At 40.4% G+C, this 144,179-nt stretch overlaps 1 protein-coding gene across 2 annotated transcripts; it reads right to left on the bottom strand.

Moving 5' to 3' along the window:
• Positions 1–26,994: 26,994 nt before the first annotated feature.
• Positions 26,995–113,028, bottom strand: CDH11 (cadherin 11). Of its 2 annotated transcripts, XM_040982086.1 has the most exons (12): positions 112,904–113,028; positions 73,277–73,675; positions 69,855–70,149; positions 66,786–66,905; positions 64,885–65,052; positions 60,213–60,400; positions 54,341–54,594; positions 47,614–47,750; positions 46,697–46,830; positions 46,348–46,465; positions 30,382–30,633; positions 26,995–28,316 (listed from the first exon to the last, which is right to left on the bottom strand). In XM_040982086.1, the coding sequence occupies exons 2-12, from the start codon at positions 73,502–73,504 to the stop codon at positions 27,820–27,822; spliced, it is 2,391 nt and encodes a 796-aa protein (XP_040838020.1). In that variant the 5' UTR covers positions 73,505–73,675; positions 112,904–113,028; the 3' UTR covers positions 26,995–27,819. The 2 variants fall into 2 exon arrangements, with proteins under 2 accessions (XP_040838020.1, XP_040838021.1); XM_040982087.1 differs by lacking the exon at positions 112,904–113,028 and having other exon boundaries at positions 46,697–46,812; positions 47,596–47,750; positions 73,277–73,510.
• Positions 113,029–144,179: the final 31,151 nt, after the last annotated feature.

The following is a 144,179-nucleotide window of genomic DNA, read 5'->3' as shown; positions in this document are numbered from 1 at the left end:
AATGTTTAGAATAATGTCAGTGCATTCTAAAATAAAATACAAAACACATCCATTACAATGACAACAAAGATGCATCTGCACTTATGAATATGAAATATCAATAAAGTATTATTCTTGCAGAAACGCAGACTGCAAAATGTGTATAATACCTCCAGTCAAGGCAAACAGACATAATATCATTGAATCTATGTCTAAGAAAATTCTAGAAATGCACACAACAAAAATATATATATCATACTCCATTCCAAATGATGCCAAATCAGGTATTTTTTTAAATGCTTTTCAATGTTTTGAATGTTAAGTAAGTACCTATCATTTATGTAATATAGGCATTTCTACTAAAAAGAAAGTAAGAACATTTTATTGACAAGAGAAAGCAAATTTAAAACCACCATTTATTTACCTGATGCTAAATGCCAGAGATTAAATAAGAAATTTATGTGCATTTTCTGAAATGAGCTTCCTCATGACCTTGAATGAAGCAGTGATAAAATGCAATGATGTTCTAAATGAATGTGTATAACCAGGCAACTTCCTTATTCTTTATCACATAATTAAAAGATTTTTAAGGTCACCCATTAAAACATGTAAATACTTTTGTTGGCATAAAGATTTCAAACCTGGCTACATATTAGCATAGCACTTGAAATTCTGTAAAATAGAATTAAAAGGCAAGTTTGAGCATTCCAATTCTGGTTGTCTGATTTTCAGTCCAGCTTCATGCTCATGTGCCTGAGAAGACAGCAGATGATGGACCTAGGGCTTGGAAACTTTTCTCCCATGGAGAGAACCAGTTGAAATTCCTGTCCTCTGGCTTCTGCCTGGCTCAACCTTAATGTTACTAGCCATTTGGGGAGTGAGCCAGCAGATCAAATCTCAATTCTCCCTCTGTTTCTCTCTCTCTCTCTTTCTCTCTCTCTCTCTCTCCTCTCTGTCTCTGTTTCTCCATCTTTCAAATAAATAAAATAAAAACATTTTTAATAAGACATGCCTAATAAGTATAACAGGAAACTCATGCATGCTTTTTCACAATCCACATTACTCATGTTACTGACAAAGCTGCAGTATTTGGGGTTCCCTTGTAGAATCATCTGAGAGATATCAGAGTTACAGAAGCCTGTGCTCACCCTCAAGAGACTGATTTACCTGATGAAGTTGCAACACAGACATCAGCATTCTTAAAGAGCTTTATTTAGTTATTTGAAAGGCAGTGTTCGAGATCTCCCATCGGCTGGTTCATTTCCCAGTTGACAGTGTTCACAGTTGGGCCAGGCCAAAGCTGGTAGCTTGTAATCTCATCCAAGTCTCCAGCAGGGGTATAATATGGACCATCTTTTGCTGCTTTCCCAGGTACATTAGCAGCAACAGGATTAGAAGAGGAGATGGCGTGACTTGAGCCAGCACTTATATGGGATGCTGTATTATGGATAACAACAACCTACACATACTTGCTTCCATATATCAGTCTTCCTGGTGGTAAGGATATGTAGCCAGGGATGTGTGTTATTCAGGCATCATTTGACTTGCAGAGGCATCTATTGACATAGATGCTACAAAAGCTTCCTCTCAAAATCTCCATACACAGTGACTTAAGCTGACATTACTTCCACATTCAATATTGTTGTACAGTTGCTTCCATTTCCGCTTGTTTCCCTTTTTGAGACTCAGATAATACTCCAAAGGACATCTGGAAATGCTGGAATTTTGATCTTTTGAATAACTTCCTTAATATTAAGTATTTGCTCGGCATTTCAAAAAGTCTAGATATTCTTACATCACTTGATGTTTCACATGTGACTTTTGGAAGGGTTTCAGTTGATTTCCATTGTTTTCAATAATCACAATTTCCTAGTTTACCACCATTCAGTTCATCAGCAGACTCCAGCTTCTGCCTTTGTGGACTGCAGGAGATTGCATCCAGCTCATTTCTCTTTGTTGTTTAAGTTCTCTTGTTTGAGAATTTTCTTGCCAAAGGTACTTTTTTATCAAGTATTTTTTAAATGAAATTTTTTTTATTATTGTATTTTTGCTTTTATTTTGCTTGAAAGAAGTTTTACATTTCGTGGAAGGTAAAACCGTTGAGTATCTTTGAAGTTCCTTTCATCACTTCGAAACATACAAATATTTCCTCCTCCAAGGACTTCGTGAAGTGTTAATTCAATTTTAACTTTCTGTGCTTAGATTATCTTTATGTAAGCACTTTATCCATCAGAGATTTATATTGATATGTTGAAGCACAGATTCACTGAAATTTCCATTCCCTCCAAGATTCACTTATTTTACCAATGTCTTTTTCCTAAAATGATCTCTTCCCACCCGTTCCACAATAGTACTTTGAAGTCCCATGAATAGTTGCACATACAAGCTTTACCTCTGTCTCAATGATCCACCACTCTGATTTTTTCAGCACTTAGTTTTTCTGAATGTATGGTATCTTCTTCCCAGCTAGAAGAGCTAGAAGCCCTTAGTTCCTTAAAAAATATCTTGTCCAAATATATGTCATAGAAATCTCTACTTGTCATAGAGTTTAGTTGCCATGAATGATATACAAGAGGAACTTTGAAACATTCAGGGAAATGTGTATTAATGGAAACACTATACATGGATTTAAAACTTCTAAACAAAAATAAGATTTAATTGTATGTTTTACAGAAACATTTTGAAGTATCCTTGGTGTTTTCCTTTGTAGACAAGTGTATGTTAAGTATATGGCTTTGTTGGGGACTGTTGTTCAAATGGCAGCAATCCCTGAGGGAGCAAATCAAAGGGTGATGATCTTATCTTTCTCTTCTTAGGGTTTCATTTTGATGTGCCTCCTTGTCCACCAGAAAGAGCTGTGAAGAAAATCCAGAGGCTTCATTTTTTTTTTCCTACTTCTGGCAGTGACGTTAAACAAACAGAGCTATAGCAAATCAATGACTGGCCTCGGATTTAGACTTCACCTGCAAACAGAGCAGGCATTGTCCCGCTGAGCTTGGGTGCATCATCTCGCCTTGTGAGCAAGGCCAGGGCTGAGGAGATTACACAGGGCAGTCACGTTGGGGTGTCAGCCGTTCTCCCTGCTCAGTTCAAACATTATTGCTTTTAAATGTCAGCATATTTCCAATTGTAGGCATACATCCTTATTAAAACTCCTCTTCCTGAGTCATTTCTGGGGAACACCTTGGAGCATAATATCTATTTAAATTTTAATCAGAACTCTAGGCACAGCAATTAATTATAGAAGAGAAACAAACTTAAATGGAGACCATACTAGTACTTGGTACTGTGTTAGGCATAGCACTTATGGAGCCACGTTCGATCCTCATGAGTGCTGCAGGGAAAGGTATTTCTAAATCCCTGCTCCCTCTTTTTTCCCTTATGATGAAATTAAGTTTCTGGCTCAGAATTGTTTATTTTCTCCATTTTATGTTTATTTCTTTCAAAGGTAGAGCAAACAGAGGCAGAGAGAGAAGTAGAGAGAAACCCTCCATCTGACGGTTCACTCCCCAAATACATGCAACAGTCAGAGCTGGGCCAGTCCAAAGCCAGGGGCCAGGAGCCAGGAGCCAGGAGCCAGGAATTCTGTCCAAGTCACCCATGGGAAGTAGGGACCCATGTGCCTGATTCATTTCCAGGAGTTTGGTCCCAAGTGCTTTATGCATGCTGCTAGGGTGAACATTGGAAAGAAATGGAATCAGAAGAGGAGGCAGGACTTGAACCCAAGTGCTTTGAAATGGAATGTGAGTGTCCCAAATGACAGTACAGTCTTAATACCACAGTATGAGCAACAAAAGATGCTCAATTCACTGTCTGGACCACTGGTGTCTTCACTACTTCAACAATATTTTCAACAAGAGCTTCTTAGTATCATAGCATCCTTGAGGATGAGGAGCTCCTGTGTCTTCCTCCAAAGATGTCCCAGCTCATTATCTGCCTGTGTGCTAACCGCATAAGACCAACAAGAACCAGGCATACGGTTAAGATGCTGACTAGGGGGCCCAGTGCAGTGACTCAACTGAATCTAAATGTGGTTCCAGTCCCAATTCCAGTAGCTCCCAAGAGTGAGCAGGTGAATGCTTGAGTGGCTGGGTCCCTGTCCCTCACGTGGAAGTTCTGGATTGAGTTCTTAAGTCCCAGCCTCAGCTTGACCCAGTCTCAGCCATCGTGGGCAGCTGGGGAGAGAGCCAGCAGAATCTCAGTTCTTTCATCTACTAGTTTACTCCTCCAAGGCTCCATTCACCAGAATTGACCTGATCCAAACCCAGGAGCTATGGGATTTTCATGGCCTTCCATGTGGGTGCAGAGTCCCAAGGCATTAGGATATCCTCCGCTGCTTTCCCAGGTCATAAGCAGTGAGCTGGACTGAATACGGAGTGTTAGGATATGCCCACATGAGACGACAGTGTCAGAAGGTAGAGGATTAGCACACTACACCACAGCACTGACTCTGAGGATTTTTTATACAGCACTAGATTCCATTTCCTTACAATTTCTGACCTCAGACTGCTCCTGAGTCTTCTGCAACCATAAAGAAATGTGCACCTCTCTTTACCCAGATGCAGCTTGGAGGGACTGGCATTTCCCACTAAGAGACAAGCAGCATTTTTCTTTTAGTTGGAGAAATTGGCATCAGTTCTGCCATCCTCAAGGTCAGGAACTGAAAGTGAGGAGCCTCTTACTCAAGAAGCCACACCTTTCATGACTTGAGGTATGGACACAATCTGTTCTCCTGTGGGACTTTCATGCTTTTCACTAAAAACTCTAGAATTCACCAGGGGAGGCTGTGCCTTCACTATCCATTGCTTCCATCAGAGTGGCTCAGGAACCTGTCACCTTTCAGCTTCCTGGAAAGTGGAGGGAAGCCAGAATTTTAATCATGGTTCATTTTCAAGCTCTGAGACACAGCTTTTCAATGTCTTGTTTGATCTGCCTATGAGTCCTATGGAGTCCCTTGAAGACTGAAAGGGTGACTTGGCCCTTAGTTGGTTTTCCTGAAATCTCATTGTTCTTGGCTGAGTTTCACAGGGGAGCTCAAGCCCAGGCCGTTCAAGGGTATGCCCTCTAATGAGAGTCTGGAGAAACAGGATCAGGTGGGGGATTTGGTGTCAGGAGCTATCAACATCCAATCAGTACAGAAATTATTTTCTGACTCCAGCTGACCACACACTTTTCTGTGCAGCTGCAACTTCATTAAATAGAGGACTGAGTTTCCAACAAGAAAAGGTCAACATTTCCATTTGGGCATTCAAACATCTCCAAGATGGGTTTGAGGCCTGAGTGTTCTATTGATTCAGCCATCCCCATGCTGAGCACAGAACTTTGCCCAGAATAGATGGGCTGTGTCAGTCAAAGCTCACCAGTGGGGCTATTTATTTGCAGTCTGATTCACAGAGTTATCAAATATTGAAGTTGAAGGGAACTTAGGTAATTCTGCTTGAACATAAATTTGCAAACAAAGCTTTCATATCTGATGTAATACTGAAACTGAAATTCATGGAGAATAAACTGAAATAATGAAGGATTTTTTCTGCCTACATGTGACCTATACTTACCAAACAAGCAGTACACATTGAAAAAAACACTAAAGTGAGTATCTGCAGGGAAAACACTGATTCTGTCTAAACAAAACTGTTACAAGTAAGTACTAAATATATAAAAATACATCATTGACCAAAGAAGATACGGCCTCTGGTTAGGAACAGAGCACAAATTGATAGTGTTTGTGTATGGGGTGATATGTAATCCTCTTCTGAGAGAGGAATAAACTGTTTGGTAGTCATCTTACTTAAATTATACTGTGAATGATAGTAATACCTCAAATTAATTCTATATGCTTTGCCTACATACTTAATAGCATTTAATTATATTCTTTAATAGTACTCTTATCTTAAAGATCAATTTGATATTACACATTTAAAAGACTTTTCTCAGTAATATAAGTTTTAGCATAATATTGTTTACTAAGTTATAATTATGATTCCTGCATTACTGGCATCTTATTTTCCAGGCAAATTTTCTTCTCAGATCCACAAGGTATATTTTGCCCCTGAAGAACTCACAGCCTCTCCTCACACATATACTTAAAAGACATGAGAACTTCTGATGTTTCAAAATGTATTTACTCGCCATGTCTGCCTAGAACTTTCCATCCAGACTAAATTGGTAGAATTTTAAACATTGGATGAGCAATAAACATATAGGGTTGTCACTGCATCAAGTGATTCAAGTGCTTATACTAATGTCACTCACACGTTAGGGGTACTTATAAATATTTTAATAAAAACTTTCAGTTTCCTCTGTAAATGTGTCTTAACACTTGTACAACTTGAACATCTTGGTGAATGAATCAGTTTCACAGATTGTATTTTTTTCTATTACTTTTATGTGAAATGAGATGTTAATTGATCTTTAACTTTCCTAAGTTTCCTGATCCAGGACTGAATACCAATGTTTGAGACAAATTATCTATAAATCATCTTGCAGATGACAGATGTGTGACAACACAGAGACCCTACAATCGTGAAAGTGTTGGGTACTTGTGTGAAAGTCCTGGATCAACCGAAGACACATCCAAACACGGGAACTCCTCCTCATCCCAGTTGCTTGGATGAGTTATGTGAGTTACAATGGCATTTGCTGCCTCATGGCATAGTGGATCATAAGCTGACCAGATCTAATAAAGAGTTATTCCTGGGAAGCCAGAAAGATAATCCTTCAGGAGGGGTTGGTACAATGACTCAATTGGCTAATATTCCACCTCTGAGCATCAGCATCCAATATGGCTTGTATCCCAATGGCTCCACTTCCATCCAACTCCCTGGGTGACTCCCAGTGGCCTGGGAAAGAAGTGGAGGACAGCTTACATTCATGGGCTCTTATACCCATGTGAGAGACCCAAAGAAGCTCCTAGTTCCTAGCTTTGGATCTGCTCAGCTACACCCATTGCAGTCACTTGTGGAGTAAACCAGCAGATAGAAAATCTCTTTGTCCCTCCTTCTCTGTAAATTTGCCTTTCCAATGAAAATAAATTCTTGGGGGGAAAAAAAACCCTAGTGTTTCAGCAGTCAATCCCTGGAATTCTGCAGGATTTCATATGGTTAACCTCAGCATAAGCTCCTACAGGGAATCACTTTTCAGAAGTTACTATTTGCCTAGACAAAGCTTATCAAGATGCTCTCCTGCACGTTTCTTTCTTCTAGGTTGCAGTTGAGCCCTTTCTCTACAGAAAGGCCATAGAGAAATAGATAGCAATGTCTGTGAAAATTGTGATGAAGATCTTATTACAAGGAAAGGAACTATGGCTTGATTTTCTCCTCCCTGGGACACAAGTTATCTTGAGTTATGAGGCAGGTTCTTTATTCCGGTTCGTTCCCACCTAACACTGACTCATTAGGAAAATGAAGAGCTAAAGTACCTGGCCCCTTTAAGGAAAATCTCCATCCCCAGCATCACCTACTGGAGTGTTATCTGGCCTCCTCCATTTAAGTGTACCGCAGTACCCAGACACCAGCACTGTGCCCAAAGTGTGAGTTACTCAACCTCTACACCTGCTACACAGGATGGCCTCGGTCATTCCATCGAGGCTGCATAAGTTCTCTTGAGTTTCTGCTTGCTAACAGCTTCAGGGAGGAGAGATACTAGGGGAGGGAAACATGGCTGTCTTCTTAGAACTGTACTTGTGAAACACATGAAATCTGTTCCAGTTACATTAAAACAATTAAAAAAAAAAGAAGAAAATGGTAAAAAAAATTAAGCCGATCATTTCTTCAGCATGACCAACAGTTAAGCAAAGCTTTCATAGTACACTGATTCTAAAAACGTCTTCTTCTGCTGCCATAGTCATTCCCAGCTTAACTTTCTTCTTGCTTTTCTTTTCATATTCTCATGGCCTTTCGATGTGCAGATCAACTTCCAAAAACATTATCCGAGTGCCAATGTTGAACTTGGACACGAGGAGATGCGATGGACTGAACAACTCTGTTTTATAATATTTGTTTTTATGAGAAGTCTTAAGAAGGATTTTGAAGGAACATCTGTGAGGGTTTTTTTTTTTATATATTTCCCCCATTTTTGACTGGAATTATACGAGGAGTTGTCAAAGAGGTGTTACCATGGAAGCTCAGCCTTGAATAAAGGTGACAATTTGAGACCGCGCACCCATCTGCTGCTCAGGTAAATGCAGGAATATTCTCTAACTGAACATCACGGATCAGGTTTTATTTCCTTTCATCTCATGGGTAATACCCTACAACTCACTCCATTAAAGCTTACCTTGAGACTTTGGCATACTCTCTTTCTCTGCGTCTTAGTATTTATCTTTGTAAGAAGCAGGCGGATGTAAATTGATGCAGAAATTTTGCGAAGCAATTTAGCATTAATGGATCAAGAGTCTTAAAAATGTTCACACAGGATTATTACGAGCCAGAAATTCCACTTTCAGAAATCTATCCAAATGAAATAACCTAACACACAAGAAGAAATAAATATGTATAAATATACTTGCAGAAATATGGTTATCATATGATACTTTTCCATTTTGTTGATACGGTACAAATAGATAATAAATTATTAAAGTGTAACACCTCCATATGATGGACTGTTATATAGCCATTAAAATGATGCTTATGGAAAATTGGTAACATAAAAATATACATGAAATACCATTAGGGGAAAGACGCAACGTGAAGAATTACACGTGGAGCACGGCTGCAGCCGTGTATAACCTGCTTGTAAATTGAGCTAAAAAGAGAAAGAAGTCAAGTGGGAGGAAACAGAAAGAAACGCTGGCAACTGGTCTCCTTGTTGGCTACTTTCCCATTGCTTAGTGTTCCAGGTACCACTGAATGAACCGTTTCTGTTTTAATTTACAACAGTTGCAATCAATTTCTTTCAGTTCATTTTTATTGGAAAGTCAGAAACACAGACAGGAGGAGAGAGAAAAAGAGAAAGATCTTCTCTTCAATGATTCACTCTCCAAGAGGCTGCAATGGCCAGAGCTGTGCTGATTCAGATCTAGGAACCAGGAGCTTCCTCCACGTTTCCCACACAAGTGCAGAGTCCCAAGGCTTTGGGCCGTCCTCGACAGTTTTCCCAGGTTACAAGCAGGGAACTGGATGGGAAATGAACCTGCCAGGATTAGAACTGGTGCCAATATGGGATTCTGGTGCATGCAAGGTGATGACTTTAGCCACTAGGCTACTGCACCAGGCCCTGCAATCAATTTCTAAAAGTGAGTTTTCATCAAAAAGTTTCTTGTGTTGCATTCTTAGCAACAAAAGTACATACCACAAATATGTCTCCAAATATATTTTTTTCATTATTGGACTTGGATCCTCATAAATTGTAAGTTTGAAGTTTCTCAGCCCACATGACCATCATCAAACATAGATGCCAACTCTCCCTTCTTCCCACCTTCACCTCTGCTCCTCAGGGTATTTCCACACAGCCCACACAGAGCACAGTGCCTGGCTATTTTAACATGCAGTAAACACACATATTTCTGTAGCTTGTCTGGTGCTTCTGCCCATATGGCACTGAAAACAAAATCTCAGTTTGTTCAATTCAACTTTGTCCTAATCCAGCTGTCACTCTTACCCTATCTGGATGACCTGTGTTGTCTCATGTCCCACAAGTATTATTATTAGCTCATTTTGGACCTTATATTTCATGATCATGGCAAAATTCTGCCTCATGGCTTCAACAACGTCCTGCAATGTGTACTTAGCAATGGCAATGGTTTCTTCCCATTTTGAAATGGCCTCAGTTTAACATTTTATGCTGATTGAAACTGTGAGACCTTCAGCTATCCTTCTCATGTACTGCTGGCCATGTGGCGTGAGAACCAGCGTAGATAACTGAGGTTTCCAGCCACTTTGTGCTGCTACTAAAACATCCATGATTGCATGTCAGTATTCACTAAGATCTATTTTATGCTAAATATATGAAAATCTGTCACAGAGAAATAAAACGAAAGATTGAAAGAACTCAATAGATGTTCAACTGTATTTTCATACAAAGTTCAGACAAATGAATAAAAAAATGTGTGGGGAGAAGGGTGAATTTAGAGCAGAGTGTCTAAAATCATAGCTTAGGAGACAAGAGTGTATCTAGACAACACGGAAGTGATTAGGACAGCCCAGCAAATGGAGATCATCTATGCAAGAAAGCCCTGCTCATTCCCTGATTTTGTGTTTTGTGACACTGTGAGAATAAAGTAACTAAAAGGTTTTTGAACTGGTGGAATAGGTGTCCATTTACACTTTTCGCAGCAAAAGAACAAAAGAACATTTTATTTACACAATATAAGTATTCTGTTTTCTGAAACATTTTTCCCCGTTTTCTATTCCAAGAGCCTCATTTTTTTCAACCTTTGATGATTCCAATAACCCCCTTTTTAAAATTTTCACTTCAAAAGCTGCAAATTACATGACTGACCATGTGCACATCAGCAACGCTTGTACGTCCTTTGGCTCTAATCACCTAAACTTTTCACTCCCCGTTGAACAAAGCATTTTGTTTTTAATTTAAGAAAAGTAGCAACTAAGATATTGAAGTACAGGTACCTACAGGGAAATATTCTTTTCTGCCCACTTCAGAACTATCCTTAGTAAGAACCTCCTGAAGAAAGTCTACCGGTTTGAAGAGGAGCTACACACACACACGCATACAATGAAAAGGAACGTTGATCAGCCTCGTTAGCATCCTCTCTGTAACCGGTGGACCCGGGGATGTACATGTACATCCCTCTCACACACAGTCTGGCACTGCAGGCTAAAGCTTTATCAGCTATATTACAGCACTGGCTCCAAAATGAGTTTCTTAAAGAAAGGCTTGTAAGAATAAGGAAGACATGACAGGCATGTCAAGCAAAAGAAATTCTGACCCCATTTTACTGCAGACATTGTTTTAGGCAACTTCCCAGAGGTTTTAGTAAAATATTAAAAAATCTTCTCCTGGTACAACTTAAAATCTTTTCTCAAGACCAGTTCTTTATGCTTTCAGAAGAATAAAAGGTCACATAATAGATTTGTCTTTCTTGGTCACACCATAAGTAGAGAATTGTTTGTAGATATGAATACCTCAGTTACTAGAAAGCATTGACAATTTGACGCTTAAGTGGGAAAAGGCTTCAACTCTTCTTAAGGGTAAATGCTGAGGGTCACAATCTTGTTAAGTTTGAAAACAGATGTGTCAGGATACTCTTAGTGCTACCAGCTCCAGAGATTATCCTGTGCAATGGGGTATGACTTCACTATTCCTCCTTAAATGACATAAGCATTTCTTCTGTCTCCACATTTGGCAAATTTTTTTTGAAGCAGCACTAAACAGTTAGATCTTAACCCACACTGAGAACATGCCACAATGTATTAAGTCCTATTTTATTGTTGAATGTTTTCTGGTGAATACACACTCCCAGGTATTCTCCCTATTTGGACCCTCCTGTTGGGTAGATATAGTATCGGAAGTGAAATGACGGATCTTGTGATAATTGGGCTAATGTGACACACTGTTGATTTGATTTTCCAAATAAATACAGCAATTTACACTTCTGCCATCAAAGCACTAAACTGTTTGCTTCCATGAATTCTTGCCAACTCTAGTATTATAATTTTAACTATTCTTGTTTGTTTTTATCTCAGTTTTGTTGAAATGTAGCAGTTGAAATGCTATCTCAGTTTAGTAGATACTTGGTTAGCTTGCTATACACATGATTCTTCTGAATTGTTGCTAGACAGTTGATTAAATCCAGTGAGGAGATAATAACAGTGGGGAGGAAGACACCGGATGCTCCATTTTCTCCCTTCACTATGAGAAAGAGGAATGACATCTGTACGACATAGCTGACCCACGGCACACCGATTGGAACTGGAAAAGGCCAGTGGATTGGTGTATACTCAATGCTTTGTCTACACACATTTGACCTCTGAGGTGGACTTCTTCACCTAAAAATAATAGTCTCGACTGGGAATCTAAAGGAAACGTAATAGGATAATAATCATTATAGCCTCACAGCTAACACATAAATTGATTTAAAAAAAAAAAAAAGGTTGACCACAACAACAAAAGCTCTTGTCTTAGCTGCTTGGTGAAACCAACTGAGAAAATAGACAGAATACAAATTCTACATGAGTACTCCCAGGAAAGAGAATTTAAACAGAACACTTCTCTAGCAATTTTAGAGTGTATACTCACTGGGATACCACAATAACACAAAACTCACACCACAGCACTGATAATCCTCTTCACTGATATAGGTGTAAAATCTTGAATTAAATTTTTCCTGATCAAGAATGCAATTCATAAAAATGTTGATCCATGTCCTGACCAAGTAATATTTATCTCAGTAAGAGAAGCTTGATTTAATTTTCAAAGTCAAGCAATGACATATTTATTCCTGACTCCAAAATTTCACATAGAGCAATATAAATGAATGAATATTTAATTACTAAAGCACAGGCAAATAAACGAATGGGACAGAAATAGGAAATTCAGAAACAGAGTTGCAAATACATAAAACTTAAAAGTCCATTCATTCATTTTATTTTTTTTAAGATTTATTTATTATTATTGGAAAGTTGGCTATACAGAGAGAAGGAAAGACAGAAAGGAAGATCTTCTATAAGTTGATTCATTCCTCAAGTGACCGCAATGGTCAGAGCTAAGCTGATCTGAAGTCAGGAGTCAGGAGCAGTAACTGCTTTTCCAAGCCACAATCAGGGAGCTGGGTGGGAATCAGGGCCACTGGGACTAGAATAGGCGCCATATGGGATCCCAGTGTATGCAAGGTGAGGACTTTAGCCACTAGGCTACCATGCCAGGTTTCAATCATTTCATTTGAAATGCAGAGATACACAGAGAGAAAAGAAAGCAGAGAGAGAATCTTTCACTCTGTTTCAATTCCAAATGCCGACAACAGCCAAGGACCAGAGGTGCTGAAGATGGGAGCTTGAAACTCATTCTAAGTGTGTTGTGTATGAACCAGGAATCCAACCACTGAGCCACACTGCTGTCCCCCTGTGTGTGTATCAGCAAGAATTGGACTGGAGGTAGAGGAACCAGTATTCATATCATGTCCTATCAAGTAGCAACTTAACTGAAAGCCAATCACCCCAAATAGCATTTTAAATAAAATCGCTATTAAGGGTAACTTTTGTAAGAATAAAGAATAAAAATAGACTAACTGATAATCATCAAACTGTATACTAAAGATATTTGAAAATGTGATATAAAACCAGCGGGAAATAAATGAAAGAGGAAACTATCACAAAGAATTCAAAGGAATTTGGACCATGTGTTACCTAAAGGAAACAGATGTAAAATTCAATATCAAACTGCAAAAAAAAAAAAGTTTTTTTTATTAGCAAAAGTTAAATATCATGTTACTATCTTAATTTAGAAGGAACTCACGAAAATCTAAAACCTAAAAAACCTATCATTCCTCAAAATACACCAGAGAATGGAACTTCCAAAGGATAATCAAAAATGAAACCGAAAGAAGTTTTTTTAAAATTCTAAATTCACGGTGTCTTCTAAATGTTAATGTATCTAAAAGTTAATGTATTATGGAAAATGCTATATTGGTTTCATTTTTATGCTTCAAAATATGCTTATCTTTCATTTCTATCATCCATGATCTTTGTGAAATATCTGCTCATTTACTTATGTATTAGATACCTTAGATATTATTAAACTTGAGAAACATTGAATTTCACTAGAATTCAGTAAATGGAAAAATACATTTTCTAAAAACTTAGCAAATCAAAAAGACAACCTCTAAACACGTAATCTTGTTCACTTTTGATGAAATTGTGAAAAGAAATAATATTCAGAAAAAAACCTGACCATTTGGTACAGTAATCCAGTCACTCTTGGGACATAAGAGTTTACTTCTGGCTGATACGCAATGAGATGCTGCAGGTGAAAACTCTGGCAGCTTGGTCCCTGACACCTGTGTGTGAAATCCGGCTGCTACTGGCATAGAAGCAGTGAATCAGCTCTCTCTCTCTAGCATGTGTTTCCCCACATTCTCACTTTCCCTCTCTTCCCCTCTGTTGGCCTTTCAAATAAGTATAAAAAGAAAATCTTTTAAAGCCCTGCATCAGGGACATTATGAAAACCCAGAACAACAAGTTTCACATGTTTTGCTTCCAGTTCAGCTTCTTAGAATTTCACTTCTTGAAATTGATCCAAAGAAAAATATTCAAAACCATACACATTGGATTATGTACAGATACATTAATTTAAATCATCACATATTGTACTTTAAGGAAACAATTTATTTTCAACTATAATTATAGCTGCTTGCTGAGTCTGTATTCCGATTCCCTCGCTAGAAATCTGAGCTTACAGGAAGGTTCGCCCAAACTCTGGTTAAAAAACAGTAACAGGAGTCGAGCGAAGATGGCCGACGTAGGAGGAAGGCTGTGAGGGAGCGTCTAGTGAGAGAGGGATAGAACGCTACAGAAGCAGCAAAGAGGAACAGCAGGGAACCGCAGGGAGAGGTCCGTGAAGCTCCCTGGGACAGTGTGGAGCCAAAAAGATCCACACAACTCGGAAGAACAACGAGAACGGAGCAGGGCAAAGTCAGAGAAACCGACATCCCACTCTAGACCTGCTGAGTCACTTTTGAAAACGGCCTGACGGGAGACGCGGCCAGCTCGGAGGCAGGGAGATCAGGGGGATCGTCGCTGGCGGGAGGCCTTCGGCAGCGGTGGAGGCAGACTGCAGCAGCGGACGTTTGGTGAGCTCGGGGTTGACGTGGCAGCCTCCGCATTTCTCGCCCCCTGCTGAGATTCCAGCCTCTGAGAAGGCGGAGCAGGCGGCCGAAACTGTTGGGTCTGTGTGGAACTACGCACAGTGGTGTTGTGTTGGTGGCTGAGGGGGGCCGCGGGAAGGCGCCTCGGAAGTTCCTGCGCTGAGGGGACCAGTGCGGCTCGGTGCGCAGAGGCAGCTGGCGAGGGTCTGGAGTCCCCCACATCCTGCCTGGTGAGTGCACGAAACCACCGAGCGCACTGGTGAGTGCGCGCCGCACCGAGCGGGCTGGGCGCCCCGCCTGCAGCAGCAGCACCTCCGCAGCGCAGGTGTCAGGTGTCAGGAGAGCTCAGATTTGGGAAGTGTAGCGCTGTGTGTCCCTGACACGCAGGTACCACTCCCATAGAGTGAACTGCTCACTTCTCGCCTCCCACCCTGCAGTTCTGAGCGTGGGCGACCCACCAGGAGAGCCCTGAAAACTCCTGCACCAAACTGACACGGTGCGAACCTGCCGTGAAGTCATTATAACAGGGCGCCTGGGTCACTCCTCCGCTAAGGGCCTGTGTGGGGGAGCCACACGGGAGCAGGGGCTCTGAACACCCACACACCACGAGTGGTGGATTCACTGCACAAGAGCCACGCCTGGAAAGTGCCTCACCCACAGTCCCGTGTGTGGGAGACGCACCAGGTGGGCTCTGAAAAACCCTGCAGTCCCTGACACGGAGAACGCAGGGAGAAAGCACATAAAACCTTCTACGCCCTGCGGATTCCCGTGAAGGGGGCACACCCAGAGAGCGCCTCCATCCCTCCACGCCCTGGGGTGTCACACCTGTAGAAGAGGTGCCCAGAGTGTGCCTGGAATCCACTGGGCCCCCAAGGTGGTGCTCTACAGCCCCGGGCCCTGAGAACGCACCAACGGTGCCTTGAAAATAACCACGCCCGGCAACACCACGCCTGCAGGCTCCAATCTCTACAGGAAAGCACCTGACAGCCCCTCAACACACGGGTCCATTTGCCTCACCAGAATACACCAACGCAATGGGAAAAACCACCAGAAAGAGTTGTGCTCCAGATGAAAGAGCCAGCACCCCACCAAACAAGGGCCAAAAGCCATTATCAATATCGACGATACGAGATGAAGACATGGAAGTGTTACCAGCAAAGGAATTGATGAAAATAATGCTAAAATTTCTCAGAGACGTGGACACAAAGCTGGAAGACTACCAGAACCGCATAATCACCGAAATACAACAAATCAAAACCAAACTGGACGCCCAAGATAATAAGATTGAAAGCCTCATCAACAGAATAAATGCGGCAGAGGAAAGGATCTCTGAAACAGAAGACACACAAAATGAAAGTGCCCAGCGAATCAAACAGCTGGAGACAAACCTCAGCAAAACTAATAAAATGATGCAAGAGATGAAGGATTACCTTAGAAAATTGAATATTCGGATCATCGGCCTCCCCGAGGGAGTAGAAAGAGAATCTGGGATGCAAGCAGTGCTCGATGAAATTATACAGGAAAACTTCCAAAACACTTGGAACACGAATCCACCCCGCATACAGGATGGACAGAGAACTCCCAACAGACATGATCCAAAGAGATCTTCACCCAGACACACGGTGCTCAAGTTCTACTCCAATGAAGACAAAGAAGGAATCCTGAGACAAGTACGAAGTAGAGAAAAGATCACATACAGGGGAAAACCCATCAGAATCACTGCTGACTTCTCCGAAGAGACCCTACAAGCAAGGAGAGAATGGACAAAGATCTTCCAAGTCCTGAAACAAAACAACTGTCAACCAAAAATAATCTACCCAGCAAAGATCTCATTTGTATATGAGAACGAAATCAGATACTTCAATAGCAAAGAAAAACTAGAAGAATATGTCTACACAAAACCAGCTCTGCAAAGTCTCCTTAGAAATGCGCTAGTCCCGGACAAAAAGGAGGCAAATCACAAACAAAGTTGGCAAATAAGAAGGTCTCCAAACTAAAGGCCGCACAAACAAGACAATTACATAGGCAACAACACACACACAACACAATCACATGGCAGGGCAAAATTGCAACCTCTCAATTTTAACTCTCAACACAAATGGTCTAAATTCACCAATCAAACGACAGAGATTAATAGAATGGATCATCAAACAAGACCCAACCATCTGTTGCCTACAAGAAACGCATCTAACCAGAAAGGATGCAAAGAAACTGAAAGTGAAGGGATGGAAAAAGATATTCCACGCCAATAGACGAGAAAAAAAAGCTGGGGTAGCTATCCTAATTTCAGACGAGATAGATTTCATTCTAACTAACATCAAAAGAGACAGGGAAGGCCATTTTATACTGGTGAAAGGAATGATCCATCAAGAAGCAATCACCATCATTAATGTTTATGCACCGAATCTTAATGCACCTACTTACGTAAAGCAATTACTTACAGACTTAAGGGAAGACATAGACACCCGCACAATTCTTGTAGGCGATCTCAACACACCTCTAACAACAATGGACCGGTCTACGAAACAAAAACTCAACAAAGAAACAACAGAGCTCACACAAACAATAGAACAACTGGACTTAGTAGACATATATAGAACTTTTTATCCTAAGGCCACAGACTATACATTCTTCTCAGCGGTGCATGGCACCTTCTCCAGAATCGACCACATGATAGGACATAAAGCGAATCTAAACAACTTCCAAAACATTAGTATCATACCATGTACCCTCTCAGACCACCATGGGATGAAACTGGTAATCAACAACTCAAAACTCCCCAGGAAGTATAGGCACTCTTGGAAATTGAACAATATGCTATTAAACGAACAATGGGTCAGAGAAGAAATTAAAGATGAGATCAAAAAATTCATGGAAACCAATGAAAACTCTGATACAACATTCCAAAACTTGTGGGACACCGCCAAAGCAGTGCTACGAGGTAGATTCATCGCAATCGGAGCGCATGTCAAGGCCCAAGAAAGACGCCAAATACAGGAACTAACCTCACACCTCCAGGATCTGGAAAAACAGCAGCAGAAGAGTCCCACGCACAATAGGAAACAAGAAATCATCAAAACAAGGGAGGAGATAAACCAAATAGAAATCAAAAAAACTATACATAAAATCAACAAATCAAAAAGTTGGTTTTTTGAGAAAATAAACAAAATAGACACTCCACTGGCCCGATTGACCAAAAAAAAACAAGAGAAAGTGAGAATCAACAGCATTAAAGATGAAAAAGGCAACATAACAACAGACACTGCAATCATTAAGAAAATAATTAGAAATTACTACAAAGAACTGTACTCCCACAAATTTGAGGACCACCAAGAAATAGAAAAGTTCTTGGACTCCCACCATTTACCAAAACTCAGTCCGGAGGCAACTGCAGAATTAAATAAACCCATAACCGAGGTAGAGATTGAAACAGTCATCAAGGATCTCCCAACGAAAAAAAGCCCAGGCCCAGACGGCTTCACTACAGAATTCTACAAAACATTCCGAACAGAACTAACCCCAATCCTCTACAAGCTCTTCAAAACAATAGAGGAGGAAGCAACCCTCCCAAACTCATTCTATGAAGCCAACATCACCTTAATCCCAAAACCGGATAGAGAACCATCAGAGAAGGAAAACTACAGACCTATTTCTCTGATGAACATTGATGCTAAAATTCTCAACAAAATCCTAGCCAATAGAATTCAAAAAATCATCAGACAGATCATTCATCCGGATCAAGTAGGATTCATCCCTGGAATGCAGGGATGGTTCAACATTCGGAAATCCATAAATGTTATAAACCATATCCAAAAACTGCAAAACAAGAACCACATAATAGTTTCAATAGATGCAGAAAAAGCTTTCGACAAAATCCAACACCTCTTCATGCTAAAAACTCTAGCCAAAGTAGGCATAGATGGGAAAATCCACAACATAATTAAAGCAATTTATGAAAAACCCAACGCCAGTATCATACTGAATGGAGAAAAGCTAGAACCCTTCCCACTGAGATCTGGAACAAGACAAGGGTGCCCACTATCACCACTGCTATTCAACATAGTCCTAGAGGTACTTGCAGAGGCCATAAGACAAGAAAAAGAAATCAAAGGCATACGTATAGGAAACGAAGAAGTCAAGCTTTCACTATATGCAGATGACATAATCCTATACATAGAAAAACCAGGAGACTCAATACAGAAACTGCTAGAACTTATACGAGAGTTTGGCAGAGTGGCGGGGTACAAAATTAACGAACGAAAATCAACAGCCATAGTGTACGCAAATAACACCAAGATGGAAGAAGATCTAACCAACAGGATACCATTCAAAATAGCAGAGAGAAGTATGAAGTATTTGGGAATAAATCTAACCAAAAGTGTAGGAGACCTATTCGAAGAAAACTACAAACTATTTAAAAAGGAAATTGAACAAAACCTCAAAAGATGGAATAACATCCCGTGCTCCTGGATAGGCAAAATCAATATCATTAAAATGTCTATACTACCACAAGCAATATACATTTTCAACGCAATTCCAATCAAATTGCCCAAAACATTCTTCACGGAACTGGATACAATGATTCAACAGTTCATCTGGAAACACAAAAAACCACGAATAGCTAGAACCATCCTGAAAAATCAGAAGTTAGCAGGGGGAATCACAATCCCGGACCTCTGGACATACTATAGAGCAGTGGTAATCAAAACAGCCTGGTACTGGCACAAAGACAGAAAGGAAGATCAATGGAATAGAATAGAAGCACCAAAAGGGAATCCACACAGATACAGCCAATTAATCTTTGACAAAAAGACTAATGACAGCTTAAGCAAGTGGGAAGGACTCTTTAGTAAATGTTGTTGGGACAACTGGCTGATAGCCTGTAGAAACAAAAAGATAGACCCACATCTATCACCATACACTAAGATCCAATCTACATGGATAAAAGACCTAAACCTACATCCAGAAACCTTCAAACTCTTGCAAGAAAATGTAGGAAATACCCTGCAAGACCTAGGAGTAGGTACCGACTTTCTAAGAAGGACACCAAAAGCAATAGCAGTTGAGAACAGAATAAACAAATGGGACCTCATCAAACTAAGAAGCTTCTGTACAGCAAGGGAAACAATCAACAAAGTAAAAAAGCAACCCACAGAGTGGGAGAAGATCTTTGCACACGATATAGGCGATAGGGGGCTAATTTCCAGGATATACAAAGAACTTCAAAACAACCAAAAAACCAAAACAAACAAGCCACTCAAGAAATGGGCACGGGAAATGGGCAAACATTTCACAAAGGAACAAGTCCAAATGGCAAACAAACATATGAAAAAATGTTCCAGCTCCCTAGCAATAAGGGAAATCCAAATTAAAACATCGATGAGGTACCACCTAACACCAGTAAGATTGGCCCACATAAACAAGAACACCAACGACGCTTGCTGGCGAGGATGCGGGGAAAAGGGAACCCTACTCCACTGCTGGTGGAGCTGCAAATTGGTACAGCCTTTATGGAAATCAGTCTGGAGAACACTCAAACAACTCAAAATCAGCATACCATATGACCCAGCAATAGCACTCCTAGGAATATATCCAAAACACCTGTTTTACGACAAACCAACATGCATCCCTATGTTCATTGCAGCACAATCAGTAATTGCGAAAACATGGAAGCAACCGAAATGCCCATCAGCAGAAGATTGGATAAGAAAGCTTTGGTTCATCTACTCCATGGAATACTACTCAGCTATTAAAAAAAACAAAATGCAGTTCTTTGTGGCTAAATGGGCACAACTGGAAACTATAATGCTAAGGGAAATGAGCGAATCCCAAAAGATTAGATACCACATGTTTGCCTTGATTTAACCTGTAATTTTTTGTTTGGTGGTTTGTTATTTTTTGAACCTGTCATTGATACTGTCTCAACCCAGATGTTTCGAAGAATGGAACTTGCATTATTTTTAACATATTGTTTACCCAATACTATGTCAATTAATTCCATAATGTTGTATAATGATACTGAGGCCTTGTTGGGGCTTTTAACTGACCGGATCTTTACTCTGTTAGACCTATCTTCAGACCATAGAAGGTCTCCCCAAGAGGCCACTGAACTTATCTGGACAATAAGACGCTGAACTTTATGCTAGGCAGGTGTTTGCAAGCAATGAATCTCAACTGAACTTGAACTATGGTTATGCAACAAGGTGGAGGAATCCACCATGGGGGGAGGGGTATGGGAGGGGTGGGGGGGATCCCCAGCGCCTATAAAACTGTACTACATAATATAATGTAAGCAACAATAAAAAAAAAAAACAGTAACAGAGGTGTTTGTGCACCAACTTATGCATTGTTTTTACTTTTCTATTCTAAATCTGTCTTTTCTGGATTGTTGGAGGCATGCCAGATAGAGCTGGAATATTCCTGCTGTAAAGAAAAATAAGATTCAAACGATGGCTTTCCCAAGGCTAAGAAGTCATGCAGATGATTTAATGCCACCTCCATGATCATTGTCCAATGTAATCTCGGTGTGTATTGACTGAGTATCTAGGTTCATATCCAATCACATCAAATTTAAAATCAAATCATTATAGTAGTACTATCAAAATATAGGGCAGATAAGGAAGAGAAGTATTCAGATGAATCCTTACTTAAAGGTATTTGGTAGCTTAGAATGCTGTTCTCCCTACAACACAACACAACACAACACATAAAGCACATTTCCCCTTTTCCATGCATCCACTGGTTTCTACTCCTCACATTTATTCAGCATTTATTCTGTGCTGAGAATCTGAGCTTTAAAAAATGAAACACTGGCTCCTCATTGGAGCCCATTTGCAATTTTTGAGATTATAAAGTTAGTTTAGTAGTTTTATCAAACTCACTATTATTTACTAATTCATAAGAAAAGTCAGTTGAAAATTATAGTTCCAATCATTACTATTTCTTCCACATCCTGGTTAATTTGAGATTTGGGAGAGGGAGAACATTATCATAGCATAAAATAAGTTCCAATTTCCTGAGTGCTAAATGATCTAAAAATTATGGTAAAATTAAACTCATTAGGGTTGTTGTGAAAAAAAAGTAATATTCTAATGCCAGTAGATGTAGGAGTTCCACAATTTGTGGTAAAAAATGAAATGATAAGGCAATACATCTTCCATAAATGCTTTGAAGCACCCTCCTTTATCTTCAAATCTAAATATTTTTTTAGAAGAATGTCTAAAAACGAGCAGAGCTAGCATGATGGTTTGAACAAATGAGCAACAATATATAGAGAATGTGAAACTCCTTATTAAGAGATGTCAAACTTTGTGCAGTTCTTGATAAGGTCATACACATTTCAAATATAATTTGACAATTTCTATCTAATCATATACCATTCATAATTATGTGAACTCATTTGTCATCTAAAAATCATTTAAAAGCTCTTCTACACGTTTCTTTGCCAGTATTTTATTGCATGTTTTAGTCCAATGTAATTGAATTCATTGAACAGAACGTCTTTATCTCTTTTATTTAATTTTGGAAGGTATAAAAACTGTGAATCAGTTCTCTACCCAAACTGTGGCTTATTAAGCTATCTATATTCTGTTGTTGACTCAGGAGAGAGTAAATTGCTGAAAGAAGTAGTTAGAGAAAACGGGAGCCATGAGGTTGTAAATATTTTCCTTACTTTGGGGAACCATTGCCTGGGATTGGGAGAATAAAAGAAACTAACAAAAATCATCACCAGCTTTACGCGGCTGCTCTCCCTAATCCGAGAACTCCAAGGCTCTGTGTAGGTTCACTCACCAGTTCACCACCACTTGCAGTGTAGGAATTGCTATCATCATTGGATGTTTGTGGACTATGTCATTCAGAAGAGTCAAGACACATAGATGAAGCTGCACAGGTGGAGGGCATTGGAGCCAGGCTTTGCACACAGAGGTGCACTGACTAGCATGCCCAGAGGTTTTCCCTCTTGCATTGAACTTTGACTCTGTATAAGGTAAACACTGAGGTTTGAGAATCCCTGAGAGATGATCAAAGTGCTGGCTATCTGCTCCTTAAGTAGATAAAAAAAATCCTATTTAAGTCATCAGAAAGAATTTTCTTTGAAGATGGAAGCATCTGCTGACATACATATACATATACATATATGTGTATATATACACACACATATATATAATAGGCTGAGTTAGTTTTCAATTCTTACTGCCAAGCTTGAAACCTTGCTGAGGCTCCAGACCTTGGCTGAATCTCCCGAGGAGCATGAAATCCCAAACTTTTCTTTGAGGCATAATACAAACAGCTATAAAATGCTGAATCTGTATCTTTTGTTACAAAATTCACAGAGACAAAAGATGCAGACCCCAGCAGAATACTTCACCCTTTTGTCCATGCTTTGGGAGGCAGGCAGAGCCTTCAGGGGCGTGATGAGAGCTCAGAGTTAGGCCACATGGTAAGTGGTCACTGTGGTAGCTTTGATCCCCTTCCAAGTTCTCATCGCCATTGCTTTGGGTAACCACTCAAGATGAAGGACTTTCATCACCCTGGGCTTCTATAACCTCTGTTTAAGCAGTAAGTCCACTGACACTGATGGGAGAGAGGGGGGTCTTTCCCGTTTTACTATCCTTTCCTGGGTATTCTCTGAAGAGATAATTAGCCTCTCTACAATGTCTTTCAGTGTGATGTGGAGACCAGCATACACTTCATCCCGATAGCAGCAGGATGTAAATCATATGTCTAGCACTTCCTTTCAATACAGTATGAGATTTTGGTTTCTTAAGAAAAAGGCTCATTAATTCAAGAATTAGTGAGTTAATTAATATTCCCTTCCTGTCTTTCAAAGCATTTGACGTACAACAATCAGGTCTATGCTTATCATTTTTCCTACTGATAAGATGAAAATCATCGTTGCTCTTCAACACCAGAGGGTCTCATCACTACTAAAGTACTCTTTTCAACTAGGGTGAGAGCAGTGAAAGCTCCAAAAGAAGCAGCACAGTCACTCTTGGGGTCTCAGCTCTCATCTGAGGACACCTATACTCCACACCCAGCTCCTGCTTCTGAATGAGCTCAGCGGAAATCTGAGCTGCTGATGAGCTACTTGGCAGATCTATCCGGCTGTCACATAAGCATTTCCAAAGCACAATTCCAACTCAAAGTTAATTCAACATTTCATCCAAATTCATCTGTTTAGATATACAATCCCAGGCACCAAGATCACAATTGGCCCACTTTCTCAGATAACAAAGATTAAAATCTCACTGACATTTTCTAATTAGGCATCAAATCTTGACACATCATCCTTGTTGGGCTACTGCCACTCCTCAGATTTTTGCTGTGGGGTCATTGGGTTTCACACAATATAAAGAACAGGCCATATCATGGTGAAAAAGAAACAAGATACCTGCCCTCTTGAATCTCACATTCTGGTGTAGCTGTGAAACTCAGCAACATGCAACAAGTATTGGTAAGAAAAAGAAATCTAGAAGGTTGTAATTAGTGCAGTGGAAGCCAGCAGTAGGTGGCCTGTGTAATGCAGAAAAGAGGGCACAGTTTATTTTCATGTAAAATTAGATAATGTCCCTGCTGCTGGGGTAGAGTCCACCATAGGGATGATAAAAAATGAAGTTGCAAATGTTGGCAGGAGCTTAATTATGGCAAGTGATAAAGAGATTGGAATTAAAAACTTTGGGAAACAAGACACAAGAGTTAAGCTATCACAAAGTCATTAGGAGACAGAAAGGAATCAGAGGTGAAGATGGTCGGGCCAGGCTGATGATAGCATAGCCACAGGTTCTTTCCATCCCCACATCATTGAATTATTGCACGTCCTCATTAAATCATGTTTTGACCTTCGTAACTCCAGCCAACCTCTGGGATATGTACTCCTACACTTGCCTTTAATGTTCCCAGCGAGATACAATTTTTCACTCTTTGGCTTAGAGATCCCAACTGCTTACCCTATGTAGTCCTATAAAAGATCTCGCAGAGGAGTGAGAGATGTGGTTTAGTTACCAACAGCCAATTCCAAACATTCCTGACTTTGTTCCACCTAAAACACAGAATCTCTGAGCGATCACCAAGAGGCTATCAAGGGGCTGAAAGTAGGCATCTGCTTCAAAAAAGGGATAAAGAATAAAAATCATAGTTCAGTCAAGAAGAAAGAAATCTCTTGGGGAAACATGCCTGTGTGCTTTTAATATATTCTACAAGTGCTATGGATAATCTGTACTCTTTAGTTCTCCATTAGTCCCATGAACCCCGGCTTATGGTTTATGATATATTGAAACACAAGATCTGTCCAGAATTGCTGCATTTGGCTGATTTCTATTCATGATATTCTGCTGCTTACTATTACTTTGTTTTTACACTTATTGTGTTCTCTTAAACTTAAAATTATTCTATTGTGTTGTCTGGGGAGGTGGTTGAACATATGCTTGAACACAGATTACAGGAAAACTTGATAGTATTTAGCTACAGGGCTGGTCAGATTAAAAGATGCAAAGGAAGCAGGCAAAATTCATTCTGTATCCTCAAGTAACAGTCCAGTGAACTACACTATACATTTTTGATAGATGAATGAAAGAATGAAGACTATCGAACAATACCCATCATTTGAAAGCAAAAAGAATAAAATGATTCCTTCTTTTTGTTGCATTAATATCTTAAAGCATTGAAATTCACACTGAAATAAGGAAGAACCACTTTAGCTAACATTATTCTCAAGGCCATATGTTCCAAATGAAAAAGGACTCCACTAGTTGGGAAAGACATTTTATTTCCAAGCTTCGAAGACGGTTCTACAAACAATAGAGGCTTAAGGTAAAAAAAAAAAAAAGAGAAAGAAAGAAAAATGAAAACAACTATATTTAACTATTGAAAAGCAGACAGCCTTAAAAAAAAGTTAAACATAAAAATGTGAAAATGTAGTCATCAACTCTAATTCAAATACAGTCCTAGAAAAAGAGGATGATTTGTGGTGATGGGTTACTTAACAGATATATACTTGTTTAAGTGCTATTAATATTCCTTTTCATTATTTCTTCATTTCAAATTCAGTTGGAGATCTGTGCAAATCTAGCAAAATATTCTTTGGATTACAAAACTATATAAAAATGAACCCAACCTGCAATTATGGAAGTATTGAAAATGTGCAATCCTTCACCAAAATGAAAGGGTCTAAAGTGACTTTGTCCACACAATGCATTCCATTGAAGTGTTCAGCCCAATTTGATTTAAATGCAAAATAAAATGGAAGGGAGTACTTCATATAAACATTTACCTTAGTATGTATTTTGACTAAGTCATAAAAATAGTTTGTATCAGGATATCAAGAAATGCTTCAAAGAAAGTTTCACAATAAAGTAAGAAAAGGAAAGATAATCAAAAATCATCTGCAATCCAAGAGAAAGCATGTGCCCTGTGTACAGAGGGAAGGAAGGAAAGCACTTTTATCAGAACCTTTCCCAGTATTGCTATGTTTTGACCTTTGGCCAAACACAGATCCCAATCCCCAGGAGGCTACAAGGAACTGCAGAGGACTGTGGGCGAGCTCCTGGCTCAAACTGCATTGACCCTCATAATCCCACATGGATCACCCTCATCCTGAGCTTAGAGACCACAGCGTATTATAAAACAGACGTTTCTAAATGAACTGTCCATTCTATCATCAAAACTCACACCTCCACATTGTTTTAAGAGAAGGTAGACATTACAGGAGGAAGAATTAGCAGTTTCAACCATCAGAGATTTACTAACAGCCTGCAGAGTCAATGTAAAGAAATGTACAATAACATGACATGTGGGAAAAATTCGTATTTTTGACTCTTCATTTAAACCTCAAATACTCAATATGTGGCATAAAAATCTTCACCTTGAGGATTGAGAGTCCTGATAATCTCATTCTCTCATGGATTTGTCTTTCATAACCACCAGATTATTGATACACAAGATAAATGCATATTATCTAGCACATATTTCAAATAATACACTGGGCTAAATCTGTAGCATTCATCTTTTTAGAAGATGTGTGCCAAGAGAAGCCAGCAAGTCAATAATGGAGATGTACACATAAAAGCTTTACATGATGTTAACAGAATCTGATCTGGAAAAAAAAAATCATCAACTATATTTGATTTTAAATAAACAATAAAAGCAGCAGATGAAAACATCATAAATAGGGTTATGAAAGATCACATAATTAAATTAGAAATATAAATGGATCAGGAGAAATCCTTAATTTTTTTTCCATGTTAAGAATCAAACCAGAATTAAAAAAGAATCTGTTTTTTTTTTATTTCAAAGGTTGCTTCTTATATTGAAGCTCATATTAAAGCAACAGTACAATGTTCATAAAATATAAGTGTGATGCCGTAACATTTTCTTACATGTCAGAATACTGATATTTGTATGTATACTAAAATAAGAACTTTAAAATTGTACAAATAGATACATTAAAAATGACATAGAAATAGGGCGCTTCTCACGGAAACAAGACAGTTATATCTGGCATGTATTAGTTTAAGATGGAAAGCAGAAGCAAAAAGATTTACAAGAGTCAGCAGTAACAAGATTGATACTCAAGAGACAATTGTACCTTGTATTGTACATACATTGTATGGGTTTAAGCTGGCTGAATAGTATATATTTCAAGTTTAAAAATGCACTACATAGAGAGTGTCCGTGGTTTAAGGCGAAATTACAGCTCAGAACTGTCGTCCTTTCTAATTTTGAGGAAGCTTCTTTGACAAATTAAAAAAAAAAAAAGACTTAGATGTCCGTAACACCTAAACAATTTCCCTTCATTGTGAGTTCTCCATTAGAGTTCTCCTTCACTTAGATATTTTGTATGCCAAGTGGTTTTTCTCTAGTGAAGTTGATAAACAACTTCAATATTTGCCTTTTCGTGAGAAAAGGTACTTCACAGTATTTACCACTTTGATGTCCTTGCAGTGAGATTAAAGGCATCCTCTCCGTGAAACTCTGCTTGTTTTAAATGAGCCTTTCCTTGATTTAAAAAAATACCTGTTTACACATCTTCCAGATTCTTGAGAATGCCAGACACAGTTCTTAAGGCCAAATTTGTATTGTTATTGTTAAGAATCGTCATCAAAAGTGTCTTTGGAACCATACAAGTCTGCTAGTTTCTTAAAACGAGGTCCCCAGTTCTGTAGATAGTCATAGTCCAAATCTGAATCTGTGGTGGCAGACTCTAAGGAGCTCAGGGACCCGGCCACCGAGCCCCTGCCCTCGTATCCATAGATTTGGATGGAGTCATAGGGAGGAGCCGTGGGGTCATTGTCTGCCTCCTGTATTCTGGTGTTGATGAAGTCATCCACATCCACACTGTTGGGAGCTGGCCGGAGCCCAGGTCTGGGCATGTATTGATACTCGGGTTTGATGTCTTTGCGAGGGATAAATCCATTGATGCCATCGGGATTCTGGAGAGTGGCAATGTCAAAGGCTTCTGTGTCCTCCTCCCCACCCCCTTCATCATCATAGGTGATGATGTTCTCACGGACATCTTCTTCCTCAAAGACGATGAGCGGTTCTTTCTTTTGCCTTCTTAGAGTCACAAACAGTACCACGATGACTATAGCGAGAGAAAAAAGAAACAAGTGAGCACACAATTAGGGTAAGTGATCTCGAGGTCTGTTGCCAGAGCAAACGTACATACAGTGAACCACGAGGTACTTCAGAGCTAGAACCCATCTGGGTAATGACAGCTGTGCCTGGAATCTCCAAGGATGTGCAAAGTTGACCTCCATCGGCCTCTTCCTCAGCAATTGCTGCTATGAAAATATCAGCTCAAACTGCTTGGCAGGCAGGAACTACTTTGAACTTGTAAATGAATCTGGATGCTCTTAGGAAAATATTAAATAAGTGTCTACAGTTTCTTAAAAATGGTAAATGCCAGGTCCAATTTGTAAAGGCAGAAACTGCCTTTCCAAAGGTTAAGGATGAGTGCATTTAGAGAATGCAGAAACCACCTTCTTGTCAGAGGTAACAGCTGAGCTTCTGGTCAGAGATTTGGAGAACACCATTGGTCTTACCCTATCTTAATAAGAAACGTTGCTGTGAGGGCAGGGGAATCCACTCAGACCACTTTATAGAACGGAGGAAGCTCATGAAGACTTGCAGGAGAACATCTCCCTTTGCACTCCTATTACACAGGCAGACAGCATCAACCGAGAGCCCACATGGCACTCCCTTGACCTGAGCAAGGGACACCATTGAGGTTGGGCCATCATGAGGAGTGAGCAGAGTCATTAAAACGAAATCTCTGACATCTCTTAATTCTTGACTGATTCCCTCTGTGTCCCACTGCCTTTAAGAGTCTTCCATAGTGTTCCATCATAAGGCTCTCTAATACACTCAGCAAGACAGAAGAAAAAATAAGTTGGTGGCTAAAATTAACAAGGAGACTGAGACTCTGGGTCCAGGGTTGCTCTGAGAAGCCCTTGGTTGCCTGATGTTTCTCAGAGCTCCATACCTTGCTCTTGGCAGCACCTTTACATACCCACTGCTTCTCACTTTGTCCTCTCGGCTGACCTGCCCTCTCGCTTTCCCCATGAACATGCTGCCTGGCATTCCTTCCTGGCACAGATGCACTCACTTGGCCCTTCTTCCTCCTGTCATCACATTTCTCACATGGCTTACTCATCAGTCTCTCGTGTCATTAATTCTTCAGGGCTCTTCATGCTTTGCTGTTTCTGTTGGGACTGTCCATCCGTACCAGCCCTGTTCCTTAGCTGGAAAGTGTCCTCAGCACCTGACATAAGTGCTGAGTCAGGTGCTTTTTACACTGTATCTGTTTAGCTGTCTATGAATACCTTCCTTTACCGACTGTTAAGTTACTGGGCACAGAGAACTTGCGTAGGTGTCTTTAAACCCAGAGTATAACACAGAGCATGGTACCCAGATCACATTCAATAACTGCTTGAAGAGCTGAACAAATTGGTGCATTCATTAGGCAATGAGAAAAAGAATACTATAGGAAAAATATAGGTTGGATGCTAAGCTTATGTGAGGTTGATTACTGATTTTGTCGTTTATGACAATAAGAATCAGTGACAGAATCTTCTTGACACCCAGCCATGGTCAGAGAGCAGAACACAGATGTGATGTAAGTGCAAAAGAGGAACCCATAACTAGCACAGGCAGCAAAGGATTTCTAGAGAGCCCTGTGTGCTGAGACTCTCACGTCGACATTATGTAAGATAACTGGAGGCAAGGTCAGTGTCCAGCTGCAGTTAAAGAAGCCTTTGTCCTGAGCTTCTGTCCTTCATGGGCTATGACTCCCTCTATTTCCAACTCGTTTCTCTCCTTGACGAAGACAAAATCCTTGCCAATAAACGCAGGTGTCTAACCTTGTGTCTCATCTTCAACACCTTCTCTTCTGCCTCTCTAGCACCCTGATGTCTTCTGCTACATGATGCTTAGCAATGTGCTCAACCAACATTCTCTGAACTCTGCTAGAACTGCTTGTTAAGATCTCCATTCCCTTGTTATGCTAGAAATGCCATGAGAGCATGCATGCCTTTTTCTCAAATTGAACTGTGATCCTCGTAATGAGCCTGTACTTGAAAAAACAGACTTTTCAAAGCCCTGCATCTGATTTAAGGCCTTTGCTGCAAGCGGCCATCAAGATTCCTTACCCAGGAGAATGACGATGCAGGCAAGGATGGCTATCAGCGCCCCGGTGCTCAGGCCAGCATTCAGGATATACGCCTCAGCATTACAGGACAGCAGGGCCCCGTTCACGTCGCAGCCACAGACTTTGATGGTGAGGGTGTTGGTGCTACTCATCGGGGGGATGCCACCATCACTGATGACTATGGGCAGCAGATACAAATCCTGCTTCTGCCGACTGAACCCTCCACGCCGGGCGTACACACCTGCCGTGTTATCTGTTGGAAGAGGGGAGACAGGTGTGTTCTGCTATCCAGATCATTCAAATCACATTTGCACTCCGCTTGGCAGTGTTGAGGCCTTTTTTCTGATCACAAACATAGACAACAGCAATCCTTCTCTCTTATTCTTTAATCTAAGTCACTGTACAAGTCACCATCATTTGTCCTGGTAGGATGACAGGACACTATCTCTGTAGCTCCTTTTTTTTTGTTTGTTTAGTCAATGTGAAATGTCTCCTCGGCAAACTCTTCACATCACGCTGTGGCTGGGCATTGCTCCACCCACCAAATGGTGAAAGAGAGAGAAGGAGCTTCTGCCATACACAAACAGATACAATTAAATAGTCTCAGAAAAAAAAATAAATCCTTTGACATGCTTACACTTTCTGTTTTTCATGGTAGAGCTTGCGCCATTTTTATCCTTTCTCTGTGTTTGTTTTTCTTGTTGTTATGGCTGAAGAAATTCCAAGTTTACCTTCAAACATTTTTCCTGACCAACTCTCTGCCAACGCAGGAGACCCAGGGTGGTATTTTCTTTAAAGAAGGAATACAACATAAACCTTGAAGATTGATTCTTTGAAATTCAAAAATGAGCAGTCATCCTATGAAGCATGATTCTTCCTGCTTAACATGATCGTGGGATTTTTCTGTTGCTCAAGTAACACAGCGCTGTCTCTAAAGCAGAGCACCAAGGATTTCATTCATGACCCCTGATCTTGCCTTCCAGGCTCCCTTCTTGCCTCTTTCCCCACGGAGAAGCTCAGTTAGACATTGAAATCCATTCTGAGACCCAAGCACACCATGCCTTTCCATGTGCCTTGTAGTTTTACCTATGACCTGATTGGGGGGACTGGTAGGAGGAAGCTACTCCTTTCCCATGAGGACCATCTCAAAATTGAATGCAAACATCACCTCTTCAGGGAGGTATTTCTAAACTATCTCCGAGATGATCCATTACACTGTAGACTGGAATAGAAAAAGGTATCCCACTCCTTTGTCATTCATTATTTATTGACATAACCACGTCGACTTTTGTGAGGCTGTGCGCTTCTTGAGAATAGGGGATTTTATGATTCGTTTCCGCCTCTGTGGTGCCAGACACACAGCAGACATTCAATAAATATTTTTGAACAAATGGTACAACTGTGTTCTGGGGAGGGCTTAACCACAATTCCAGATGTTGGCTTTCACGTATTTCTCAATCTCTTGTAACCTCTGCTCCCAAAATACTTCCTCATCGTGTTTTCTCTAACAGCCAAAAATATTTTTCCAAGATGTATTTTCCTGGGAAAAGGGGCGGTATGCTGATATTTTAAAACAGTGGATTTTTTTAAAGTCCCATCAATATACACACATACTCACAAAGTGGCTTTCTGTCCTGCCTGTAAGTTAGTTAAGTATTGATTCACAACAATATGAATATTATGAGCAACATCATGAGCAAATGTCTGGCATTCTTTAAATAGGTTGACAGTATGTAAAATCAACTTCTGCAATGGGAAATAATATTTTCAACATAAAATTAAATTGATGTATTTTAGGTTAGATAAAATGCAACTCATTCTCCTGTGACATTTTACACACACACACACACACACATTCCCACAAAACACACATGCACATGCAACTTAAGAAATTTGTGCAGTGTGGAGTGGAATGATAAATTTTGGTACAAAAATACTTGAGTTCCATGCATACAAAGAGCCTGCAAGCAGTTCATGGAAAGTACATATTATGAAAGGAAATGCACGGAATTCAGCATCCTTGTACACCAAAATAAACTTACCTTAAATCCTTTTTGCAAAATCTTTTTTAAACACCCTTTCATGTGAGAGATTCATTCTCATTTAAGGATAAGAAGATATTCTGAGTATGTGGAAGGTGGGTGTGCAAAGTTACAAGCTTTGGTAAAATTTGTAGTGACAGATTCCTTGCCATTATCGATTGCCAACATCTCAATCAAAATAAGGCAGAGTAACTAGCTTGGATTCCTATATTTTCTGAATTTTGCATGATTGGCATAAATTGCTCCTATCACTGGAGACAAATACAGATATAGAAAATGGTTTTTAAAGATATACAAACTAGTCAAAAGTTTGAGTGAAAATATTGTCACTTTATTGTTCTTTCCTATTCTTGGCTACAGCATTCTTCCAGACTAGGTAATTTCAAAACAATTTAAATAGATATAGGAAATTATTTTTTTAACCACGTCTTTTTGTAAAACAAATTATTCTGTGTTGAAATAGGATTTTCACAAGTTAGAAGTTATAAAATATGTGTATTTTCATTTCAGTGATTAGAAATGCCCTAGTACTACCGTGATTTTAAAAAGGTTAAAAATAAAGTCAACTCTGATTTAAAAAAATAATAACCTCTGTAGATTATTTCCTTAGCTTATCTATCGGGTCCTACTCTCTTACCCACTGTATAATGGTTGGAGGGACTTGGAACAGAACGTTTTTGTTTTCATAAACTTGTGGAAGCTTTCAAGTGTCATCTGGCCGAGATCACCCCTTGGGATCACAGCAGGCTGGCTGACACAGGAAGGTGACCGAAAATCAAAGACTAATGGACAACATGCATCTGAACATGCATGAACATGTGGATCTAAGAAGTCTCGTTCTGAACAGCCAAGTCCTCTTAGACACAGCGAAACTGGTTCACAGAAGACCATCAAAGTGCCCAGCTGACTGAACCATTTAAAACATCCAAGGAGATAGATCGGTAGAATCTGAAAATTCTTCTCAAAAATATGTGTTCCGGTAAAATGCATTTGATATGAATTCTAAGACTAGCTCAAGAGGTGGGGAAAAAAAATAGAATAAGGGTCTTTTCTGGATATACAAATTGCACGCCTTAGTATGATCCTTTTTCTTAGCTAGAATCGCATTGACTCACGATTATTAACCTGCTTTATTTTTATCTGGCACACAGAAACTGTAAATACTCATGTCTCAGTACAAGTGCAAATTGTGCAATATCCAATCAGAATAAGTAAATATATATCACCTCGATCATGTATTTCTTTATGGAGAAGCCTTTACAACATTTTCTTACTAACCACGCTTTCCAGAGATGATACTGGAGCTAAATAATGTCAGAAAAGCCAGTGGTTGTTCTGTGCTATGCTTCCAAAGAGATCAAGGATTCTTTGTCAGAAAACTGAGCACACAGTACTGAAACCCTCCAGGACAGTCAACAAAGTGCTAGGTTAGGGGACGTGGCCAACAGAAAGAGAAATATACATTTATGAGGAACAATGAGATGGTTTGATGCATGTATACACTGTGCGATCAAACCGGAGTGATTAGCATATTCATTACTTTAGACACTCCATTTCTTTTATTGAAAACATGAAACACAAGAAAGGCATTTCAGAGGATTTAGTATCCTGAATTTGAAGGTCTTTCTCGTGATGCTGTCTGGTTAATCATGAAGATTAGACACAAGGGTCAGGAGTGTTATGAAAAAGCCCTCTAGACAAACTATTTAAAACTGAAGCAAACACACAGTAACAAACCCCTTTATCCTAGGAACCTACAATGCACCTTAAGCTTTAATACAGATGTTCCTTTACCTTAATTATTTTAAGTATCCATTCACTCCACCTCTGCTTTTGAGAAGGTTCCTTTACTTTGAACACATGAAAGGACCACAAAAGGTCCATGGAAACAAGGCAATTAAAAACGGATTTTATTTTGGAACAAATTTTTCTTTTGAAATCGTTGCAGTTTTTTTTTTTTAAATTTTTTCCACAATACACATTCTCCATGTACTTTTTGAAGAACTCTTGTATCCATTAGTGAGACCGGTGAGCAATCCAAGAAACAGGTTCAATAAGATGAAATTCTTGGGTAAGTGCCTGATAATAGACCAATCCTCTTGTTCTTCGAATTCAAATGTTAAACGTTCTAAGTATTAATTGTCAGACTTCTACATGCAAAGTAACATATTGAGTTTTAATATCCTCCTCTGCAAAGCTTTAGAGTTAAATTTTGTTCTGTTCCTAAAGGTACTTAGCACAGTGCCAGCCTGTTAGAGATACTAAATATTAATTTTTTTTCTGGAAATTCTTCTTTGAGCAGTAGATTAATGAGGAAAAGAAACTTTTTGGCAAAGAGAATTCTTGGAAATGTTGCTTTGAATGTGATTGCCAACACAGAAAGGCTTGTCCTTGAGAGGTAAGAAAACAGTTCATTCTCTTCCGTCCTGGGCAACACATTTACAATTATATAAAATGTTTGCCAAGCACCTCCTTTTTCCCTCTTGGCACTCAATATTCTCATCCCTGGACATAGACATGTAACCTGTTCTATTTTTTTCCCCAATAGGCAAAACTTTGCAATCGTGGCCATTAATTTTAATTTATATCATGAACAAATTGTGGTGTTTCTTTTAATGGAAAAAAAATATAAATTCAGATTTACATTTCACATCTACAATCTGGACTCCTAATCACATTCTATTTTTACCTGCACACATTATCATTATGCTAGCAACATGTAAAAGTTCCTGGTAATGATGGTCTCCATGGAACTAGTTTGGGGATGCAAATACAAGGATCATGACGATGATGTTGTCTAATGGAAGGATACGTAGCATTTGACATTACAACACAAAATCATGATGCAGAAATTGTCCTTGATAATTAGACTGTACTGGGAGCCAATCTTGCATAAAAATCAGTATAACTGGGAAGACAGCAAGCTGAGCAACAAGTGGGCATCGAGCCTGCTTGTTAAAAACTTGCAAATACAAATGAGAGCAGCGAAGAAATAGCATATTCTTCCCTCACGCTAATGTCAGAAGACAGGACTGAAACACCTACTCCACTGAGGACGTTAGTCGCTCCTGCACTTTCCCTGAAGCTAATAAGAGGATCTAACTTACAACTTCCTTTACTCCGTCCACGTTTCCTTCGAAACGAAAAGGCCTCTGTGACTTGACCTCACTGGGGTCACTGTTGCCTCTGAAGACAAGTTGTGTCTGTTTGGGATTCCTCTCCAAGGAGTGGAAGGTTTAGATGCTCTAAGCTAAACCTTCCTCTTAGGAGACATTTTGTTCATTGCTGACACAAATCTACCAAACTTCAGAGAAAAAGTACACCTAGTCTACAAAAAGCTCCAATATCTGTCCTCTTATCCTTAAAGACATTCTTAATTTAATACTCCATAATTTGGAACAGCATTTGTAAATGTTCCCTATAATTTTATAGGTTGCATTACATCAAGTACAATAGCAGGGCCAAGACAGTCTAGCCACATGTTTCTTTTATGTGGGCTCAAAATTCTAACAAAACTCCAGATTTCAGGAGTCATTTAAAGGAAGCCAGAATGTGACACTTTAGTGTGATAAAATCAGAGAGCAACAAGCAAGAACTGCCAATCACAAAACAGGTTAAATGTTTGTGTTCTAGGTGTGAATTCCTCAATGGCTCAAACTCTATGTAGCATGGCTCCAGAACAGCTCCAGATTATTTCTATCCTAGAAAACGAAAGTCAAACTCTGGGGGTAGGGAGCTTACACCTACCAGACACAACAGGCATTTATCCAGTCATTAACGGAATAATCCTTTAAAAAATTACGTTTTTCTCAGTCCACTCCATGTTTCAGGTTAATGCACACACACAAGCACACGCAAGGGGCTTCAGAGACTTTATGGAAAACATGCACTGTCTAAACTCTACCTTTGTGTGCAGTTTTTGAATTTTCCCCAATGATGTGTGCTCATACATGAAAGAAATATAACATAAAACTGGTGTGTGCATGTGTGTTCATGTCTTAAAAGTCTTAGTGGTATTTTTAGTATGAAACATTTCAGAAATTTCAGAAAGATGTAGAGCTACAAAAGGCATCATTTGAACACGTGAGCATTTAGACTTTTTCATGCTCATTTAAACTTGTCAATACTGAATTGAAATGTTTGGTGTTTGTTCGCTCTTTAAGTGAACTGATAGAAATGGCAAGCAACACGCTTAAAGCATGTAGCATATACATGCCTGAGATCATTATTAAGTTTAATAATAAATTTAAAACCCTCTCTGTGCACCGTTGTTTCTCAGCCTCTCTGAACAACCTAAGCACCGTCCACTCACCTGTATGCATCACACGTGTTATACACCCCGCAGAAATTATGTGAACATTGGTCCTTTCCATGGGAAAGCAGAGCCCTGAACTCACTCACTTTCCACTTATCTTGATGCATCTAACAGTGTTTTGTGAGTTGACAAAATTAGTGGTCAGATGACATGCTTTTCACATTAATCAGACCTTTTCACACAGTAATGTCCTACAAATTTACTAATTTTCAATCAATCTCTCCTCATCATGATCCCCATAAATATTATTTCACTATTTTGAAAGACAGAAGGAAGAGAGAGGGAGACTGAGTCCCATCTGCTGGTTCACTCATGGTACACTGGCAACAGCCCACTACCAGGACGGAAGCCAAGGACCAGGAGGTCAAACCAGGTCTCCTACATTGCAAGGATTCAACTACTTAAGCCCCCACGACTGACCATTAGGCTAATCTAATACAGATTAGAGGAAAACTGGAGTCAGGAGCTGGAGCTGTGGATTGAATTCAAACACTCTAATGTGAAACATGACTGTCTTCTCTGCTAATGTAAATGCCGGACTTTATGCCTCACTTTTAAACCCAGTTTGAACAATGTTGTAGGTAATGCTCCTGATTATCTTCATCTTTTCACGTTACTTTCATTTCCTTATGATCATGGTGAGTCAGATTCAACTAAGCAACATTTATTTAGCTGGGAGAAAGCAAGCCTGTTCTTTGATACACCACTTATCTCAAAGGATTTTTCAAACTATGTTAAAAAAAAATAATATGAATCTTGATGCATAGAAAAAAATAACTTTAGAACAAATAAGGAAGCAATTCTCACAATAACACAATGCAAACAAGGGTAGGAGTCAAGCTCCGCTAGGTTTCATGATAATTGACTGGCACACAGCTCACTCTGAAATACTACAGCTAGGGGCAGAAACACTCAGGTTCTAGGTTAAAGAAAAGTTCATAGAAACTTCAGGATTTTATGACAGAGAAACAAAAAATAATCAGGGGCACTAATTTTCCATCTCTGTCCTCATGGCTTTTACACATTCATAAACTCACACTCACACACACACACACATACGCATCCCTCAGAAATAATCCAATGTTCAGCAATCACAAAGAAATTATCCGCCTGATATTTTTGAATGAGATAAATGTAACAATAATTCCATTCTATAATGGGCAAGCTTTAAAATTCTAATGAAATAGATAATTTTCCTCAATTTTCTGGAGTCTATAATGTTTCCCAACTCAATTAAGTTGACAAAATTTGTGGTCAGATGACATGCTTTTCACACAGCTCCCATTAATCAGACCTTTTCACACGTACTATGGGAGAATTAACTACCTCCTTCAATTAACATTTTTCATAGTGTGGAATCAGCACAACAAAACCAGTAAAGAATAGCATGGCAGGAGGAATTGCTTGTGTGCACATTTGTGAAATTCAGTATGTGTGTGAGGCATTTAAGCGAGCAGTTTGCATTAACAGAATTTTCATTATTATATTTGATATACTTTCAGTCAGATCTTCCTTCACTATTGCCTAAAAATAATTTTCTCTTTGCTAGTAGAGATTGAGGGGGGAAAGAACACATTTGCTAAGGACTGTTTTAGTGTAAGACAAAGAAAAATATCAAGGAATTCAGTGGGATATAGACAATGATGGTCATTAGGGGAGTTTGCAAACCCATGACCAGAAGAAGTCTTAACAGGTACCTGACCTGTCAAGATGACCTACTTCTTTTCTGCTGTGTGGAAAAGGAAGTGGGTTTCCAGCAACAACTGTGTTCCTCCTGTGACAAACTGCAGCAATGAATTTCAGGCAGAAAAGGAACATAATTATTTACACAAGTGAAAATGGCAGGGCATTAAAATACATCTGCCATTTTGATCTGCCAACAAAGCATCTTCCATATTGGAGCAATTAAGGGGAAAATTCATTCCACACAAATCTGTTTGGCTGTCTTTAAATTCTGAAAGTGAAAAATCAGAAGCATATTTGGAAGCTATTTGATGCTATTCAAAAATTTTTTTAAAAAAATCTTAATTTAGGAGCAAGAGATGGAAAAAAACAAAGACATTTGCCAAGGGGTCTAATCATGGAGAATCTGTCTTGGTGATCTTTATTAGTTAATCTGACTTTCCATCAAAATATTATTTATTCATTTGTTTTTATTTTGTTTTAAATAGTGTAAACTTAATTATGACTACACCAAACCTCCTATGACCAACAACCTGACCCATCTTGGGTAATACGTCTATAAAATGTATTTGAAGGTCATCTCAACCACAGCCATTCATAAAACTTTGTGGAAAGATAAGTCATTGAATGAAAGTCGCTGATGAAGGAACACTGACTTACTCAGCATATTTTAACGTAAGAAGAGCCATTACAGCCTAAAGATACTTTCTTAAGATCCTTATTTTTCCCATCATAAGCTGGGGGAAAAGGGGGGAGAGAGGAAAAGACATCCCAAGTTCAACCAAACAAGGGTCAGTGGATACATGTGGGACAATGCACCCGAATTTGCCGCAGCTCAGAGTTTAAAGCAGCACGATAAAAAAGATGAGCTCAGGAAAAGACAAGAGTGTCTCATTCTCTGAGCTATGAAACGTATATTTATGAGTGAGGACTGTGTGAAATGGGAGCAGAACTCAGCAAAACCATAACCATGTAGTTATGGTTTCTCTGTGGGTAAACCTGTGATAGTCCCTCCCTGCAGTTGGCTGTGTCTTCACAATGTAGCTGACTCTGCTTGATGTGCTTTTGGACTTCCTGACATTAAGGACTATATCCTATTCAGTGCTGAAGCACAACACTTAAGGCATTCCCTTGCATACCTTCCCAGGATTATAGGAGGGCAAAAAGATAAGAGATTATGTCAGGGAAACTGGAAAACACCTGGTTTTTGGCAAAAAGCCATGTTGTCGCTAAATAAGGAAGAAACATCACAGGTAGGGAAGTCAAATGAAATAAAAATGGCATCTCATGGTATACAAAGGGTTGCTCTCGATTTACTAACTGGAAAAACCAATCTTGAGTATTTTTGCTCTCATGGTAAGTGCTTAATGCAAGCTCTTAATATTTCCCTCTAGTGTTCAAATCAGAAACTTTCTAATCAGAAAAATGTTCAGTTACTTCCAATATATAATAAACCTTGAAGTACAGTAGAGATGACAGTTGCAAAATATGCAACCTTGGAGTTCTGGGGTTTGGGGACATATTCCAATTGTAGTCAGAACGTCTATCATTTTGGTATCTTTATCTTTCAAAGCAGAACTACAATTCATGAATTAGAAATGGTGCAGTATTTGACATTTATTTAAAAGCAGTAATAAAATTAATTACATGTCAAATATTCAGAAATAAGGACTAAAATCATTCCCCTTTTAAAGATGAAGAGCAGAGTGAAGAATTTTATCACTAAACCCTGTACTTTCACCCTATATTTTACCACATGATTGGAATAACAAGCTTGGCATTTAAAATGGCAATGTTTAGTAATACCATGTTCCAATTCACCAAATCACACACATATACTTATTTATGGGTAGCAAGAATGGCTATAATGATACAATAAACAGGAGGAGTGGGAAGAATTCAGATTACTCTTATTGTAAAGTAGGTGTCTTCTTCAGAAAGCAACATCATGCTATTTGAAAGTGAACTGTAACAGTTGCAAACATGTATTTTAGACTCTAGGACAGCCACTAGAAAAAGTATAAAAAAGAAATGTAAGTGATAAATGATGAAAGAAGAGCAAATGAAATTGCATAAAATATTTGACTGAAATCACAACAGTCAAAAAAATGGATATTATAAATTAAAAATATACAAGAGTATCCTAAATATAAAATAGCTAGCCAGAACTTCATAACTCATGCATAGAATTAAAAGGAACACAGCTGCAAAGCAATCCAGATGAAGATTACGGAGAATTCATTCACTGAATGTCACAGCACCTTTCTGGAAAGGAAGAATATTTAAATTTTTTGTTCTTCTATCTACACATAAATTTTAGAAAAAGTCAATAAAATTCATAAACATATTTGCCAGGAACCTGAAAAATAATTCTAATTTATATTTGGAAGAATAAAAAAAACATAGATAACAGCAAGAAAATCAGAGGTATTAAAAAAGTATGCCATAATTAGGGTTAGGGTTATATATGCAACCATTAAGGGAAAGATATGATACTAGTATTGGTATCAGAGTAGACAAAATGTTAAAATACAAAACCTAAAAACAGCAATCATATATCATGCAGAATCAAGTTTTTATAAAAATTCAGCTGGAAATGACTGATTTTTTCATAAATGTTATTGATGAAGTAGGCAACAAATTGGGAAATAATCTCTTAGCATCAATAAAACACTGAAATGGTCAAAATACATAAGAATAAAAAGAGGTAAGTATTTTTAAAACTTTGGATGATCAAAGTATTCCTAAAGATTGTATCAAACACAGAAGAGCTGATACAAAGATGCAAGTTCTATAAAAACACAGCTCAAGCAGAGCTAAAAGGACATCTATGTAACAAATACATAGAAAGGACTATTATGTAGTAAATCTATGTGGTAATCAAAGGTTAATAACAAAAATGAACGAAAAGGTTGTTGTTCAAATCAGTCACAAACAGATACAGGCTTAACTTCAGAAATGGGCGAAAGCTGGGCCTGGCAGTGAGCCACAAAGGGTTAAGTAATTTCCTATGACGTCTCAATCCCATATGAGCAATGCTTCTGAGTCCCAGCTACTCCAGTTCAAATCTAGCTCCCTGTTGTTACAGCTGGGAAAGCAGTGGAGGATGGCTCAAATGCTTCAGTCACTATCACTCCCATGGAAGACCCAAATAGACCTCTCTCTGTATCTCAGGGTTGTTGTGTATTTCAAATAAATAAGTAAACATTTAAAACTAAAAGATACATATTAATTATGAAGATGGAAAACAGTGGACATGCATTTTACAACTGTATTTCTTTAAATAAAGAAATATATATAAAGCAAAGTACTGGAAGAATATACAAAGCAACAGTGATTACTGCTGAGTAGCATATTATTAAGTTATTTTATTATACTTTAATCTTATTTCTGCTTGTTTGTATTTCCTAATTTTCCTACAAGGAACATGCATTAATTATGCAATAGAATAATATTATAAAATTCTTTGCAAATATGTTTTACTACAACTATTAAGGCAGTGATTAAAATGGAAATTGAAGTAATTTGTCCTCTGTTTTCACTTGCTCTGAAATCCTAGATTGATTAACTGAATTTCAGAATTTTTCTCTTCCGAGAATTGTTATTATTTGACTACAGGGAAAACAAAGGATTTCTGATGATAATTAACTAGAAAAGACTAGAGTTTTATAGTCACTGTTTAATGCATTTATGCTTAAAATGGGGGTCTTTCAAATACTAAAACTTAGTTTAACATACTGGCAGGATGACCCTGGGCAGTTCATTTGATCCTTCTGATAGTTCAGATTCCTGCCTCATTTGAAAATGAGGAAAGAATAAAACATAGCCCCATCCAAGGCTGTGTGCGGAAAATTGGGCAAAACAATAGCTGTGAAAAGGTTTACCAACCCAGAGAGCTAGGACAGGACAGAGTGGTTACACTCAGTCCTTTGTTCTTTGATCTTGCATTTTTAAAGTTTATTATTTGTTTCTTGGTTCTTAGACATAAGTCTGGCATTTTCAAATTAAATCTATCTCAAAACCTGGGTGTACTTGTTAATTCTATATGGGACCAAACGATGCCGTTCTTGAAAGTAATCACCAAAGACTTCAATATTGATCATAAAAAACAAAAACAAAAGCAGTGTGATACTTTTCCTGTGCCTGTCTGAAGTTGTGAAACAAAGTACAATAAAGGTGCAATAAAAGACTTGTATGTATTACGATAGCTTCCCCTCTTACATTTTTAAAGATGCTGAAAACTTAGGCTAAGTTTAGGTAAACACAACACTGATTATTTACTTGGCCTAATGGGTATAGACACTCAAGGAGAAAGCAACTTGATGCTTTTACTCAGCATGATATTAGCCATTATCTCATGTTTCCTATGGAAAACAGTCTCAGCCGAGAAATGTGGTAACTCAGTAGGCTATTAATAGGAAGTGGAATGTGATTACTCCTTTTGCATTACTTCAATATGTGATTACTTTTAGGAGCTAATAGAAACTCTACTAAATGATAATTATAGGACTGTATTTGCTTTAAGATTCTGTAATAGCTCTAAGCATGGGAGTTTTTATTAACTGTTTGCCATAGTTAATAAAGTAATTTTTCTTAAAAACTAGCAATTCCCTACAAAAAGCAGTAGTTCAACAGGAGGATTCTTGTCTTCTATGGGGGAGTTGGAGAGACAGATTGCACAATGAGTTGGCTAGTCCATGGTAACATAATCTTGAAACTATAAATGCATCTTGGAATCACTGGGAGGAAACAAAGTATTTATACCGCCCCCCCTTAGAGAACAATATGTCTTAGTATAATGTTTTCAGAAGTTAATGTCAAGTGAATAAGATTATGGACACAAACAGAAAGGAGATGAAGGAGATGATGGAAATGAAATTGGCACAGTGAGTAAAAACTAATAAAATGAGGTGTTTACAGAAGGGATGCATTACTGAGCACAGACTTTGCTGGAAATATAACCAGAAACAAGCCCTACAGTATGGTTTATGACCCACTAAAGATTCCTGCACTAGGTCCCTGGGTGCAGCACTGGAAGGTTATGTGGATCTTTACGTGGAGGTGCTTAGTCGGAAGTCCTTGTGTTAACTGGGACATCCTCTGGAGTGAATCATGGGATTCAGCTCTGTCTCCCTGAACTTTCTAGAAGCAGTCACCTGCTTATTTCTGCATCACCACTGTTACTGCTGTTGATATTGTGAGGCATGATGTAGGCAAGGGGTAGCCCCTGTATCACACCTTTGCTTTGTCATTTGGACTTCAATCCTCTCACACCATGAGCTAAATAAATGTCTTCTTTTTTGCAAGTAGCCTATATCAAGTATTTCATTGTAGTGAAGTTAATACATACACCTCACTGTTTAAGTTAGGGGTTGTAAAAACACACAGATTGAAGTTTCAGAATCTTTGGAAACAAAGGATGACATGCTCTCCAGATGAGTTAAAAACATAAAATCTGTGAAAGTCCTCAGCATATATGAAAAACTACTGCCAAGAGAGGAGACGCCAACGCGTCACTGTCTGCAGATCAATGGTACATGAAAAACATTCATGTCGTAGCGCTGCCGTTCAGCTGTGTGACTTTGGGTGAGCTACTCAGTCTCTGTACTTCAGTTTCCTTGCCTGCAAAAGAGATCATCGCAGCTCCAACTTTATAGGATTATCACGGTGGAGTAAATGAATCCATGTTTCCAAAACACTGAGAATTGTATCTGGCATATAATAAGGACTAGATAGGTATTAACTAAATTAGTCAACAAAATTACACAGGATAATCCAAAAATGCAAATAGATAACAAATAAGACAGAGATAGAAGCATACATGAACACCAATATTTTGTAACAACTAGAAAAAAAGCACCTTATGGATAAACTGGATATAGTATGCAAGCATTTCTTCATCAGAAAGATTACTTAATTTTATGGTGGGGAAGTATGGCAGTCTGTAGGTGGATTAGAAACTAACTTAGAAAACAGTAAACTCAAGGTGAGGCAGACAATCTCATGAACTCAGATACAAACGTGTATGACTTAGCATTATGCTACCATGTTCAAATTAGCTCAGTACATTCTTATGAAATGCTCACTACCCGGCAAAGTCCATTTGTATTGAAAAATATCCATTACTAAAAAGGAAATGTTTATAGTACATATGGGTATCACCCCAGATGTAAGTGCTGCTGGCTGATTCTGGCTGAGAACTACACACATGCTTTAGCACTTTGCAGAATTATGTCTTGAAGTGTTTTGGCTTGCCTGTGCTTATTAACCAAAGTCAGCAGGTATATGGAAAAAATTAGCTCACATACAAAACTAAAGAACACTAATTAATGGCTCCATATTTGGTAAGATTTACTTAAAATCCATGACTCCACATAGAACTCCCTTCATACTTTGGCTCCTATTAGAAAATTCGTTGTATTAATGAAGATCTAGAGGAGAAAAGCTTCTATTGTAACACAGTGTCACCATGCGTGTGGTTGACCCATAATAAGACACTCAACTGAGTGCAATAACCAATAAAGTGTGTCAACTTATGTGCCCTGAAAATCCAAGCAGTTTAGGAAACACATCTCTACTTGTCAGCAACAGAGTAATTTACTATGGCTAAGTCTGTATGTAGCAAATGATACTGGAATATCTGGGAGTAAAACCCAGCTTTAACTCCTGTTTGGCTGGCTGGTGGGGTGTACGTTACCTGACAGTACTCTGCCCATTTTCCTCATCTACATTAATGCCTTACTTACAATGGTGTTAAGATAACCCAAGAACAGGCCCGGCAATGTGACTTGGTGGTCAAGGTCCTCACCTTGAATGCGCCAGGATCCCATATGGGCACCTGTTCTAATCCAGGTGGCCCTGCTTCCCATCCAGCTCCCTGTTTGTGGCCTGGGAAAGCTGTCAAGGATGGCTCAAAGCCTTGGCTCCTGGCTAATGGCTTCGAATTGGCTCAGCTCCAGCCATCATGGTCACTTGAAGAGTGAATCATTGGACAGAAGATATTTTTCTCTCTCTCTCTCTCTGTCTCTCTCTCTCTATATATATATATATGTATATATCTGACGTTGCAATAAAAATAAATAAATAAATAAATCTTTAAAAAAAGACACTTCTACTTAGAAAGCCTCCTTTTATTTACAGGCTAAATGGTGGCATTTCTCTCCCTGTGTTTACAGGGTGGCATTGTCACAGGCTTATGCAAACAATGTTCACTATGGAATAATGTATATAGCAAGAACAACATGCTGAGAATCACAGAACTTTTTCCTGGTCCCTGAATCTCCCACCAAAACAAGGGACTGCATTCACCTGGAGTCCTACAAATAATCTGAAAGTCTACTACTCTCGTAACTGATGAAATGAGGAGCAGACAGAATATTTAATGTGGTTAAAGAATGATTTAAAAATGCTCATAACACATCTTTGAAGAAACAATTTTGCAGATACTCTTACGCACCAGGCTACCAGCCTATATACTTCGCAATAGTGCATTAAACCTATGTTTGAAAGGGAAGGCCAGAGGAAAGATTACATAAGCTTACAAGGTTGGATTAATCTCTTTCAAATGTTAATTCATATCATTATGCATAAAGCAAAAGCCCCCAACCCCCAATGCTTTAGAAATCTCTTAAAAATAAAAAGAAGATAAATGGAACTGCTTGCATATTGACCCTATAATCTTCCCCACTTGGTTTTCCCACAGCTTCATGAACATCAAAGCCAATAAAAAAATAAAACAAAAATTAGACTCTGTTATTCCTATGCATCACATGATCCCATATGCCAAAATAGATGCAGCATTATCATTTCTTGTCTGTTCTTCAACAGGAAAGCATCATTAAGAATAGTAAAATATGTGTGTTGTGCAATATAAAAGCGATTTGTTTTCCATTTCTATGTCTCGAAGCATAGTAACCTTAGTACGAACCTCGGTTGTCTCTGACTGTGAAATTTGGATTGTGAATGATTTCAGGGGGTAGGCTGAAGATAAATCTTGGTCCATTGGCTGTGTCATCCTTGTCATCTGCACTAATTGTAACAATTGGCTGAAAAAGAAAGGTGGCCCATAAATAAATCATGCTGACATTGGCACATCATTTATTCAAAAACTCCTGGCTGGATAAAAGACCTGATTTTAATTAGAGAATGTAGCTTCAAAGCAAATCTAGGGCACTAAAACTTTGGGCAGCAAGAGACACACCCAGGCGATGCTTTCCAAAGCAAACTCTACTTCCAAATGGACTGCTCACAGCCAGAGGAGGAAAAAGCAGGGTTACCTGGTTGGAAAGTGGCTTGGTCTGATCACTCTCACAGATGAAGCCTTCGTAAGGGGCGGCAAACCTGGGAGCATTATCATTCACATCAAGGACCCTAATGGCCACGGGGACTTTGGCTTCTTGGTGCCGGTTGTCTAGGAGGAGAGAATGCAGAGTGAACAATTGCCAGAGAGAGAGTAGGGAGTAAACTCCAACCAGGTACTTGGGCAATACAGAGGTGCTGTTGGCACAAAAGCCATCTAGAGATTGCAGTTTGCTAAATTCATTGGGAAGGAGATGTCCTGGGGAAAAAAATGACCAATATTTGGCCAGTATAAATCATACCTAATTCCCATTACCCACTGAGTAAATCCGAAGACTTACAATGGAACCTGCCCATCCCAGAGAAAATCTATCAAGGTAGTTTTCAAAGTGATCTCCCCAGAGCAGCATCTGGGAGCTTGGAATTGGAAATTGTCAGACCCCACAATAGATCTAATGAATCAGAGACTCAGAAAATGGACCCAGACATGTCTTATAAAAAGACATCTATGAGATGTATGGGAAACATAATGCAAAACCAAGAAGTTTGAGAACCTTCAATCTACAAATAAACCAAAATCTGCAAGTCTTGGCTTTAAGCCTACTTTCCTCTGAGTTCAAGAGAAACCTAGTGATCAAATGGAGTAGGAAATCCGTTCGTCATTAGGGCTATCTGTTGTCTTGCCAAGTGTGTACCCAATTCTGCTAAAGAAAATGAAAGCACTTTTATTTGCTGAATTATCTTATTAAATAGATTGGCAAAGATAAACATTAATGACTGGGAAATATTGTTAGGAATAAAAAAAAAAATCCATTTCAGCTTTTACAGGATATAGAAAGAGTGTAAAAGACCATAATTGGGTAAAGTAGAATAAAACCTTTAGGAGAGTGCTTACGGATTTCTGCTGCAAAGACAGAGATGTTGAGCCAGGCAGTTTCCTCTCTATCCAGAGGTTTCGTAGTTTTAATAAAACCATCCTCTGGATTAATAGTGAAAAACCTGTCGAGGTCAGTATGACGATCAATTGAATACCTAAGCAGAATGCAAATGAAGCAATTAGACCAAGACATTGAGAGCAGCTTAATATTTGAATATTTTCTCCCTGCTATATTTAAAGCAACTTTTTCAATGAATCACTGAGAGCCGGGATTTCTTTTTAATCAAATTTACTTTTCAAACTCCATGCATGAGTCTTTTATAGAAATCATTTTTTAACCACACTAGGATCCTTTTTTTCATTACAATGAATGAAAGAACTGTTTAACATATTTGATTGAGAAGCATAATAACAAGTTGCATATTTCTCCATATTTACTACAATCACCCATCATCTGCATATTTATGATACTGCATTTGGGAAATGTTTTTCTTGGTCCCAAACTACTCAGAAAGTCACCATGTTTCAAACCCTTGCTGGATTTTTGCATATGAAATATTAAATAAGTTCAAGTTTATCTAAATTTATCTTGAACACTCACTTCATACTCTAAAAATCAGTTTCCTCTTTATTCAAAGAAAAACACTACTTTGAGCGAATGTGTTTTTGTGGTCTTCGGATTGTCAGCATAGTTGTGGGTTCTATAGTGCAAAATGCCAAGCTGGCCTGGCCACTGATTTGTAGGGCTTTGTTTCCATACTTTGATGACTTCAGCAACAGCATAACATAAAGGTTTTCGTTACTCTTGTCCACTGTGAGTTTATCTTTTACCAACATAAGATGAAAAAACTTCCAGAATACTATCAGGTTCAAGAGAATGGCAAGAATGAGATGGGAAATAGGGGAAGAAGCATGACCTTTACTGAGGACAGTAAGGTAAAATAATATGCCCAGTGTACCCAGAAAGTAGTAAGGAGTGAGCTGTGGTTTTCAAGGGTCTGCTGGGTGTCAAAGCCCTTACCTCCACTCTCCACCATAATCTCAAGATAGCTATGCTAATTGGGGGAGTATGCAGAGCTCCACAAGTGACTGGCTTCTGCTGGTAAAGGTCTTGCTGTGATTTCTTAAAACAAAGCCTAAAGTCCAGCTGGGGGTCAAAAATCAAGCAATATTAGTGATTGCAAAGTTTGTGGATACCAGTGGGCCTAACCACCTATAACTGACAAAATACAAGATTTGCAAATGTTCTAGTGGCTCAGGGTGGCAAATATTGTAGCTCAGATCTCAATTTAAGCCCTCATTCCTTCATGAAAAGGAATGATCCATCAGAGACACTTTGCAGCATATATAACATAAGCTCATCCGTGATGTTCCTGGGCTTTGTGAACACAGGACACAGGGAGGATAAGCACCCTTCCACAAAAACAACAGCAGGGGCTCAGTGACTACGGCTCGGTGGATAGCACTGTGCAGAAGGCAGGAAACACAGAACAAAAGCCAGACACCTTTCCCTGGCAGGATGGGGCTACCTAGCTAGTTGGAATGACAACACACACAAAACAAGGAAGATTATTAATGCTTTGTTCCACTGAAGCCAGGAACATAGATTTTGGATTTGGAAAGTCCCAGGGTAAACTTCACTGTCTATCACCTATAATCTGAATAATACTGGACAAGCCATTTAGATCACTGAAGTTGAGCATATTTATCTTTTGAACTGGAGTGCTAGAGTGCCTTTTATGCTCTCTGTAAGAATTCAATAGAATTCTAGTTGCTCATGGCACATAGCCTGGTGCCTCACACCAAGTGTACAGTGCCCTATTCCCTGCCATTGTTGTTGCTGCTGCTGCTGCTGCATACCAAGGAGAGGCCATTGAGCTTTCACATGTTATGGTGCGGATTGCTTTCTAGAGCCAGAGAGGAATCTCAGCAGCCTTTGAGCATAGTCACAAATGAACGGAATCACAGTATCAAGGTGATTGATAAGGCAGGGTACATGAGATGGCTCAAGCAAACCAGCACAGAAGTAGAGCAGATTTTATATTTCTCAAAAAAAAAAAAAGAAAGAAAAAGAAAAAAGAACAGTGTGAGTAAGCTCACCATCAAGAAACATTCAATATTTGAGAATATTGAAATATGTTTGCCCTTATTCTACATCACAGTATGGACATGTATCAACGCATTGCAGGGTATTACAGAAATCTATACAGTTTTATTGTTTCAGTTAATAACAACCAAAAATATTTCTAGAATGAGTGCAAGAAGAATAAATTTAAGGATCTGATATAATATTTATTGTATAAAATAATTAGAGTTAGATATGGGGTGACAGAAAGAAGGCAAAATTATGTGATACAGAAAATACTAGGAGGATTCCAGTGATATTGGTTACCTGTGGAAAACTAGTAGAGTCTTGGATAATTTCTAAACTAAGTGCCTGAGAAGGAGATAATGGAACACAGGGGGAAAAAACTCAATTTAGGAGAAAGCAGAGCTATGAATTCAACTAAGGATAGGCTGTAGTACTCGGGAGCAAAGCGTCAATGCCGTTACAGGTAAGTACGTAATTAGTTGCTCATTTTCTAAGTATGTCATCAAAAACATGAACTAAGAAATGTGAATTGGATGAATGTGTGAGCCAGTGAAGGAAAAAGTAATGGATTAAAATGCCCAGTGGGGAGTGGACTAAGTAAAGAATTAGAATCAGGTAGAAAACTCATTCTGGCCACAGAGAATATGGAATGTTGACTCAATTCAGTCGCAGTGAGAGTGAAAACCACGTGACAGAGTGGGCACAGAGGAAGAAAGGCCAAAGCTGAAATGCTGAGCTCCAGAGTGACCATTTCCCATTGCATAAACAGTGGTCAAAGTTTAGCAGACACAGGTACAGTATTATCTGAGGCATGAAGAAATCAGAGGCATAGAAGCAAAAGGGAGATGATATTTCAGATAAGAAATGCTAATGGAAAATGTGTTCAACTCTACAACAAGTATGAGAGAAGCAGATCAGATAAACATATTGTCCAAATAAAAAAAGAGCTTGGGTGACATACATGGCCTTATCTGTATGTTCCAGGACACTTATTCTCTTGGAGATAAAGAGAAAAAAACTAGTTAACTAGGTTCTGAGAACTAGAAGCTCTGCAGAATAAAAAGCTCAAGTGTTCCTTTATATATATACATATTTTGCAAATTCTCACATCAGAGATCCAAGTGAATGGAGATGGGGATTGATCAAACAAGATACTTAACATGCTTGGATAATTATTTGCAGGGAAACTGCCTACACGCACAAAACTGTCACCACTGTAAACATGACCTAAATAACCAATTGCAGTTGTGGATCCTTGAAAACAATGAGGTGTGGAGGAAATGACTAGTTGCTGTATGGGTCTTGATGTCATTGCTCTTCCAAAAAGCTGCTAGTGCACCCAATATTCTAAATCAAAGATAGCTCATTTAACATTCACACTGAGAACCTTTTCAAGTAGCTTAAAGCTGACACAAAGGTCACCATTCAAAATGCTACATGCCTTTCTGCCCAGAGAAAGCACAGCAACCAAAACTCCTTGGAAGCCTTTCTATGAGTGGCCACTAGATAAGAACGGACTCACAGCATCCAGTACTGACTAATGTTGAGGCTTTAAAGTCATTTCATCCTTCTGAGGCCGTTTGCCCATCCCTTCCATCATATAATAACAGACTCAAAGGATATCTGTGAGGATTAAGTGACAATCAAATGTCTCAATCAAGGATAAGAAAATGCTCAGTAAATAGTCACTTTTTTCTTTCCCAAATAGAACAATATTCAAAGATGCAAAGATGACTAAACAATACTTATTAGCTGGAAAATCTTTCAGCATTGTCACCATTTTTTAAATACAAATAAACAGTCTCTATAAATAGTCTGTTGTATTTTTTTCATTTTTTGATATGGATAGCTCTTATGCAGAAGAGACTGAATATATACTCAGTAAAATGAATGAGATATTATCACTTTCATCATGTATCATAGGGCTTACACTCAGATCTGAAACTTAATCATACTGTCATTTTGTTTATTTTTACTTTATAAACATGTGTTAAGTATTCACTAGTGGTGTGTAGTCTGCTTAATAGGACAATGAAGTTGTGTAGAGTTTCAGCAAGTGAGTATTCTGGGCTGTAAAGCAGATGTCACAGTCACTATCACTCAACTCTGTCCTTGTAGCACAAAAGCAACAAAGACAGCCATAGACAACATTGTAATGAATTATGTGACCACTAAACACATAGAAAGATGCTCAACATCATAACCATTAAGAGAATATAAATCAAAACCCTAAGGACATATCATTTTGACCCTCCAGCATGGCTATAGTAAAAAAAAAAATAAAGACCTATAACAGTAGTTGTTCCTGAGAACGCAGGGAACAAGCATTTATATGGTACTGATGCAAAAGGGACTTGGTGCATCCATTAGGAAAGCCACTTGGCCATTTCTCAGAAGTCTGCATGTTAGTATTATATCCAGAATAATTAAATATGTAAAGTAAATAAATCTTTTTATATTGGACAATTAAAATTAAAATAACAGACTAATTAAAATCTGCAAAGAATGTGCATGTTTCACCAATTTCAATTCTAGGTATATGACCATCTCCCTTGAAAAATAAAATGTATATCACAGAAAAAAATACATAGGAATGTTCATAGCAGCATTACACTTAACAACTCAAAACAATCCGAATATTCATCTGACTAATACACAGTAAACTGAATACAGTGTGTGTGTGTGTGTGTAATAAATACTATTTTAATAAATATTTTATAGGTATTTTTGATACCAATAAAATAAATACTGATATATTATGCGGCATGGGTTAGCCTCAAAAATAGGTTAACTGGGGAAAAATGCAGTTAAATAAGACCACATACTGTGTCATCTCATTTATATGCAATGTCCAGATAGGCAAGCATATAAAGACATAGTAGATTAGCAGTTACTAAGAGCCGCAAGCGGAGCAGACATGGAAACTACTGTTAATGAGTATGAGGTTTCTTCTCAGGGCAATAAAATTATTTTGAATTCAACACTCATGAACAATCCTGTAAAACTCATTAGAAACTAATGGATTGTTTACGTTCAATGGATGGATTTTACGCTTGATGATATGTGAGCTTTTGATGGCAGAAAAAAAGGAAGTTAGGAGGGACAGAACATTGCAGGGAAAGAGAGTAAAGTGAGGAAGAAGGGAAGGAAGGAATAAGGGAGGGAGGGAAGGAAGAAGGGGATGAAAGAAGGGAGAAAGGGAGGGAGGGAGGAAGAATAAAGGAAGAAAGGAAGGAAAAGAAGAGAAAATATGGTGCCTGAATTTTGCCTGCAAGTATAATTTGTTGGCTCCTCACCTACCCAGCCCACTGCGAATGTGCCTTGCAGTGAGGACAAGGCACAATGTAAGGTGTCTCTGTGATGTGGTTGTTGTGCGGTATAAGGTGGGAGCCATTGGGAAGGGACGTCTGATCTATCTCTCCTGAGTCCTAAAAGAGTTCCCAGAGGAGGTGTTACCTAATTGGAAATAGAAACAGTGAATGCAATGACAAAGTAGAAAGGGAGAGAGTTCCCACTGGAAGGAAGAACAGGTAAAAGACAAGGTTGGGTACAAAACAGACATGTTTTAGAGGATCAGATTCAAGTGGTGGAGTCTAAAGGAGATCTTTAAGCCATAGTTTAACTTATTTAGAGTTGAAAGGCAATGAGGAACAACTCAATCACTGAATTTTTTTTAAAACAGGGATATAATGTGGCATTTGATATCTTTTTTTTTTCAGAATGACCTGATTACAGCAAGGAGAGACAGGTCATTAGGAGACTGGATACAAGGAAACCATGAGAGAAAGCAGATGATGTGATTGAGGCAAACAAGGGAGAGTGCTGATAAAAATAAGCATGCCTGCTAGATTCTGATCCAGTATGTTTCAAGCAATGCTGAATTTCTACACTGTAAGTATCATGAATCTATGATATAAGACATCAGCTTCATTGGTTAATAACTCAATCTGGGGATTCAAAAGCAGAATCAGGGTTTTGCAACACTTCTCTAACTCAATCTACACAACTGTTTATATATATATATACGTATATATATATACACATATATTATATATATTCATATTATGTATGTTATATTCATACTGATGAAAGTGATATGTGTGAGTTTGGCACTTTAGTGTCTCTCAAAGCAGTCTGTAGCAACTGGATAGAGTTTGCCTCCCTTCCCACTTGACTATTAGCTGTGTCATATTGAGCACAAGTCAGTTGAACTTGTAGGGTTCCAATTTTTTCCTATTTTTGGGAATCATCATTCACACAACAATAAAATGGAGGCGATAAGCTGAATTGTAGATCTAGCACATCTAGTACTGCAATTGGAGCATAGGAAAGAATTCAGTGAATTGTGATTACTAAAATTGTTTTACAATCACCATTTATACTTCACCACACTTCCTTCAGACAGACAGAACAAGCGACAAATTAAACAAACAAGTAGATACTAGGAAATCTGTGCTGCACAAAATTGTGTACTCCAAATGGTATATCCAAACGTGAGTTGAGCTCATTTATTACAGTCTGACCCTTGTTTACACTCAATTGGGCCTAATAAACTTGACTCTTTTCTCAACTCAGAGGCATGCCTTCTGCAGCACTTTGTCAAAACTACTGCCTATAAAAATCCCCAACCTTGTCCTTAAAATAAAACTATACCTTATTGGACTGTTGGCAGCATCAGGGTCTTTGGCATGAACTCTTCCAACCACAGTGCCAGCTGCTGCATTTTCTTGGACTTCATGTATATAACTTGGGGCCAAAAACATGGGGGGCTCATCAGCATCTTCAACTGTGATCTTGATCGTTGCACCATCCTTGAAGGGTCCATTGTTGATGAAATTTGGGTCAATGTGCACATTGGTTGCCTCCACCCTCAAGTTATACACTCTTTTGGTTTCAAAATCTACAGGCTGGTAAGAAGCAAGAGAATTTTGACAATCAGTTCATTGCAGGAATTAAAAAGGAGAAAGCACTTGATTATTTTACAAAGTAGAATGAACAGTTCTTCAAAGAACAAAAGCCACTGACTATTTAATACCCAGTTACTGAACTGTTAGGTCAGGAAAACAGACAAATCAACTGCTGAGACTTGGAATACGACTAATGGATAACTTTAGGAGCATGACAGAATAACTAAGGTAGACCTCAAAAAAAACTAAAGTTGCCCGAACTAGTCACTGAAAAATGTCTAAAAACTCAATACAAAAATAATTTCTCACCACATTCTATAAAATAGTTGAGAATTCAATAGAAACACCACAGAATATCGGCAAAAAAAAAATTAAAAAACAACTGAATGAGAGGAGATACAGTGAGTCAATAAACAATGAGTAAAAAGTAAGATTGCAGCAAAGAAGCAAAGAAATAACTCCTAATTCCGAGGAAGTGACTTTCTAGCTTGCACTCTGGATGATGCTGAATTACCAAATGTTTGGCAAGGGCTCGCTCTTTCAAGGCAAGCAGCTGCCTGCCATGCTGTTGTCATGTCTCTGGAACACATTATGGTGCTTCTCCTGACCTAGTTCTGCAAAGCTCTAAACTGAGGATGATCCTAGTTTTACACTCCTAAACAAAGTTAACATCCTTGACACTTGTCTATCTCCTTCCCATCTCTATCTCCCCGGAATCAGAGAACACCCCCTTTTCCTAAAGTTAAATCTGTCCCCAGACTCTCCAACATCCTGGGATTCAGTAGCTACTTCATCCATGGCTGCATTTCTGAGTGGAAGGAACGAATGGTATTTAGAGACTTTAGATATGAACAATTCTGAAATCAGATTTTGTAATTAGCAGAGTTGGAATATCCTAGCCTCAGAGAGGATAAGCCTACAGCAGACACTTGGGAACTTGACTGAGGCATTTGCCCGGGGACCCAGTGTTGTGTTCCTGCAGGAAAGTCCGGCATATGTTACAGTCAGGACCGACATGCTGTAGGCTGGTCATGGCAGTCCACATAACTGCAGCTTCTGCTCAGGAATATCCTTTCCCAGTTGGGTAAACCTGCTGAGTCTTCTGGGGAACAGCCAAGCCTGATTGCCGGTGAGACCTTCTTCAACAGCCCCAAGGCTGATGTGTGCAGTCTCTTAGCCGTCCTTCTGCAGCCCCTCAATTTCCTCCCCTTCCAAGTGGGGAGCCTGTGAAAGGAGACCTGTGACTCTTCACCATTGCCCCATACTGCACAGGAATGGCTATCAAGTCATGGGGCAGTCACTTCATAAGCAGCAGGGCTGGAAGACAGACACCATTTCAGCATTTACTCTTTGGTGTATCTCCTTTCTCTTTCTAAAAATGATTTGATGGTGTTTCCTGAGTTTATATCCATGATATGAGTACTTAAAATAATGCTAAATGAGGGCACACATTATATAGGTCATAAAAAATCTTAATATCTCCTTGTTTATTAATTCTGCCTGGAAAAAATTCTCCTTGAGGGATTAATTCAATGGAAAATCAAGACAATCTTCAAAAATGTATTTTTTTTTAGATATAATAGAATTATATGTAATCTGGGAAACTGTACATACAAAACACCAAATCCAACTGTGAGATTATACCAAGGAATTAATGGTCCATCAATAGGAAGCAGCCATTGAAAATGATTATGTGCACTATATAGCAGCAGGTAAAATGTTTATGTTGTGACTTTAAGTTGACAAATCAGATCACCCAACAATTGCTACCCTGCTCAATGTTATTTTCCTCCTTTTATATACATGTGGACAAACCACATAAATTCACGGGCCATAAAATAGCTTTATTAAAATAGGGTATATATTTAAAATATAAGGTGGCTCTCTTACTGTGACGGGAAGAATTTATTTGGTGGAAGGCAAACAGCGCAGACACTGTGCTGGGGGTTTGCTGTGATCTATGGGATCTCCACGCGCTCAAAAGTGTTGGCACTGATCGGATTTTCTCCCCATGTGTACAAAATCCCAAAAAGACTTGCTGCTTTCTCTCAAGTTTCCTTCAGCTAATCAAATAAAGATTGTGTAAATATCCCAAAGGCAAATTGTTTCTCTTTCTCTCTCATCTGCCACTAAACCCTAACTCAGACTTTAAGAAATATTACTTTGCAAACTATTCAGTACACTAACTATTGTTCAATTTTTCTGTTTTTCCCACTTTCTCCTTTCTTCATTTCTTTGTAATGCAGTCACTGAAATTCAGCTGAAACTGTGTCTATCTTCAGCTCCCCCAACACAGAACACACTGCAGCCTCTTTAATGCATTTTCTTCCTGCAATGTCGGTTTCTCTCAACAATTTTTTTCTGCCTTTTCTCTCCTTATTAATCTGGTGAATTCTTACTCATCTAACAAGACCCAGCAAGCACGAGCCACTCTAAGAATTCACTCATGATCTGGTCATAGGTCTCACTACACTTTATTACAGCTTGTTTGTGTACGTGGAGTGATTCCATTTCCAGGGTTGTTCATCCATGCCTACAGCTATTTTTTTTCTCTTACTTTTAGCTGAGGGTGTGGGGGAGGGAGTGGTCCTGAGGAGAGATGCCTCCCATCTGTTGATTTACTTTCTAAATTTTCACACTACTCAGGGCTGTGCCAGATTCAAGTGGGGAGCCAAGGACTCAATGCAGGCTTCTCCGGTGGTGGCAAGGACACAGCCAGCGGAGTCCTCACCTGCTGACTCCCAAGGTGCACGGTGCACAACGGCAGGGCGTTGACATCTGGAATGCAGCTGGAGCTTGAAGCCAGGCGTTTCTTTAAGAGCTGCTGGCATCCCAGATCCCAGGTGGCCTCTTGCTTATTACACCAAACGCAAATCTGTGATTTTCACCAGTGGTGGGGAGAGGGCAGTGGGTGGCATGTGTGCTTTCTGACCTCTAGTGTGAAGCTTTGCAGGCTGCTAAACATTTGGCCACACACCCTACAAGGAATTCTCCAATCCACGGTGTCAAGGCTACCTCTCTTATAAAGAAAAATCCTTCTAATTCAGGGATCTTTTCATCTAATTGTGCTGCTGGAAACTAGATTTCCAATTAAGAAAGAAGCTGCTTCATGAATAACAAGAATTCAGTGACTCATTTAAAAAAACTGAGGGAGTAAATTAAGAAATAAACAAAAATGCCATATTAAATATAATCTTGCAATACAAAAACATAGGGGCCAATGTCGAGATATTACTGGTAAGGTTGCCACCTGTGACCCTGCTATCCCATTTTGGAGCCATTTGGAGTCTCAGCTGTTCTGCTTCTGGCCAACTCCTTGCTAAGGCACCTTGGAGAGCAGCAGAAGTGGCCAGGTACTTAGGCCCCTGTACCCCTGTTGGAGACACAGATGAAGTTCCTGGCTATAAGTTGTGTTTAGGGGAATGAATCAGCAGATGGAACATTTCATTTTCTTCCTTCCTGCGTACCTTCCTTCTCTCTCTCTCTCTCTCTCTCTCCTTTCACCTTCTTCTTCTTTCCTTTTTTCATTTCTTTCATTTATCTCTCTCCCCTTCTGTCTATAGCTCTACCCTTCATACACATAATGCTTTTATAAAAGCAAAAACATGTTTCTGATGTCTCCACACCATTTTAGGTTACTAAATTCTATTTAATGATGTCTCACAAAGGCACATATCATGTCTTACCCTGTTAAATACACCTCTGATATTTTTTCCCCTGGTGGGGATTTGAAACTTTATCCTACAAGTTTAAGCAAATGGTATTTACCAATGACACAACATGTTACACTGCTGTAAATCAAAATTTTAGTACTTTATAGGACAGCATGACTTTGTACAGAATATAAACACTGAATTGGTGAAAATGAACAAATTAATCATCCACAGAGAGCTCATTTTGACGTGTAAGTTCCTGGGGGTAATTCGAGGTTCAGGGTTTTTGAGATACTATGTTTGCTTATATTTTGAATATATTGAAAGCAGGTTGACAACCTTAACTTAACCAACTGCCCAATTATGCGAATGGCAGGAGGAGAACACTGGTGTCTGTGTTCATACGTCAATGTCAAACAGAAAGAATCATGATATTAATTAATGAGGAAAGTTGGCAGCTCGGGGCTGCACACCATTCACATGGCCACTTGAAGAGAGAAAACAGAAGGAATGCATTCTCCAGTCTCCTTCCTGACTGACTGTCAGCGTTGCCTGTCCTGGTGTAGATTTATCCAAGTATCCAAAGTGCACTGCAACTTCCACACCTTCTACCTTGTTTCCTTTAGGATGACACCTTCTCGTTTTTTCTGTGCTAAGTATTTATTTTCCAAATTCATACTTTTAACCATTATGGAAGGTCGATTTCCTAAAGCATATCATGCCCTGCTCCTTGTACTCATATATTCCTCCACAAACCATCCGCCTTTTCCTGCTACCGGCACCTTCATTGAGTCTTGGACTTATTTTTATCAGTGTTACAGTCTGATTTCTACATCACACCAAGAGTCTATGCTATGTAAAATCAACTTGAAAACTGCATACTTGCTTAAAACCAACATCCAGTTCAGATTAAAGGCTCCACACACTTTTTGGGTGGAAAGGTGTTGAATCTCAAATGGTAAAAAACAAGAGAGATCATTTCAGACTACACTGTAATCAGCTCCTCACCTGAAAGTCACTTTTACCTGGTTCTTCTATATAAACCTTGTGGCCTAGTTATTTTCAAAATATCTCGAAATAAAGTTTTTTTCCAGAATATCCTAGGTTAGAATTCCTTGTCTTCAAATTGTGAGCTCTGAGATGGTAACTGGGTCAGAACATTTAATCTGTCTGAATTCCTGTCTTTTCAAAATTCAGTAGAACTATAATTGCCCATTAGATAACACCAGAACTCTTCAAAAGCTTGTGGAAAAGACAGATGATGAAAATCTAAACATGGATTTCAGGAATTTTTGCACCAAAACAAAAATCTTTTAATTCCAGTTCTCCATACTTTTTTCCTCCACACTTTCTGAGGGACCCAGGATAATAGTATTCAAGTAAATGCTGCACTGTAAAAATAAATAAATAAAACTGAAAAGATAATAATAAACTCCCTCTTTGGAATGAATCAATCCTAGGGGCATGTTTTTAATTACAGTCCTTTTAACTGTGAAAGAAAAATCCACTATGGTTGTTTTCCCAGGTACATTTTTGAGAGAAAATCAACCAAAAAAAAAAAGTGTAACTATCACCAAGGGTCCAGCAGGCCAGTAAACCTTGTACCTGTACAATCACCTAAAGTTTTGAAAACACTATTTTACCAGATTCTGCTTGACAGAACTCAAATTGGTATGCGGTAAATGACTTGGTTAGCACTGCTCCTCAAAAACCCAGGTGTATGCATGACACTGCCTTAAGCCTTGAGAACTCATCAGCAGTCTGAGACTGGCATCGGCCACCCTTACAGTCAGCTCCCACTGCAATAACAAATGGGGGTACAGAAAGCCCTATAACCAACCAGGGCACAGAGCGCCAGGGCAGCATGCAGCCAGTTTCCACTTGGCCATATTCTCAAGGCTCACCCTTCAGCTCACAGTTTCCTGCAGAGGCCACTGACATACGTGCTCATTTACCCAAACTCACCTTTTTCAGCTTCACAACACCCTCTTGTGTTTCGTAGTCTGTTGTGATTTCAAACAAGTCCATACCATCCCCGTCAATAATAGTATATGTGACCAGGCCATTTTCTCCAATATCTGGGTCTTTAGCCTTCACTCTTCCTACTTCCTCTCCAGGGACAGCTGCTTCTGACACAGACATCTGGTATACATCTAAAAGGAGAATAGATCTACTTTTATTTTTCTTTTTATTTGGCAGCTATAAAGACTTTAGATTTCACCGAGTCCCAATAAATTTCTCCACGGGTTTGAAAACTGAACTTTTCTATTGATTGAAAACATGAAAGAAGTGAATGGATGGGAGGAAGATCCCATATGGCTTTCTCGCTTAAAAAGAGCGTGCTCTACAAAAGATGAAAAAAATAATATTAGAGCTCCAAGTGCGATGGCAGGGTCATCTACCAGATAGGAGAAAGGGGGAACAGGCTGTTACATTTTCCATCAGAAATGAAGGAAGACCATGCAGACCCTCACATGTTCTTTCCATGTGTTCAGTATGATCCAAGAATTAATTCTAAGGCCCATTTACAGTTCTGCCAAAGATGCAGGGGGAAAAATGCCTGTTTATAAGCTGTAGACAATCCTATGTTTACTTAAGATGGTATGCTAATTGTAGCTTTCCAGCTATTTGCTCTTTGTTAAGTACATTTCTCTCATCCCCACATCAAGTACTACCTTCTAGAAAAATTTCCCACAAGGATTCTATTCCATGTATATTTTATATGTATTTTCTTCAATGTATATTATTTATATATATAGACACACAAATATGTGTGTGTGTGTCATACATGCTTTTCCATTCCAGGTATATTTATTTTTATATATATGCAATATATGGCTATAAGAGTTGCTGGGGATTAATTGGCCAGGAATTGACACAGAGACTATTGTAGTGCTTGTGAATTACCCACTTCCCCAATTGAACTACCTGGGTTCAAGTCCAGGCTCAGGCTTTTAACTGCAGTTTGCTGATAATACATATCTTTGGATGTAGCCTTTTAAGGGCTCAAGAAATCCTTCCATGGGGGTGGAAGGGTTCTACTTCTTGAGCCCTTGGGTAGTGAAGTGATGTGAATGAAATCTCTCTCCTTCTCTTTTTCTCAAATAGAATCATTTCGAAATCACTTAAGATACATTCAGTGTGAATGCACCACATACAAAACACCGTCCAAGCCCCTAGACACTCAGCAACTGGCAAAAAATAGCCAAGATTCTTTCCCTAATAAGACAAACTGAAGAGAAGAAAACAAAAACAAATTTGTATCTACCCTGATTTCATTGGCAGGAAGCAGAAAAATAAAGTAAGGTGAGGGATGTAGGGCCAAAAAAGCCCAAGTGGGAAGGTGTGCGAGTGTGTGATTGCTTGGTGGTACACATGTGAATGTATGTCAAGCTGCAAAGTGTGTGAGTGGTGGTGTGTTTAGGTTGTACAGAAGTATGAGTGTGTGAATATACAAGATAACCATTTGCATGTCTGCATGAATGGGAAGTGCCTGCCTGCTTTAAATATGTATGAATGCAGAAGGAGGTGTGTGAATTACCCCTGAATGTTCTGAATAAATTAATTATGTGAATATCTGGGGTTAAATATTACCAGGAAAGGAATGGCAAGCAAAAAAAAAGTAAAACACCTCATGGGACATGAATGGACACAGAACAGCTAGAAGACAAAAGTGATTAGAGCTTTCTGCTAGAAGAACAGATGTGTATCTGCCTAAACACCACAAGACACACAGGTACAGGCCCCTGGGAAGATGGAAAAGACTCCAAGTTCTGTCATGAGCCACAACACAGAAAATCAAGGTTTTGGAAAATTAGTCTGTTTCAGTACACACTAAGAAGTCCTAGACAAGTTACTTAAAATCACTTTTGATTTCTTCCTACCATGATTTTATTATTTTCAGATCTGCATCTATTTCTGTGATTTGATTTTGAATATTTTCAATATGGACCTATATTTAACTAAATTACATCATGCCATCCATATTAACTGACAAGTGCAAGCTAAGTCTCTGTAGATTGTTATTCACTGATAAGAGGTGAAAATTGCATATCATGAAAAAACTACATGGATTTTAAAGGTTTTTGCACTGAAATACGCTTACCTTTTTCTGAATGTTTCAGCAAACTTTTTTAAAAAGATGATTTATTTGAAAAGCAGAATAACACAGAAAGAGAATGAGAGGGGGGTGCGGGGGAAATGAGACATTTTCCATCTGCTAATTCAGTTTCCAAATGGCTGAGCTGGCCAGGGTTGGGCCAGGCAAAAACCAGGAGCCAGGAGCACCATTGGGTCTCCCACGTGGATACAAGTACCCAAGCACTATGGACCATCTTCCACTGCTTTCAGACATATTAGCAGAAATCTGGATCAGAAGTAGAGCAGGGAGTGGTTTAACCCACTAAGCCACAAAGCCAAGCCTTCCACAAACTTTCTGAAATATCATTATGTGGAGGTTTACTTGAAACTGCTGCAGTTGATTTTCTACAAATATCATTCAAGTTCACATTTATGATACACTGTAATCAGTGCAACGGTGACAGTAGCTGTGTAACTTTTTTGTAGGAGTGCCTGTGAGCAAGGACAGCAACAGCTGCCTAGTGATAACACTGTTTGCTTCTTCCCCCATACATTTTTTTTATAGTATGGAGCAAGGAGCATGTGCCTAACAAAATGCTGTGCAAGACTTGAGCTTATCAATGAAACCGAAACCTTTTGCCTGGCCAGAGAAAACACCTTCTTTTTTGGGGGGAGGGGAGCTATATAAGAACTGACAGAGTTGCTTTGTAGTACTTTATATCAGTATTTCTTTTGTGTCAATCATTGTCTTCAGATTCCTGTTAGTAGTCTTGTTGTCACGTGGGAACATATTTAGTTGCCAACCTTATACTCGAATGTACAAGATGTGCCACCTCTCTGATAATAAATCTACAGTCTCTACCAAAGAAGGAAAGGCCACCATAGTTAACCCTTTATAAACGGCACCAACACCACTGTAATCATAAAATACCTTTATACATATGTGTGTAAATATATACATATATACCAATACACACAAAAGAATATTTATGTTCAAATTCTGCTTTTTTTTCATTGAGCAACTTACTGCACTTTTCATGGAAGCTTATTTATCTGTACAATGCACACTACCAAAATGGTGACTATTTGTTGAATAATGGTGGCTGTAATTACAGTAATTAGTAACAACCTTTCAAAATCAGCTTTTCCTTTCAGTTGCCTTGGCAATCCTATACATTCTGTAGATCAGCCATAATCTCCCAGATAACAATGGCTAACACTGGTTAATAACATATCTCGTGTCATTATGAGATTTTAGCCAAGCTTATTTAGTGCTAACAATACTCCTAATAATTAGGAACTGTGGAATACTGCATTTTCCAAAAATGGCCAAAACAATATGTCCCATCCCACATATTTTTCCTTGAAAATGACTTTCACAGTTCTCCCATTCAAGGGAGAGGTTTACACGAATTCCATTTTAAATCTGGGCAGGGCATGACTACAGTGGAAATTATGTTTTGTGAATTCTAAAGTAAATTCACAGAAAGCAGTATTATTTCTTCCTGGCTCTCTCGTGGCTCTTGGCTTCAGAAGCCAGCCCTGGGGAATCCCATGCAAAGATCTAATACCAACTTGATGGGGATCTGACAAAACCATCTTGGATACGGATTTGCCAGACCCAGTAAGCAGAACAGCTGTATCCTCCAAGCCTTGTTCAAACAGCAGACTCACGGCAAAAACATAAGGGGTAACTAATGTTCTAGACCACTAAAGTTCACAGTTTGCCACATAGTGGTGAACAACTTAGTCCTATGATCAAGATTGGAGAAGAACTCTGAAAGGAGAAATGTTCATTAATGACGAGATTGCATCACTAGTTCCCAATAACAGACCTGGCAAGGAAGATTGAATGTATCGAGAATCAGAATTTTTAACTCTTTTCTCCCACAACCTTCACTTTACTTAGGTTTTTGGTGATGGTGCTGTTCTATAATCCTTTCATTCTGTTTTGTTTTCTTTTTTTATTGTTTTTTGATACAATTTAGTTGGCGGTAGGCCCTCCCCTCCCTTTTGTTCTCCCCTCCAGGTTCATAACGTGTGTTCATTGTGAATTTTTCCAAGTCCATCATGCTTCCACCGGCGTGTCTCCCAGCCATGTAGGAAAATAATTTATCATTGTAGTTTAATTCTTGTATCCTGGGGCCCTAATGTAGGTACGGTGAGGATTAGGTCTTTGTTGTTTATGGGTACTACCAATAACAGTTTTAAGTGGACACTGACTATCTCAGGTGGTTACAAACAATCCACCTATGTGGATGGTTGATTAATGAATTACATCACAAGTTCTTGCTACATTAGGTGCAAGTAAACATGAAGTAACACTGATTAACACAGAGTAAGAATGACATGATATCTCTTGATTTGACATATTATATTATATTATAGCAAACATATGATATCTGACCTTTTTATAAGAATGTTATTAAAAGTTCCCAGTTGTCTACATTTTTCTTTCTGAAACCTACAGAAGCAGGAATGGAAAGGGGGAGAAAAAAAAAAAGACAAGGAACTTGTCGCAGCAAAAGCCAAGTGAAAGCCACGCCCACCTACTTACTCAGTGGAAACTTTGGTGGGTTGTCGTTGACGTCGGTCAGTGTGATCGTCACTTTGGTTGTCCCTGAGAGTCCACCCATGTGCCCGCCCATGTCCTTGGCCTGGATCACCACATGGTACTCCTCCTTGGCTTCCCTGTCCATGTTGGGAAGGGCTGTCCTGATGATACCTGGAAGCATTAAATACATTGGTTTATAATGATCGTTAATAGCAAGAAAACAGAGGCTTCCAAGAGACTAAGTGGAATAAAACAAAACTACAGGAGTCTTTTCAGTAATTTAAACGTAACTTACAAAATTTAGGGTACATGCAAGCAGTAATCTTGTTCTTCTCAGGGAGAAAAATATTACAAAACAAAATATTTGACCCTTCATTGCATACCTATACACACCTATGCCCCTATTTCTGAAATGCCAGCATAACCCTTCTGAAGTCTATTCTGGTGTACAACTCATACAAATATTTCTTCTCTCCAAATTAGTATTAAGGGTGACATTTATGTCATGTAGTGACATATTAATAATTCTCAAAAAGAGAAGCAAATGAGTTAATGAAGTATACACAGTGCTTTATATAAGTTCTACTTTTGCCCACCACTGACAACAATGACAAATTAATGATTCAATTCTACGTGATCTCTTCATATTGCCTTGTGATTTCTGTGAAAACCAGGCTCACGTGAATCTCTAAGGAGACGTGAGTTTCTTCCCTGTGTAGATACAATGATATTTCTGGCAAAAAATACAAAGAAAGCACTGTGGATGCCTCAGTTCTTACCACTTTCTTACTCCCTGTAGTTTGTACATTTCTGTACAATGCTGGAAATTTCACTTAACTTGGTAGGTACAAAGTGGTTATTCCTAACCATGACTCCCTGAGGAAATGTGAGTTACAGATTTCCACAGTCAAGAGTCTAGATGAAGTCCCCTATTTAAACTTGGTTAGCCTAGGAGAGCTAATGACAAATGACTGGGATGAAACCACAGCAAGTAACTGGATAAAATATGTACTGCAGCAAAGATGGCTTCAAATAAATAAATACATAATATATTAAGTGAAAACTATATTAAGAAAAATCTGCCACGTTGAAATACCATCTGTATACATACACACTGAAGCATAAGGGATCTTTAAGAAGTTCACAGAACTACGTACTAAGAAAACAGCCTCAAACGAAATGACAATTCCAAATCTTGTGCTCCAAAATAATACTTAATTGCATTTCCACGAACTATTCGGGGTCCCCTTATATTTGCGTGTGTTTGTTGTATATGACAAACTTTAATTATAACAATAAATATAGATTATTTGTAAATGTCTTTGAAATATATATAGAACATAGTGTGGAAAAACAAGAGGAGTCTTATAGAAATATGGTGTACTACCAGTTCCAGAGAATTTTATTGTTTTTTCTGGTTGGGAGTTGTTTTCGGTTGCTATGTTGATTCCATATTTTGGCTTGCATAGCCTCCTTTTTGAATGCTAACACTGGAAATACACAAGCAGAGGACAGGAGATGGGGAATGTGCTTCCCCTGTACTTGATTTTGAACGTTAACAGCCTCCTCTAACACTCCCCGTCCTTCACAGTGGTCACTAATGCATCCTTTGAGGGCAGCCAGTTTTTACCCTGGTCTCCACTTCTCCATCTTCCTAGGAGTTCACAATGTCAGATATTTCTTGCCTTACTTTTGAATTTTAAGATTCCATTTGTAGCTGTGCAGTGGAAAACATAAGCAGAAGCAATGATATATGCATTCTGTTTGCAGCTAACAAGGTGCATGCTTAATGGCTAATCCTCACACTAACTCTGTAAGATTTTCCTCTTCATGTTTTTTTTTTTTTGACGAAGTTAACAGTGAGCAGGCGTGGACCCTGTCATCACAAGGACATGCTTTGGTACCTGTTTGTGCCTCCACTGAGAAGTAGGGCTGTCCTTCAAGGATACTGTACACCAACTTGGCACTATTTCCATAGGTAGGGTCATCTGCATCCGAAGCCGTCACCTGGATTACCGATGTTCCTTAACAGTGGAATACATGAATGAGCCACATCTCCTTAGCATTTCAATTAATAGGCTTGCTTATAGCATTTTAAGCTCCAATAATGGCCCCACAATTATTCAGCATGGTCTCCTCCAGTGTGGCTGAAAAGCAATCTTCCTCTGCCCCTCTTTTAAAAAAGTAATCCCCAGAGCTTAAAAATAAACTCAGCAATCACAGCAAACCATGCTATTCTTAGGAGTTAAAATAATAATATGAACATTAGCACAAAAACATTCTAAGGCTCATGCAATTGAAATGTTCAGTATATCAAATAATTAAATAAAAATCTTCCCAGAGAGTATAATAAATGATAATTAATGTTGAATTGCTTTTCATGAAAGGACAGAGTGCAATTTTCCATCTGTAGAAGAGCAGTAAATACATCATTTTATTGTTGCTTTGCATGTAACAAAATTGCTGCTAATACTACATTTTAATTAATTTATGGCTATAAATATTGTGTGGAATGTTGTTCCCTACTGGTTTGAAAATTGCATCTTCCCACCTTAAAGGTCGGGTAGCCACCAGCAGACATCTGGTGGGTCAAAGGCAAGCAATCATGGGTTCCAATAAAGGGACCGTGGAATGGAAGCAAGATGGAATTCCGTTTTCCCTTAGAAAAATTCTCCCAGCTCCTTGCTGGCTACATGTAACAGGTGTCCAGGAAAGGCCCTGCTGGGGTGCAGAGTCAGGAGAAAGGCGCAAAGAAGCCGTAATCCCTGGCTGTCTCTCAGCAGGCACTGTGTGCAGGCACATTCCACATATCCTGCCAACTTCCCTGGAGCAGGCATGTTTTGCACCCATTGTACTTGGGAGAAATAAAATATGAGAGCTGGTGAAGTTTCTCACGTATTTCACAAAGCTATTTATTGCCAAAGACAGGAGCGTAATCCATCAAGTCACAAAATGCAGGTTCTTTCTGTGCATTTTCCACAGAAGAGCAAGGGAGCCATTACGCAGACTCTGATGGTCCCTAACATAGAAGGTTGTCAGTAATATTCCCTTGGTGTAGTAATTAATATTACCTTTTTTTCCTAATGATTTTCACTACCTCATGCAAATAAACTTCCTCAAGTTCCACCCTGATGTCAGGCACTATTCAAGACAGTGGAGCTTTGAGGGAAAAAAAGAATACCATCGTGGCACAGTTATAGAAATTAGCGATTTTTAATGTTTAATTTACTTCTAAAACTTTATAAAAACCTGCATTTTACATGTAATTTGTTTCACTACCAGCAGCTTTCACATTATTGTCATTTTATAGGTAGCAAAATGAAAATGAAGAAAGATGTGAGAAGTTATCTGGGTTCTTATATCTTATCAGAGATGCAGCCATGATCTAAACATAACACTGTCTCCGGCAATAAGGAGTTTACTTTTCTTTTTCTTTTTTTTTTTTTTAAGATTTTTTTTATTATTTTTTTTATTGGAAAGGCGGATATACAGAGAGGAGAGACAGAGAGGAAGATCTTCCTTCCGATGATTCACTCCCCAAGTGAGCGCAACAACTGATGCTATGCCGATCCGAAGCCAGGAGCCTCTTCCGGGTCTCCCACGCGGGTGCAGGGTCCCAAAGCTTTGGGCTGTCCTCGACTGCTTTCCCAGGCCACAGGCAGGCAGCTGGATGGGAAGCAGGGCTGCTGGGATTAGAACCGGAGCCCATATGGGATCCCGGGCGCCTTAACCACTGTGCCATCACGCCGGGCCCAGGAGTTTATTTTCTTCACTATGAAAGAAACCTTGGGTTTCATCACAAAACATCAGTGAGGCCACCACTGTGAGGATCATTACAATTCCTCCCGATCATCTTCTTGGTGACTGTCTTCAACCTCATCCCCCGCATCGTGGGTGCCAATAAGCACCTGTTCCCCTCCCATATTTTACAGACTGATGTCTACAGCTTCTCGTTGCAATCCTCATGAAAAGATAGACACACTGAAAACTATGCATAGAAAACAAAGGAGGAGAATAAAGAGGTAAGTTGCTTAGTCTGGCTTTCATGAAAACAAGAACTTGACTTTACATGGAAGAGAAGGAAGACTATTTTCTGGCTTAAGAGGTGGTTATATGCACAGAGGAAGTACCAGGATTGTAGGGTCACTCGGGCCTCTAGCTTTCTAGATTAGGTTGGTATCTATTGCTGATCCTTATTTTTCTTTTTTAAAGTGGATGGTTTCTTCCTAGTGATCTGTAAAATCATTTCAGTTCTATATTACTTTCTCTTCTAACCAAAGTCTGTCTCAAAGACACACCTTTGTTACTATGAGACACATCTCTCAAAAGACCATGATTAGAGGCATTCTATAAAGCTAAATGAAAGTAATTTCCACAAGAAATTACTCATTGGAGAAAAAGCCATCCATCACCAATGTAGTGTATCTTCAACTCTGATGACCACAGAAGCATTAGTTAATCTTCTATGGCTTGGGTTTTCTAAATGCAAGATGATAATTGAGCCTACCTCATTAAAAAGATTAGTTTTTGCAAAAATTAAATAAAATGGCACACTTAAGTAATGAATTAGCATGGTACTTACATAGAAAAAAAAAAAACAACATTCTACTACTTAACAAACATCAGTAGGTTTTGGTATATATTATCCCTTTACTCTCCTTTTACCCAGAAAGGGTCTAATGCTGAAAGAATGGATACAACTGGACCTCATACACTTTGCTGATAAGCACAAAGACCAGGTTACCCAAATTCAATCACATTCTTCCCACTCCATTCTTATTTAAAGCCTATGAACTCAGATTTTAAAATCTGGTGGCTTCATTAACTACCTGAAATTGCAGTTACATAACGGTTTAGTTTCTTTGTTATTTTATGACAGTGCAAATTCTACTTCCTGATCTGAACAGACACAATCCCACCCTCTTGCCAGAGACACCAAGCAGGGATGGAGCAGGTTTCCCAGAATTACGCACCCACATTGGACCGCTCAGGCACATTGGCATGGTAGGTCTCATGTAGAAACTCTGGAGGGTTGTCATTAATGTCCTGGACCTTGACGATGAATTCTGAGGGTGGCTCCAGTGGTCGGTTAGTGTCTCTGTCCACTGCCTGAGCCATCAGTGTGTACTGGGCTCTCTCCTCTCGGTCCAAAGTCTTGGTTGCATGAATGTTCCCTGATTTGTCATCAATCACAAAAATGGTTCCGGCTCCTTCACCTGAGAGAATGTATTTAATGTTCCCATCACCAGAATCAATATCTGAATGAAGCTAGGGAAAGAGAAATTGAGAGTTATAATTCCATAGGGAGTGCAATAAGGAGACAGACTGACTGATGTACATGCTGCCTGGACACACAAACACACAAACACACACCATGAAAGGCATGAAGAAATGCAGTCTTACAGAGTGGCTTTGCCTTAGCCACGGTCACACAATTGGGTAAACAGTGAGACCAGGTTTCAAAAACACTTAATTCTAAGAATTATATTTTCCTCCTTCTCTACCCACATACAAAATATATATACACAAACATGTATCTATTAACAATTAATAAGCATTTGGTATGATAAATTTTCAATCGTTCAGAGCTTTCTAGAAGACCTGTTAAGTGTCACACAGTCTGAGCATATGGTCTGTTTGAAAGAAGTCTACAAGCTAATCATAAAGGATGAGAATCCATGATATTGGAAGAACAGTAAGCCTCCTTGAGTTTTTTTGTCTCTATCATAAACCCTAGGGATGAGACAACACTGGCCTCAACCCTTAAGAACTCAAGCTGGTGCCTTGACAGTCACTTCAAACCTTTCTAACTGGCTTGGCTCTTTGTTTCGGTAGTTGGAAACACCAAGGAGTCCAAATCTGATTTTCCTGCAGTGGTGAACTCCTCATCCTCCTTTAGGGTCCAGCCTCAGCTTCTGCAGCTGTCACTCTATTCTGAGTCCCTTGACCCTCATCACACCCTTTCTTGGGATAGGCATTGATTTTCCCAGTCCTTTTATGCTTCCACAGTAGCCTTGGATCTACCTACTGCGTGAGATAATCCATTCTACCGTAACATGCTTACTCAAAAGGCATTTAAATTATCTCTACTAGAACTGTTGTCATTTACTATGAATAACAGTCATAATTACTTGACTAATGTATCCCCAAACATTAATGGTACCATAACTATTTTTATAATATCAAGACCTAGAGAGTTTACTCCATCACAAAGTACAATTACACATTTCACTTTTGGAAATCTTCATATTGTATTAATTTTCCAAAATATACCTAATTGACTTCAGTGTTTCTATGAAACGCTCAATATATCAGCTCAGAGGGATACTGTCAGGTACAAATTATAAAGACCATTTTGGTCACAGTCTGCAGTGTTTCTCAGGGAGAAAAAAAAAAGCATACTTCCTTCAGTATCTGTTATTCATAGCAAGCATTGTGTAGGAATGAAATTATGGCTAAAACATTTCTTACGAATAAACTATGAATAAAGTATGAAGCTGTTTAGGAGCTTACAATGGCCAGATAAAATTGTACTAATCTTCCTGCAGGTGCCCTCAGTGAAGGTATGGCTCCTACTCCCTAAATCCCTGAGCAACTTGTGTTTGTCTATTCTCCATGCTTCAGACCCAGCACAAAATAGGGACTCCATTCTCTGAGTGAGAAACAAAAAAAAAAAACACATAAATTCTGACTTTCAGGGACTTCCCTAGACAGGGAGATTTCCTGGGAGTTTTCATGTGTTACAGATGCGTTTGGCAAATTTCTCGGGAATTAAACGGATGTATTCCACAATAGGCCAAATCACTGAAATTTTTAGAAAACATGCTCCTCATCATATTTTTCTGTCTTGTCTTCAGATTTGATAGTTGTACCTGAATCTTCTCTAACAAATGTGATGTATGTAAGTGCCGATCATATTTCCTAGAGTCCACACAAGCAGCAGCTTGAGAAAGCACTTGGTGCTATCCAAGGATCCTGCTGCTGAGGCTGACACAGCCAATTCCTAATGCCAAGACAGATGACTTCTCTGCACAGCACTGCACCACACAAGCTGCGTTTCCTATAAGAAACCTCAAAGCCTATGGTTTGCCAAATTTCACTTTAATTTTTCAGGGCATCTTAAAGCACTCAACCTAGAATGGCATCAAATCAGAGATTCCTAGGGACCAAACCACCAACTCCATTTGCCCTATTTATAGAGAACTGCCTTAGCACTACTTTGAAACAATGATCCATAGGACAAAATCACCTTTATGCTTCTCTCCTCCATCCAATTTAACATGAGACTCATTCTCACATGACTGACTTGAGTATTTGAAACCAACCAAAGATACTGAGATTTTTCTTCATTCTCTGCTACCCCTTGTCCCTGATTTTTCTTTTTCCAGGATCTCTGCTGGTAGGCATGATGACTGCTTGCTGCACAAAGAGGCCAAGCTGTTCCCACGGTCTTTCTGCAATTCCCCTGCCCAACCTTAACCACTTCCTCCTGGGAAAGTTCCTAAAAATTCTCAGAATGTTTCATGTACAAGTCTCCATATCACTGGGAACCAGCTCTTCCTTAATCAACATGGAACTTGCTTAACCCAATCCTGAACTTTTTAAGATCAGAAATCATCCAAACCTAGTTAACAATCTTCCTACTACTCCATTTGCACACAGTAAGGTTTCACTCATATTTAGAAGCATCCATTTCATCGTAGATAATGCCACTATCCTCTAAAAGAAAGCTTCTAGTATTACCATAAATGAAGGCATTTTTTCTAACATACTTTTGATGTACTTTATAAATGTGAACTTTTACAGGGATACTCAGAGAATAGAAAACCTGACTAATGCTACAAATTCAAAGCTTTTGCGCCCAACCATTACTGTTCCTATGGCAACAGGGAGGAGAACACATCATCCTTATGAAGTGCATCTGTCCATCTCCTCAATCCTGAGCTCGGTATTGGCCTCTGGAGACACAGGGACAGCACTACCACTGACTACCTACAGGGGGAGACAGGCAAATTGGAGATACATGAGATAAAGAAAAGAAAGCTGTGATACAGACAGTTTTAAGGACACAAAGAAGGCTTATCTAAGATGAGCAGAGAGTGTGTTCAAAGATATATTCCAGCTGGAGAATGGTAAAAGACATTACAGACATTTCCACTCATTAGACACTTGTGTAACCTTTAGAAGCATGGGTTTTCTGGCACAGTGCTAAGTTAAGTACAGAAGCTACTCCAATGTGAATAAGTCAAAATTTATAGACAGGAAATTTATAGCATATCTATATGATGACTTTGGTATTTTACTGATGCTAAACCAATGGCAATTTCCCTCTTAGATTTTTTTTTCCATCGTCCAGTAGCAGAAAGAGACAAAGAATACATGAAAGCAGCATTACCCTGCCCACGAGCACAGGGTCAGGCCCAGTGTACTCCTCTATCACAAAGAACTGGTTCCAGACCCAGCCTCTCTTGGAGCGCTGCAGCACCTGCCCCTCCTTGCCCTTCTCATGGTGGCCGTGCAATGAGGGCCGTGGGTGGCTCCGCCATTCTGGACTAAATGCCTGGCTGTGGCACAGCATGCCCAGGCACACCAGGGCAGCTTGTAAACAGTAGTTCTCCTTCATTTTTGGTTCTGTGGTAGGCACAGGCAATGGAGCTGGCTCTCCTTCCAGAGTCCGTCCGGCAACCTTTCCAACTGTGGCCTCCCAGGTGCGTCACTCAGCCCTCTCTTGGAATGGAATGTCTCCACTTGCTGAGCACATCACGTCAGGGGTGCCTCCTTCCCCAGTCAGGTTCTACGAGCAGAGAGAGAGAAAGAGAGAGAGGTTAGGTTGGCTTCAGGCTCCATCCCCACCTTGTTACAACCTTATTGAATAAAAGTTTAAATGAGTATCTGTCCTACTACATGCTGGTTTGGAATAAGGTAGTTTTTTTTTTTTTAATTCAGTTTGCTCATTGTAAAATTAATATTAGAACCATACAAGCTGCAAAATCATCATAGTTATTAAATGGTAATGTATGTAAGTCTCTTCACACAATCCCTACCAGAAAGCAAATGTTCTATATTCATCTGTTATTTCAATTGGTCAGAAGTACACTTTGATTAGTTTGTATAATAGGAAAGCAGTGCAGTATGCGAAGTCCAGAGAGGGACAGATTCCAACATGGGGGCAGTACTTGGCATGTAATTCAGGAATTTTTCTAGAGAATGAGATGGTTGGATTCAGTTCTAAAATGAGAGTCAAGATCATAAGAAGAAAAATGGAATAGCAGCTGGCATTGTGGTACAGGGGTTTAAGCCACTTCCTGGCGTATCAGCATCTCACAGCCTTGTGACAGAGTGAATCCCTGCAACTCCATGTCCAGTCCAGCTTCCTGTTAATGTCCATAAGCGGACAGCAGCAGACAACCTAAGTACTCCAGCCTCTATCACCCATATAGGACACTAGAATGGAATTCCAGGACACTGGTTTTAGCCTGGCCCACAACTAGATGTTGAGGTGTCATGTGACACCATGGGTACACTAATGGTTCCAAATGAAACTAAAGCACCCTTTGCACATTGTCGGAATAGCCCGTTAATGAATAATTTGTTGCTATCTGATTTGTATAAAGTGGGGAAAAGAGAGACAGGAAGGAGAGAGTGGACCCTGCTAAAGTGGACAGTAACTGCACGCAGTGTAGGGGAGTTTGGGCATGCCAATGCACTGTCAGAGTACCCGTGGTGTCACATGACAAGCACTGTATGTCCACACGAGGCTCAACGCAGAGTGGGAAACCGCACCTGTAAAGGCTCTCCTCTTTCCCAAGTACGGTAATTCAAATCTGGAGTTTTCGCTCAGCAGAAGCCGCCTCTGCCTTACAGACGGAGATGTCCAGGAGAGGGCGCTGAGGTGCTTCCTCCAGGAGAGGAATCCACAAACAGAGTAGCATGGCCTCCTGTCCAAGCATGCTAGAGAATGAGGGAATTGGTGAGATTTCACCTCGCAGGCTGCATTCTCTCTGATGGTCTCTGACTTTGCCAACCCTCACCTTTCAGGTTTCCTTTATTTTATGGCAAGATGGAAACTAGGGAAGCAGCTGATGTACAATCAGCTCTAAGTGTCCATAAATACCCTCAACGATAACTTGTAATGGCATTGTGCTAGCCTCTCTTCAGAGAACAGAGAGGGTCTAAAGCATCAATATTTATTGTAGGCAGACACTTTCAGAAACACAGTAGACTGCGGGGGCGGGGGGGAAGGCACAGAGAGATTATAAAGGCCATGTCATCATTTAACAGTCTTCACCATAGACTCCAGGATTTTAATAATACATCAGCTGCTATTTATAGCAAGCCATACTCTATGCAAAGACCAAGAAGAGGTCCAGGGAGAGATTACATCCTAAAGCAACAGTCAGACCTTTGCATGGAAGTCAGAAAGCTGGAGATGTGATTGAGAATATGCATTTGATTCATCACAAGATTTCATCAGATCGTCTCTTGGAGATTCTGCCTCAGGTTCCACCAAATGAAACCAAATGTTCTACAAGTGGCTTTCAGTGCCACACTCTCGGTTAGGATTCCAGGGAAAGAATATGAGGCATTTCTTGGGATTCATAAACTGATTCGTTACTAGAACAAACACCTTGTACTGTTGAGGAATGTTTCTTAATAAAGATTATTATGTCCAATATCTGAAACCAAAGCTAATCATCTATAGAATCTGAAGGTTTGATTTGAGCCACACAATTTGACTTCATACTTGATGCTGCCTCTACAGAAATTCAAGAAAAAGCAAAGGAACAGAAAGAACAGATGGTGCCACAGGAACCCTGCCCATTTTGTACCATGCCAAGTATTAAGTGTTCATTCACATGGCGATAAATTATTCTTGCGTATAAACTGTGAAGTGTATTTAAAAGAAAGGGTTTAATTAGAGTTGATATCTCTGCACCTCTTTCTTCTGGCTGCCATTTTGCTGTAAAGCACAATTATTTCTGACACCAGAAGTGCTGAAGCTAGATGACAACTTTTTTCCCCTTTATAAAATTCTTGCTTAATACTAATGAATTTAAGAGTTTCTGCAGGACCAATTAACAATAAAATTAACTCTTGCATTCAAAAGATTACCCATTTTCTTCTATTGGAAACAACAGAAAAAACAATTTGCTTTCACTTTATTTAAACATGTATTTACTTTCACTTTGAAGGGCAGAAAGTCAAAGAGAGAAAAATAAAGACAAAGAGATATCTTCCCTGTACCGACTCACTTCCCAGATGTCCTCAACAGTAAGGATTGGGCCAGAACAAAACCAGGAACCTGAACTCAATCTAGAACTTCCATATAAGTGTGAAGGAACAGGAATTTGAACTACTGTCTTCCAAGGATGTGCATTAACCAGGAGATGGGTTGGAAGTGGAAGATCTGACGTATACTCAGACACTCTGATGGTGAATGTGGTGTTTCAAGCGGCATTGCCCTGTCAAATGCCTGCTACCCAAGATGTTTTTCAAAAAGTTATTAATCAAGCTCACTGCTTTTATTTTAATGGTTAATTCTAGCTATGAATGAGAAGAACTTAAGGACATAATTTTGACTCTGTTGACTTTCAGAATGAAAATATATTCAGAAAATGACTTTTTAAACCATAGTTCTGAAAACTTTATAACCTTTGTATTATCTCTTAATTTCTAGATCAACCATAGGAATGGGTACCATGGACATTCTTACTTTAAAGGATGAAGAAACTGAAGCTAGAGAAATTAAACAATTTGAGCAAGGCTTGGCTTCTGGTGACAGCTGAGTGGCCATGTGATTGTTCTTAACCAGGGAGCAACAGCAACTTGAAGTTCAGCAAAAATGGTAAGGACATTATGATTACAAAAGAGTTTACTAGACTATAGATAGATGGAGGTCTTGCATTTGCTGGTGCACCCTCAAATGTCCAGGATGACCGAGGCCAGGAACCTGAATCTCAATTCTAGGGAACCACACGGGTGACAGAGACTCCTGCACCTGCACCACCAGCTGTTGTGCCTCAGGGTGCAAGTGACAAGGAAATCAGAATGGGAAGCAGAGGTAGGACCTGATCTCTCACACTCAGGTACGGGAGGCATCCCAAGCATTAGCTGCCAATCGCTTACCTCTAATGTAAGCTTTGAGAAAATTAAGAGGAAGGAGGGAGACGGTGACATAAAGGACTAACCAAGCTAGAAAGAAAACTAGAAAGGAAATCATAACAGTAATTAAAGAGAAGATAAACAAGGTGACTGCCCATCAACAATAGAGAACCACGGAATCCTTGCACAATGCAGTGTACAGTAGTTCATTTCGGCTTTTTATTTGCAAGCCTCTGTTTCAAAATTTCTCAATATGTAAAGAAAAGCATCCAAGCGATTATTTTTCTTTTCTCCTCTCTCTCTCTCTCTCTCTTTTTGTCCTCTCTCTCTTTTAAAGAAATGTTTTCACAATCCAAAGAAGTGATGGATGTATTCAGTGAGAGAGACTTTGCAGGAACTCTCACATGAAAATTAATAGAAGACTGCCCTCCTAAGAAGACCTTGACATTGGTAATGATCACAGAAATAGATCAGTGTTCTAATTGGTTTTAATAAAGATCCCCCAGGGCGGTTTTTGAACAATCTTTCCATTAAAGCACTTTCCAGCAGTATGCCCAGATACCTAAGCACTGAGGTTTCACTAAAACATACAGGAAGACTTTATGACAGGAGCATGTTGCTTGGAGGGGAAAATAAATGTTGTTGAAAGTCACAGGAGTAATAACATGACAGGAAAATGGATTTGCAAAACCACCAGCTCTAAGTGGAAGGTTCACCCTTCTGTCTTGAGAGCAGCTAGTCCGTCATAAGCTACCATGCCTTGAGCATGAAGCTCTCCTTCTGTGCCTGCTTTTGTCTCCGTAAAAGAAAATGACATCTATGGGTGTTTAAGTATATTTGGACTCCTGCTGGAAATTGTTATCGAGGAGAAAAAGAGACGAAAGAGCTCAGCTAAAAGCAGGCAGATTTAGCTTCTCAGCTCTCTCCTCCCCACAGAGCTGGGAAGATCAGTCAGGCTGACCCACTCTTTTCATTTACAGGTAGCTAATTTACAGTTGAAGACAGGTTATCATTACATTAAGAATTTTGTCAAGGCCCACACCAGAACTCAAAACCCCATTTCTGTATTTGTAACCTCCCCTTGTTGGTGAGCTCTAGGGCTCTGGTCTCTCAACAAACATTGCTTTGTAACCAATCGGATTCTATTATGCAAATTAATTCAAGCATATTTTATTCCCAGTTCAGATCTCATCACTCAGCACTAAGCTGGTCTCTCCTTTCAAATCAAATCACAGGAATTTATGCTATGTCTGTGGAAATTATAAAGACTAGGGGAGAGGTAGTAGTATAAGAATTACTGAATCACAATCCTTCTTCCTTGCTTTCTACTCTTACAACACCACATAAATTTGAGGTAATTACTGCTTTTCAGGTACAAAATAAAACGCAGAGACCACAGAAGAGTTATTGTATATATTGCCTTGCTCTTTGATATCAAATTCAAATGTTACATCATGCAACAATTAAGGCTCCTCATCAAAAACTAAGACAGTCCCTGAAGATGAATGGGAATTTAAAAGTAGTTACCAGCTGAGTCTATATTTGCTTCTGGACAGATACAGACCATGTAAATTCAGTTCTGGAACTGGCAAGATCATTCACTACCTCTGTCTGCTTAACTTAGGCCCAAATCCTATCATGTTTCTATCATGTATGGGTTGCATAAATTTAACTAGTAAGAGTTTGCACTATGCTAGGTGAGGTGCTTGGTTTTTCTAGGTCTGGGCAGTATGCACTTTATTACATTGTCACTAAATTGTACATACTATCACTGAGTTTTTATCCAAGAGAAAACTGAGGTGTGGACAAACTGAGCAACCCACCCAAGTTCACCCACGAATGCTGGTGATGCAACTGCAAACCACTTTTATATAACTATAAAACTCATGCTGGCTTGCAACTATTTTATCTGACTCCCAGACTCTAAGAATCCGGGTCCCTAGAGTTGAGCCTAACAGGAGTATGTGATTCATTTCCAACAACCAACTCAGCTCCAACACTATAATCTGTTAAATGTCACTTTCATTCATTTTTAAGTATATGTAAGCAGCCGTTATATCCTTAGGGTCTCATGATCACAATCTATTATAGGAATCCAAATTAAGGCCCCAAGTCTCACACAAAAGTGATTATTTATCTCTCAAGGTAATTAAAGCATTTTCAAATGATAAGATGATTAAGTGCAGTATGTGCAAATGAATTTATTATTTGTGTTCTGTTCAGCCTCAAAGAAAGTCTTTTCCTCACTGTAATATTTCTAAATGTTAATTATTGTGATGAATAAAATATATCAGCATGTACAGGAAATAACACTGTCAGCAGAGTCATCACTGACTATGAATAAATGCTCTAAATGAATGTGTGGAAGGAGAGATAGATCTTATTTTCAATTTTTCTTTTGCATGAATTAAACTACCTGAGGTAATATCAGGGCTACATGTCAATGATAAACAGACAGTTAACATAATGTAATGTCATCTGTAGTAACAAATGCTTCCTTCATCTCAGGATTATAAATACGTATCAAGCCTTCTTTATTTGCCCATCCCTTCATTTGGCAGGAATTTTCACAGTGCTGGGCCTGGATGGCACCTGGGGAATATGTGAACATCAACACACCTTCCATCTGTCTTCAGACAATGATGAGGCTAAGATGTAATCAGGTAAATGGTGGTAGGATGTGACCTGTGCAAATGTCAATATGCGCAAGAACACAGAGGAACTGGGGACGACACTTCTGCAGGCAAATCTGCAGCATACAGTACTGTCTTTCCATACTTGCCTACTGCAGCCTCTTCCAGGCAAAGACCCATATAGACAGCCTCCAGCACCTGGAGTCTTCACGCCTACTCTGAGTCATGGCGGACAAACCATGCACAGTCCAAACAAAGCACGAACCAACCATCCATCGCTTCAAACTATGCACTGAAAGGAAGCAACAGCCACAGAGTGACGGCTGATGGACAAGGACAGAGTGAGCAAGCTAGTTCAAAAACAAGGAGAGGAGTAAGTGTTGGACTCAGCAATTAAGACGTCGACATGCCATATCATAGTGCCTGCTTTGAGTCTCCACCCTAGGGGACAGCAGACCCAGACTGAGTTCTGAGGCCTGGCTTTACCCTGGCCCAGCCTGGCTATTCTGGGCATTTGAAAAATGAACCAGCAAATGGAGTATTGCCCTGTGTCTCTTTTTCCCTCTTTGTTCTGTCTGTTGAATAAAAAACAATAAATTCCTAAAAATGAATCCAAAGAGTGACAAATATAGCCACTCCTATATACTGTGTCTCAAAGCATATAAAATGGCAAATGCATAACTTGTGCTATAAGGACTGAGACTGCCCGCTCCAGTCCCCATGGACACAGCTCCAACTGACTCATTTGCAGCATCCTATCCTTTGGATGATATTAAGCCCCCTGTACATGAACTAATGTGAATAAACTTTCTATTACCATCAAAACAACCAGCCTGATAAACCAGGATAATCTGGAGAAAAATGACAGCTATCTCTTTTAGCCAAGGGACACCAGAGAAGATCATTTGTTCAGATGGAGAAAATATCTGAGATATTTCAAAGGCCATGGTCATGACCTATGTGTTCTAGAGGAGGTCCTGCCATCCAAGGCCTATGCCAACTTAGAAAATGCATACTTTCTCTGCAACAAAGTTTCTCTTTCTGTAAATTGAAGGCTGTGGGAAGAATCTCTCAAGGGTCTTCTAGCTGGCAGAAGCCTGTGAGTCTGTGTGGCGCTGACGAAGATGAGTTCCGAGGTGAACTTTTCATCTCATTAGAAAGTACAGGATCCAGCTGGCAGGTCCATTCCACAAACTGTACCATTTACATAGTGTCCCAAGTACATCGAGTATAAGAGGAATGGTACCCTTAGGGTTGGGCAAAGCAAACCTGTGAACAATCCTAGCATCAGGAATCAAACTTCACGTGATGCAAAGTGCAAATTCATTAAGGATTTCTGATCGGGAGACTGATGGGGCCTGAGCTGTCAGATATGTGCATGAGACAGGGAAGTGAGCAGTGGCAACTGCGACAGAACAGTCAAGATCATGGGCACAGAACACAGCTGACAGTAGAAGATGGGAGGGCAGGAGTGACCACTCACTGGCCGTGTGACTCCTCAGTCTCCAAGCGGTAGTGCTAAGAGAAAAAAAGAGGTAAAGCACTAAACAATCCTGGTACAGTTGCTGTCAGAAGGCGCTTACACGTGCCATGTCATCTGCATGCAGACATGGGCCTTTGCTGCTCACGGCTGTAACACAGTGCATGGCCCAGTGCCTAGCAGGTGACTAAAAAGCTAACGCAGAAATGTTGTCCCTTCAAAAAAAAAATATGTAAGGTGTGACAGATTCAGAGAAAATGTGCATTAGGAACCAAAACAGATTTATTGTTCATTACATTTTTCAATGAACTTTCTGGAGTCCCCCGCTATAAAGTATAACACTGGATAACACTCATTTATACAAACCTCACGGAGGACTCCAGGGGCCCCCTGTGTGTTAAGAGTAAACAAACAAAACCAGCGTTATAGACTGCTAAATGCCATAACAGACGTGCCTGAGGGAAATGGGATAAAGCAGATCACTGCTGTCCAATAGAAACAATCATTTGTGACCAAACATCTTTAAGAAATCACACTAAAAAAGTTTAACAATGAGCCAACATAATTTTAAGGATATGTTGCCACTCAACAGACCCGACAATATAGTATATTCATGTATAATCACTATATAACTTACTAAGAGAGCTGAGTGAAATAAAGCCACCTAGCTCTTAAAATCTAGTGCACATATCATGTTTAAGGTCTATCCCGTTTTGGAAGAGACCTACTTTGAGTGCTCGGTGATGGCATGGCTATCACCTGGGACAGTGCATGAAGAGAGGAGCCTGAAGTGGCTAGGAAGAGAAAAGCACATCCCCAAAGACCTCTGGAGGCACTGCAGTAGCTCAGGGGGAGGTCCCATGGTTCTGGGCTTGCACACCAAAACTCAAATGGACGAAAGCGACATTCCAGACACCATGCAGGCACAGAGTATCTTGTGTCTTAGATCTGAACAGCCATGGATGAAGGAGGAGATAGTGGTGTGGCCTTCAGCCCCATGAAATGAAAGGTCGATGGGTGCTGGTGCCAGGAGCCCCAGGGGTGTGGGTGTGGGGGGCTCTGGTGAGGCCTGAGTTGCCTGACCCAGGTCCTTGGGCCTGCCTGTACAGTGGATGCTGGGTCTGTGAGCCCTGGGGACAGGGCCATGGGCCCACCTGTGAGAACCTCAGTAGAGAAAGAAGGACAGAACAAACTGAACAACTACCCCAGCCCAACGATGACAGCAAATATCTAGGCAAATAGAGACCCTAAGGTGGACTATGTCACTGGACGGACATTGAAAATGTTCTTTCATCCTTGGATTGGCGAGATCGACAACATTTTAGAATTTTCAAAACCACCTGGGCAGAACCCTCACAACATACATCACATTGGGACCCTGGGCCAATAAGGGGTGGCTGTTCTCCATCCCTGAGTTCTGGGACAGGTGGAAAGCTGGATGTAGCTTCTCCCCTTGTCTCACCTCTCCCCCCACCCTGCCCCAGAGACAGGAAAAAGAAATAGAAAACCTGGAAACAATGATCACACCCACTTTCCCCTAATATTAGATCCCTCACACCATGATCAACTATGTAAGCATCATTTAAAATAAAACTTTTTTTAAAAGAAAGGTTGATCTAGGAGTAAAGAGTATCTAGAATTGAAATTTTTAAATTTTCTGAAGCCAGGGGCTAGACACTCAATTTTAAAATTCATAGCAGAGTTGGGCTCCAGAATTCTACCAGGATTAGTTACCCTCAATGTAAATTTTCTGCTTCCTACTTAGAGATTTTTGTTACATCATTAAATCCTGGAATCTCACAATTGGATGGCACTAAACAGATCTTCACCTGTGAAGTCCTTTCGTTGACAAACGGGAAACAGAAATAAGCCACTGATTTCCTAAAAATAGGACAAAAACTTAAACTCTTCAGAGGAAAAACAAAAGGGAAGGAAAAGCATTAGCAAATGAAAGATGACACTGACAGCCTCTGCCCAAACCCTCTCTCTAAAACCTAACTTCAAGCAATCTCCCCCTCCAACCATTTCTATGGAAACAAGGACATTCATTGGGAAAGACCTCAGAGTTTAAAGATTATCAGAGAACTAAAGACAAAAGCCTGCGTATTTTCCCTGAAACCTGATGTCTTGCAGAGAACCACTCTCCAAGGTCCATTTTTTAACCTATAAACAAGGAGAGGAGGAATTGTCCTAAGGTGGCCTTACTGTAAACAAGAGCTCAGTGTAGTCCTCAGAAACAAACTAAAAGGAGAGACAGTGCCTCAACCCCCTCCTGCCTAGAGCTTGAGAAATCCATCCTGTGCCCCCAACCCCCTGGGGTCCACACACTCACCTTAGACCTGCTTCACTCTGAGTGCGGGGCATAAAGAATAAAACACATGAAGACGCTTGATTTTTGCCAGCATGTGGGTGAGCTGTTTTGGACCTCTGAACGTACCCATCATGCTAAGCATGCACTAACTCCCGCAGCATTTTTAAATACTTTCTAAAATACCAAGTTATGCTACACAAGGTATCTTACACCTTTCTTTTTAGGAAGCAGACACCCACAATAGCCTCATAATATTCTCATGGTTGTTTCAAATAATTCAGTCTTTGCAACCCTAATTCTTTTTTTTTCAGGCATATTAATGTCACTCATCAAAAGTAATAGGACTTTTTTAATGTTAAGAATAAATGAGAATAGGATACGGCAAACTAGTCAAGGATCTTTGACGTCTGTGGAACATTTTCTGAAGACTATGCTGAACATTCTAAGACAGGCAGGAGTTTAAAAGGTAACGTTAAGTGGCTTTTGTGGGCCTCAGATAATATGGTTCACTTAATTAGATTTTCCATAATCCCAGGTTAATCCTATTGTGAATTAGAGACATGAATTTTTGACTTGCCTGGCAGTAATAGTTATTACTACAAATGCATTTCTGCAAAAAAAAAAAAATCCTATTTGTAATTCATTACTAGAATCTTTGCTGCAGCTAACCTTAGTCTCCCCATTTCCCTTCTCCCAGGTAGCAGTGGTTATTCCCGTTAGTCTAAATCACACAGTCCTGTTAGAAAACATTAACAAAGGTTGGTTTAGTAAGTTGTTGGCCCTGATTGGATCTTCCTCTTCTTCAGGGTATATCAAGTTCTCTACAATTTGGGATGATTGTTAACTTCTCACTGAATTCCCTGCTGCTGTGTACCACAGAGTAAAGGGCTAATGTGGGTTCTCCCCAAGTGGAACTTAAAATCCATACAAGGTCCCTTACCCTGCCTGTGCCTTACTGTGCCTTATCATTATCTTCAGGGCTTTAGAAATGCCATTGCCCAAGACCTTACCCTGAATCAATCAAAATCAATGAGACTGCAAAAAAAAAAAAAAAAAATCAGTGTTTATTACAGCTCCTAAGGAGTTTCCAATGCATATCTGTATTACCCAATAGCATACAAGCAGGACTTTAAAATTCTGCATAAATTGGGGATGGCTCAGTGACTTATAGGCTAACTCTCGGCCAGTACTGCTAGTGTCCCATATGGACACCCATTTGAGATCTGACTATTCCACTTCTGGTTCAGCTCCCTTGTTTGTGGCCTGAAAAAACACTGAAGGATAGCTGAAGCTCTGGGCATCTGCATCCATTCAGGAGAAGTGGAGGAAGCTCCAGACTCCCAGCTTCTGACTGACCCAGCCCTGGCTGCTTCGATCATTTGGGGGAGTGGTTGGGTAGATGAAGGCTCTCTCTGTGTCAGCAACTCTTGCAAGTAAAATAAGTAAATCTTATTTAACATAAATTACAAAGTAGTTTCTTTGTGTCTTCTTATTGATCCCATTTCAAGTGATCCATGGCCATTTTAAGCATGGCAAGAAGATATATATGAACAAAGGTGCAGAGTGAACTGTGTACTAGGCATTCAAAGACCTGCCAACTGCTTACAGAGATGCATTCCACAGTCTGGGCCCCAGTTTCCTCATCTTTGCAGTAAAGAGTTGGGTTAGGTGGGGGAATCTGAAAAAGTGGTCAGCAATTGCCCCTGACAACCTAAGGGATGTGGGACCATCAAGTGGGATACAGGACCACACTGGGTTCATAGTCCCTAACCAACCAAACAAGCAGCAAGATGCCATCAATCTTAGAGATTCAGCTTTCCTGCACATTGAGTCAGAGAGGAAACCACTTCTTACATCTTTCTGATTGCTAACTCCATCATTGCTAGCTGACTCCCTGTCTCTGTCCAGCAGTGGGTGAGTGAATTCATGCTTCAGTGCTCATCACCTCCTGGCATAGCGAGGAGGCCTCTGCTTGGGAAACTGTGGAACCACGGACAACTGACAACTCACTTCACCTCTCTCTTAGCTTCCTCTTACAAAAAATAAATAAAAAGAAAAGGCGAATGATGTCTGACCTCCCTCGCCCCCAAGTTAATTTGAGGGTCGAGTGAGATAATGGATTGGGAAGCTCTTTGTAAAAAGCATAATGTGGGCCATATAGGTGAAGAGAAGGATGATGAAATGTTGACAGCAGTGGCAACTTAAATTTCTTTTGGTAATTTTAAGAGTTTCGGCTTTTCACCTTGAATAGTGTGGGTTGTAGATACATGTAAATTAACTTTTATTATCACGGAAAGTACTCACAATGTCTTCCTTTTCTTTGGGCCTCTCAAAGCTGCCAGACTCTGTTAACAGATCTCTTTGATGTACACAGGTATTCTCTTTTGTACGGCCAAGAATCCAAAGGAAAGTTAGAGCATCAAACTGTGTGGATGCTGACCACAGCTGTAGCTTCTTGGCTGGGGGACTATGGCTGTGGTAGGGGGAGGAGAGTGACTTAACGCCAATGAGAAATGTTGCTCATGTAAGACAGCTACAGACCGAGGGAGGCACAGGCAAGTCCCTCTGCAGACACTAAACCTTGTTTTCTGGAAAAGCACAACTTAATTATCAATTTTTTTTGAAAATTGTATTTATTTATTTGGAAACCTGTGTGTGAGAGACAGATTTTTCATTTGATCAGAGCTGCCATGCCAAAACTAGAAACCAGCAAATTCACCAGGCCTCCAGCATGGGAGGAAGGAACCCAAGTCATTGAATCATCATCTGCTACCTTTAAGGCACATTAGCAGGAAGCTGGATCAGAAGCACAGGTGAAATCAACTCCAGGAATTCTAATATGAGATGCAGGCCGCAAGGCTGCAGCTTAACTCCCTGTACCACTACACTGTCCCCTTTCATTTTTTATATAGAAAACACTCAAAACATATTTATGAAAGCTAGGATGTTCTGCAATATTAGGTACTAAGATATTCTTCAGACATGTTCTTTGATCTTAAAGAAGTTACAGGCTTGGGTCACCACAGTAGTCCAGCACCTAAAGTAATCACCTTCAACAGGATATAAGTCTGTGAGATCTCCTGAGTTAATCATTGTCAGAGTCTGGTGTGTTGCTCCTGGAAGGATTCGTGTGGTTGTAGAGCCATAATATCATCCTAAGAGAAGTGCACGTAGTGAGAGATAGATTTTGCTTTCACTCCCAGGGATCTTACACACTGATGATCAAATGCATCTTCCTCCAAAAAGCCTTGTTAGGAAACCAAATTGGCAAAGCGTGGAAGCAAGTGCTTTCCCACTTCAGTTCATAGATGAAAGCCCCCTTTGAACCCTGGATGGTCCCATTCAATCAAGGACTAGATGAAGAACTCATGCAATCCATGAAATTTGTTAACAAAGATGTATGGCCTTCCTGGAAAGACTTTAATGACAGAAACTCTTGCTCTTGCACACATCTCAAGGATGGCTGCCCAAGAGCCACAGAAGCAAGGCTTGTTCTTTTAGGAAACAGGCATTTCCCAATTGTGAGTCCAACCATGACACTGTCTTTGACTTTTAAGTTATTCATCGCACCCAGGAATTGAACTGCAGCATTCTAATCTAGCTACACAGGCCTCACGAAACATGAAGGAACGCATATTTGAAATAGAGCTAGTTTCACAAGGATATACACAGAGAGGAAATTAACATTTCCACAGTAAGGCAGTTTACTACATGACAAACATTAAAAAGAGGTCAAGAATTGTTTCATGGCTTCTCAATTATAGAAATATATATTGATGCAGTACTGGGGTTTACCATATGTGGGGGTATAACGCAACATGCATCCCTGCTTCCAGACAAAAGATGGATTCCCAATGAAACTGTTGGACAAGTGTAGACAACGGGATGCTGGAATGTCTGACATTGTCTGTACCAACAATGTCGGGGTACACTTAAATAAGACATTGATAGAATTATGATTTCTTTTTTTAAGATTTATTTTTATTATTTTTTATTGGAAAGGCGGATATACAGAGAGGAGAGACAGAGAGAAAGATCTTCCATCCCATGATTCACTCCCCAAGTATTGGCCGGTATTGTGCCAATCCAAAGCCAGGAGCCTCTTCCGGGTCTCCCACACGGGTGCAGGGTCCCAAAGCTTTGGACCATCCTCAACTGCTTTCCCAGGCCACAGGCAGGGAGCTGGAAGGGAAGTAGGGCTGCCAGGATAGAACTGGCGCCCATATGGGATCCCGGGCATGCAAGGCGAGGACCTTAACCACTTGCGCCACTGCCCCGGGCCTAATTATGATTTCTTATGAAGGACTACACCATTGTAGTAAAATGGGGAAAACTGGTCAGGAGGTGAGAGTTTGGGGGGGGGGGGAATTCCAGCCTATATGAAAATGTACCACATAATTCAAAATTCAAAATACAAATATATTTTAAAAATAAAAATGGTCAAGAGACATTAAACATAGCACTATGACTTCACAAAGAAAGGCAGATTTAGAAGAAACTGTGGCACTTCAAAACACAGAAACAGCAAGGAGGCATCCTGGAGTCTCTCATTCCTCCTATGGGGCTATTCCATGTTACAAGTGCATGCCTTCCTGCTGGGAAAAGGCTTGATTTGTCCTCATTCCGATTGCTGCTCTGCTTAGAAGCCAAGTTGCACTGCTTAGCTCTTTGAGGTTCCATTCAAGGCATACTAGATTATTCTTCCTGTAATCTACTCCTGCCTTACGTATTTTATCACTGCTGGGGGACTTATTCCCATCAGAATAGATCAAATAGCCAGTGATGCTATTTATGATATCTATGAATGACTCAATAGTGATTTTGCACCATTCCAGATGGACAACCTTTGGATTAAATCATATCAAAGACTCTACAAACTTCATAGTGACTATAGCCTTATAGTTCTTTCAGTTACACACACACACACACACACAGAGTACATATACCTCACTTTCTTTCCCTTTCCCCCCTTTGTGACAGATATGTCCCAGCAAGCCACAGGACTGAGTCTGTTTGCAAAATTCTGCTGAATGCTACTTTACATTGCATGGACTGAACTGAGCCCTCTGCTGCTACATAATTTAAATCCTTTTCTTATGTCAACATTTCACTACCTTGCATCACTCCCTTCAGCAATACCCACCTCACAATGCTTGAGAAACCATAAAATTCTTCCTGCTGAACACACAATAGGGATGAGCCTTGAGGATATTATTCCAAGTGAACTAAGCCAACACCATAAAGGCAAATGTTGCAGAATTCCATTTATTTGAAGTACCCAAAATATCCAAACTCACAAAAGTGCAGAATGGTGATAGCCAGGAAACTGAAGATGGGGGGAAATAAAAAGTTTTAATTTTGCTAATCAACAGGTATAAAATTTCATTTAAACAAGAGATTGAGAGATCTGTTGCACATCACTGTACCTAAAGTAGATAGTACTGTACTGTATACTTAAAGATACATTAAGGAAGCAGGTCTTTTAATATAAAGAATAAGGCATATGCAATACTGAATTTGAATAAGGCATATTCAATACTGAACGTATAAAATATACACTGTTGTGGCATAGTTGTTAAAAAAAATTGTCAGTTTAAGTTCTGGCTGTTTCACCTCAATCCAGTTCCCTGATAATGCTCTGGGAAAAGCAGTGAATATTCCAAAGTACTTGAGTCCCTCCCACCAATGTGGGATACCTGGAAGTATCTCCCAGCTCCTGGCTTTGGCCTGGCCCAGCACTAGCAGTTGTAACCATCTGGGAAATAAACCAGTGCATGGAGCATAATCTTTCTCTCTCTGCCTCTTTCTGTCTCTCACTCTGTTAAATACACACACACACACACACACACACACACACACACACACACACACGGAACAAACACTTTTCCCACTGTAAAATAAACATTATATTTTCCAAAGACTTAAACATAAGAAAGATAAGAAAGATCTTCCTGTTGAAGACGAGAGGCTTAAGTTCATACAAGATTCTAATTGCAAAGCAATGCTACCTTAAAGTGAGCAAGATATTGACTGCTTGACATAAGGTAGGCAGTGTATTGGAAGAACTGGAGGCATCACTTTGAACAAACTCAGGGTGAAGCATAAATGTTATCCAAAATAAAAGCCGGAAGAAATGTCCCCGAGGCCATACACAAAAAGGAAAAAAAAAAAGACAGCTTGTTGAACAGATTTACACGAAGCAAAGCCTCCTTCAAACAATTACAAATCAAAAACTTGGCACTCATATTGAACTTGGAGCAGACAGATGAGAGAAGATGACTTTTTTTTTTCTGCAAAGAATAAAAAGGGTCTTGATGGAAATGTGTTTTTTCATTCTATGAAGCCATCCTGGAACAAGAAAAGTATGATGAGAAGGAGAAATGTGGATTACAGCAGAATAGTACAATGCTTTCACTTATAAGTAGCAAAAGAATTTTAAATCAGCTTCATAGTGAACAAAGAGAATGGAAAGTTTATGTGGGAGACAATTGGACATCATGTATACTGGTTAAAAGGACAGTTTTTAAGTAAATTGCTTATTCTTATTGTATTGTGTGATTTGGGTTATCCTCAGTAGACTTCCTTCTGCTAGTTTTTTAATGCCCTACAGAACAAAGACCTCTGGTTTCTTTACAGACTTAACCTCAATGAAAACTCACCTGACATTTGCAATCAAGCTCAGCTGGGTATGTGCAACTGACAAAACTGTCATAGAGATCCATTATAAAACTGTCTTAAAAGAGCTCATTTCTCAGGGTTGGCTCTGAGTCTCAAGGGTGTTTTACATCCTGGCTGCCTTGCTTCTGACCCAGATCCCTTCTGGCACACACAGAGAGGCAGCAAAGGATGGACTAAGTAACTGTAGCCCTGTCAGCCATGAGGGAGACACAGAGGGAGCTCTGGGCTCCTGGATTTGGCCAAGGCCATCCTCAGCCATTGCAGCTGGAAGGTGAGTGAATCAGCCGACAAGCCATCTCCTCTCCTTTCTCTCTCTTTCACTTCTTTTCAAGAGTTGTGTCCCATGCTAACCCAATTCTTGCTTTGCTCAGATAATATGTTTTCAGGAAAAAACACCGAAAAGTTCACAAAAATCACTTTGCGGTAGAGTGGAATAACTCCACTCCTAGTTACAAGACTTAGATAATGAATCCTGGTTTGAGACTAGAAGCTTGGATGGTGGCTGACTCTCCTTCACTCTATGGGATCAAGTCTTCCATATCTTAACAGGCAAACAATCTGGAGCCAGCATCAAAGGGTAGAGACTTCAGCCCAAATGGATGCTGGCTGGAGACCTAGGTGCTCCATTCCTGATCCAGATCCCTGCTAATACGCCTGGGAAAACAGCAGAAAATTAACCAAATTGTTGAAACCCTCCACCTACTTGGGAGACCCAAATGAAACTCTTGGCTCTTGCATTTGGTCTGGTCCAGTCCCAGTCATTGAAGCCATTTGGGCAGTGATAGTGAATTAGCAGATGAAAGATCTCTCTCTCTCTTTCTCTCTTTTTCTTTCGCTCTTCCTCTCTCTCTCTATAACTCTTTCAAATAAGTAAAGAGAAAAAAAGAATAAGTAGGGTTTAGGGGAACCTACTGAGGTGATGTTTATTTTGGTCTATCCATACTTTGTCGTAATATGCATCAAGTTCATGAATTTTTTAAGACCCCTTGTATATACTTTAACAGCTACTTAGTGTTTCTATGGAAATCAGGTTTAACTGGAAACACTAAATATTGTCTGGTAATCTTACTAAAAATTCATCTGTAAAAATAATGAAGTAAGTCAATGTTCAGGATCCAAGTTGTTTTTATTCAATTTTTCCAACAAATTATTAAATTTGATTTGTAGCTTCTTGCATGTTTCTCAAGTTACTTTTATTCTAAATCCAGAGTTTTTTTCTAACCAGTTTTATCCATGAACTCAGAATCCCCTTTCTCAGTCTTCACAGAAGTAACACAGTTGAGTACAAGAGATCCGTTTTGAAGGAAATGCAGTCTGGGAACATTTAACGTCAACGCAACTGAGGTCAGAGACATCAAAAGAAGGATCTTTGATTTCCTTGGAATAGAACAAGGTCTTCAGTATTGACAGGTGGCCTACAATGTAAAGGGCTCAGGATGAAAGCATCATCTAAGACACTAATTGATGAAGGAATTAGGGAAAAAAGTATCGTTCATCCTTCACACTGACAATGATTTTTAGAAAAATAATTAATATACAAGTCTAGCAATCTGGATGATTGATATTCACAGCATGTACCACACTGGATTCGTGGGAAGCTTTCAAGGAGTTTTCAGAATGTAGCACTTGCAGGTGTATCTTCATACATATCTCAAAGCTAAAGAAATGCATTCATCAATCCATGCTCAGAGCTGAGGGTAGGAACCTAGACTTGTGTAAAGATAGGCAACAACAAGGTGGCAGTTTCATGGTATGAGAAGACAGAATAACAGGTATGTTTATAGGCTGAGAAGAAGTCCAAAGAATGTCAACATGAAGACAGTACATAAATACAGCATGACAGGTGCTCTGATAGGGTCCTAAGGGAAAGGAGAGCCCAGAGATTAACTTCAAGCAGGATATGAGGAGGCAGATGGATACGCTGGCAATTCTGAATTAAGACCTGAAGTTTAGAATATGCCAAGTGATCCTGTTGAGGAACATAAATTCGGGTGTAGGGAACAGCATGTACAACCACCCAGGACAGATGTTTAAATCTTGTGTTCCTGAAACTAAACTAAACTAAACTGTGCTCAGGAAACAGAAAAGAGATAAGGCACAAAAACAAATGGCAGAAATGTAGGCAGATGGTACACTACACACACACACACACACAATAAGTAAAACTTATAGTGATGTTTTGGGCAGTGCAAGTAAAGAAAATGCTTGGATTCATATTTATACTGAAGCAGGAAAAGACGAAAATACAGTACATAAAAAGTCAGTTTTAAATGCAGAAACAATCAAATACTCATCTTTTTGATGTCCTTCAGTTAAAACATATAGACAGCTACATCAGAGATTCAGCTTTCTTCTGGTTGTGTTAAGCCCTCAGAAACTAGGAGTGGAATGCCTGGGATGCAGACATAGGATGAATGTGAGATAGTAATGGGAAAAACACCTCTTTCCCACCTTCAACAGTTGATGGAGGGGATTGGGAGGACCTATTGCGTTACTCTATTTCATATCCACAATGGCAGATCTTGAGCAAGAAGCATGAATGGTACTTAACTTTTATAGCCTTTTGTGTGGTAGAAATGAGCACTCATGACTTGATAAATAAGAAAGAATCAGAGAACTTAAGTTCCCCAACTTCTGAGATCAGATAAAATAGGTTAACCTAAATTTCACCCCAGCTATAAGGAATACACCCAAATACATCCACCATGCAATCTCTAAACCTCCAGCAAAAACATCTAGGGAAAAAAAAAGGAGTTCACATTATAACAGAGATGATTCCTATGCAAACAGGAAAATTAATTTCATTCTGATTTCCCCTGATCTGTACTGTATGTACCAAATCACAGCTCTCTTTTCAAAATTAAGGGCATTAGTTATCTTCCCATTCAATTGCAGAGCCATTCTGCTTGCATGCAGACACTGCCAGCTAAGATGAAGAATATGAAGGTTTTACAAAATCATTCATAAAGAGGTGAGACCTGACCCTGATTAGCGTTTCACTAAGAAGGCTGGGACTAAATACAGAAGAAGCACACAATCATACCAGCAATCACGCATCTTCTAGACAGCTATGCTTTGCTTCAGACCAATCACATTCCAGCGAATGAGAATTTGTTCCTCTCTCTTTTTTTCTCTTGCTGCTGTGAAATGAACTGCCTTAAATAACTGATGAGGTGACAGCAAGTCTGTTAAAGGGAATGTTTGCCCATTAAGTGATGCTTAATTAAACAGAGCACAGGCTAATCATTCTTCCATCTAATAAGTGATATAGTCTGGTTAGACTCACCTTGCGTGCAGAGCCTTGTCTGGGAGGCATGGAAAGACACCCATTCAGTAAAAATCAGCAAAAATCATGTAAATCAGCAAAAATCATGGATAGATGGAGAAATCACAAGACCACTCAGCAAAGCAGTGAATGAATGGAGCAGTGCACATGCAAAGTTAATTAAATCTTAATAAATATTCACATTTGTCTCCTGATTATCCTCTTTTGATTACTCAAATCGATGAAGCTCCATCCACTGTGCCCAAAAGATGAGCCATTTGGGAATAATGATGAAGGCTTTATCCCAGTAGTCGGAGGCAATGTGAAACTTCAGCTCCATGAAGAAGAGAATCCTAACAATTCTGTTTATCACCTTCTCTCTAGTGGGTTGCAAGGTAATGGTTGCAAAAACACCATTTGATGATCACTTATTGGGTGAAAATGTAGAAAAAGATACACCAGGATGCATTCATGGCTAAAGGTATGATCTTAAAGATGAACACAGATAGTATCTTGAAAAGATGTTTAAGTTCCAACTTCCAATATGTATGCATGTGGCTGTATATGCAAACAAGGTCTTTGCCTATGGTCACTTTGAGTTGCAGTCAAGAAAGCAGCCACTAAGTCATCATGACTGGCAGTTCCAAAAGCATAGAAAATTTAGGCATAAGTAGAAGACCCTCTGCAAACTAGGCAAAGTTGTGGCATCAAGGAGCTCAAAGAAAAGCATGGGGCAGATTCTTCCTCACAGCCTTCAAAAGGAACCAACCCTGAAGACATCCAACTTCAGACATTTAGCCTTCCAAATCACAAAATGATACATTTCTGTTGTGTAAGACTCCGTTACTATAGCAACTTCAAATACCGAGAAAAGCAAAATGCAGACAAAGCTAGTCTGGGAATCAACTTTGCAATGATGTCGGTAACTACCTCATCATCCTGCTCATTATTTGACCCAGCAAGCTGTAAGGATCTTTGGGGTTCAAAAGCCTTGAGTTCAAAGCCAACCCGTGTTCTTCCTCATCAATTGATCTCCTTTGAAACTACAGGTAATAACGTAGTGCATTTCCCCTTGGATTGCTATGAAGACTGAAAGAAGTTTTGTCAAGGGTTGAACACTGGGTGGTAGGCAGGGAGCACTCAATGAATATTAACTATAACTACCAGGACTAAAGCACATAGATGTAATGATATTGAAGTTAGCTTTATTCTTCTCTCATCTACTACTGAAGCATAGTGGACAAAATTCTATGTGGAGTGCTCAGATGGAACTAGAAGACAATGTAATCTTTGGAGTCATGGAGGTCCTTTCCCAGATTTGAGCCAAGACTAGGAATTCCAGTTATATGAACTGGCTTTAATAGTAAGACTGATCCAATCGCAAATTCCCTAATCTCCAAAAGAGTCATCAAGGAAGAACTGAGGGGTGGAACGTGGTATTGTGGCATACAGGTAAAGCTGCCTCTAAAATGCTTGCATCCCACAGGGGTCCCAATTCATATCCCAGCTGCTCCACACTCCTGGTCAGGATCCCTGACAATGGCTCTGACAAATGCAGAGGAGGATTGGCCAAGTGCTTGCATCCCTAATACCCACATGGGGAGCGATCCAGAGGAAACTCCTGGCTTTTAGATTCGACTTGGCTCAGCACTGGTCATTTTGGGTATCTGTGTATCAGTGGTTGGAAGATCTGTCTTTTTGTCTCTTTGTCTCTCTGTGTAACTCTTTCAAATAAATGAATAACTCAGGAAAGGAAAAGGAAGGGAAGGGAAGGGAAGGGAAGGGAAGGGAAGGGAAGAGAAGGGACGGGACGGGAAGGGAAAAAGGAGGCTTTGGAACCTGCAAAGAACTAACTATAACTATGTTGGAACTGACCGTATCCTACTGAAGGTCAAACCTGACCGATGAGGTGGTGGGAGGTAAGGCTGAGGAGCTAAGGTAGCAGTGACCTTCACAAGCCAAACCTCCTGGGAATGAAGCAATTGAAGAAGGTTACCCTAACTATGATTAGAATTCCAATGCATGCCTAAGGTAAAAGACTCAATACCTGCCGATCAGAGCAGCAATTAGTCTACAGTTAGGATCTTAGCGATCCCAAAGATCTGGACACCTACCTTAGTTACTCTTCATAGTAACTCAAAGAGATAGGCACTCCTACTTTTATTCTGCAATTGAAAAAGTGAGTGTCAGCTCTTTAGTTATTCAGCTAAAAATCGAAAAGCTCATCAGTCCTTGCCATTTCAATCCAGGGAAGCACAGGCTCTCACAGCTAACCACTGTGCTGTGCTGCCTGTTAATATCCACAGAATTGCCTCTGCCATCAAGTTGCTCTTAATGGACAATTACTAACAGTAAAGTCAGAGGAGCACTGCACTGTCAGCCCCATCTGCTGACAGTGTGCAGCTACATCCTTCATTGTGAAGGCACAAATGCTCTTTGAATATCAGCAGAATGTGACCTCAATTTTTCACATTGTTTATGAAATACCTGAAGCAGAGCACTTTCTAAAATTCACATTTTATAGCACTTTGTAATTTGCAAAGGGCCTTCATGAGCATTAGCTCATTTCATACATCAACAGTCAAAAGTAAGGGTTATTAATATCCTTGTTTTATTGATGGGTAATGAAGGAATAACTCATGGTTATTAATATTCAGAATTGCTAGTGAAGACGAAGGCCATTGTTGACAGTAACACTGAGGCTGAAAATAGTGCCCCCAAAGAGAGAAAATAGAGTTTCCAAATGTGAGTGGACAGCCCCTTAATCAGCCCCAATTCAGCTTGCATCTGCTCAATATTGTGAGTCCAGGAGGACACAGTTAATAGTAGTTGATAGCACTGGCTAACAGTTACTGGGTACTTTTTCCCTGTTGCAAACTATGCTGAACACTCATTATTTGCTTCTGTTTGTTTGCACATGACCCAGTGGGCTTGTGCAAATGTGATTCCTACCTTACAGATAGAGAAATTAAAGGTCACATCGTCACTGTGACTCTGAACTTTTGATCTCAATTTTTTTATAAGGTTTATTTTTATTTCAAACACAGAATTGCAGGAACAAAGGAAGAGAAAAATATAGGTCTTCCATCTGCTGGCTTACACCCTAAATGGCTTAAATGGCCAGAGCAGAGTTCACTCAAGGCCAGGAGTCAGGAGCCTCCTTTCGGTCTCCTACATGGGAAAAGGGCCCAAGGATCTAAGCCATCCTTTGTCTCTTTCCTGGGCCATAAGCAGGAAGCTGGATAGGAAGTGAAGCAGCCAGGATTCGAACTGGCATCGGTCTTTCAGGTGGAAGTCTAGTCAACCAAGCCATAGCACCCTTCCCTGGTCTTCTCATTTTAAAGGCATTGCTTTAAACAATTCAATTTTTAAGTGGGCTGCTCAAATTCTTTAGTATCTATATTAACTGTACTCTGTACTTCCCCAACCCCGCATCATCCTAGTGTCCCTTGACTGTGGGCTGATTCAGATGCATGGCTCCCTTCTCAGTATACCACAAGCACTGCATCCAACACTGCACCTGCTTACAGGAAGGTGCCTGCAATGTTCTTATTCCAAACAGACTGTGGATTCAATTAAAAAGACTGATCCTGTGAATGTGCCAGAGCCCCTGCATACAGATATACTGATGGAGACAGTGCTGAAGTCAGAAAAGAAGTACAGCCCCAAGTTGTTCAGGTCAGAAATCACTGTTCATTGCAACACATGTCAAAAGACACATTCCCTTGAGTTCCGTGTTCATCTTGCCCATGGATAAACTTGGGAGCATCATGTATTCTCTCAAGACTGACTCCTTGTTATTTCTGCAAGGATTCCAAAAAAGCAGACCCACAGACAAGTTACATGGATACCATCAGCCTGGGTGATGTCACAGGCAATTAACACCCAGCTCCAATGGGAGATTAACTTTGAAGGCATGAAGGATGACTTGAATGCTTAAGTCACAATCTACTCTACAGGCACTGATCACTTGCCTTTCTGCTTAAAATCACCTGAAAAACTTGCAGTCTGAATCAGAGACAAAGCACAGGTGAAAGATAGCAAGGTAAACAGAGATGTTTGATGCATGAATTCTAGGTGCAGAAAGAAGATGCTTAAAATAAACAAGTCATGACCTTGGGTTTCTGTCACTTAGATTGGAGACATTCCAGGGGGTGGGCAGTTGTGTGACAGCAGCCCGCTCTGCAGGCCATCACATAAGAGAAATTTTGAGGGCTCATATTACGGCAGGGCTCACTATTACACCTAAGAAACTACATTTTGGATTTAAAATGCTAGTTCAATTTTCTTGTACTTGGCCCACTTACCAGCTGTGTTGAAAAAGTTATATTATTCAATCCCTCCTGTTTTCTTATGGGAGAAACAGGCATAAAATGTCCCCTGCACAGGGAATAACAGAAGTTAAACAGTGAGAGAATCAACCATTGTTTGACACATGAGCAACTTTCTTTCCCTTCATACTTTTCCTACCCTTTTCAATTTCTGATCCACAAAAGTCATCTAACTGGAAGAATCAAACTTTTGCATGATGCTTGGAAACCTCAGATCAAATCCTCAACTGTCTGCTGGCCCTCTCAAAGCACAAAAAAAGCTAATGCCACCCTCCAACATATGTCATTGCACAGCCTAGCCTGTGGAGAGACACTCCTGAAATTAGGAACCCTATTAGTGAATCCCATGGGGAGTCACAGGCTGGCTGTTGTTTCTGTCACTGTAATTTTACAATATGTAGTCAGTGAAAACACCTTAACACAAATTCACACATCCTATGATTCATCCTGGATCAGGAAGTAAAAGAGTCAATCTCCACAACCCCCCAAAACCACACTAGAAGGACCTCAACTTGCAAGCAAGAAAGCTGGAGCTCAGGAAGGAGGCCTCACCGAAGCAAGTCAATGTTGCTGGAGGGAGCTTCATTCAGTAAGACTCTCCCTGCAGAAAGGCTTCTTACCACGGCTCATATGAATGGAAGATTCCAGCCACTTGATACACAGGGACACTGCCCCTGCCCACTTGTAGAACTGTGGCAGCCTCTGGATGAGTCCTAGAGGTATGTAAGCAAATTAGTAATACTAAAAGGGGAGAGGTCAGGAGAAACATTTATAGAGGGGACAGAAGCTTGACCTGGCACTTTAAAAGCTGCTTGGGACACCCGGATTTGGGATTCAGCTTCACTCCCAACTCCAGCATCATAATAAAGTAGATCCTAGAAGCAACAGATACAGGTTCAAGTGATTGAGTCCCTTGCATCCACGCTGGGAACATCGACTGTGTTCTGGTCTAGCTGTGGTTGGCACAGCCCAGTTGCTGGTACATTTAAGCAGTTAGGTCATGGATGAGAGAGTTCTGTCAGCTTCTCTGTATGCCTCAGAACAGGGCTCTCTTTGTCTCATTGTCTTCCAAATAAAATAAAATAAAATGTCAATTCTAATGTATTGAGTTGTTGTGTGCTGGGGACTGTGCTAGAAAGTTCATAGGCAGTATACCATTTGATTCTTGCAATACTCCTATGAGGTAGATACTGTTCATAGTCATGCCCCCCAACCCAGGAGGCATGCATTGTGGCATTGTGGTGAAGCCACAGTCTCTGATGCTGGCATCGCATGTGGGCATCAGTTCATGTCCAGATGCTCCATTTCCTATTCAGCTCCTTGCTAAGATGCCTAGGGAAGCAGTGGAAGATGGCCCAAGTGTGTGGATCCCTGATATCCATGTGGGAGACCCAGATGAAACTCCTAATTCCTCCCTCTCTCTCTCTCTTTTGCCCTTCTTCATGAATCTGCCTTTCAAATTGTTTAATTTTTTTTTCAAAAAAAATAACAAATAAGGCCTGTACCCCCCAAAAAATTCCCAAAATCTTTGAACATACCACTTTGTTGTCAATAAGAACTTCACAAATGTGGTCCAATTAAGGATTTTGATATGGGGACATTATCCTAGATTATCCATGTGAACTCTAAGAGGAAGGCAGGACGATCTGTGACAGAGATGTGCAGAGAAGCAGCTGTTGAAAGGACCCGAATGGAAACAGAGAAAGAGGCCACAGGCCAAGGAACACACGAAGCTGCTGGGGCTGAAAAGGACAAGACAATGAGTTCTCCCTGAGAGTCACAAGAACACAAGCCTTAGGGCAACCCGATGGGAGCATTGGGGACCCCCTGGAATTTCTGATACCTGACATGCTAAGTTAATCGAGTTCTGTGTTTGAAAGCTCTAAGCCTGTGTTAGTTTATCACAACAGCAACAATAGTAATAATAATAATAATAATAATAATAATAATAATAATAAAGAACACTCCCACTCCACAGAGGAGAAAACTGAGGGCTGATGAAACTCCAAAGTCATCTAGCCAGATAACAATCAAGCTGAAAGCAAGCCTAGGACCCATCCCCAGCTCTGCTCCCGGGTGCTGGGCTGCACTGCTGTGGAGACAGAACAGGACAAACATAACCCCACAAAGAGTGAGTCCTTCCTTGGTCTGTGAGGGACTTAGGACCATCACAGCTTCCTCTTGTCTTTGAATACAATTAGTAAGAGTCGGCAAGAGCAAGTTCCTCTTCCATTCAATGACAGACACAGATGCAAAATCCCAACGCAGGCAGCCTGGCTCTTTGTAGCACACACAACAGTCCCCACGTATTCTGCTGCTTCTGTATTCTGCAGGGCATTTTATAACAACTATCCTTCTGCCGAGAGGCGCATCGGCCCATGGTGAGCCCACGGGGAGGTTGTGCCCTGACTGCCTCACAAGCAACACATGCTAGAAGCAGTCCAGCTACGACCTTGGACTTCATCAGTGACTGAAAGCTTTGTCAACACAGCCTCGCATTTGGAAACACCTGGATCCAGGGCCTTGTATAGACTTGCACCTTGCAATCACAGTTCCCCTGATTGTAGCTTTAGGGGTCATCCTATACGACAGGCATTGGCCTGGACACAGAAAAGTGACTGCCTCTGTTGTCACGAAATTCTCAGGTATGGATTATTGGTTAATTATGATAATCTCCCTGCTGTTGACCACGTTTGACAAAGGACCACAGAAACATGGAGTGGTCATTTGCCCAGTGAGTGGTCGATAAAAGACTAGAATCCAGGAACTACCATTCTAAAGTCAGGTGGCACATTTGACTCTTTCAATAAAGAAGACACCAAACACTCTGAAATGAGCTGGGATGCATCAAAAGAAGTATTAATTCTTTAAATGAAAAGAAATTGCTCTTTTCACTCCATTAAAGCTAACAAAGCTGTGAAGAAATGGGGACAGAGAACATCTGCCGTTCAAGACTTCTGTTTCAAAAGCCCCCATTCCTTCTGACTCAGAGAAGATCTAATTTTCTTTACGCTTCCTGAATGCAGCCCAGCAGTGTAGACTGCCGGGACTGGGCTCTGGCAGGGGACTGCAAACAGAGCTTTTGTTTTGATCTCACTGCTTCAGTTAATGCATCCTGACTCCTCCACAGGCAGCTTCACTGTCTGCTGGGGTAGAAAATGTCCCTGTGAAAATAAATTACATGCAACAGTATTTACAAATCCCAAGTCAGATTCCCATTCTGTCCAGCAGGAAAGGAATTTGACCCATTATTTACACTGGTAAGCTGAGAATGACATCAAAAGCAATGTCATGAACCATGGGGGAGATAATGATTCAAGCAACTTGAATCTAGACTCAGCCTTCACAATGGAAATGTGTGCTTACACCTTCTACAAAGGAGAAAAGCAACAGCACTTCCTTCCTTCTTTAACGAACAGGACATCTCATTCTAAGCCCTGTTTCCCAATGCCCGTGAATCTCACAGCTCTCTGGTTTCACTTAGCAACTCCTCCTGTGTTGGAGAAACAGGATGTGTGTCAAAGTCTGGGCAGAGGCAGGGTCCCACATGGCGGTGGGAGCATGGAAGCAAACCCTTAACCATCTGGGAAAGAGAAGGCAGTGATCTCTGAGCAGTTTGAAAAGGCAGACCTGGGCTTATTTCTCTTCTCCTGAGACACACCCCATTCCTGCAGCAGGTTTACACCCGCTCACACACCAGTACTGACCCCACTTCACAAGGATGCTGTTACGACAACAGAGGAGAAAGATGAGGGCACCTTCCAAACTCTAAAGCACTCAGAAGAACAAAGCTGTCTTCATCACGGCCACCGTTCATGCTTTCACAAGAGTGGGAATGTCTGCCTTTCCCGGGTCACCACACGGTGGGGTGGAAAGCATCTGGACACCAGAGTTAGCAGATCTACAGGTAAAACAGCAGCTCCATTGTTTCTAGCTCCACTGATTCCTGGACAAGGAACATGGTTTCTTCATCTGCGGAATGAGTAAATGCAGGAAGGAAGCTTTCAGCACTGTTCTGCTGTCACCTTGCTCTCTTTGAGTCTAATTCTCTGCACTGAAGAATTGAATTCTCTATAATCTGGCTGTGTAGAATTCAAAAATTAAAATAATGACAGGGCCCGGCAGCGTGGCCTAGCACCTAAAGTCCTCGCTTTGAATGCGCAGAGATCTCATATGGGCTCCAGTTCTAATCCCGGCAGCTCCACTTCCCATCCAAGCTCCCTGCTTGTGGCCTGGGAAAGCAGTTGAGGACGGCCCAAAGTTTTGGGACCCCGCATCCACGTGGGAGACCTGGAAGAGGTTCCTGGTTCCCGGCTTCGGATCGATGAAGCACCAGCCACTGCGGTCACTTGGGGATTGAATCACTGGACGGATCTTTCTTTCTGCCTCTCCTCCTCTCTGTATGTCTGACTTTGTAATAAAAATAAATAAATCTTTAGAAAAATAATGACAATTTCATTCTGCTATAATTCGTGTAAAAAGTCTCCTCTTTCAAGCTAGAACAGTATTTCTCAATATGTTTGCAAAGGACTGCATCAATGGGTCACTAATATTTAACTTGAGGACACGTCGATTAACTCCCTAAAGCAACGTGATAGCTATTACAAGAGCTGTTGTATAACATATTTTACTAATCGATAGCCTGCTATCCTTCAAGGTCTGATAAATATGTTCTATGTCCACAGTGACTTACTCTAACAAGCACCACTGTAGCACTTGCCTACCTGTCTGCAGCTTCAGAGTTGACTGCTGAAATCTTCCCACCCTTTCCAAATACATGGCATTTTCTTGGAGTGTAATAACCATGTTTCCTGTGGTTTTGCTTTTTCCCTCAACACCTGAGGCAAGATCTGAACACACAGTAGTTATCTGGGAAATGCATCTATATTAGCTGACTGGAAAAATCATCACATTTTCCAAAGACCAGCACGTTTGTCATCTGTCTGCTTCCTGAATTCCACAAGCTGTCATTTTCCATGATGTTTCACCCTAAAGCACATACTGTTAATTTTTCATCTTAATGAACTGTCCAGTTAAGTTTAGCAATGGGACTAGGGATGGAAGCACAGTAAAAATCACTTATGCCTCGCTATTGTCAGAAGCCTTCTCCCTACAATACCAGCACATAATTGAAGTAAAATATCTAAATGGCTACAAACGCCATTTGTCTAGAATAAAGTGAAGTAAGAGCTATTTCAAAAATTCATACTAACAGGTTTTATAAACATAGACTATTGGAATGTTTTTCCAACTAATACCTACTCAAGCATTTAAGTGCATGTCTATTATTATCTGTTTCCTTCAGTGGAATATTTTGGGTACCAAGATACATGTCAGCCAGAACTTTGCAGAGTTTTACAGATACATGGTCTCTCTTGCTGGAAGATGGGTAGGGCCAACTGGAGCAGGCTCAAAAGGCCCATGTGAATGCATGGCTGCACATCCATGGAAACCAACAGGCAGTTGCTGCCTTTCCAAAGTTGAGTGCTCTGGGAACTGATGTCACTCAAAGCTGAGTAACAGTCCAGCAGGAACTCAGAAATGGAGATTTCTGGAGATTCTGCTCATCTTAGCATCCAGATGCTCTATCCTAAACTATTTTCTAAGGAAAGCACCTCAACTGCAATATGCCTATTGACTTCTAAGGGAAAACATCCGATACTTATGCCTTGACTTAGTTATTCATTCATTTAAAAAATATTTTTGTTGCTTCTACTAGTGTGAACAGCAATGCTTGCTATTCAAGACACAGGAGAGAGCAACACAAACCAAGTCTCTGAACCTCAAGGGACTGAGAATCACTTGGAAGAAACACACACAGTGTTAAATCAACCATGTGGGGTCAGTCTTTGGTTGCAGTGCGTTAAGCCACTGCTGGTCACGTGGGCATACCATATAGGGGCACTGGTTCAAGTTCTGACTTCTCTGCTTCTAATCCAGCATCCTCTTAATGCTCTTGAGAAGGCAGCAGAAGATGGCTAAAGTATTTGGGTCCTTGCTACCCTTGTGGAAGTTCAGGATGAAGTTCCTGATACATAGCTTCAGTTCTGACTGTTGTGGCCATGTGGAGAATGATTCAGCACAAGGACCATCTCTCTCTGTGTCTCTCCTCTTCTGTTTTCTATCATGCTGTCCTTCAAATAAACACTTTTTAAAAAGTCAACTATGAAGTGAAATAGATATTTGGAATGTGTGGTAATTTCCATGAACCATTAGACATAATGATGTCATGCAGCAAGACTGTAGGATGGGTGGCATGTATGGCTTTGGAAGTTTTAAGATTAGGAAGACCTTGGAAGTAGAGACATTGATGAGGGGATGAAAAGGAATGAGGAATGTGAGGATACAATCAGGACTGAGTTAACAGTAGATGCAATATTCCAGAATCTGTGTGGACTTGAATGTGTTCAGGAGGCAGTCACAGGACAACACATCCTAGTGGACCTGAAAGAGAAGAGGTCGAAGTGACTGCAGCCAGGAGAGAACCAACAGCATTGGTTAGAGTCTGCTACGCCATTTGTAAATGTCAAATAACAACTATGGGCAACAGTAAGGAACTCCCCGTTTCATGCACACGCAACCCCTTTACATCACTGTACTGAAAGTTAAATTTGGGCCTATATCCTTTCCATGTTATCTTTCTCAATTCAGCTTCCAATCCTGGCAGGAATTCCCACTGGCTTTACATGTATCTGAGTCTAACCTCTCAAAACACATTCTGGACAGCCATCCTGGCCCCTGACCTCCCTGTTCCAGCTTAAATCCCTTATAAGCCACTCCATATTCTGAGTATTCAGTAAGGGGTAAAAACAAGGGACTGAGGTGTCCTAGGACAGGAAAGCGGAAAACCACTCAAAGCCACAGCTACTGACCTCTTCGGAATAGTATTTCTTGTGCAACATTATTATCAGAACTCAGACAATGAGGGATTTCTCTCATCTCAGTCCATTTCAATTTTGGGAGACACAGAATTTGGATAAATACATGATATATTAATATGCCTTCAGAGAAATAACTGATAAGTCCATGTAACCAAACATCCTTTTCTATCCTGCTTACAGCAGTATCTTGGTACCTAGCACAGTGCTAAACATCCAGTGAATAGGCATTCATTGAAGATAATGAAGAAACAAGGGGATCTGGTCTACTCATGCAGAGACACAAGAAGGCTTGTTGCAGTAAACTCAATAGAATTTGTGGCAGGTTGCATGCCATAGGGGACCTACTTTGAGCCAGAGTTCCATGTGGGGCTGATTGTTGGAGGATGCAGGACTCCTGGGAACATCATCCAGGAAACGATAGCAGAATCAGATACAAAGAGAAGGCGAAACAACAACCACCCTGTAAGGTAGTCTGGGGACAGGCTGATCATTAAAACTGATTCTGAATACAGCTGAGATAGCCAAGCCATCATGAATCAATTCTCTCGTGTGGGACAGACATATCATGTCTGGAAGCCACACATGAAGCAAACTTCGATGGGGCAGAGCTGAATGCTGACTGCCAAGTGCACTCCTAGTGCCTGAGCTCAGTAGTCCTTCCCTGAAATGGGACCTGAGTGGTATACTACAGTGCTCCATTCAGTAGCAACTCTACCTTAATTGGGCTCTACTGTGACTTGTACGTCTGAATACTTACAAGAAAGTTGGAGAAAAATAAAGCAATACCTATCTTAATTTGAGTTGAGCACTCTTAGCTTTGACAGAAAGAAGACTGACATTGACCTCTTAGGGGAGGGAGAACTCAAATCCTCACCCTGCCTAACATTACGTGGACAATTCTTATTTTTCAAACTCCATAACCTCACTAAGCCTGATCTTACTCTTCTATGGAATAGGATTAGGACATTCAAAAAAGAATCCAAAACTGATAAGGCATAGAAAGATACATGCAAATTCTACAGGGCCTTGCAGAGTGAGGCTGGTATGCCTGTCTAAAATGGATACAGAGTAGTAGCCTAAGACTTAGAGACAGTGTGTGTCATAGCTCTAAGCAGCACACGGCCCACACAATAGAGCCCAAGTCCCAGTTCGATGAGATAGTGCTATTGAGAACATTTATGTGCCTTCCATACTGCACTAGAAGACATGGCTCTAAACTGTTTCTTCAACAGCTTAACTTGCATAACAAAAAACAAATACTTTTATTATGTGTTAGCAGAGGAACAACAGTGCCAACTCCTTGGTTAAGCTCAGGAGAAACAGTGCCTGATGGTTTCATTTAACACAAGCAGTGCAAATCAAAACTGAGAATAGATCATATACCTCTTCCAACCAAAATAACTGTTCACTATCATTTGTTTCCCGCTTTTCTACAGAGAAATGGATTCACGGGAATAAAGTTTCCAGTGTCTATGGGAGTTACAGTGAGACAGTGAGGAATCCCAGCTTCTTCCAACAGGGCAGAGCCGTGATAAAGAGTCTCCTAGGGTCTGGGAAACCAACCAGGAGGAAAAACTTCTGCTCTGCCACCCGGAAAAACAGGGATAAAGAAAATAGGTGAGAGAGAATTCAAACGTGAAGCCTTATAGCGTGTTCAGGCATTACTAACCACACTATAAGACTACAGATGCCTTGTTTAATGGGAGAAGGGAGATAGGGCTCTGGAAATGAAAGGGAGTTGGGGCTGGGTTATGTCAGCTTTACAAGTTAGGAAAAGGACTTTGCTATTTATTCTCTAAGGGACTGCAAACTCCTGAAGCTGGGGCTTTAGGTTAAAGCAACTTGATACAATTTCGATTTAGAAAGATGATGCTGCAGCTCAGTGGTGAAGGACTGCGGAAGCCAGCAATGAGATGGACGGTGATGGCACTGAGCCTCAGCCACCCTGGCTGGTCCTGGGTGAGCACAAGCTGTGACTCTCCAAGAGGGGGAGGGGTTCTGCAAAGAAGACAGGTGTGTGTGATCCAGCTCACAACCCTGAAATTCTGAAACTACGAGAGCCAACAACTAAAAAAAAAGTGTGACTGCCTTTTGGCCAAATGATAAAAATAAATGTCTGGCAAGCAATGAATAACAATTTTCCCCAGGTCCATTTTTCAAGTGGAAACTCAAAAAAGTTTGAGAGGAAAAATATTTTTTTAAAAAGTGTCTGTTAATGACAGAAATACAGCACATGAGGAAATCTGCAACAAGTCATTTATAGAGATATTGTCTCACTATCTCCCTCAAATATATAACAGGACTTTTTAAAAATTCCTTTCTTAAGTAAACCAACAAATAATAAAAAATCAAAAAGGGGGGTGCGTATTTTGATGCATTACTTGGTTGATCACAATCCCCTGCTCCACGTCAGAGAGCCTGGGTGCTATGTCTACCTCTGCCTCCCTGCAATGCCACCTCTGAAATGCAATGATGGTGACGGCTCCACTGATTGACTTTAGCTACCCCAGTAGGAGACCTGGAGTGAATTCCCAGCTCTTGGCCTTGGCCCTGAAATAGTTCCAGCTAGGGAGTGAACTGCAGAATGAGAGCTCCTCTCTGTCTTTGTGGGTGTGTCTTTCAAATAAATATTTTTTTAAACTATAACGGCTGTTGCCATGGTAGCCCAACCGCATTTGGGATAGCGTTTAGATTCAAATATTCAGACCCTTTAGAAAGATGAACTCACTGTCCCCTGCACAATTTTTCTAAGGCTTCCAAACGGAAGCATCAGCCAGGTGTCAGGCAGTAAACTTTGAGATCTTCAGCAGGCACAATAAATTGGTGGTGGATTTTAGCAGGCTTGTTACATTTCCTTTCCTTTGCTCTCTCCCGTTGCCTGGAGCTCTGAGTCCCCCACAGGCACAGGGTAATTTGGGTTAGTAGCCTCCAGAGGGAACAGTGATACTGTAGCTTAGGAATCACAGGAGACCCAGGAAGGCAGGCAGACAGGGCAATAGCCTGATTTTCTCCTGAAATACTCCAGGGACAGCTCAACCTTCCTGATGGACCCAACTCAAGCAAACAGATAAACTCAGAAAGAGGTCAGAGATTACCGAGGTACACCTATTTGTTCCATGTGAATAGGAACCACAATGGTCTATTCTCAGGTGCACGTGTGAATTCAGAACAGACTCCGCAGCCAATAAACATGTGTTTAATGTTTACAAATGGACTAATTAATAGCCAGGAAGTCAAGTCTTAGAGATTCTATCCTGTCATTCTCATGTTAATTTTTTCTCTTCAATTGAGACAGTGGTTGCCTATTTGTCTGTGGAACCACAGATCCTGAGAACAGAGTTTGCAAAAAGCATGCCTCTACCTTGGCACAGAATACAGAAGAGTGCCATGAATTCTTTCAGGAATTACTTGATGAGTCAACGAGTGTAAACCTGAAAATAATCCTCCTAGATGCAAAGCACATGGCTGTAATACCGGATCACAGTATCTTATTGAGTTACTACCTGTCGCAGTATTCAAAGTCCTTACCAGTTTGAGTCCAAACTATTCCTCACCATGTAATGCACAAAGGATGTGCGCAGACAATGTGAGCAGTGCACAGGATCTTTGATCTTGAAGGGGAGAAAGTCCTTCCTGATCTGTTCCTAGAAGCCTACCCACAGATCATACCCTCGCTGAAGTCTCCCTTTGACTCTGCCTAGCAGACATAGCACCTCCATGCCCCTACAGATCTGGACACCTCTCTGGAAGTACTTCTGTGCCATGGGTGCTGCTTTACCAGCCTAGGTCCTTTACATTAAGGAGAGATTCTTGAATGCTTAACCTTGCTTTCATTGCTGTAATGACTCATGTGCATTTGGTTTCTCATTATTCACCTGATCCATAGTCCCAGGCCTCAATTAGGATACCTCCAAGAGATGGTAGATGAACCAATATATCTAAATCTCTGTTTTCCTCTCTCATTATGTGTCTGTTTGGCTTCCTACTGCTGAGTGGACATAACCAATGAGGCCTCCCTTTTACAGTTCAAGTCGGAATTTCAGACCTAGCCAACACAAGATAACTTGAGTAACAGTTATCCTCCAGTTTAGTTAAGTCTGGAGCAAGGTACAAAACAACTGGAAGATACATAGTGCTCAAAGGAAGGCACTGAGGGTTGTGTTTTGGCTTGGGGACCCTGTGTTATCCACTGCTGACAAATTCTTAATATCTATGAATCCTAGCATTCTTATCTAGAGAGAAACCATGAAAATTGCACTTCGGACTTAAAATTTCAGTGATCCCAATAAGATAGTGGCCTGGCAGGCGGACATGCCCCATGAATATCAGCTTCAGCAATATTTTTAGGAATGGTCTCTGTCATCTGCTCCCCATTAGCTGCATTAAGCAACCTCTGCGTGGGTCCTGATTTCAGACAGGGGTAACATGTTCACATTGTCCTGTAGGTGGAGCTTCAGCTAGTCTTAAGTTGACTGAGGTAGCGACAATCACAACGTAAAAGCTTATTTTGTTGTTTTATTTATTTGAAAGAGTGAGGGTTAGATGGAGATCTCCTGCCCACTGGTTAGCTCTCCAAACGTTTACAACAGCCTGGGCTGGGCCAAAATGAAAACGAGAGCTAGGAATCCAACCCAGGTCTTCCATGTCAGTGGCAGGAATCCAAGTGTTTAAACCATCTTCCGATGCCTTCCAGGGTGTGCTCTAGCAGGAATGTGGAACTGGAAGTAGATCTAACACTCAAATTCACAAACTGCAGTGAAAGATGCAGGCATTCTGAAGCCCATCCTATCCTCTGTGCCAGACATCCACTCCAAATGACAGTCATGGTTAATGCACGGAAGAGCTGCAATGGGTGATCAAAAAGTGATCTTGAGTGTTTATGATTCCAATGACACCTCCTTTTCCATAGTGGCCTACAGCCCAAAACAGGAAATGTGCAATTAGAGAGAGACTCAACAGTCACAGGGGGTTAGAAAACTGGCTGCCAACATTTTGAGCAGTCAGGAACAATGCAGAGCCAGGTGGAAATGCCAGGTGAGCTGCTTTCCAAAAAGCTTTCTAGATTGACTTCTATGCAAATGAAAGATAGTTGGGTAACCTACGACCAGAAGCCTTTGCTGATTATACTCAGCAGGGTCTCAATGTGTATACACTTTTCTTGATCAAAGGACATGTTCCCTTCACTTTTTCAAGACATTTACTTCTGGGTACCAGTGTCCTATGAAAAATCCAACAAGGTGGCATAGGAAACGTTATCCTGCTATTTTCTCCAGGAATCTCTTCCTTGCTATAAGAAATATGTTGATGTAAGATAGATGTACGATGAATAGAAGCACAAGTTCTACTCTGGAAGTTACAGTGACAGCTAATACAGTGAATTCACCCAAATTCCCACCATCAGATTATTTGTTCAAAGTCTTCTCTCCCCCTCTCTTTCTTGTTCTCTATCTCCATCTATCTCTATTATCTATTACCTATTTTCTATTATCTCTGTTTCCCCCACATCTCTCTCTTTTTATCTCCCCAATTTCAACTCTGATTTTGATTGTCATATACACAGAGATACCTGACTATAAGTCCTTTAAGAAAGAAAAAGTGTCCTTTGGTTTCTGACTGTATTCTTGGTATGTCCCAGGTCACTGTTCAAGGATCAATGACATCCTAGACTGATTTAAATCAAAACATCATGTTTTTGGCTACTTTTATTCTTCCCAAATCTGACAATGTAATCACCAAGAAGCGTTTTCTTCCCTCATGCTGCAAAATTTCTCTCCATAAAACAAAGAGCTAATCCAGAAACATCTGGGGATGGCTCCATTTGCAACACTTCTAATGGTGTTACAAGCATTGCAATAATCTACCTTCCTATTTTGGAATAAAATGTATGCAAAGCTCTTCTAAATAGGCTTTGTTAAAAGAAAAAGAAACCTAACAGATTCCCTAGAAGTGAAATTAAATTCAAGCACTTTCTATTTAACTTTTGACTTGGTCTCATTGATACCATATTCTAATTGTCCCTATTATCTGAAAAAATAGAAAATGCCACTTGCACATCCTACTGAAGAATTCAAAGGGCTAATGAAATGAAAAGGCCATTTGGCTTGGCAGAAATGAGATGATCATCATTCACAGACATATCCACAGGAGGGATGTGTTTCATCTGCTAAACCAGGCTTCATTCAGCACAAATGAGTGAGAAATGCGTGAATGTAAGAGGAGTCAAACACACAATTTTCCAAACATATTGGTACATTTGCAGAAAGCATAGCTATTCTACCTCTCCGAGTGCTTTCATTTGTTTACCCTCATAATAAATAGTGATCGGGGCATAGGAGAAAGAGTTGAGAGATCTGCAAGCTGAAATGTTCTCCCCAAACAGAAGCACATTCAAATACAAGTGCAAGTCATAAGCAATTTATGGATTTCAGTCGTAGGGGATGCCGTGCCTATGTACTTAACACTAGTTTATGTGAGCAGCTGAAAAAAAGCCGCTGGGCCTGATGTGAAGGAAATCGTTTTTGTTCATAATGGAAGAGATTCATTCACACAAATGGAGAAAGAGGATAAACATAGGTTCTGGCTGAAGTAAGACTTTCTATGGTTACAATTTCAAGGATAAAAATTAAATTGCATGGCCTTGGGCAAGTTGCTTATTTTCTATAAGTCTGAGCTTTCTCATTTGTAAAATTTCGGACATTCATAGTTATCTACCACATCAGGTCTTTTACGTGGGTCAAAGAAGATTATATCCATAAGCTTGTTCCTCTAAGCAGGCAGCATCTGCTAGCTGTCATTATTATCACTGTGGTTACCTGCCATACTCCTTCCTCAGCTCCTATTTAAAACACACTAACAGTCACTATTCTTTTGTTTAATAAACAATTACTGAGTGAGATATAGTGCTTACAAGTTTTGCCCTCAATAATCTTGAAGTCCACCTAGGAGACAGACGAGTAAGCAGACGATTACGACACCGCGTGAGAATCAAAGTACATGCTATCATCACTCGAGGATGAGGCATTATGAGGATCTGGGTTAATGAGGTTGCATCTGATAAGTAAATATCAGAGTGTTTACCTATGAAGAGGGCTGGATGTGGAGATGGAGAATCTGAGAAACAATTTTAGACATCAAAACAGGAGCCCCATCATCAAAGGGCTTCAGAGGCAAGTAAAGGGGTTCAAATCTGACCTGAAAGTGAATTAGGAGAAAATGTTGTATAAACAGACTTCACAGACTTCAGGAACTGGTTCAGTAAGAATATGGAAGATAAATTGCAATTTAAGAAGCAGGAAGAGCAAGGCCCATTAGGTGGTAATTTCAGTAATACTGAAAGAACAAATTTGGTTTTGTGTTTTGGGGTGACGGCAAGGATACAGAATATTACAAAAGTTAGCAAACAGCAGAACCAATAGGAATCTGTCGCTGTTGGAAGTGAGGGATTGAAGAACATAAAGAATCTTTCCCACATTTCTCATCTGTGTGAGCTTTGCCAACGTTCCTGAAATGTCTGGCACAGAACTAAGTGAGGGTTTACAGGAAAAAAAGATCACGCCAGGGATTTTACTTATGCATTTAAGGCCCCTGCTGGGCACACACACACACATAGAGGCGAGCTACAGACACCTATATAAGTAGGTCTAGACTCTCAATATGTAGAAATCCATGCTGGTAGAAATGTTTCTATCCAGTATCTGGATATGCCATGAAAACAGTTCCAGGTATGACTAAGCAGATGGAAGCAATTGAAAGGATTATAGATTTCTAAAGGCTGGGAGATATTACAGCTGCTAGGTCCACTCAAGCACCCCTGTGACCCAGAAATGAGCTCATTTACCGAAGAGTACATGAAGTGTGCAGGGCAGGACTGGGCCTGGAAACTGAAATCAAGCCTCTGGCTCACAGCCTATGGCCTGCCTTGTGAGTTCTAAAAGGCTCAGCCTCCTGGAACTTTCTTCTACTGATGCAATATAAGGTGGTTTGTTTCTATTTTAAGAATTCTTGCCAAAAGAAAGGAAAATTTTAAAAAGGCAACTTGGCAATTATCTCAGCCAGTCTGTCTACCAAGCCCTTGAAAATAATTGCAATACTTTTCGTTGCAGCTTTGTTCTCTGGATCCTCTATAGTTAAAGAGATTATCATTCCTGTTCCACCACATAATAGATGTTAAATAAAGAGAACTCAATAACAGAAACATTGAAAAGTCATGTTCAATCACAGCCCCAGAAAAAAGGCTGGTCTCTGCCTCCCAGGTCTAACTCAGGCCAGGGTGCAGGGATGGGCCTGCAAGGCGTTTCTCCGCTCCCACATATACAGTGACATGCACATCGGTCCTCCTTACCTTCCTCACCCATTGGACACTTGCTGCCAATTCCTATAACATACTCCACCCATCTGATTGGCCACTCAGAAAATAGCAGGAATGAATGTCACAGGGCCGCTGGACCAAAAACACCGTGACTTCTGCAAAAGAAAAAGAAAACATGATTAGTAACCTAGAGGTGACATGACCTGATTATACTGCTCCAAAATGGGGATACAAAATTGCATAATTCAGACTTTCATATAAAGGGTAAAGATGTATTGTATTGGGTAAAGATGGTCAAAAACAAGTTATTACAAGTGAAAAACAACAAGGAAAATGCCTGCCATGGATTTAGACCTGCCTAGATGCAGCAATTAACCACAAATGCTTAGAATCCTGATAAAAAATATAAAAGCAGCCACACACTCAATGTGTGCAACATGCTGTGTAGTTCATATGCATGTTGCTGTTGCACTAGTGACAAATCTAAGGGGCTAACTATAAAGCCTCCAAGCCAATTTCTGGCAAAATTCTGAGTCGAAAGCAACCTGGCTAACTTGCAGGACTCTTGTCAAATAACAGACTTCAAAACCGAGGGTGACATTGGTAACGGTGGCAGCAGAAGTCACCTCTACCTCAGGAGACAGTGGCACTGGGTGAACAGAGCTGTGACTTTCATCAAAACCAACTTCCACCCGCTCTGTCACATCACACTCCGCATTTCTGCGTGGGAGCTGTGTTCTGCCTGGATTTTGGTCTGATTCATCTTCCTATCTACCAGTGTCTAACACATTCCCTAGCCCAGAGCAGCTGTTCAATGTATACTTGTAGAATGAATGACTGAAGAGAAGAGGATGGGATGTCTAAACAGCTGTCATCTTTAGAAAGCAAGGCACTGAACCAAGCAAGGCACTGCCTGGCACAGCTCGCCTGTACGACTCATAAAAGGGTTCTTGACTGTCCTTCATCTTGAGATCTTCTACTTTCCAGGACCACTTCAAAGTACATTATGGGTTTGCATAGCTTCTTGTTTTGAATTTTTAAAAATTCAACTTTGGATTCTTTTTTCCAAATTCACTTTGCCTTGGTCCTCCTGCTTCCAGCTAAAATATCACTACAATCAAAATCTTATGCAAAAAAGCAAACAAAAAGAATAGAATATGAATTTTAAATCTACTAAGATTTTATCATAGCACCAGGTTTGGGTAACTACACCAATAATAAGGATAATAAACTGTCCCCACATGTGCAATTCTGGAGATGCCCACCCAGGACAGGGGATAACCACCCTGTGCACACAGCAAACCAGGAGAGAACCACTAGGGACAGTTCACACAACACATAAACCATTGAGGAAGGACCCTGCCTTTCCCTCATGTCCTACAATGCTATGTAGGCCCCTTCCTTGTGAATCTAAGCTAAGTCAGTAATGATGAAACATGCAAAGCAATGCCCTATTAGCTATGGGGGAATGGCATGGATTCTCGTAGTCTTTGAGAGGTAGGGCCTAGTGAGAGGGCAAGCAGGTCACTGAGGGCATTGCCCCTGGAAGGATTCGAGGCAGCTCTCTTAGAACTCTGCTTAGTTCTACAGAAGAGCAAGGCAGAAGCTGCTTGAGCCTCTTTGGCCTGCAGTTCATCATCTGGTGCTCTCCAGATGATCTCTTCCACCAGAATGCCATGTAGCCAGGGGGACCCTCACAAGAGTCAGCATCATGCTGTTGGGATATCCAGCTTCCAACACTCCAAGCTAAATCAACAACATTTCTTTATATATGATCCAGCCTCGGGTATTCAGTTACAGCAATGGGAGATTTACTAATACAGGTGGCATGTTTACCTAGGGAAAAATGGCTGGAAAACTATAAGCAGGATAAAAGACACACCTGACAGAGACTTCAGCAACACTGTGTCTTTAAGTCCACGTCAACATTTTGAGTGTCATGAATCCACAGCTCAAAGGAACAGGGCTCTTGCTCAAGGTATACAGGTAAGAATACATTATTTTAGTACAAACTTCATATCCTATGTAATTCTGCTTCTCTTCTGTCTCCAGCCTTTTAATAAAGCATGTTGAGTTTTTGGTCAATGTGTTTTTAAAAGTTTACTTCTCAAATCTATAAAGAAAAAAAATCCTAATTGAACCCTTTCCTTTGCCTTTCATTCTTCTCTTCCCTACCACATTTCTAGTGAAATGCCTTTTACCAAAACCCTGCACATCCTATTAAAAGCTTCATAAGGAAAACAAAAATCAACAGGGAACTGTCTATGGATTCTCAACACTAAAAACATTTTAGAAAAAAAGAAGCCACAAGTTCCTGAAAAAATGGTGGCTTACAGCTATACCAGTATCTTTAAAAAGAAAAAAAACAACTTAAGAAATCTAACTTATGCTTTATACTTTAAACACAACAGATGAGTTTGAAAGTGCTCTGTGGCACCCAACAACATCCGTGAAGGCTGGACAGTTGAGATGGTTAGATGGGAGAAGGTTTTAATACCCACTGACATGTATGAGAACAAAAGGGAATGTGGGACAGACTGGACTAGTCTGCCACACATACTGGTAAACCAGGGTAGGGGGCGGGCCTGGTTGAGGTTATGTTGGGTTGTTCCGGGTAGGCTGTAGCTCCCACTGGTTTATGTAAGGGCCGAGTATGCGCTGGGCAGAACCAGGCTGGATTGCAAACACCCATTGGTTCCAGAGGAAGACAGGGATTGAAACAGAACCAACCCAGCAACTGCAACCACCAGCTGATCGGGGCGATGGACTGTACTGGGCCCTGTGCTTGCTAGCACATACAAGAGTCTGGTCTGGGAACACCTCAGACAAAGTTTCTTGGGGGATCCCCCCCATCAAGCTTTCGGACTCAGAATGCTAACCATCAAATGAGAGAGGACAGAACAAGTCAATCAACCACCTCAGCTATATGTTGGCAACGAAACCGGCAAAACTTCAATTTCTACATAAGGCTTCGATTGTAATATTCATTGTCACTCATCTCTCCCACAACTAGCAACATCTCCTACCTGGAATCATGGCCCTGAGTCCTAGATATAACGTTGCTGTGTCTGCCCCATGCCAGCTCCGAGGGATCTCACATCTGTGTATTTCTGTAGACCTCAGTGCCTCTACAGCTGCCATCTAACAGGGGCACTGCCGTCTAGCAGCCTGGCTGTGCTTGCCTATTCACTGACTAAGCCTTACAGGTGCACAGACATTCTGTGCTTTATACAAATAACTTCAAGAGAAATGTCACCACGGTGCGGAGGTGAAGTGAGCGAGAGAACATGTGTGATCACACCAAAACCCAGGAAGTCAAGGAAGGATGTGGGTATGACCCCGCAGCTCCCCTGCTGAGCTCTGACTTGGTATGTGCAGGGCCATATTCTTCCTCTTGCCACTTTTTTAGAATCTGTGCCTTCAAAGCGAATACCCTGACACGGAGATCTCCATTTCCATCTCCTCTTACAGGACATGGGCCAGTGAGGGCAGCAGCATGCCCGGATCCTTGTGACCAAGGCAACAGCAAAAACAACCTGTTGTGCTGGTGGGGGTGGGGACAGATTGAAAATACATATGAATTATATTTAACTATATACAAATTTGATTGACATAGTCCCACTCTATTTCTTCCATCTATGCATGTGTCAGGTCCCAGACCTGCATCTGAGTACTCAGTGGGCACTACTCTGGAGTCATGAATTAAAGAGAAAAAAAAAAAGTTGCCATGAAGGGAAACAGCTTAGCCCAAGACTCTAGTAACAGCTCTATTTTATACAGAGAGAAACTCACGCTAACTAGTAAAAGATCAAGTGCACAGAGTCAGGAGGTAGCAGCGGCTAGGCTGGGCTGGATCACCAAATCCACTCCTGTCACCAGCTGTGAGAATCCACAGTTATTCCTGCTTCCCAGGGGAAACCAAGTCTACCCCCTCTGGCAAGCTTCAACATTTACTTACAGCCACAAAATGGGGGATTTCAGATATTTTTGAAAGAAAATTGACTGAAACAAACAGTATGACATGTCTCTACATCACCACTGTGTAAACAAGTGAAAAACAAGTGAAATGTTCATTGCAAGAAGGAGGAAAACCGTGGCCACCTGCTTTGCCCTTGGTCTAGAAACCCACCTCGCCTGGCCGCTGAGGCTCTGTGCTGGCTTTCCCGCCCAGCAGGCAGGGCAGGGATCACCCAGGAGGTTCTGGGCGCCCTACTGAAAGGGCTTTGTTTCTCTTGAGCCGTCAGGTGTTTTCAACATTCTACAGTTAGATTCAATCACTAATCATGGTGAAGTGTTTTTTTTTTTTTCCCCCTCTTGTTACTGCCATTTCCAAAGCCATATGCTTAAATACATTTTGTAAAATGGGCTTTTACATAATTAATTTCTTCTGAGCTTTTAGAATATGTCTTAAGAAATTCATTGAACTACAGTGTGTATCACATAAGTATGCAGATAAACGAGCTTTTCATCTGCTTCATACACTCATAATCAACACCCAAAATAACAAGACATTACTAACACCCCAAGAGTCCTCACACTTCCCCCTCTCCATTTCTTTTATTTTTTACACTCAGAAAGAAGAGCATTAGTGTCATTTACATGTTATGATTCATGCATTATTTTTTTTTAATGTGGAAAGCAGTATTAAACATGAGAAAACACAACCTACAATCCAAGACTTCGATTGTTCAAAACAGTTTGACTTGGGGCAAAAAAGAACTTCCTGAGCCTCAATTTTCTCACTAGAAAATGGAGATAATAGATGTTTGTGGGGAGAGCAGGAGCATTTGTAAAGAGCAGTAAAAATAAATGCATTCCTCTTCCTTACAGTAAATAAGAATCAATAGCTGTAACTATGAAAAGATACATATTATGCTTCTACAATGGTGCAAGATTAAAAGTTTAACCTTTCATTATGAAATAACTATTCATAAAATCCTGTGATTTAAGCGTAAGCATTTCTGTACATCCAATACATGCGTATTTTTAGATCGTGTTATGCTAATACTATAGTCTGCATTAATCTACAGAGATCTCCCACATATTCCACAGTTCAGAAGAGGATACTGGGTCTCAGAGACAACCACGGTTCCTGCACAGCTCCATGATTCAGCTGGAGCCTTAGCTCCCCGTGGGTGGTTAGGGGCTGCCATCCACCCCTAGCCCTGCCCTCCCTGCAAGAATCGCCAAGGCTGCCTCCTTGCTGCTCTAACAGGGGATCACTCCCAATGTCTAATTGTAATTACAAGAAAATAACCATAAAGAGTTTCTGGGCTCCAAATGGATTTGACACAGTGGCCCTTTAAATCAAACTCTTAATATGATTATCTTTATTTCTCTTTGGTCGTTTTCCTAAGTAAGCCATGCCTTTAGAGACACCTTAATACAAAGTGACAACCTTTGCCGTTTTCCAAAGTGCCGATGAACAGGCGTAGAGAGAGTCCATTGTCACCATGGTAATTACTGCACAATACCTGACGGCCAATGGACAGTCATGAGGCTCCGGCAGCAGCTGAATCCGGCATTGTCCAGGCCCGATAAAAAGATTAGAGGCCCTGAAAAGCCGGGGAGCGGGATCTCACAGCTCTTTCGCTGGGCCCTGAAAGACCCATTGTGCTGCCACCATAAATTCTGGGTTCCCCGGGCACTTGACAACTGAAGCCAAGGACAATAGAATTCTTGTGTCCAACAAAACACTCCTTGTCCAATGGCAGTCTTATCAGCCACATTTACAAATGTCTTTCGTTGTACCCAAATAATTCCCTATTAGAAGGGCTATTGGGAGCAGAACTAAATAAATATTCACAGCCTTTGTAATATCTTTGGGAAATGAATAAACAAACAGTCATCTAGCATATGAGCAAACCTCCTGCTACTCTACATTTTATCCCAATTTCTCACTCCAATTATGTGGTTCCACTTTCTCACTTCAGAGAATTGGGCACTCCAGGTTTGTTACCTACTATATGCTCCCAAGAATATTGCCTGGATGCTTCCAACATGCATTAAAAAACTAAAAATATTCCCAACAGTACCGGGTGGTGGGGTTCTTTCTTCCATTCTACCTTTCCAGAGTGGAGAGAAATAGGTCTTACAGAAATTAAAGAACTTACCCATGCTAACCAAGCTAATTAGTAACAAGTGGAATTCCAAAAGAGGTTTCCCTAGCTCCAACAGCTCTGCCCTTCCCACTCCGCCATGATCATTTCTTCACTGTGCAGAAAGGGAATAAAATGTTAAAATGAGCTTGGAGTGGTGGTAGGCACATCCACTGCAGAAGTTGCGCACACGGAATAAGATGAGCCCACTTATACTGTCACACAACCTGAGAACATCTGGAGTAGAACAAAAATGAAGAGCTTTTGTGTGAGACAGTACATTTTACTTTTTGTTCTAAAATGCTACCAATTTTACTTTTCCATTTTTTGGGTTGCTTTTTGTTTTCGGGTGGAAGGCAATGCAAATAAAAATAGACAAGGTTCAGAAAAGCTGCAAGGACACCCCTCCTGTCTACTGGGAAAGTTTTAAAAAGAATAAACTAGGTTTAACAAAGCAGATGGGGGACATACAATCACATGTACTCGCAAACAATAAGTATTCTTTCTTTGGTAGTTTGTTCCCTTGTGGTGAATGAATAATACATCTTCAAAAGTGTCAATGTACTTCATGTGGCAAATCAGACATTCCCTTCTATTTTAAAGGGACTTAATTATTTGAAAGACAGAATTACAGAGAGAAAAGACAGAAGATAGAGAAAGAGAGAGAGAGAGAGAGAGAGAGAGAGAGAGAGAGCGCCTGCATGCACTGGATCACTCTCCAAAATGCTTGCAAAGGCTAGGGATGGACCAAGCTGAAGCCAGGAACTGGAACTCTACCCAGGTTTTTCCTCATGGGTATCAGATGGTCCAAGCCCTTAAATTATCTTTTCCTGGTTCTCCACATGGATATTAGGGGCCATAGCCCTTAAGCCATCTTCTACTGCTTTCTGATGTACATTAGCAGGATTGGAATTTAAGCTGCTGAGACTCGAATCAGTGATCATAGAGATTGCCAGTGCTGCAGGTGGTGGCTAAACACTCCTCACCTTGATGGCGGTTCCAGATACTTCCTTCTTGATGGAAGCTGCCAACCAGAAGGATTACAAGTTTTTACATTAAGGACCCCTGACAACATGAGGGTCTTAAATGATTTCTTACCATGTTAGGAGCTGTCCATGCTCATTACCAAAGGTAGCATACCCCTCACCGGTCTGTCCCCAACCCCACCTGCTGGTTCACTGAGTTCTGCTGTTTCCTGGACCTGTTACATACAGTTTCCCCTCAGCTGAACCTGTTCATTGACTGCTAGCATATTCCTCCCAGCCCCTGATGTGACCCACAGAGCTCCAGGATTCCCATAGGGCTCTGAGTCTTCTCCCAGTGGGACTCTTGGCTATTAGCATGATCTTGGTCTCCCCAGCTAGCAAGTGAGACAGGTGTGAGCCAAAGGAGGAGTCAACATTTGTTTGGTCCAGGTCAGTATACTGCTATAAGAGACTGGTTTATTAAAGAAACAGTTGAGTAATTATAATTAAACAGACAGTAACCACAACACTCTATATTTCAATGATGCATTCACTGGGATAATACTATTCATCATTGATAAATGTATGATGACAATTTTTAAATAAACCAGTAAATATCTTATAACTAGAACTGAGTGTTTATGTGCCTGAAAGTTGAGTTTGTAAAAAGTGTGATCAACATTTTCCAAGTACTCCACATGTCAACCAAAGCATTAGACCTTCTTGAAGAATTGGGACAGTCATGGACACATGATGATTGTTTGCTCGAATATTTTCATATACTTAAAGCTACGTGTTACATAGTCACCATAATCTAAACAGGTAGTGACAGTTGCTAACATTTACTGAGAGTTTGCAATGTGCCATGAGCCGCAATAAGTGCTCGCCTAGACTAGGAATTCCATCACGGGTTAGTCTTGGAAGTCAGGTGCCATGATTGCCTTTCTTGTATGACTAGAAACTTTATATATCCAGAAAAACTGAGTTAGCTTGCCTTCAATCACAAAGGCTGCTACCAGTGAAGTCTGGACCGAAATCACACAACAGCTGTCCCCAACTTCAATCTTCAGACACAAATTAGTTCACTAATTAAGTGACATACTCCAACAATTTAAAAAAGTAATGACTAAGGACTACGTGACTTTACCCAACTACATATCCAGACACAGTACTACTAAGGGAGGAATGAATTACAACAAGTAGCAAAGACTGACTATACCCAGAGCCTGCAATGCTAGACCACACGTTACAGACAAGAATCAGGGCAATTTCTTTGTAAACTCCTGCAAGATAAAAGTTTCCCTATTCACAAAAGTAAGAAAATATACACACAGTGTAGTTTTTAAAAATTCGTTATTTTTTATTGGAAAGACAGATCAGATTTAAAGAGAGAAGAAGAGATAGAGATCTTCCATCCCATCCTCTGGTTCACTCCTCACATTGCTACAATGACCAGAACTAAGGCGATCCACAGCCAGGAGCCAGGAGCTTCTTCCAGGTCTCCCAAGCAGGTGCAGGATCCCAAGGCTTTGGGCCATCCTGCACTACTTTCCTAGGCCATAAACAGGGAGCTGGGTAAGAAGTAGAATAGCAGGGACAAGAACTGGTCCGCATATGGGATCCCAAGGTTAGCTATTGAGCCAACCCGCTGGGCCCACAATGTAGTTTTTGCTATATGCCAGAAATAGAACAGCGTTTGAACAAATGAGTTAACAAAGAAGTGAGTTCCTGACACTGCGGTCTCATCAATGAATCAATGAACAAAGTGGGAGGTGACTTATCTCTTTCTTTAGAGAACACATTTGAATTTTGCCACAGAAGGAGTGCCTTAGAGAAAGCCCAGAGCTTTGTCCCACATGGGTATGTCCCCCAGCAAGCAGAGAAAGCAGAAGAGGCAAACTGTAGAGTCAGAAAGATCTTGACAGGAGATATAACTGCTGATAGGTTTTGAAACTTGAACTCCAGCAGGCTGGTTCCTGTGTGGGACTTGAGTACTCCTCAGTTCTGTGACTTAAGACTCAGTTTTCTTGACTGTAAAATGGGCATCATAGCATCTCAAATAGCTGCAGTGAACGAACTTGAAATAATATGTGTAAATTATGCTCCTGTTTGTGTTTATTCACTGTTCATTAGATATTCACTGGCATCAGCATTTAAACAGTATCGCTGTTAAAATACCTGTGATATGGGCCCAGCACAGCAGCCTAGTGGCTAAAGTCCTCATCTTGCATGTGCCAGGATTCCATATGGGCGCCATATTCCAGGTGCCCCCTTCCCATCCAGCTTCCTACTTGTGGCCTGGGAAAAAGCAGTTGGGGACAGCCCAAGGCCTTGGGATCCTGAACCCGCATAGGAGATGTGGAAAAAGCTCCTGGCTCCTGGTTTCAGAATGGCTCAGCTCTAGCCATTGCAGCTACTTGGAGAGTGTCAGCTGCTGTGTCTCCTTCTCTCTATGTATCTGCCTTTCAAAAATAAATAAATAAAGCATTTTTAAAGACCTATGCTACAGAAATTAGTACAATGCCTAATGCAACAGGTGTCTGACAAGTTGTTATAATCATATTTATTAAATGCCAATGATTGAGGACATATAGGTGAGCCTTCTCAATTCCTTTTCATTCCTGATATCAACAAAGACAAAGTCTCTATTTTCCAGAAAGGCTGTCTCAGGCTCAATGAGAATCCAGCTATATTATTCAGTTATGCTTTAATCTATCTGTTTTAGACATACTTCATATTTATGCGAAGAGGAATTGGTTTGCCATCAATGCAAGTAATATAGAGTATCTTCAAATAAATTTTCAGGAGAAGCAGAATCAATAGAAAATATTAAGCAAATGGCCACGAGAGTGGGATGGAAGCCACAACAGCTATAGCATCTTCACCAGCCACAGATCCTGGATCTTCCCTTTCAAGATCTCTGTACTGAAAATTTGCTAATGGCACGGAGAGATAGCAAGGAACAATTGCAATTCTCTTCTATGGCTAGAAAGAAAATTATAGGGAGAGACAGATTCCTATCCTGAGCAGGTGATGGAGGAGAGCCCAGAATGTATTAACTCTCTGAAAAACTAGATCTTCATAAAAAAGAAACTAGAATGAAACTTCAGCGGGGTGCACACTCCACCTTGTGCTTCTCTATATAATTCATGTCGTACATTTTACACATACCCTCCTCAAGGAACTTGGAAGACATTTCCAAAATCTATTACAGTGCAGCCAAGTATAGTGCTGTGCTACATGATAACAATGTAAAGACTAGAAATGAAAAATAATTGAACAAAGGCTAATATGCCAAGTACAGGCTAGGAAATCACACAGCTGCAAGCCAGAGTTGAGGGCACTCAAACAGGCACGGGATCACAGTGCCCATAAAGACAAGACTGGCCCTTAGTCATATCAAGGCCTTCCAGATGCTGCCCCTGCAGTATTTATCCAGATGGTCTTACAGAAATGAATCTGCATAAACTCAACAGCAACACCCTTAGAGGAAACAAACCAAAAACGGAATTACTGGGCAGCACAGAACAGCAGCACTGGTACATGATGACAGAATCTCCTACAGGGAATCGGAAGCACAGAGAGATCAAGACCAACAGGATCTCTGTGGAAAAGCCAGGAGAGCCAGCTGCTTCTCCATGCGGTGACCATGCAGCTGTTACATGCTTGCTCTGTAACACAGGCCTGTTCATGAACCTCCTGTTTCAAGTCTCTGTCTGTCTCTTTGAAAGACCCAAGTTTAAAATAGGTCCTCAAATGGATCACCCTTATTTACAGGGGTAGAAATAAACAATGGAGAAGATGAGCAATATACCCCATCCACAAAAGGCGTAGGGATTGCGACTCAGGCCAAGTGACACCGAACTTCTGCTGTGAAGCAACACCTCCCACCTCCTGCTCTCAGGGAAGGCTCAGCATCACCTGAAGGTTTGGTGGAGGACAGCTCCTTCCAGAAAACAACTGCTCTTCCTTAGCTGACGCTGCTTGCTCCACTCCACTTCCTTTGTGCCTATTCTGTCTTGGAACAGAAAGCTTTCTACTCTTCATAAACTATCCCTTGTCTTTTAAGGAGCCTGGCACATAGTACCTCTTGATAATCAACCTCTAAATTTACACACACACACACACACACACACACACACACACACACACACACACCTCTCATTCCACCATTCATCATCCTTTCAGCAAATGTTTTTGGAGCTTCTTCAAAGCGTCAGGCATTGCTCAAGTCACTAGCATACCAAACAGGGTTGTTCTATTATACAGCTTCTCTCCAGAGAGAATGCAATAAATAAATAAGTGAGTAAATAAATAAGCAGCAAAGAAGTAGTCAGTGATAAGTGACACATATCAGGTTTTAAAAGGTTAATAAAAGAAAATGGATCACAGCTTCTTCTCGGAGTGTTTTTAAACCAGGGCACATTTACTCAGCATACAGTAAGCACTGGGTGGAATGAGTGCTGCACCACCTTCTCATTTACAATCAAAGTTTTGTTTCACATACCCATTCACATGAACTGTTTATGGGTTGCCCCCAATCCCTATGACATTATGAAGGGCAGAAATTGTGGTCTGCATCACGTATATCTCCTTCCATATCAACTACAGCAAAATCATTTTCTGCCAACAATGAACATGGGGGACCAGGCTTGAGATCTGAGAGTGTAACAAGTCACAGGACACTAAGAGCCAAATGAAAACTCAGCAGTCATCTGATGCAGTGATTCCACTCACTGTGCTTGGCAAACGGGGAGTTCCTGGAGTACTCAAAAAGATGTGTTGGAGCACAAAGAGTGTGACGGGCCACTTTCCGGTATGCCCACTGCTTTTTTTCTTCCTCCTTTTGATCCAAAGAAGCCTTACTTGTTCCATTTTCTGTGTTAAGGTTGATAAGATGTTATCTGCATTAAACTCAGGGAATGAAGCAACCAAGGAAACAATGACCCAGAGGGTTAAAGAACTCCAATTAATTCTCAGAAAATCTCATTCTGAATGGATATACAGACACGCACACATATGTTTAGATATGGATAGATATATGCACAATAGTGAACAGGTGATTGGATATCAACAGAACACTGAGAGGAAGTGAACAGATCCCTATTTGCACCGGAAGGATGGGGTGTGAGGGTGGAAAGAGGGATCACTAAAAACAGAAGCCAGATTTGTTTTCAAGGGATCAGAAGAGTTTACTAGAATGTTGCCTTCTCTCCAGCTCTGGCCACTTATTTATTCGATTATATAGTAATTACATGCCCAAGATTTTTTATGCACTGTCTTTTAACAATAATAAACACATAGAATCGGAGAGCTTGCTGACATGACACAGAGGAACAAGGAGAGAAGGAATGGGGTGAGGAAGGACAGGATGACTGGATGATCTCCCATGAGTGGGAGTCCTGAAGCTGCCCATCTTCCCTCCCTCCCCCACAAAGCAAATGCAGAGCTGCAGAGGAGGCTGGTGGGTGAGGGGAAGATGAGAATTCCCCAAATTAAACACGACTCAAGAAAGAGAAAGGAGAGATGACAGCATGTTTGGATCTACTAAACTGTCTATTTTTAGTAGTCTAAAGAAGATGCTCTCCAGTGACCTTGCCAAATTATGATGCAGACAGAGTTAATGAAAGCTCTCTCAACCTTCTCTTCGAAGTCAGCTCATTACCAGAATGCTCCACAGACACATCGCCTAAAACCCTGTAACCTCATTACAGGGCTGAGCCTAACAGGTTTGACCTGAAAGTGAGCAAATGAATTTACTGAAGCAGTTTCCTGCTTTTCAAGCTACTTTTTTTTTTCCTTCAGAAACTTGAAAGATCAGGTTATAGCTCCTAAGCACTTTTAATCTTTTATCACTTTGTTGTTTTGTATTCCAGTTAGATGCCAACTATTTTCAAAAATGAGGACAACGTTCCTAGCAATTAGAAAAGAAGCTTGCTTTCAAAGTCATCTTAATTATTTAAATTACAAAAATTTTTAAAAAGAACAAAAAGAAAAATTCTGAGATTGACTAACAATGAATTTCCAAAGATAGAACACAGTCACTTTAACAGCCTGGGTCAAAATGAGGTAATTGGCTTAAAGTCAAAGACCTTGTAGGTATTGCAATTCTTTTAATAACCCCATTCCATTTTATGCAAATTGCCAATGAGAATTATATACTTATGTTCTCATAAAGCCAGAACTGCCTCATTGTAGTGTGAGAGTGGTTAAGTTATACAGAGCACACACTCATGGAACAACAGAGCGTTTCTGAAATGCAGTTCTGTGAACTGCAAAGCAACGTGAAAAAACAGAGTGGATTATTTCAACACAGATCATTACGAAACAAAACTCCGACACCAACGACACTAACATAAAAATGGGCTCAAGTGAGTACTGAAAGGAAGGAGAAAAATAAGGACAACTATATGAACCGGTGTGAATGAATAGCAGGTGAGGTTTCATTTTTCCTCTTTTCTTCCCATTTCTTATAGGATGTTGAAAATATGATCTGTGCTGGAAACAAACATGTTCTCCTTTAGAGTGGATATGCACGTTAGCCACATCCAAACTAGACTAAAGCACTGATCATTAAGGACCATCTACTACTTTCTTGTACAGTCAGGGAAAAGCTACCCTACTTAGAGATGCCAAAGGAATGAGCTGTTTCATTCCAAGATAGAAACAGAAAAATAGTTTATGATGTTAAATGACTGAATCATCAAAGTGTCAAATTAAATATTGATATAACAATTGGAAATTAAAATAATCCCTGGAGTTGAAAAGATAAAAATCCAAAAAAGGAGGGGTCAGCATTGTTATCAGAACACGAGAATGGGAAGGCAATCCTTGCAGGCCCCATTCATTTCACACAGGTCACTCACTTAGAACATGCCACTCACTACCCCCAGTGTCAATGGCACTGTGCCAGACAGGAGGGACACAGCCATGAACAACATCAGACCCTCTTCCCAAACGAGCTATCATTGTGTCTAATGTTGGCTAAACTCTTTTTTTTTTTTTTGTCAGATCTGAGCATGCAGAAGAACTGCAGGTTTGGTGTGAGCTTAGAACAAGTTGACCAATATCAAGGTAGTAAGCTGTGACCAACCACCTGCCTGCGGAAAGGGGGAGCTGAGTTCAATGCACAGGTCCTGCATTGTGTGGCAATGAGAAAAATCCCTTGGCCATTAGAACCTCAACACTCCCATCTAAATGGTAATATGGGAAAGTAGACTTGAGGAGCTGTACATACACAGGATTTTCAGATGTCCTAAAGCAGACATCATGCAACTTGTAGAGAACATGCAGTATGCCCATTACAGCAAACACCTATTTAGTGGGAAAGACGAGGGAGAAATGCAAGATGCTGGTGACTCTGACTTCCATGAACAAGGGTTTATAGTCTGGGTTCCAATCCAGCTTCTGTCTCGTCATGAAGCAAGTGACCCATGAGCTTCATTTTCCTCATCAGCAAAATGGCATCTTGAATGCTAATAAGTTGCAGGCTTAGTCTGAAGATTAAAGGGAATACACAGAGAGCACTTGGCTCCATCCCTAACACACCGTGAGTGTGCAATAAACCTGACCCACATTAAAAATGAATTAATAAGAATACCGCTCTGCACAGGAAACCTCTACTAAGACTGAACCTTGTTTACTGGATGAATCTCAGCAGCACCTGCCTATAGGTCAGACATCTAGAAGAAACTCAGTAAATAAATAATGTTAACCCTGATGAACCCACTCCCATTAGAACCTCTGATTGGCCAGCAAGTTCATAGAATTCATTTCAAATGGGAAAAAGAAGTCCTTTAAAAATACAATTTGGGGACAGCATTTTTTTTTCAAAGTACAGAGGAAAATGATGAATTAAGAGTCACAGACTCCATGATTTGTTCAAAAAACTAACTTCCCAAATAGCTTGTGAGTTTGCAGAGGCCAAAGCCAAACGCATGAGTCACAGTTCAGCAATGCTAAACAGGGGCCAACTGGACGCCTGACTGTCCTCCTAACTGTCCTTCCTGCACTCTCCAATCAGCAGACACACAGTTTAAAAGATTCTTTGAGTAATCTCTGAAGGCTCTTTGGCGGGAAAGAGGCAAACAGAGCTGACACCAAGACTAGAACATGCTCCCAGGGGAGAAATACTAATCAAGACAGAGAAAGCAGAAGTTTGTTAACGTCCATATAAAACCTCAGCACTGTTTTCCAGAAGCAAAGTCCTAAAATAACATGAAGGCCAGCTTCATATAAGTAGCTGCATTTCCCCCACCAACACTTACACTCATATATTCACACACACACGAACATACCCCACAATTACACTCACTCACATTCACACACACACAAAACGCTCATTCATACACACATGTGGATAAACTTGCACAGGCTCACACACCAAGGAGATGAAAATGAATCTAAAATAACGGTCTACTTACAATCAGGATGAATAAGATGTTATGATTGGTTTGTTATGATGAGCAACGGGTTACGTTGCAGCTCTCTGTGTAACTAGGTCAGACACCAATTGGTAGTCAACTCCACAGACCCAGGAAGATTTAATGAGGGGGAGGCCAGACAAAGGAGATGGAAATAGTGTCCCAAGCGTATGTCCTCAGACACCATACTCAGGAAAGGGGACCCCCATTCCATGCCATTTCTCTCACAGATCAAAAAGAACAAACTTTCAGAAACTCCTAACAAGAGGACCCATACCCATGCCAAACCACTGAGCCACAGCTCTGGCAACAGTGACCAAGCTGAAGTAAAATCAAGCCATGAGTCAAATGAAGCAGAAAGTACAGAAACAGCAAACCTGAAGAAGTCAGAAGCTGTTATGACCTGGGCACAACAGTAAGCAAATCATACTGTCAACCTTTGTCCACAAAAGCTAGTCCTGTTTGTCAGCTCTCTGTGTATCCGTCTCTGTCCCTCGTGTGCTGGGTAGCAGACCTGGCACCTGCACCCAGGCTGGCAGATGGAGAGGTCAGACTAATGAAACCCAGTGCCTACTCACTCCACCATCACGAAGGTCACGCAGCAGCAGGTGGCTGCCTACAGTCGTCCAGGGGAGGCAGGATCCAGCCACGGCCATGCCTTCTCTAACAGGCACCTTCGTCCTTCCATCTCAGGACTCCTTACACAGGAACACCAATTGCCAAGGCACCGTTGAGAGGGCTCAGCTCAGCTCTGTGCTGGACAGCCAGAGACACAACCTCCCAGGAGAGCCAAAGAGGCGGCCCCAGTCCCTGGCACTGCTGACAGCCCCGTGAATGAACCACTGTAGAGAGACACACACCCACTGCTAATGAGTCCCACACAGACACAAGCAAGAGAGGCAAATGCAGTGGCTGCTGCAGACAGGCAGGACAGAAACAAACATGGGGGCTGGGCAAGAACCGCATCAGTCCCACTTGGGCCACAAGATGTCTGGCCTGTAATGCCTGCAGAGGCCCCAACCCAGCAAGGAGGACTCATAAATACCTGTCTTTTCTTTCTGCTGAATTACAAAGAACACAACAGTCAAAATTTATGGATATTTAAATAACAGCTTCCATTATTTATGCTCTCATTTTATTATTCTAAAGAATATTTTAACATAGAAATAAAAAAAGATGAGATCTCAGAGTAGAGAGACCATTAGCAATGTAATATTCATACAGTGATGAGACAGGGTACGTATCTGCTTTAAAATTGTGAATGGAAGGTGAATTCACATTTTATTATGTTACCGGGGGTCTGAAGTAGTGAAGGGAGTCAGTGCCAGACAAAACTGCCTTGAGGTGAAGTTACTACAACTCCAACGGTCCCTCCCACTTGAAGGCTCTCAAAATAAGAATCAAATACATTAATTCACATACTGCATTTAGCAAAAAGCAGGTCCTTAATGAAGCCTGACTACTTTACTCATCAGAAAGATCTATCGTCTCCAGGCGAGCTGACCTTGGGCCACCCATGCTCTGCTTAATACACTTGTGTACCGCCACATGACTGAAAACCAAGTATCTATGGATGTGCAGACCAAACTGGAAGCGAAGCAGAGCAATTTCACTTGCTGGGCCTTCAGAAGACAACACATGCTCAAGTATATTTATAAAATATTTCAAAATACTGTATAAACAATTGCTTATGGTAATGCCTGTATTTTCTTGAATGCTCTTAAATTCTGGATCTCTGCCAAGGACTCAATTATCCCATCCTAGCTTGGCCTGGGCTGGGAGGTAAGCCCACTTTCCTCAGAGCATCCCTGGGCCACTGGGATGTGCAAGTCACCAGGAAACCTTAACGGAGCTGTGGATTCTGCTCCAGCAGATCTGGGAGAGGGTCCCTAAGTGATGTTTTGGTTGCTCCTGCTTGGGGAAGCTCTCAGAGGAGCACACAGCCTTGGGACCCCAGGAAGACTGACGGAGCAAACACCTGAGTTTTACCATGGTGTGTCTCTCTAATGTCAGGTTTGTTTTGAAACAACTTTGCAAACTGGTTCATTATTCATGGGAAATGCTGTTGTTCAATCTGTAGCTAAGTCCTTGGACCCAGAGGCGGGGAACATTTGCTGTTCTGTTTTGTTCTAAATCAAACAAATGGAGTAAAGCAAATACCCACTGACTCCTGATGACTGCACTTTGGGGAGTTCATTTAACTTTCCATTTCCACTGGAGAAGCTGGGGTAGCACTGCCAGAGGACCAGGCTGTTCTTTGACGAGCACTGCAAAATCACGCTGGCCCCTCAGGGAACAAGCTGCCCATGAGAATAACAGAAGTGCCAGTTGAATACAGCCATACTAACTGTCTCGCTGCCCTTTAATAAAACTCCAGGAAGGAGCATGAAACTCAGAGTTGGGGGGCTGGGAATGTGCAATTCAGATCAAACTTCCATCAATTCCTAGTTGAGTGACCTCAGAGAACTTGTTTATCCTCTCTGAACTTGGGTTCTCTACCTGCAATTTGACCCCAGCAACATCTGCCTTATGAGATTGTTACTGGAACAATCCATTCATACACAGAAGATGACTTTTCCCAAGGGTCAAAAATTCATCCAAGGAGATGGCTGTAATTTCCCCTGTTTCCATGTTCAAGCTGTTCCCAGAACATGCGTGGATGTACGTACACAGGTATATGCATGTGTATGTGGAGATAAGAAAGAATGGTGTGGGAAGAAAAACAAATGAAAATAATTGAGCAGAAAAAATGGGTTAGCATGATGATAAAGAATACTAATAATAAATCATATACAAAATGATCTTTTTATAAGTCCTTACTAATTATTGTGTAGAAGAATTTAAAACTGATCAGAACTACATTAAATCATCTTCTATCCTTAGGTGAAAGAGCCGACTGTTTCATTAAAATGTGTGTACTTGGAGACATTTTTTGCATCAAATATTATGGTTCTCAACACGCACGCGCACACACACACCAGCTTCTCCTTCCAGCCCCAGACCCTTCGCACGAAGCAGCGTATCCTACGCACAGGGATACTGACATGGATCTGCAGGCTGGTGCGTGTGGTTGATACCACCATTTGGAGGCAAAGTGTTGCCAGCCAGACCAGAATAAAGAGACAGGAAAACACCAGGACTGAAGGCAATGGGACTCAGTTCTGCCTCTAATTTTCACCATGGGGAGAGGCAGACTATCAGACAAGCTTTCTTGTCTCTGAAAGAGAAACAGCAACTCGGACAGAAGATTAGGGGAATCCAAGCGGCACAGTGGCTTGTCAGTCTAAACCAAAGCTTTTCCCAACTCTGCGTGTAGAAAGAGGGGGTTCTTTTCATCAAATCCTACTTAGGGGACCATCTGTGTCCCTGTCCATGTAAACAAGGCCCTCTGCTCTCACTCAAGCATTGTTGCAAATTGTCCTCCTCTTGCTGCTATTGCTCCAGGCTGTGGGCCACTGCAAAGAACTCTTCTTTCATTAGGGATTTTCCTGTCTAAACAGGATTTATGATGATCCTTTGGCAAGGATCTTTGAATCACTGGCTTTCACAGGACAGCCAAGAGAGTATTTCAGGGGAATCCACCTCGAACAAGCAATACAGCTCTGAAGATTTATCTCCTCTGATGAAACAGGCACGGCTTGATGCTGCCAGGATGCTGCTCCTGGACAAGGTGCTACTGCATAGCCAGCACAGACAGCACGGTTTGGGATTCACTGTCTTCCAAGCAGCTATGTGACCTGAGCAGTTGATTAGTCAGTCTTCTATAAAACAGACTTGATAGTGTCACCTCCTTGAGACTGCCATGCAAGTGGCTCAATGCAGTCATCTTAACACCTGCCTCATGGGTGTGGCTTGATACAAGGTATTTAAAGGTCATGTGGTAAAAAAGGAACAGCATTGATTGAACATCTTGTGTTCTGCTCTTGGGAGGGGCTCTGTGTTGTTGCTAACAGACAAAAATAAGATGAGTACACCTGTGCCTCCCAGAGTTTGCCAAAGCCCTGGCATCCCTGCCGACGTGTTTTAGCAAGAGGAGCATAGATCCTACCTCAGCACTCCAGCACTTCTTAGACTCAAATTTCATTTACACCAATTCTACTAGATTTCCTTTGATTTATCTCTCACCAGTCCGCCTTCCAATTCCTGCATCTCAGCTAGAAAGGCACGTCTTTACTTGTCCTTTTCTCTTTTGCAGGGAGATGCCAACTAGCCGGAAGGAAAGCCCTCCCTCTCTCAGGTTTACTGCACTGACCACCTGGAATGCTGTCAGTACTTCCCTAGATGGCTCACAGTGTGAAAACACAGAGGCTGCGAGGAGAAAAATACGGAGACAGAAAACACGTTCTCTGACCCAGATCATACTGGGAGCTTCTGGTGTCTTGAATACCTGCCCACACTGGGATACAAGCGGTGGCCAGTCCTGTGTTTTTCCCCAGTGGCAACAGATTTGAGGAGTCTAAATTACTCCTCAAATACCTCCTAGGGAGTAGCAGGTGCATAAAGGGAACCCCAAGCTGCCCAACTGCATATCCGATACACTTTCCATTGCATCATGTTATTTCTAAAAAAGGAAAAAAAAAAACTTACTAATTTGATTCACTATTCACTAACAAAAAACTTACGCAAAGGTTACAAAATAGTACTATCAACCTGTAGTGTTCTTCTGAATGTCTAAAAATCAGCTGATCTCTTTAAATGTCACTTTCCTATTCGAGCAAATAATGGAAGGAGCACCCTGACTGATGATCCCACAGACACACAATCAAATTGTGGATCAAGAACCTGCCACCATGAAGAAGCATGTCACATGTGTGTGGCTTTCTTTCTCAGTATCACAGAAAAAAAAATTACAGTAAGAAACATGTGGTGAAACTGTAATGTAAAGAGAATAATTACTGGCAATGAAAATGAGTGCATTGCCGAGTCTAGTTACCAAAGCCGCACTCTAATGTGAAAACACAATTGCAACCGAGAAAAAGAAAAAGGAAAAATTAAATCAGCAAATGCTACATCTCACCCACACAAATCGCAACACGTTCTTTAGAGTCAAGACAATGACAAAGTGAATTAGGAGGTATCTTAAACAGAACCGTACAAGACTTAGAAACAACACAATATGCTTTAAAAAGAAAATCCTTTTAAGTTAAATATTAAGTCATTACACAGCCATAGAACTCAGCACCATCAAGTTTCACAAACATGAAACATGATATTAGAATGAGCATGTAGGGTTTGCCAGCCTGTCATCGTTTGTGACTTCACAGCATCTTACCTCCTCCCATCAAAGGCAAAGCAAACTCTTCTCAAATACTGTCCTTGTGGCTAATGTGACTCAGAAATGCTCTTTGTGTGTGTCCTGTGTGTTGAACACCTGCACTGACTTCGTTCACAGACGCAGAAACTTGGGGACGTTCAGTGTAAGAGTCTCCAAAGCAGAAAGTGGCAATTAGGAATTAGCCTTTGACTTCCGGACCGTCACCATTCCCTCCAGCAAGCCCTATGCCACATCATCCCTTGAAACGCATTATCGCTGAGCAAATGATGCCATCACATGCTCGCTCTGGTGGAAACACTTATCATGTTCTCTGACAATACAGAAAAGCAAAGAAGTCTCCCTGACATCGAAGATAAGACATGAGCAAACGGAATGTGTGACAATCTTTGTCTACAAGACAACAGTTCCCTCATCCTACTCTGCTATTTCCATGTGCAGACTCCACTAGTGAATGAATGTGCATACATGTACTTAGCTGAAAACCGCGTGCCATCCACCTGAGATGTGATGCACTAGTGCTCCCAGTGGAATGGGCCTTTTTAATATGCCTCTGATTACAGAATATTATCAGTGGTAGCGAAAGCAAAGACACTAACTGGTATCATACCCTTCCCCAGCAGGTCATAGAGAGGGCCCAAAGGAAATCAGTATCACCCTTTAAAAATAGCTAAGCATTTGTTTCACTGGGTGGAGAGCTCTTTTTTTTTTTCTTCCAAGAACTTCCCAGAAATTGATACGATGGCATACTATCGATTTCAAAACAGAAAAAAAAATTCCATTCCAGTCATTATTTCGGTCAGTAAGTCAGTAAGCAATTATCAGGCACTGCTTTCTACCAAACGGTGCCCGGGAAATCCTGATGCAGGTCATGGAGCAGTAAAGGTGCCTGTGCTGGGCTCCTAGGGGCTGCAAACCAGCCCGAGCCCAGAGACATCTTCAATCCACAGGTGGGAAAACTGAGAACAAAAACACCTCTACTACCTGTTGTTAGCAATGTGAAATCGACACATTTTGGTCTCCAAAATTAATAACAATTTGGAGATGGATGAGAAAATGGCATTACCCTGTCCCAATATGTGTTGATTCCTACACTCGGAGTGGTCAGGGTTACAACAAGCTACAAGAAATCAACCTGGCCAAGGTTGACAAAGCACTCGGCGTGCAGCTGCCTTGTACGATGAATTCAGGAAGCTGCTAGTAATGAGCACACAGTGCACACCACGTCCTAAAGTACAGCAGCACATGCCGAGGATCTCCTCCCTGGATACACAAAGCCTGCGATCCAAGCTGTGAAAACTAACAAACAGGCCTGTAGGAGCACCTGCTGCTGGGTAATTGGCCAGCAAAAATCTCTCTGAAAGATCTATTTAAGGGCAGGAAGCCTGAAAAGACCAGAAAGAAGTGGCTACAAGAGTGAAAAATTTATTATTATTATTATTATTTTGGAAAGGCAAAACTATATAGAAACAAAGAGAGAAATTTTGCACATCCGTTCCCCATATACCCACCACAGGGGCCAGTCTGAAGCCGGGAACCTCTTTGGGATCTCCCACATGGGTGAAGGGGTCGAAGGACTTGGACCATCCTGCAATGCTTTTTCAGACCATGAACAAAGAGCTGCACTGGATGGGGAGCAACAAAGTTCGAACAAGTGACCACATGAAATTATGATGTTGCACTTAGAAGGTTTGCCTGGGTACCACCATACCAGCCCAGTAAGATAGTTTTTTTCTATAGTCTATTTTAGATATTTTCACGGAGTAAAATTTGTGAAAAAGTATTTGTACATATGCCTATGTGTATTTTTGGCTTGGATTCACATGATGAAATTTCTCTTACGTGTAGATGCCATGTAGGGGTGTGTGTGTGTGTGTGTGTGTCTGTGCACATGCAGGCATGTGTGTGCTTTCCAAACAGAATCCAACTGTCTGTGACTGGGTTTTCATGCTTAGACTGCAACAGAGCCTGAACCTGAGAAGCCTTTCGCCATGCGATGCCTCACTACCCACCTTTCTTCATCTGATCCCTCTGCCTTGCAGAAAGCACGCCGCAGTCCCACCAGACCAATTCCATTCTTTGAATATCACGGCTTCATTTTGCTTTCTATCATTTGCACAACTCATGCTGCTGAAGATACTTCAACTGTTCCCAATCCACCAGGAAAACTGTGTCTAAAGTTCATCTCTTTTCTTTAGCACCCTCTACCTGTTTCATCAAGTAGGATTAACTGGTCAGTCTTCCAGAAACATAATTTCATTTGTACAATTCTCATCTCACCCTGTATTATGACTATCAATAAACATGTTTAGGTTTTATTTATTGAACATTCATCTTATTACCAGATAATGTAGACTTAGTGTCAAAACATTACCCAATAAAATGTACAGTTGAGAACACATTTGCTCCCACCAAATTTTTCTTTTAAACACAATTGAGATTTTTTCTTCTACTTTCATACCTGATTTAATACATATTCTGATTATTTTTATGCATCACCTCTAAAGAATATTTGGAAGCCATGCTTCTAATGGTCCTGTAATTGCCTGTCAAGTTGTACAACAAGCTACATAGCTGTTCAACCCTGTATATTTGGGGCTATTTGGTAGTCTTAAAATTTTCCTATTATAAGTAACAATGTAGAGAACTTAATTGTGCATTAATCTCTGTCTACATTTCTGCTTATTCTTTTAGAATGAATGCTTAGAAGTGAAATTGCTAGGTCAAAGAGGTAACATTTTAAACTTCTATGTACATATTGTTGATAGTCTTCCAGAAGCAGATGTTTTAATTAACATACTTGCCAGCATCATAATGAAGTTCCCATTGCAAACCCCCAGTTGCATTGTAAGCACAATACAGATTTTTTAAAAAAAAGGAGAAATTCATTGCTTGAATTTCTCTGTTTGATTAGTAGCACAAGTACGTGAACTATATTCAAACTTTCAACAGCTGTCACAAATATTTAAATTAACCTATCAGCAAAAGCCTCATAAATGGGTACAAGAATTGAATCATAACACATGAATAAGCTACTCATTTCAAGGGCCATCAGATAATGATCCTACAGGGTACATAGGAGGTAGGTGGTGTTGTAGCAATGCAATAGGGTCTATTGAAATAATAACTGACTTTGTTTATCAAAGCATAAGGCCATTTGTATAATATTATATCCCACAGTCCAGTGTTGTGATACGACACATTAAGCCACTGGATGTGCACACAAATGTGCAGCAGCTCTGCTTCCAATCCAGCTCCTTGTTGAAGTGCCTGGGAAAGCAGAGGGAAATGTCCAAAGCGTTTGAGTCCCTGCCACCGTTGTGGGTGACCCAGATAGAGTTTACAGTTCCTGAACTGGGTCTGGTGCAGCCTCAACCATTACATCCCCACAACTGAATCAGAGCTAAGGCAAAACTTTTGTGGCTACTATCAAGGGATGATAAGACTAGAATATCAACATCAAACAACCGCCTTATAAAAGGTCTACACTTGAGGTCTCCATGGTGGTTAACATCATGGCAGAGCCAATTAGCAATATAATGAGCCTCCACAGGAAGCACCACAGCACTACCTAAGCAGCGGTGTTAGTGACAAATAAACAACAGTCAACATAAAAATCAAATGCGAAGCATATAATGACTCTAAGATCCAGTTATCAGAAAATTAAGAAGACAGAGGGAAAGTTAAGCAGTTGTGCTCATCTGAAAGTGATTCTGCTCCTGAGGAAACTTCTAGTGAAGTACGGATAAACTAAGGGTGCTACTTGGTATCTAGGGGGTACAAACCAAGGCTGCTGTCAAACACCCTATGGAGCGGAGCGCAGGGCATTTTATTGCAATCAAAAACTGCCCTAATGCAAGGTGTCAACAGTAATGTAAGTGACAAACCTCTATTATAGCACAAATGATTGTATTTCTTCAGGGGAAAGAGATGATAAGTGAACATATATATTAAAAGAAAAAAAAAGGTCCGTGTCAACATCAACAATACAAGAAAAATCAGGCAAAACTATACTACTGTTTGGAGATGCGTGCCTTGGCACCCAGGAGGTAATCTGCATGGATGTGAGGGGGAGTGGTCGCTCTGATGCAGAGGAATGGTCTTCAGACTCCTGAGTGTTTGCAGGGTTCCACCTTCTCACAGAGCGCTGGTGTGAGTGTGTGCACCTTGCAGCCATTCATTCAGCTGCATGTCTGTGCAGTCTTCCATGATATGCCCAAAGAGAACATAATTTAACACAAACAACAGAATAAAAGGTCTGTTCTTTCTACTTTGGCTAGGACTTAATTATGCAGAGTTACTGAATAATAAAACAACATATTGATAACCCTCCAAAATGCACAATTTCTTTTTTCATGTTTTCCACAGGTGCTGAAAATTTGTTTGTGAGCTTTCCCCACCCTGATACTTACTGATAGAGATTACCAATCAAAATCACTAAAGGAGAAGGCTCAGTAATTAAGTTGAGGCACACTGCAATCTGAATTGCTACCCTTTCCAACTTGAGCCCATTTCTCTAAATTTGAAGTTCTTTTTTTGTCCTTTGTAAAATAAGATAAGTAATTACCCCTTCATTGTGGGGTTGTCAGGAACAGTATCAGCCAAAGAATGCATAAAACTGAACCCTGAAAATTGCTCTTTTTATGCAGTTCAGTTATTAATTAATTGCTCATGTGCCTATTCATCCATTAATTAGCAGGTGTTAAAACATCCTAGAGGCCGGGGATACAGAGTGGATTCATGTACATCCCTTTTTCCTCCAGAAACCTTCGGTTGTATTATTGTGGGTTTCTGCAGTTCTGGTTTATTACAGAAACTCACCATTCTCAAGCATCACAGCTACTCTCAATTTAGACCGAGGGAAACGGGGGTCAGAAAACAGCAGTGCATATCCATGGTTACATGTCTTATAACATTCTTCGGGCACTTGCTGATTACCAGGTCCTCATAAAAGCACTTTCCACTCATTGTCTTACTTAATGCTAAAAATCATCATGCAGAGGGAGGGTACTATCATTATGTCTCTTTTTTCAGGGATGAAAGTTAAGACCTTTCGATATTCTTTAAGGATCCTAAAAGCTATACAGCTGGTAAATGTCAAAAACAAGACTTAACTCAATTAGTTTTAACTTAGGACCCTGTCATCTAATTTAAAACCCAATGGGTCTTGTGCTATTTTGATGGTGCTTTTAAAAGACCGAACCATTACCTCCCTGGTGGGCCCATTACCTGTTTTAAAGGCATTATTTGCCTGTGACATTGATTTTAAAAATCCCTTCTGAAGCTTTAAGTCTATGAGATTCTCTAAAAGAAATTGGGAAGGAAACTGCTGGCTCACCCTTCACACAATCAGTAAGGCAGACAACTTAAATAAATAGAGGCATGCAGCTGGCACGGAAAGGCTACAAAGCCATACTTCAGACCAGTGGTTCTCAAATTGTATAAGGCATCAGTCACCTGGATGGTTTTTAAAACCACTCCAAGTGTTTCTGATTCAGAAAGTCAGAGGTGGGCTCAAGAGTTGGATCCCCAGCATGACAGCTGTGCTGTTGGTCCAGAAAGCACCTTTTTGAAGATACATTTAAGTGATCCTCCACTGGCGCTGTGATTATTTTGGAAGTATAAAAGCACCTATCGGCAGAGAGAGTTATTGTGTTGAGATGAATGGGACAGTAAGAGTGTACCCATGCTTACCTCAACTACAAAAGACCTAATCCAGCACCTCTCAAGCATTAGGCAGACTCCGAATTCACCAGAAGCTTTGTACATTAAGAAAGCCTACATTGGAGCTCTGGAAGCTTCCCTCTGGATGGTCTATAGACAATTTTATTAAAAAATCCTTTGCAAAAACAGACAAGACCCAGGGCATGGAGGGCATTAATTCCCACAGTTATGGGCAAAGCCAGGGTTTGCTCTAGAGATGAAGTTTCCCACACAATTGTATACTCACAGGTATCTCACAACAAAAAGGAATAACAAAAAGAAAATTAAAATTTGAAAGTTGGGGGCCAAGCTACTATTGTAGACCAGCAAGTTAAGCCATGAAGCAGGCATCCCATTTTGGAGTGACTGGTTCGAGTCCCACCTGTTCTTTTGATCCAACTTTCTAATAATGTATTCTGGGAACCTGAATGATGAGCCAGTATTTTGGTCAATGCCACTTATTTTGGAAATCCATATGGAGTTTCTAGTTCATGGCTTCAGCTAAGCCCAGTCCTAGCTGTTGTTGCATTTTGGGAATGTGAACCAGATGAAAATGATCTCTCTTTCCACCTCTGTCTCACTCTGCCTTTCAAGGAAATGAAAATAAACAAACATTAGAATTTTTTTCAGGGAAACATAAAAGTCAGCTATTTGACTTTGGGGCATTCAGAATGAATTTAAAATGAGAAAAAAAATGATATCACTTGAGATGAAAGAAAAGCTCAGACTAACACACTCAAATCTTTCAATTTCAAGCAAGGTGCAGGGTTAGGTGTGAATTGGAAATGTCCCAGAAGATAGCTACTAGGTAATCAGAGCTATTACATTTTGCACCTGCCACAGGTATTGCTTCTTCTTACAATGACAGTAGCAAAGCCTGAGCCATTTCAAGGTCTTAATCACTTTCCCTTTCTTTCTGAATCCAGGGAATTTAGCCTAATTCTTCATGTCTTCCCTCAGGAATTGTGAAGTGTCGGCTACCACAGAGGATATGCAAGTGTTTCTGTATAAGACAGATTTGCTGCAATTTATATCCACATCATGGATCTGATCATACAAAGATATCAAACCGCAAGGACTGGACTTTCATGCAAAACAGTCATCACATACTACTAGAGTCCATAAGACATGGAAATTAAAATCTCCACTGCGGGCTAAATGTGAAGATGGAGATTTATGTAAATTGCACTAAGTGTTTATAGCACAACCTATTCTGCCTGATATCCCCAGAACTGGTCCATGATTGATATGACAGAGAAAGGGAACCCTAACGAATTTCTGGCAATGTTACTCAACAGACACAGAGCAGAGCCTTGCGCTATCAGGAGTCCTTACTTTAAATTTACTGTTGCCTTTTCCTTATGTTGAACAGTAATTATTCACCACTGAAGCATACTTTGAAAATGTAGGAATTAAAAATAAATACAATTGACTAAACAAATGATTGATACTGTGGCTTAAAGGTCTGTGCTCCACCGAAATCCATATGTTGGAACTTAACTATTAAGAAGCAGAGCCTTGGGGAAATGACTAGGTCAGAATGACTTTATGAAAGGGTCGGGTGCTTCTATTAAGAGAGACAAAGGAACTTCCCCCGACTCCCTGCCATTGGAGGACTCAGAGAAGGCACCATCTATGAGGAATGGGCCTTCACCACACACCCAATCTGGGGACACTTAGAGGTGTTCCAGGTCTACAAACCACAAAGTTTCATTTATAATAACCTAAAACATCTATATAGCAGACTGAAACAAATGGGACAACTGGGTAATGAATAGGTAATACTGTCACCTAATGGTAACTATTATTAGTTGCCATGGTAGTTTATTTTTTCTCATGATTTTTTTTCAAAGTAGACTCTGTGGTTTTACATTCAATTTTTTATCGTGCATCTTGTTATAGATAATAAACCATAATTAATTCTCCATTTTACTAAAAAAAATCTTCATACATGTAGCCAAAACATTCTCAAAATTAAGTTGTAGCATGTATTTCAAGACTTCCCCTAAAAAAATAATCATTTATCATGTTTCCAGGTTTGCTGCAACAAAACACGTGATCCACAAATTTTAACAGCACTATGAAAGTGCCAACAACGAAGCACAGAAATCACCTGGATGCTTCTTTCTGTGTGTAAAGCTGGACAGCCGAAATCAACGAAAGAAAACAAGAGTCCGCATGTAAAAGGGGTGGGAACACAAGTTCAAGGAAAACCAAAGCCAGATGCCCTCTGGGATTGATTTATGGCCCCACCACCCAAATATCATAGGGTGCATCTCCTTCTTCCCATAGCAGAAACAATATCATTACATTTCAGAGTCTGGCATGTTCAATGAAAAAGTCAAGGTATCAACACACAGTTCAAGAACTGGAAACAATATTTACGAATCAGATTTTTCACTTTCAATGAACTTTGACCACGTCTGTCCTGTCCATTCTGTTTAGGTGGGGTAACATACACTCCAATAGACTGGTAAACCTCCACGTCATTATTGGAGACACTGTGGTTTATTTTTTGTAAGAAGGCAAGCTATATTTGGTAGAATGTACATCTAGAATCAAATTCTTTATAAAAAGTTAGTCTACTTTTAAGAAAAAGGGGTTTGTCTGTGCATAGCAAATGTGATACCATCCTGTGTTTCAGTAATACAAAATGATTTTTAAAATGCTTTTCTACCTTCTAATCCCTATGGTCCTTGTGAAACGTATTCTTAAAGCTATCAAAGGATGGTAAAATAACTAATTACGCATACTCTCATGACTTGTCCTTTCTCCCAAGCATGCTGTGCTTAAAAAAATAATAAATAAAAGGACTTGTAACCATTAGTCATCAGCACTTCATGTAACTTTTGATTCAAGCAACACATAGCATTTCAGTTCTGTATACTCATTATGTCACCAAATTGCAAAGGAAAGAAGCCAATTCTAATGAATTGTAACCATAGTTTCCTCTGCGTATTACATATTAGAAGTGGGTAGCACTTTAAATTATGGTACACAAAACAGCATATAATTAATTCTGAATAAAAGATAATGTATTCTTGCTAAATACAAGTTATTTTAAAATCTCTTAATGAAGAACTAAGCATATGCTGTGCTGCTGCACTGTGAAAATGTTTAGCATATGCCTTTAGAGCCAACATTTCACATTTATTATTATATTTACTTTCAATAATAATATATTATTTTAAGTGAACACACACAAAAAAAAACCCTTAATCACTAGATTCCGAATGCAGAAAATATATGCAAATTACAAGAAACTTTTTGGCTCCCCATAAGTTTTCACTAAATAACTTTTTGATGACATGGTGTGATTGCAATTTACAATAGAATGAGAAAAAGGAAAAGACTGTTACTTTTAAATCACAGAACATATGCACAATGAATCTTAAAACTCAGATATGGAGATAAACATTTCTATTCTGAAAGCTAATATGCTCTAAATTGTCAATGAAGAGCGAAGCTGCAATCTAGACCCTGACTTCCTCTTGATTTAGTATTGGATTGCTAACTTTCTATCTGCGATTGTGTTCCTACTTTTAAAAATAGTGCATCAGGAAGGTTCTACACTCTTAAAGTTTCTTTATTCTATCTTCCAACTGTGTATGAGCTGGGTCTTCCTCATTCTACCTCTGATCACCATGACCACAGGTACCACTGTTACCACCATTATCACCAACGAAAACAATGAATGTTGTTCCAAAGCCCTTTAGTTATACTCTTTTTTCAGCTTTATTTGGATAATGTTTAATGTGCCTATCTATACCAAGCCACATGACTGCCCTGCCATCTCAAAGCCTCAGAGCTCAAAGTTACAAAATGATGATGCGAGGTCCTTTTTATTTCCAATCACCATCTATTTCCCAGCCCTTCTTGGGATGTTAACAGAAACACATAATTACACCAAGTCTTCTAAACCTGGATATTAGGATATGCCTTCTGTTCTTGCTTCATCTACATTTGAGGGAAAAATATGGATAGCAAAAATGAATGGCAATGGGCCCGGGGCGGTGGCGCAAGTGGTTAAAGGTCCTCGCCTTGCACGCCCGGGATCCCATATGGGCGCCGGTTCTAATCCCGGCAGCCCCGCTTCCCTTCCAGCTCCCTGCTTGTGGCCTGGGAAAGCAGTCGAGGACGGCCCAAGGCTTTGGGAACCTGCACCCGCGTGGGAGACCCGGAAGAGGCTCCTGGCTTCGGATCGGCGTAGTATTGACCCGTTGCGCTCACTTAGGGAGTGAATCATTGGATGGAAGATCTTCCTCTCTGTCTCTCCTCTCTGTATATCCGCCTTTCCAATAACAAAATAATAAAAATAAATCTTAAAAAAAAAAAAAATGAATGGCAATATCGCAAAATATTTGAATTGAAACCAAAATGTAAAGTTTATTTTTAGAACTCAGGTTAAACTTCTGTTCCACGTCTGATGTCTAATTCATCAGAAACAGGCTGAAACTAGCACAAGGCATTATTTTATTATTTTCCCAAATTCTATACATTTGGGGTTATTTTCAGTATATTTTCAACTCAAATACTATTATGGAGTAGTGAAAATTTAAAATTCAATAAAAAATTAATCATTCTTACATGCTTATCGCTATCATAACTTTCCAAGCTCTGCTGTGTATGGGTCTAGACAGCAAAAAATTAGACAAAATGGCATACTCAAAAACTACCCTTCCCCCATAATATTTTATTCTAAGTATGTGTCATGTAGCTAGATTCTCTCTGGTAATACCCTCATGACTGAATCACAGTCCATCATACGAATATACCATAATGTATGTAAATCGTGCCCTTTTGTTTGATGTTTTAGCTTTCGGTATTCTTTTTTTGCCAAGACAGATA

This window comes from Ochotona curzoniae, unplaced genomic scaffold (genome assembly GCF_017591425.1).
Source record: "Ochotona curzoniae isolate NIBS_2020 unplaced genomic scaffold, NIBS_Ocur_1.0 contig_3622, whole genome shotgun sequence".
NCBI classification, from domain to species: domain Eukaryota; kingdom Metazoa; phylum Chordata; class Mammalia; order Lagomorpha; family Ochotonidae; genus Ochotona; species Ochotona curzoniae.
This window is presented reverse-complemented; position numbering and strand designations above follow the sequence as displayed.

Bases quoted from the DNA above. Each gene is read 5' to 3' on its own strand.
- CDH11 (XM_040982086.1), bottom strand. From the start codon at position 73,504: ATGAAGGAGAACTACTGTTTACAAGCTGCCCTGGTGTGCCTGGGCATG. The intron at 60,401-64,884 runs GTAAGTAGGTGG...TTCTCCTTTTAG, and splicing joins CCCACCAAAGTTTCCACTGA to ATGTATACCAGATGTCTGTG. The intron at 47,751-54,340 runs GTATAGTTTTAT...CATTCTGCTTAG, and splicing joins GCTGCCAACAGTCCAATAAG to GTATTCAATTGATCGTCATA.